The sequence below is a fragment of a genome, unplaced genomic scaffold, assembly GCF_019419815.1.
Source record: "Pyrus x bretschneideri cultivar Hongxiangsu unplaced genomic scaffold, Pyrus_bretschneideri_v1 Contig32, whole genome shotgun sequence".
NCBI classification, from domain to species: domain Eukaryota; kingdom Viridiplantae; phylum Streptophyta; class Magnoliopsida; order Rosales; family Rosaceae; genus Pyrus; species Pyrus x bretschneideri.
In genome coordinates, this window is record NW_025999635.1 from 2,218,167 (window position 1) to 2,340,062 (window position 121,896).

General features: G+C 38.0%; 20 protein-coding genes, 1 long non-coding RNA gene and 1 other non-coding gene across 40 annotated transcripts in view; 11 read left to right on the forward strand and 11 right to left on the reverse strand.

Moving 5' to 3' along the window:
- The window catches only part of LOC103935774 (tropinone reductase homolog At5g06060), a 3,004-nt gene extending 457 nt beyond the window's left edge, over positions 1-2,547 (forward strand). Inside the window, exons 2-5 of the mRNA XM_009345583.3 lie at positions 1-87; positions 285-501; positions 618-724; positions 2,189-2,547. The exon at positions 1-87 is cut by the window's left edge and continues 121 nt beyond it. Of these exons, the coding sequence (XP_009343858.2) occupies positions 1-87; positions 285-501; positions 618-724; positions 2,189-2,383 (606 nt within the window). The 3' untranslated portion in view covers positions 2,384-2,547. The remainder of the gene's footprint in view (positions 88-284; positions 502-617; positions 725-2,188) is intronic.
- Positions 2,548-2,680: 133 nt separating this feature from the next.
- On the reverse strand, positions 2,681-4,302 carry LOC125480266. Its single transcript, XR_007260647.1, has 2 exons — positions 3,937-4,302; positions 2,681-3,225 (listed from the first exon to the last, which is right to left on the reverse strand). It is a non-coding gene; the product is annotated as an uncharacterized LOC125480266 (long non-coding RNA).
- Positions 4,303-7,346: 3,044 nt separating this feature from the next.
- Positions 7,347-9,437, forward strand: LOC103935784 (protein phosphatase 2C 37). Its single transcript, XM_009345592.3, has 3 exons — positions 7,347-8,008; positions 8,133-8,447; positions 8,649-9,437. Exons 1-3 carry the CDS (start codon positions 7,493-7,495, stop codon positions 9,081-9,083), a joined length of 1,266 nt encoding a protein of 421 aa, XP_009343867.2. The 5' UTR covers positions 7,347-7,492; the 3' UTR covers positions 9,084-9,437.
- A 7,543-nt stretch (positions 9,438-16,980) lies between these two features.
- On the forward strand, positions 16,981-21,387 carry LOC103937348 (protein HESO1). Its single transcript, XM_048590461.1, has 10 exons — positions 16,981-17,168; positions 17,692-17,839; positions 17,997-18,161; positions 18,482-18,660; positions 18,740-18,835; positions 19,126-19,195; positions 19,837-19,970; positions 20,121-20,234; positions 20,354-20,773; positions 20,864-21,387. The coding sequence occupies exons 2-10, from the start codon at positions 17,701-17,703 to the stop codon at positions 21,053-21,055; spliced, it is 1,509 nt and encodes a 502-aa protein (XP_048446418.1). The 5' UTR covers positions 16,981-17,168; positions 17,692-17,700; the 3' UTR covers positions 21,056-21,387.
- Positions 21,388-21,654: 267 nt separating this feature from the next.
- LOC103935794 (probable methyltransferase PMT11) lies at positions 21,655-26,318 on the reverse strand. The gene is made up of 9 exons (XM_009345604.3): positions 25,414-26,318; positions 25,161-25,310; positions 24,786-25,056; positions 24,549-24,659; positions 23,809-23,968; positions 23,175-23,432; positions 22,959-23,081; positions 22,795-22,872; positions 21,655-22,231 (listed from the first exon to the last, which is right to left on the reverse strand). The coding sequence occupies exons 1-9, from the start codon at positions 26,047-26,049 to the stop codon at positions 22,024-22,026; spliced, it is 1,995 nt and encodes a 664-aa protein (XP_009343879.2). The 5' UTR covers positions 26,050-26,318; the 3' UTR covers positions 21,655-22,023.
- A 976-nt stretch (positions 26,319-27,294) lies between these two features.
- Positions 27,295-32,134, forward strand: LOC103935799 (BTB/POZ and MATH domain-containing protein 3). Of its 3 annotated transcripts, none has more exons than XR_665527.3 (5): positions 27,295-28,004; positions 28,996-29,344; positions 30,370-30,686; positions 30,806-30,952; positions 31,647-31,785. XR_665527.3 is itself a non-coding variant. In XM_009345614.3 (4 exons), the coding sequence occupies exons 1-4, from the start codon at positions 27,574-27,576 to the stop codon at positions 31,868-31,870; spliced, it is 1,281 nt and encodes a 426-aa protein (XP_009343889.1). In that variant the 5' UTR covers positions 27,296-27,573; the 3' UTR covers positions 31,871-32,134. The 3 variants fall into 3 exon arrangements, 1 of the variants encoding a protein (XP_009343889.1); XR_665528.3 differs by having other exon boundaries at positions 27,296-28,004; positions 30,370-30,646; XM_009345614.3 differs by lacking the exon at positions 30,806-30,952 and having other exon boundaries at positions 27,296-28,004; positions 30,370-30,646; positions 31,647-32,134.
- A 5,686-nt stretch (positions 32,135-37,820) lies between these two features.
- LOC103935821 (ultraviolet-B receptor UVR8-like) lies at positions 37,821-42,770 on the forward strand. Of its 4 annotated transcripts, none has more exons than XR_007260516.1 (12): positions 37,821-38,151; positions 38,660-38,733; positions 38,865-38,949; positions 39,141-39,272; positions 39,358-39,576; positions 39,743-39,979; positions 40,388-40,431; positions 40,899-41,081; positions 41,455-41,545; positions 41,706-41,827; positions 42,021-42,064; positions 42,190-42,287. XR_007260516.1 is itself a non-coding variant. In XM_048590419.1 (12 exons), the coding sequence occupies exons 1-12, from the start codon at positions 37,950-37,952 to the stop codon at positions 42,297-42,299; spliced, it is 1,536 nt and encodes a 511-aa protein (XP_048446376.1). In that variant the 5' UTR covers positions 37,821-37,949; the 3' UTR covers positions 42,300-42,770. The 4 variants fall into 4 exon arrangements, 2 of the variants coding, with proteins under 2 accessions (XP_048446376.1, XP_009343907.2); XR_007260517.1 differs by having other exon boundaries at positions 41,720-41,827; XM_048590419.1 differs by having other exon boundaries at positions 41,713-41,827; positions 42,190-42,770.
- A 1,550-nt stretch (positions 42,771-44,320) lies between these two features.
- LOC103935831 (wall-associated receptor kinase-like 20) lies at positions 44,321-47,197 on the forward strand. Its single transcript, XM_009345641.3, has 3 exons — positions 44,321-45,143; positions 45,242-45,280; positions 45,855-47,197. Exons 1-3 carry the CDS (start codon positions 44,378-44,380, stop codon positions 46,913-46,915), a joined length of 1,866 nt encoding a protein of 621 aa, XP_009343916.2. The 5' UTR covers positions 44,321-44,377; the 3' UTR covers positions 46,916-47,197.
- Positions 47,198-52,612: 5,415 nt separating this feature from the next.
- On the forward strand, positions 52,613-55,008 carry LOC103935842 (mannose-1-phosphate guanylyltransferase 1). The gene is made up of 5 exons (XM_009345652.3): positions 52,613-52,770; positions 53,304-53,436; positions 53,629-53,691; positions 53,774-54,013; positions 54,131-55,008. The coding sequence occupies exons 2-5, from the start codon at positions 53,326-53,328 to the stop codon at positions 54,800-54,802; spliced, it is 1,086 nt and encodes a 361-aa protein (XP_009343927.2). The 5' UTR covers positions 52,613-52,770; positions 53,304-53,325; the 3' UTR covers positions 54,803-55,008.
- Positions 55,009-55,967: 959 nt separating this feature from the next.
- Positions 55,968-59,034, reverse strand: LOC103935853 (CASP-like protein 5B2). Its single transcript, XM_009345662.2, has 3 exons — positions 58,562-59,034; positions 57,201-57,333; positions 55,968-56,522 (listed from the first exon to the last, which is right to left on the reverse strand). Exons 1-3 carry the CDS (start codon positions 58,690-58,692, stop codon positions 56,325-56,327), a joined length of 462 nt encoding a protein of 153 aa, XP_009343937.1. The 5' UTR covers positions 58,693-59,034; the 3' UTR covers positions 55,968-56,324.
- Positions 59,035-60,579: 1,545 nt separating this feature from the next.
- On the forward strand, positions 60,580-62,254 carry LOC103935862 (uncharacterized protein At2g39795, mitochondrial). Its single transcript, XM_009345670.3, has 3 exons — positions 60,580-60,852; positions 61,509-61,852; positions 61,950-62,254. Exons 1-3 carry the CDS (start codon positions 60,595-60,597, stop codon positions 62,107-62,109), a joined length of 762 nt encoding a protein of 253 aa, XP_009343945.2. The 5' UTR covers positions 60,580-60,594; the 3' UTR covers positions 62,110-62,254.
- Positions 62,255-62,512: 258 nt separating this feature from the next.
- LOC103935868 (delta-1-pyrroline-5-carboxylate synthase) lies at positions 62,513-68,479 on the reverse strand. Its single transcript, XM_009345684.3, has 20 exons — positions 68,312-68,479; positions 67,945-68,016; positions 67,717-67,820; positions 67,486-67,588; positions 67,133-67,294; positions 66,623-66,900; positions 66,157-66,307; positions 65,836-66,000; positions 65,584-65,661; positions 65,179-65,268; positions 64,748-64,834; positions 64,534-64,620; positions 64,357-64,453; positions 64,130-64,233; positions 63,914-63,989; positions 63,466-63,616; positions 63,310-63,378; positions 63,063-63,129; positions 62,904-62,974; positions 62,513-62,786 (listed from the first exon to the last, which is right to left on the reverse strand). Exons 1-20 carry the CDS (start codon positions 68,369-68,371, stop codon positions 62,705-62,707), a joined length of 2,154 nt encoding a protein of 717 aa, XP_009343959.2. The 5' UTR covers positions 68,372-68,479; the 3' UTR covers positions 62,513-62,704.
- A 3,042-nt stretch (positions 68,480-71,521) lies between these two features.
- On the reverse strand, positions 71,522-75,171 carry LOC103935877 (protein YIPF1 homolog). Its single transcript, XM_009345696.3, has 6 exons — positions 75,013-75,171; positions 74,263-74,305; positions 74,060-74,146; positions 73,294-73,459; positions 72,583-72,859; positions 71,522-72,110 (listed from the first exon to the last, which is right to left on the reverse strand). The coding sequence occupies exons 1-6, from the start codon at positions 75,064-75,066 to the stop codon at positions 71,919-71,921; spliced, it is 819 nt and encodes a 272-aa protein (XP_009343971.2). The 5' UTR covers positions 75,067-75,171; the 3' UTR covers positions 71,522-71,918.
- Positions 75,172-75,419: 248 nt separating this feature from the next.
- On the reverse strand, positions 75,420-75,493 carry TRNAV-CAC. Its single transcript has one exon. It is a non-coding gene; the product is annotated as a tRNA-Val (tRNA).
- A 3,727-nt stretch (positions 75,494-79,220) lies between these two features.
- On the forward strand, positions 79,221-80,147 carry LOC103935885 (probable glycosyltransferase At5g03795). The gene has a single exon (XM_018644956.2). It carries the CDS (start codon positions 79,221-79,223, stop codon positions 80,145-80,147), a length of 927 nt encoding a protein of 308 aa, XP_018500472.2.
- Positions 80,148-81,188: 1,041 nt separating this feature from the next.
- On the forward strand, positions 81,189-85,726 carry LOC103935896 (folylpolyglutamate synthase). Of its 7 annotated transcripts, none has more exons than XM_018644625.2 (16): positions 81,190-81,350; positions 81,423-81,565; positions 81,688-81,753; positions 82,024-82,133; positions 82,266-82,326; positions 82,465-82,548; positions 82,662-82,718; positions 82,802-82,862; positions 83,154-83,200; positions 83,310-83,387; positions 83,827-83,985; positions 84,068-84,331; positions 84,416-84,494; positions 84,758-84,910; positions 85,042-85,202; positions 85,277-85,726. In XM_018644625.2, the coding sequence occupies exons 1-16, from the start codon at positions 81,338-81,340 to the stop codon at positions 85,334-85,336; spliced, it is 1,596 nt and encodes a 531-aa protein (XP_018500141.2). In that variant the 5' UTR covers positions 81,190-81,337; the 3' UTR covers positions 85,337-85,726. The 7 variants fall into 7 exon arrangements, 5 of the variants coding, with proteins under 5 accessions (XP_048446477.1, XP_018500141.2, XP_048446478.1 ...); XM_048590521.1 differs by having other exon boundaries at positions 85,063-85,202; positions 85,274-85,726; XM_048590520.1 differs by having other exon boundaries at positions 81,189-81,350; positions 84,068-84,494; positions 85,063-85,202; positions 85,274-85,726.
- Positions 85,727-85,892: 166 nt separating this feature from the next.
- On the reverse strand, positions 85,893-90,761 carry LOC103935904 (protein NEDD1). Of its 2 annotated transcripts, none has more exons than XM_048590517.1 (10): positions 90,352-90,761; positions 90,038-90,150; positions 89,654-89,914; positions 89,445-89,549; positions 88,968-89,033; positions 88,579-88,800; positions 87,680-88,216; positions 86,727-87,293; positions 86,352-86,528; positions 85,893-86,275 (listed from the first exon to the last, which is right to left on the reverse strand). In XM_048590517.1, exons 1-10 carry the CDS (start codon positions 90,509-90,511, stop codon positions 86,168-86,170), a joined length of 2,316 nt encoding a protein of 771 aa, XP_048446474.1. In that variant the 5' UTR covers positions 90,512-90,761; the 3' UTR covers positions 85,893-86,167. The 2 variants fall into 2 exon arrangements, with proteins under 2 accessions (XP_048446474.1, XP_009344000.2); XM_009345725.3 differs by having other exon boundaries at positions 86,733-87,293; positions 90,352-90,759.
- Positions 90,762-91,324: 563 nt separating this feature from the next.
- LOC103935911 (serine/threonine-protein phosphatase PP1 isozyme 4) lies at positions 91,325-95,546 on the reverse strand. Its single transcript, XM_009345736.3, has 4 exons — positions 95,205-95,546; positions 93,541-94,100; positions 93,241-93,462; positions 91,325-91,749 (listed from the first exon to the last, which is right to left on the reverse strand). The coding sequence occupies exons 1-3, from the start codon at positions 95,404-95,406 to the stop codon at positions 93,274-93,276; spliced, it is 951 nt and encodes a 316-aa protein (XP_009344011.1). The 5' UTR covers positions 95,407-95,546; the 3' UTR covers positions 91,325-91,749; positions 93,241-93,273.
- Positions 95,547-103,257: 7,711 nt separating this feature from the next.
- Positions 103,258-107,112, forward strand: LOC103935919 (protein DA1-related 2). Of its 2 annotated transcripts, XM_048590458.1 has the most exons (11): positions 103,262-103,764; positions 103,905-104,071; positions 104,500-104,587; positions 104,690-104,813; positions 104,965-105,085; positions 105,173-105,256; positions 105,344-105,463; positions 105,573-105,785; positions 105,866-105,928; positions 106,056-106,171; positions 106,247-107,112. In XM_048590458.1, exons 1-11 carry the CDS (start codon positions 103,719-103,721, stop codon positions 106,638-106,640), a joined length of 1,536 nt encoding a protein of 511 aa, XP_048446415.1. In that variant the 5' UTR covers positions 103,262-103,718; the 3' UTR covers positions 106,641-107,112. The 2 variants fall into 2 exon arrangements, with proteins under 2 accessions (XP_048446414.1, XP_048446415.1); XM_048590457.1 differs by having other exon boundaries at positions 103,258-103,764; positions 104,500-104,813.
- A 221-nt stretch (positions 107,113-107,333) lies between these two features.
- LOC103935944 (mitochondrial substrate carrier family protein B) lies at positions 107,334-111,476 on the reverse strand. Of its 5 annotated transcripts, none has more exons than XR_007260584.1 (9): positions 110,993-111,476; positions 110,438-110,614; positions 110,182-110,331; positions 109,561-109,662; positions 109,401-109,471; positions 109,215-109,282; positions 108,700-108,831; positions 108,484-108,571; positions 107,768-107,905 (listed from the first exon to the last, which is right to left on the reverse strand). XR_007260584.1 is itself a non-coding variant. In XM_009345781.3 (7 exons), exons 1-7 carry the CDS (start codon positions 111,242-111,244, stop codon positions 107,664-107,666), a joined length of 1,062 nt encoding a protein of 353 aa, XP_009344056.1. In that variant the 5' UTR covers positions 111,245-111,474; the 3' UTR covers positions 107,334-107,663. The 5 variants fall into 5 exon arrangements, 1 of the variants encoding a protein (XP_009344056.1); XR_007260585.1 differs by having other exon boundaries at positions 108,700-108,807; positions 110,993-111,474; XR_007260583.1 differs by having other exon boundaries at positions 108,484-108,831.
- A 3,410-nt stretch (positions 111,477-114,886) lies between these two features.
- Positions 114,887-117,690, reverse strand: LOC103937367 (protein NRT1/ PTR FAMILY 5.6-like). Its single transcript, XM_009347315.2, has 4 exons — positions 117,409-117,690; positions 116,913-117,130; positions 116,151-116,695; positions 114,887-115,834 (listed from the first exon to the last, which is right to left on the reverse strand). Exons 1-4 carry the CDS (start codon positions 117,566-117,568, stop codon positions 114,973-114,975), a joined length of 1,785 nt encoding a protein of 594 aa, XP_009345590.2. The 5' UTR covers positions 117,569-117,690; the 3' UTR covers positions 114,887-114,972.
- Positions 117,691-119,421: 1,731 nt separating this feature from the next.
- LOC103935963 (ras-related protein Rab2BV-like) lies at positions 119,422-121,450 on the reverse strand. 2 transcript variants are annotated; one of them, XM_009345801.3, is made up of 3 exons: positions 121,313-121,450; positions 121,018-121,215; positions 119,422-120,251 (listed from the first exon to the last, which is right to left on the reverse strand). In XM_009345801.3, the coding sequence occupies exons 2-3, from the start codon at positions 121,180-121,182 to the stop codon at positions 119,769-119,771; spliced, it is 648 nt and encodes a 215-aa protein (XP_009344076.2). In that variant the 5' UTR covers positions 121,183-121,215; positions 121,313-121,450; the 3' UTR covers positions 119,422-119,768. The 2 variants fall into 2 exon arrangements, with proteins under 2 accessions (XP_009344076.2, XP_048446799.1); XM_048590842.1 differs by having other exon boundaries at positions 121,309-121,436.
- Between the last annotated feature and the right edge of the window lie 446 nt (positions 121,451-121,896).

Here is a 121,896-nt window from a genome sequence, read left to right on the forward strand (position 1 = left end):
TCAGTCTGCGACACTTCTTCTACAACCGAGAGAGAAAAGCTCATGGATCAAGTCGCTTCCACTTTCAATGGCAAGCTCAACATACTTGTAAGCTTCCCTTTCACCCCTGTGTCTGTGTGTTTTGCTCTCTAGCTGTTTGTATAAATGCCCCAAAGAAGAAATTAAAACTTTTTGATGTTTCATAGGATGAGTAGAAATGGGTTGTGGTTGTGACTTCGATTCCAGTCTCGAATTAAATAGGCGTCTTTTTGTAGAATTTCTTTGAATTTTGTTATGGGATTTAGGTAAACAATGTTGGGACTAACATCAGGAAGCCAACCACTGAGTACGCTTCTGAAGAATATTCATTACTCATGGCTACCAACTTAGAATCTACGTACCATCTTTCCCAACTGGCACATCCTCTTTTGAAAGCATCTGGGCGAGGAAGCATTGTGTTTATATCCTCTGTTGCCGGGGTGGCCAGTATAGCTTCCGGGTCCATTTATGGAGCAAGTAAAGGTGAGTCATTGCTCTGTTTTGGTGTCTTTCTTTGCCGCATATTATGGATTATATTCGATTGAGAGCGAAGGAGAAAGCTAAGTCTTGTTGGTTTGTCACCAATTTTCTATTTTCAGCTGCAATCAATCACCTTACGAAAAATCTGGCTTGTGAGTGGGCGAAAGACAATATCAGGAGCAATGCTGTCTGCCCTTGGTACACTAGAACCTCACTTGTGGAACATGTAATTCTCTTTCCTTGCTATGGCCATTTAGGTGCTACACATATAATCCAATATTTATTTATTACAACTTTTCGTGTATGCGCTTTAAAGAAGTATTACCATTTTCATACCATGTCTGTTCATCTTGAAATGCACTGGGAATGCTTAGACTTATTTTTTCACCCTATAATGCAAATTACATTGATTGAGAGTAAGTTAGTTCTATTTTCTCGGGTTATTATGTATTAGGATAGGGAGTTGTATGAGTTCCATGGTTACAAATGTAATCATATATAATGGATAATGTCCAAATGGTTTCTGAAAATATAGTTACAAGAGATATCGACGTGCATGTACGTGATGTTCAACTTAGAATAGTGGCAAGTGATCATCAGATAGAATGTACGAGGTTTCAGTTCAACGTATAAGACTTTGAACAATATCTCAGGATGTATAAAGGTATGATTTTGTAGACCCTTCTGTGGGGCTTCAACCCATATCCCACTCACCCCTCTCTTTCAAAACCTACCATGCTTTTCTAGCAAATGATATTTGATAAGTACTAAATTTAGTGGGACAAGTTTCTGAGGGATTTATGCAGGCATGTGCCAAAGGTTTTAAACTTCTGATGAATCGAGTCTTTTTGGTCTGACTGATGAATTTGTAGTTAATCACGGGTACGCCAGGTCCCCCGGATACTACTAATTCAGAAATACTAGTCTGCATTATACGCGATTACGAAGTAAACAAATCTTTAGGGTATGAATGCAAAAACCTTTGTTCGTAATCATGTAACGCCTTTAAGCAGTCATTGATGTTGATTGATATTATAGTATTTCTTTCGACAGCATCTTTTAATCTTCCTGTATGCTCAACTTGTTTGAGAATAGTTTTTACGGCATATCCTTAAAACTGACTCGCAATTTCTTTGTCTCACGGAGAATAACTCTTTTCCTTTTCATACGTATGCGTTTACTTTGCGAGGAATGAGTATTTTTAACACCATGGATTCTCCTCTCAATGGTTGTGTTGCATTCCTGGTAGTCTTTTATCATCATACTGAAGCATCGTCATCTTGTTTGCCCTTACCTTTTGCACCTCATATTCCCAGGAATCAAGTACTGAAACCTTAATTAGTTTTGTGTCCCACCATACAAGTGAAAACGAATGATCATCACTGGATCAAGCTAAGGTTTTTATTCTCAAGTTTAGTACACATCCAACATTACGAATCTCTTACTGTGATATATTAGATATTGCACGATAAGAACGGGTCGGGCTAATGAGTTAGGATTAGAACATGTCCAAGATTCGATTTTCTGGAATGTAACTCAAGAAAGAGAACTTTAGTCCTTGCATTGAGGTTGACTGAGTACATTTTATGCTTATGTAAGATTGGATCTGCTGTGCAATTGGAATGTATCATGTGTTGCCTTTTGTTTTAAGTTTTCAAATTTAGGGTTTAACAAAGTTTCGTGGTTTCAGTTGCTGGATAACAAGGAGTTTTTGGAAGAGATAACGTCGCGAACTCCGCTTGAGCGCGTTGCAGAGCCGGAGGAGGTGTCATCTCTGGTGGCGTTCCTTTGCCTGCCCGCCGCATCGTACATCACCGGGCAGGTTATTTCTGTTGATGGAGGAATGACTGTAAACAGTTTCAACCCTACTAGGCGGCCATTTTGATCCGCTTGTCTCTCACATTCTTACCATGCTTCCTTTGGTTTTGCACATTTTTAAGATGAACGGATTTGTACCGCTCACTCGTACTGTTGTGGTGACATCCCTGGGAAAAACAATTTATAATTATGGACAAACATTGGAATAAAATTGGTGCAATTTTGAGGAAACACTTTAAAATAAAGGAAAATTAATGAAAATGATTTAAAAATTTTGAATTTTATCTATAAGGACAAAATAAATGGTAAAGTGAATAGTATCATGATTGATTTTTTAGTGTAAAAATGTGGTTTTTCATTAAAGTAAACATTACTGGGAGTTTTTCATTAAAGTTCCATTAAAATAATCATCATGCACTCCTTTTTTCTTTTTCTTTTCTAATTTCATTATTAACGAGGAGTGCATAATGATTACGATGAAGTGTAAATAACAACACTCTGCTAGTATATTTGTGATTAGCAAAACCTAGACCTTCTAAAATGACAAGATATTAACACTTTCGAAGCTGTCCATCTGTTTCTTTCAACGCTGACAAAATTTAAATATGGCCCTTCTTGCATTTGGTTTAAAACGAATCTAGCGAGTTATATAATCCTTCGGATGCTCTAGTAAAATGCGAACGTCCTTCAATTTGAGTTGTCTAAGTTGTGTCACGTTTTTCTTGCACCCTTTGTCTGGCGCTTTCTTGCGTTCGATCTACAAGTTAAAGTAGCTTATAATTTCTTCGAACCTTAGTGTTTGTACGATACTCATCAATTTCGAAACCACCGACTACTCCAACTTCATACTTTCAGCAACAATTGCGGCGTTCACTCTGAGCCACCCTGCTCAAGTCCTTGAGTTCCCCTCTAATCAAGAAACCAATCACCACATAATATAGGTTAACACCAGAATAAAGTCTCATATTATCAAGAGACCAATCAACACATGACAAATGTTAATAAAGCACTTAGAGGTCCCACATCCATCATGTACACAAGCTGGAAAATCTCCTCATCTATAAAACAGATTATACAATTAATCTCTAAGGACATTATTGTACGTAAATCATTATTAGAATTTCCTAATGATGATTATGCTTAAATCTATGTATCATGTACACTCGCTTTTATTAATGAAAACTTCTTTACCGTCGTGAACGTGAATGAGAATCCTCTTTTGTGAGGATTTCGTTCATTGTTCATTGTATGATCAGTTTTTGTCAAGTACTGTTTGTGTTTAATTTTAAATAAAAAAAATTTAAATAATTTATGACTACACGATGTACGACAAACAAACACAACTAAATAATCTTTAAGATCCTCATAAAGAGAATTCTATTAGCTTGAACGTAACCTAACTTAAAGCGAACTATCCATCTCGTGTTTACCTTCCTATCTATGAACACTCTAGCATTGAAATTAGCCCCTATGATCTGTTTGTTTGGTGAGAAAATGTTGAGAAAATAAAGGGTAGTAATAATGGCACCACATGGAAAACGAAAATATCTTACGGTTTGCAGACAACTGTAGAGAAAGATGACGACGTCGCGAGATATTTTCTGGTGAAAGGAAACCTACCTTACCAGGAAAGCAGCGCATCTTTTCCAAGTTCCCCATCTGAATTTCAAACCAGAAGCAGTGACGTGGGGGGCTGGATCTGCGGGTTTGTACGTGTCAACCGAGATCAACGGTACAACGTTGAAGCTGCAACGCAAGCCTCCACGTCTCCGAAACCATCGAAGCTTTTCGATGCCTTCTGTTCTCTTCCTTCCACCTTCTGCAATGTCGTGTCTGTGTTGGGAATTACCAATTTCCAATACGTGTTGCCTTCTTGATGCATGTTGGGTTTTCTGGGGGGATATATATATATATATTTTTTTTGCTCTTTGTCCGATTGCTGAATAAAGAGATATTAGTAAAGATATTTTTTTAGTCAAAATTGAATTAGCATGACTCTTTACTTTGATGTATAAGATTTAAAATTTTATATAAGTAATTTTTAATTTTAGATTTGGATTCTATTCAGATTCAAATTGTGGGGATTTTAGGGATCCTTACATCTTAGTCATTTATCGTACATCATGTGATCAGAAATCATTTATTTTTTATATTTAAAACTAAACACAAATAGTATCTGACGAAAACTGACCGCACGATATCAGATGAACGGCTAGGATGTGAGGATCCCTAGGATCTCCACAAAGTGGATCCAGAGAGGATCCTCTTCCCTTAAGTTTGTCCACATCAATCATTTTAGTAATTTCGTGAAAAAGTATTTACCAAGTAAATATCAGTTTTATTGATTTCAAATAGTTAAACTTATCTCGAACACCATTTTAGCTTAAAATATTGCACGAACCATTCCAACCTAACTATCTTTCATGGAGCAGTAGGCTAAGTATTACAATGGACAAGAAATAATGTGATTCAGAATTGCCTATGACAAGAATCAAACATAAAATTTTACACTTACAAGTTACAAGTAAAAAGAAGTACTCCTAAATTGATGTAGTATTAAGTAACAACGTTAATTTCTTTTTATTCTATTTTGAATGATTAATAAATGTTTTTCCGTATTTTTATGATTATTTTTGTTTTAAAAATATTTATTATAACAATCAAAAGATAAATAATAGTTTAAACGAGACATGCTGAATAAAAGAATTTAAAATAAAAAATTAAAGTAAAATATAAGCCTTCAAATTTAAATTTATATTTATTGAATTCTCAAAATTGTAAAATATAAGAGAATTGTACGTTTTATTGAATTATTGAAAAAACACTATCGTGTTTCTTAAAAAAATAATAATAATTAAAAAAATAAGGATTTAAGAGGAAGCAGCGACCAAGATGGGTGAAGTGAACCGTGGTCAGAGGAGGACGTTGAGGTTGAGTCGAGTCTGAGTCAGTTAGGGAAAGCGACTTACCTTTTATGACCATTGACGTGGCACTTCATACCACTGGTAGGTCACCACATGTGGGGACCGGGGACTTGTTGCTTGACAACCCATACCCTTTACGTGGCAGGTGTTCACCGGTTGTTCCACTTGCCATGAATGCTATGCTATGCTGACCTTTCTTATACGGGCACTTCCATTTTTTTATTCTCTCTATAAACGCATGTAAATGAAATTCCCAAAAAGCTGTTTGGTCCTTCATACGTAGGACTGGTTTAGTATTGCTGTATTTTAAAAAAAAACTGTTTTTGCTATATTGTGAAAATAAACTGTTTTTAAGTGTTTACCAAACATTTTTTTAAGTTTAGCATTTTTAAGCGTTTACCAAACCAGTACCTAAACTCATGAAAATACAACCAAATAAAATATCAAACTCTAAAACATGTAATTAAATTTGACAGGAAACGAAGTAAAACAAATAAAAATATTTATGCATTGCATTCATAACGAAGGGAAATGAAAAAGGAATGCTTTAGAATAACAAAACATTTAATAGTTAATTAAAAATTATTTGAAGCTACTCAAATTATCTTTGCTACCGTTCCACATTATGATACATATTAGCATTTCGGTTGGAAAACATTAATGTTGTCTATTTTTTTTATTGTTATTGCTGATGTGTTATGACATCTCTTTTGGAGATGCTCCAAAAAGCCTCTCTCAAAGTGAAAATTTTTATGAACTCTCTAACACCTAACAATTTAACTTTAATTTCCGTCAAACATTATAAAATATTATGCCAAAACATGAGGTGTCACCATAGACGGTAAATGTATATATCATAGAATAATACTACATTTCAATTCTTTTTATAGACTCTTTTCACAAAAATTGTGTAGACATCCCATTATTGGGAAGGTTAATCTTGATAAAGGTTTTCACAAATAAACTTCGAGCATGAAATAGAAAACAGAACATAAAGTGTATGATTTATGCAAAGTGATTACAACAAGTTCGATCAATTATCGTTTGTGTTTTTTTGTGATTTGTCATAAAATTATCGTTTGTAACGAAGGCAGTAGTTATAGAGATTGTAGCTTCCCTATGATTTCGCTGTTTGGTGTTTTATGTGTCCCGAGTAAAGTTGATTTTGGGCTCTTTTGTGTTTTATAGTCAATTTTCTTGTTGTGCTTATTTGGTATTGTACCTTAATGTAATGCTTGTTTTATTTTTGTTGGTAATATATTTACCTTTGTAAAAAAAAAAAAATAAATAAATAAATAAATTATTTTTTTTATAAATTAATAAATAGAAAAATCTTTTAACCAAAGCTTAGCTGTTGGTGTTACTCGCGTGTGGGATGGAAAACCAAACACGCGAATGTCGTATTCTCATAAGGCCGCCACGTGGTGGTATATAGAAGCAGCCATTAAAATAAATAATTTTCTCTTTTCCAACAGTAGACTGTAATGCTATTGTACAAAAAGAACATACTTTTTTATGTTTTTTATTTTTTGAAACAAACAAGTACTAAATGGCAACTAAAGAACATATATTTTTATTTTTTTCATTTTTGTTAAAACAAACAATATTTAAATTTTTTCAGCACACTAAGATTCACAATGAATTAATAATAATGTGGTTCAATTTTTTTTGCTAAAATCGAATTTAAAACTTTTTACTTACAAATGACGAAAAATACAATCAGATTATAATACTAGGTGGTAAGAAACAAATATTTAAATTAAAAAAAAAAAAAAAAAAAAAAGGGGTCGGTCGTCCAAGGACCACATGCGTGTCAAAAAAAAAGGACACCGCTTATACCTACCGTGTCACCACAAAAGTAGGCCACGTATAATATGGAAAAGGCCAGAGAACGTGTCCAAATCGAGGGATGGTGGAGATGAGATGGACGGTAGATGGGCTCTCTAGTGTTCAGTAGTTCGACGTCATACCAACTGGACAGTGTCCGAACCTGCCCGAGATAGTGATGGGCAAGCTGCCCGTGATTAGGCGTGGTGGCCCCCAGGTGAAATTGTTGCGGGTTGATGAGGTGGCGCCCTTCCCCCTCGTTTAGAAAAAGCTCCCCTCCGAATTCATTTTATTGAAATCCATTCTCTCTCAAACCATCAACTTTGAACTCTTCTCTCTCCATTTACGTTTGGAGAACTCCAAGCATCCTCTGAGGCGTTGTTCTGGATCGATTTTGGTTTTGTTCGGCTTGATTTTGATTGGCGATGGCTGGAATTTGCTGCGGTGTTGTTGGAGAAAGCGAGGCGTCGACGACGACGACGACCATGGACGCGAGACCGAGGAGTTCGCGGCGAAGGAGATTGGACATGTTGCCGCTTAAGTACATAGCGGAAATGGCCGTGCAACCGACGGCGGATAACGGGCGGAAGCGGCAGAAGGTCGATCTGTACCGGTCATTATCGTCTGTACCACAGAAAGCAGCCGAAGTCTCCAAAGACGGACTCGAAGAGTCGCAGCCTAACGCAACGGTGCGTTTTATGGAAGGTCATGTTGGTGCAAAGACTACACGCGGAGATGTGTCTAAGTCTGTCCATTTGGAAAACGCAGCGGTTCAGATGCCGGTTCACGACAGTCCCCGGTTCGGTATGACTTCGGTGTGTGGGAGAAGACGAGATATGGAAGACGCCGTTTCGATTCACCCTTGTTTTTTGCAAAAGGAGAATCCGGAATCTAACGGAACTCACTTCTACGGCGTTTTCGACGGCCATGGCTGCTCTCATGTAAATCCACCAATCCTACTCAATTATCCTAATTAATTTTCGTTGTTTACTTAAACGATTCGCTTTGGATTTAATTATTCGGAGTATAATCTTGAGTTATCTTAATTTATTTTCTTCCCTATAGGTGGCCTTGAAGTGTAAGGATCAATTGCACGAGATCGTAAAGCAAGAGCTCGAAACCGAAGGAGAATCGGTACAGTGGAAGGACGCCTTGGAGCGAAGCTTCTTGAAGATGAACGAGGAGGTCCAGCAAGGGAATCACGAGGCGGAGAGGCCGAACTGCCGGTGCGAGCTCCAGACTCCGCAGTGCGATGCCGTTGGATCTACGGCGGTCGTGGCCGTTGTCACCCAGGAGAAGATCGTCGTCTCCAATTGCGGTGATTCCCGCGCTGTGCTTTGCCGAAGCGGTGCTGCGGTTCCTCTTTCCTCCGATCATAAGGTGAGCCTTCAGCTTCTCGCTTTTTCCCGAGAAACAAACATAAACCGCGGAAGAAAATTAAAATTTATGGAGATCTAAATCTCATACAAATTCAATGAACAGAATTTATTTTTTTGGCGCGTGAAGTAATTTGAAACGTTCAATGAGTGCGCGTAGAAACACGTTAGCTAACATGCGATTATTTTAACTGTATTTTTGCAGCCAGATCGACCCGACGAGCTCGTTCGGATCGAAGCAGCGGGCGGGCGCGTGATCTACTGGGATGGCGCGAGGGTCCTCGGAGTTCTCGCCATGTCGAGGGCCATCGGTGACAACTACCTGAAGCCGTACGTGACATCGGAGCCGGAGGTGACGGTCACGGATCGTACGGCGGAGGACGAGTGTCTTATCCTTGCCAGCGACGGCCTCTGGGACGTGGTATCGAACGAAACCGCCTGCCGCGTCGCCCGCATGTGCTTGCTCGCGCAAAAGGCGGCGGCTTCACGGTCGGCGTCGTCCTGCTGTGACGCGGCGAGGAGGTCAGACAAGGCGTGCTCGGACGCATCCATTTTGTTGACGAAATTGGCCTTGGCGAGGCACAGCAGCGACAATATCAGCGTCGTTGTCGTGGATTTGAGAAGACCGGGGAGGTCCTAAATCCTAAATACGAGGTGGTTTCATTTCGGTCTGACGATATAATTACTAATGTAGCCACCGTATGAGTGGGAAATTACAAGACTAGCTTTCGTTTGTAGGGCTGCTCTTAATTTTCTTTTAATTAACTAGTTTAAGGAAAAGAAAATTTAAATTTTCTTTGTAGGTATGGTTTGGGGTTTTTTTTTTATATTATTTTATTTAGAAGGTTTTGCAATATTCACATGACCGCAGAAGGTTGCGGAAGTGTGTTATTATGCGAACTAAATAGAGAATGTAAGTGTATAATATTTTCTTCTTTGAACTTTTAATGTTTTGTTGTTTCTCAAATGCTCAAATGCAATGAGTTTGCTTAAATGTGTTTTTATTCAACTTGGGTATGAATGGTTTCATTAAACAAGGAAACCAAGGCTTGTTAATTGAGATTCAGATGTTCGATGTTAAACGTCGAGATTATTCATTGTGACGATATTTTTCAGTGTATTGAGGATCATGATTTGGTATTTATATACTTTAAAAAAAAATTAATTAATTGCATTACGATACTAGATTGGAATTTTTTTTTTTTTAAAAAAATTATCTAATTATATTATAACGATTGATATAGTAGGCCACTCGTTAAAAAATATCTCCCTCGTAACATAGGAAGGAAGTGTTGCGCTTGACATCGAACATTTGGCCCCTCCTTGCGTCGGAAAGATCTTAACATTTTCTCAATTTTCCCAATTATTGACATTGCATTTTTGTTTTCTTACTATAATTGAAGAACAAGTATGTTGTATGTTGTATACAAGCAGGGAAGCCATGTGTTGTTACTCCGCGTGGACCTGGCATACAAGTCTTTTACATGTATCGTTTTCTTAACAAATTGAAAAAAACGCAATCCGTTAAGCTAACGAAATTCTGTAATTGTTTCCGAGGTGTTAAATCTCGAACGAGATTGGTCTTTCATTCGGATGTGCTGGTAAAATTGATGGAAGGAACATTTGAGTCCGCTGCAATGACGATAAGACTAATGAGTTGTTTCGGGACCCCATCTACGATTCTCTCTCTCTCCGCCGCCGTGTACGGATAACGGTGAGCTCCCTTTCCGCCATCTGGGTGGCCGCGGCTGTATAAACGTAGGCCTCCCTTTCAGCCTTTGAGGTGGCCGAGTGCGCAGATCTTGGGGGCTCCACCACCCGATTTTTATTCCTCGACAACAAGTGAAAGGACTCTCGCACAAAAACACTCACATTGTCCTGCTCAATGGGACTCCGACACGTAGCGTTTGGCATGTGTTGCTGGCCTCGTGGCGTCAACATCTCGTAGCTGGCCTAGATTTATTTAGATTTTGATGGCGACGGCCACGGACCCAAATGTTACCTGAAAATTAAGGAACAAGAAAAAGGGGAAGAAAGTGAAAGGGGTGTGAATTGTTAGTGCATCCTTTCTTAATTAAGAGAAATCGGAAGAAAATAAAAACGTTAAATCGTGGTCCGTTTTGATATACGTTGGGAGAAATTTGCACGCAATTGGAAATATATGTTTGTATCGTATTGATTGCGTGACAGTTTTGTGTTTGAAAACACGCACGTGAATATCTTTCTTGCCGACCGTTAACACATTCTCCTCGTATCATAATAAGTAATTATGGGTATGATATTTCTTGAGTTTCAAATGCATGCATTCTATGTCGATACATATATGATCGTCAAATTTTAATCTAACGGTTTGAGTCACTTGGAATGGGTCACAGATAAAGTCTAATGGTCGAAGGAATTGATGCAACTAACAAACATTCTATCTCTATTTTTTTGTAGAAAGTAATCGTAAATTCAAGTTTTATGCATCATAATTATTGAATAACTGATCATGTGACCGAAAACGTCAAACTAATAAAATAAAAGCTATGCGATGCTCGTATATATATTTGATCACTAATATTTGATAGGTCATAGGTGACCAATGTTCTAGATTCGTATCATTTGTGATTCTAAATTCTGATAATATGATTCTAATTGGTCGGTGTTGCCAACAGCAAAATTATAAAATTCCACTTTCAATTGGTTGGTCTAATGAAAATTTAAATACTACTCAATTTTTATGAAACTATGTTCCTTCTTGCTTCCCAGCAATTGTTTGATCCAATTTTCTAAGGGCTTGGATTTAGTTTTGGTCTCCTTCTCAGTCTCTGACGTAATTGCATTCTTTTGAAGGGAGGGGTGAAAATTCGTTGGGTGAGTTCATTCTTTGGTTTCTATCTTTAACATATTTACCATCACGTGGGGTTTCAATCTAGTAATGCATTGTCATGTACAAGTTTTTGTAGTTACATTACTAAAATAGAACATCAAATGACGAAAAACTCGTTATATATAAGTTGCCGTTTACAAACACACACAAACTTTTATGCTTTTTGATTAATCATGTTTTTCTCGAATCACTGTGACAAACATCTTAGAGCTTATTTGGCTGTGCTTTTAAAATAACTGAAAACGCTTTTGGTGAAAATGTTTTTAGAACTAATCCTTAGTAAAAATAAAAGTAAATCCTCTAAACATTTTAAATGCTTCATGAAAGAAGTACATAATTAGTGCTTCTTGCAAAAAACACTTCAAGTGTTTTTGGAATCCAAAAACATTTTCTCTAAAAGCGCTTTCAGTTATTTAAAAAGTACATCCAAACAAACCCTTATTAGTTTGCCCCAAAGTTCTAAAAGACAGTAGACACTAATCGGACTGTGGACTGGGGCCTAGTGCTTAAGCGGATAGGCATGGCCTAGGTGAACTAGACGAATTTAATTAAACTATTATATATCGTATAAATAAGTACTTGTTTATATTAAAAAAAATACATAATTGTATTGGGATACATAGATTGAAAAATCGAATGATAAACAGATTAGAAAATATTGACAACATGAAGAACCATAATACAATGAGTGTTCATCCATGTATTCAACAAGTCTCTTACAATTTATTAAAAAAAATTAAATGCAACATGAATGTTGTCTATTTTATTTCTAAGTGAGTCATGACCTAAGTGGGTGCTTATGTGGTTCTAGGTGTCAAGTCTCTTACAATTTATTAAAAAATAAATAAAATGCAACATGAAAGTTGTCTATTTTATTTCTAAGTGAGTTGCGACCTAAGTGGGTACTTATGTGGTTCTAGGTGTACTAGGCGAGCGTCTCGACGGACTAGGTGGGTGATTAAGCAAGTCTAGGTGTCTTATCTTAATTTTCAAACACCTAGAGATTAAAGAGGACGGTTTCAAATGGTTAAAAATTAATTAGGATGGTAATCAACCATCTAGATTCTTAGCGGGAATTTTAGAACAGTTTGCCAAACATATCATTGCATATTATGGAGGAGGATTCTCTACCCTCTTAATCTCTTTACCCTTCCATACCTTTCTATTTGAACGATCACGGTTAAGCCATGTCAACATCTTATATTGATTTTTTTATAAAGATAATAAAACAAAAAATAATGTGTGAGAAGAAAGAATGAAATGGGATGTGAATACGAGGGTAGATAATCCTCCACTGCATATTATACTATGAGGAGCAGCACCAATCAAATGATAAAAACGCATTAGGGATTTTGACTCAAACCATATTAAATTAAACCAATAGTCTGATTACGGTAGAAGACCACATCACTGCTTGGGATGCAAAGTCAGAAGATCGATGATTCATAGACTTGAAAACTTCCATTCAACCTGGTATTGCGAAACCATGGACGGATTATTATATGATTACTTTTATTATTATTAATTATTAATATTTTCTGTAGAATATTTCAATGCGGATCGTGGGGATTGTTTTGTTATGCAAAATTGCAAAGGGGGATGCACATTTGTAGCCATCAGCGCAGTGCAGAGGGGTCTTGACTCAAATGTCACATGCAATATTTCCTATAAGTCATTTTGGTTCGAAGTCGTGGATATGCGTTGGAGGCTGACGCTGGTTATGAGAGTGATCAATTTTCCTTAAACTTTTTAGTCACCAAAAAGTAAAGGAACCCAAAATAATGTATTTTTTTTGGGCCAAAAAGTATTCGGATTAGATTAGATCAAGAGTTCGATTCTTTTTGTTAAATCGAGAAGATGTGTTGTATTTTGCAAAGGTATAATTAAGCATATTCTCTGGTTTATCTATGACGATTTAGAATTTGAGACAAAAAGAATTTAGGTTTGATTCCGAAATTATTAGACAAAGCATAATGTTCCATTTTATTAGAAACACAAGTCAGACAACTGCATGCTTTCAAGTGGAAGCTTTCTGATCTCCATTTTAATTGGAAATGGAATTTTAGCAGGAAAATATATTTGGAATAAGATGTTGACAAATGAATAGAGCCAATAACCACATAAACAACGGGCTCGATGGGAATGCGGCCCATTGAGCTCTGGCCAACTCATTTCGGCCCATATTGCGTATAAAATGATGACGCTCAACTAATCCACACTAGCACCTTGAGCGTTGGCCTTTTTAGAATTGGGTGAAATCGAAATTGGGTTGCTATTATTGTAGCACTTTCAAGTAAGCCCAACAAACGGGTCATGTTTCTCATTTTCTTGTTATACTCGTTATTTTAACAGGTCGTGTCGTGTGTAAACTCGTTAGGTAACGGATTTTTATCAAGTGACTTGATAACGATCGATTTGTTAACACGTCGTTTAGTTTCGTGTCGAATTAATGGTCATGCAAAAACGTGACATGCTAATATCTAGATCTGGAAAACGATATCTTACAGGGTCTTAACGGGAAAAGAAAAAATTCACATAAAGAAAGTAACAAAATTCAAAAATGGGAAAATAAAAATCCAGCTTTCGACTCAAAAGGAAGAAATCAGGTCCGGTTTAATATGAGGCGAGCCTGATTATGCCAAATAGGGCTAGACCGAAATTGACCCATTGGGCCTGCAACTCTTAATAAGCACGTGGTCCTCCTCAGCTATCAATATCATCGGTGGAAATAAATTACCCCTTTTTTTAGCATAAATTTTTGAAATGTAATATGAACTTTACGTTTTTTTAATTTTTCATATGAGTTTTTGATTTTTCAAGCAATTTTTCACATCAATTGTAAAAAATTGTTAATTTTTAATCTCACTCGAACTAAGTCTTTTATCTAAAATAAGCAACGTGCCTTGTGCAATTTATCTATGTAGTCTCGATAATTTTCGTCCACATAATTTATTACTCTTGCTTAATATTTTCTATATACTTGGGTAAAAATTTATTTAATTTTGTAGTATACTACGGTGTTTGCCATTTTTAATATATAAGTGTATAATTAAATATGCCACTGAATATTATGGTTTAGTAGTATTTATCTTCATTTGTAAGTGAGAGATTTTAGATTCAATTATCGTCAAATGTAAGTTTAAATCATTATTGCTAACTATTGTGAAATTTGGCCAACTTCCTTACTCTCGTAATATAGGTACTGTTAGTTAAGAAAAAACCTAATAATAAGGGAGCAGAGAAATTAAAAAGTGAAAAAGTAAGGCCTGTAACCACTATTTCAAAGAACCAATAGGATTGGAGAATGCCTAATCTCTATGTCTTGCTTTTTCCCTACCCATCTTCTCAGCAAAAACCAAACGTTAAATGGTTTAATGAGAAACGGCATCTCTCCTTGTACATAGACTATATAGTATATACCCCTTCAACCACAAACAAACTAAATAATAATATTAAGGAATCACAATATAAAAAGCAAAAACTTTTATTTTTAGATTTTAGAAACTGTGCTTAATTTAATTTGAAACCAGTAATTTTAACTTTCGTTTGGACAAACTTCTTAAATTTGTGTCATGTTACTGAGTTAAATAGTACAACTATGCATCGCGTAGAAAAAACTAGATGATAATATTAAGTCAACTAACAATCCAAAAAAATGAAAAAGAAGAAAACGTATTACTTTTGTGTACTATAAATGGTACTTGTTTTAATTTGAAAATAGTAATTTTAACATTAGTTTAGACAATTTTTATGAGTTTGTGTTATGTCATATGAGTTAAATAATATAATCATGCATCATTAGAACAAACTAGATAATAGTATTAAGTCAAATAACATTCTAAAAAAGCCACTTAGTACTGCGTCTAATGGTATTCCTCTTCACTTATAAGTGAGAGGTCTTAGATTCGATTCTCATCCAAGGCGAATTTGAATCACATTATTGCTAGCCCATTGTGAGACTTAGCCTATCCCCTCCCCCTTAGTGTAGATAATATCGTTTGTTAAAAAAAAATTAACAGTCCAAAAGAAAAAAAAGAAAAATCTTTGCATTAAATAATACAACCATGCATCATTTAGTCTAAAATACTGCTAAAAACATAGAGGAAATAATTTGATAGTAATCGTAGGTGGATTCAAGCGCGACTCTGAAACATAATCAATTGAGGTGGGATCAGATGCATACTGCAGTGGGCAATGAAACCCCGTTTTTGGGAGCTGCGACAACCTGTAGTGGTGGAGTTGAGGTAGCAACTGACTCCTAGTTGAATAATCTCTAAGACGGAGTAATTCAGTTTGCAAATGACTTATGAAGAACTAGATGCTCATTTTGTGGAAGAAAAAGGTATGAAGAAAAAACTTGGCTAACGTCTGTTAGAGGCAAGAGGGCAAGCATTAATATAACATAAATGTTGTTCTTTTGTGATTGAAAGGTCACGAGTTCGAGTCATGAAAATAGTTTATTTACAAAACAAGGATAAGGTAGTGTACGATTGACATTTCTCCTCGACCCTCGCAAAACGAGAAGTCTTGTTGGCTTAGGATTGCCTTATAACGTGCACTAGGGGCAAGAGCTGGAAAAAAAAATTTGAGGGCTAGGTGTTAGGTAAAGTCTATAGAAATCATGTTCATTAAAGCTTTTTTTAAATATATCCGAAAATTAAAATTCAACGGGACAACAATACAAAAATTAATTTGTAGTAAATAACTATAAAATAATTGAAATATTTCAAAGTTTTATGATGAGAATAAGTTTGAAATATTTCTTGACAAAAAAAAAAAAAGTTTGAAACATTTTAGAAAATTTTGGATCAGAAATTTTAAAGTTTTTAAATCTTGATAGGCATTTTCAATATTCATCCAAATGTTTTCAAATATATTAGGATGGGAGCATTTTTGCTCACCACTATTTAGTGTGGTGTATGCTCACTACCCTATTTATCAGCATTGGATGATTTTGAATTTTGAGATTCGTGTAGTGTATAAGCACAAATCTCAAAATTCAAATTCATCTAACGGTGATAAATAGGATGAGCAAAAATGCACTTGTGATAAAAATAAAAAAATAATGACGGAATGAAATTCTAATCCATCATGCACCCATAAATTCATGGTAAACCAATTTAATTAGGAATTCTGAAATCCAAAATTAATTCATGCGACTCTTGTTTGAGTTTGACCAAAAATTGATTTATCATGTCCCCACATAGACAAACAAATAAATAAATGAGGATATTTTTGCTCATAATTTTTAAATGATGATGATATTTATTACTTTATTTATGAATTTATATTTAAAATCCATTTAGTAGATAAATACAATCTCAAATTTAAGTTCATTTAACGATAATATGTAAAATCCCTCCAACGTAATGAGCAAAAATGCACTCAAATAAAAATCGAAGGGAAAATCCTTGTCAATTTCCGGGAGCTTTGGTTTTGACTAGACATCTCATATTTTTTCACGGTCTACTAAACCTACTTTCTCGTTTTCCCACCACTCCCAAAACCGTCTCCATTAATCAGAGGAAGAACCCGCCATTACACTCACCGGGTTCAAACCCAAAACCCATGACCCTGCATTGACCCCTTTTCTTTCCCGCCATCCAATCAGAAAAGCGGCATCACAAAAAGGTCAACAAAACCCTTGTCGCTAAGCAAAGCAGTACACTTCTACTGTTAATCGCTCTGTCTGTATATATGTGTGTATTATGTTTTGTTTGTACAAAGTTTTGTGCTTTCTGGAAGAACGGAAGGCAATGTAGGCGATCAGAGATCAGGAGTCTTCGAAACCCTAGATAACATTGCAGTCAATTGCTTCTGTTGATTTTGACTGCTGGGTAATCGGTATTTAAGGTCAATTCAGTCTTTGATGTTTCCCATCAGTGAAAGTTTTGATCTTTGGATGTTTGTGCGTCTGGTAGAAGTGTTTTCAATTGTTTCCTCCTTTTTTTTTTTTTGTTGATACTGGGAGGAGGAGAATTGAATTCGGACCTCGGATGCTGGGTTGAATGCTCTTAACCAACTGGGTTACGATCCCCTTGCCAACTGTTTAACTTTTAAATTATTGATTTTTGGGGGTTTATTGCTTATTTTCCAATTGGGTTTATGCTTATTTATTATTTAGTGATTTGTATTGTATGTACTTTTAGTAGATTGCTTGGATACTCAGGGCTGTGTAGGTTTAGCAAATGTAGAGAGAAATTAGCAAACAATTCTCAAAATTCAGATTATGTTGGTTTCCAGAAGGGTATTTACGATTTGTTTGATTGGTTGAATCTTGCCGGGAACTTAGTATTCGGACCTTGTACTCTGCTTATGTTATTAGTGCTGGAAGCCATTTTGCTCTAGAGATTTGACATTGTCTTATGTGAAACAGTAGTGAATAATGAGTGCCCAAAGTGCGTTGGATAACACCCTCAGGGAAATACTACAAGTTGTCCAACCCTCGCCCAAGGATTGGACAACACGGTTGCAAATCATTCATGAGTTACGAGAAGCCATTGAATCCATGGAAAGTTTAAGAGGTGATTTGTGTAACAGTTTCATGGTTGTACATTCTACTGTTAGTCGTTGATTCATTATAAATGCTCATTCAGCCTACCTTTTTTTTTAACGAGCTGCAGTTTGTAATGAGGAAAAGATAACACAATTTTGGTTTTGACATAATTGGCATATTAACAGGTGCAACTGTGGAGCCATTTGGGTCATTTGTGTCTAATCTTTTCACAATATGGGGGGACCTGGATGTTTCAATTGAGTTTACCAATGGTTCATTTGTTTCATCTAATGGAAAAAAGCAGAAACAGCGTTTACTAGGAGATGTTATGAATGCTTTGAGACAGAAAGGTAGGATCATTGTTTTATCTTTATTAATTGTTTATATTTTTATTTTCAGGCCTCCTTACTTAAGCATATATCCTAATCATCTCTGGGAAACTTAATGCGTTAATTAAAAGAATATGTTGGCACATTTGATAAATATTTCCTGGTAATGGCAACAAATTATGCATAGGGGTTGGTCTTGGACTGTCATTTATGTATGGGTTTCCTGAGTATGAAAAAGAAACAAGGAGTGTGTGTATATGTCCGTATATCTGTATTTGGGGAGTTTTGTTTGTTTAATTACAGCCTCTCCATTTTAATTTCGAACGAATATTCATATTCAGGTGGATGGAGGAGGTACCAATTGATACCCAATGCAAGAGTTCCCATTTTAAAGGTTGAAAGTAATATCCAAAACGTCTCTTGTGATATTTCTATCGATAATCTGAAATGTCAAGTGAAGTCCAAACTCTTGCTCTGGATCAGTGAGATAGATCCACGCTTCCGCGACACGGTTTTACTGGTATAGTGATACTACAGATTAGAGTTCGCTTTCTAAAGGAGAAGTGTATGTATCTGACATAATCTTCTAGCTTTTGTAGGTAAAGGAATGGGCAAAAGCACACAAAATAAATAATCCAAGAGCCGGGACTTTCAATTCATACTCTCTCACGTTGCTTGTGCTATTCCATTTTCAGGTAATCTTAAATCCTCATCTCTGCCTTCTGGTGTTGACCTGAAAGTAATTTAAATTGTGAGGGATTATTTAGACTGTTTTCACTGCACTTTAGTATATCTATGATGGTTGATATCAACCTAAATTGCTGGAAGTAGATCAGCAGCAAATTCTGTAATCTTTGAGATGGTTCAGTCTCTTGTTACTTCCATCATCTGTTATCAATATATATGATTAAGTTGTGTCTTGTGTGTAATATATGCTCCTAATTTTAGCTTATTATATTTCTCATTTGTAAATTTTCTTTTTCAGACATGTTCACCTGCAATTTTGCCACCTCTTAAAGATATATATCCTGGAAATATCATTGATGATCTTAGAGGTACTTTTCATCTCTCAACCGGTGACCCCATTTTCTATATTAATTGGCTGCTCGTTGTTGGTGAAATTTGAATAGAAGTTGTTCTGTTAGACAGTTGTTTGTACAATATGAGAGTAGTCTTCTCCCTTTGATGTTGTCGTTGAAGAAGTACTGGTTTGTTAGTTGAATTATTGTAGTTTCAGATTGCTCTCCTATGCAGCAAACCAAAACAACCAAAAGAAGTTCTTAGTTGTAGACAAACCAAATTATAATTTCAATCTTTTAATTGCTCTGTTTCTTAAGTTGCACCGTCATAGTCCTTCTACTCAGAGTAGGGACGATTTGGGTAAGAAGTAGAGCCAGCGTATGTTCTTTTATTAGTAAGTTTGCATATGCTTTAGATAATCCACTGCGGTGAGATTGTCGAGTTAACTCTTGTCTACTTTTCTCTACTGATCTCTAGTGTATACTGTTAGTTCATACATTTTTTACAATATTGTTCGAGACATATTATTGAGGGTCTTTTAACCACGTTGATTAAGTGTTTTGTAGTATTTTAATAAGAATTTGTTTGAGTATACATAATGGTACCTAACATGCGTCGGACAGAGAATTTGTTGATCTGATTAGGACAACTATCTTATTACTTATGCTATATGCAGGCTTGAGGGTTGATACAGAGAGACACATCGCAGAAACATGTGTTGCAAATATAGAAAGGATAAAAAGAGCATACAGCATGAGACCAAAAAACAGAAGTTCTTTGTCTGAGCTTTTTGTCTCATTCCTTGGGAAGGTATTTTCTACATTCACAAATAACTTGAATCGTAGTTTGTCGTGTTTTTAATAGAGATTGGTATGCTCAAGAATTCCACTCCTCCCTTTCCTCTGGAACGTTTGGTTAGACATTTTTCAATTTGATGATGGTTATTTCATAAATTTGCAGTTTTCTGACATTAGTACGAGGGCTTCAGAGTTTGGAATTTGCACTTATACCGGACAATGGCACGCCATAGAAAGCAATACGAGATGGTTGCCGAAAACTTCTTATTCCCTATTTGTAAGTCCATCCCTCTTTCTCTTTATCTTTTTTAGGACTTTTGATTATGGCCTTTTTGTTAATGATATTTATTGCTGTAACCACTGCTGATTTTGCTACTGGAATTGGTGCATGGACAGATTGAAGATCCTTTTGAGCAGCCAGAAAACAGTGCCAGGGCTGTTAGGACCGGTGAACTGACAAGGATATCGGGAGCATTTGCGATGAGCCACCACAGACTTATCTCAACCGATCACAGTTCATTTTCTAACATGCCTGATCAGAGGTCTCTTCTTGCCACCCTAGTCCGACCGCAAACTTCACGTCTTATTGTTGGACCACCTCTTAGGAATCCGGTATACAATCCTGAGCACCGCCAACCAACTCATCCACAACGGTTCAGGGCTGAGAGCTCACGTGGGCGAACACCAACCAGCAATAATGGTGCTCGAAAACTAACTCATCCTCAGGTGAACCAACTGGTGCCCTCACCTTCACAAGTGCAACCTCTTCTGGTGCCCATGCTAGTGCACTCACGCTCACAAGTGCAACCTCCTCAGGCGCACAAGCTAGTGTACTCACCCTCACAAGGGCAACCTCCTCAGGTGCACAAGCTAGTGCACTCACCCTCACAAGTGCAACCTCCTCAGGTGCACAAGCTAGTGCACTCACCCTCACAAGTGCAACCTCAATTGCAGACGGCGGAGCCAAAACGGTATGACAATAGGTCAACCACGGGGCCAAAACAGTATCGCAACAGGTCAACCACCATAAAACCTCCTCCGCAAACACACCAAGACCGACCGCAGCAAATGTGGAGACCAAGATCTGATACATGCTGAATGTGTGATGTGAGTTTTTCCATTCAAGCATGCATTGCCTGGCTTTTGATTGATAAGTAAGAAACATTTCTAGTATGCAAGTTGGATCGTCACAGCTGGTTCGATGCAACCTAGAATTCAAGTGAGAAACAAGTGATTGAGTCTTTGTTCTTTTGTTTTATCGACTGAAAGATTACGCTGGTCCGTAGATTCCCTCGGATTGGTTTAGGGTTCATCAGTCACTCTCCTGCACAAATGGAATGTGCATGATATGTGTGTATAAGACAATATTGATGGTTGGTGTAGATTATGACTTAAAGAAGCAAACGGGTTGCTTCTACCCAATTTCTCTACCTACCATTTTCAAAGATGTCTAATTTGGACCCAAGAAATGACTTTTCCGCACCTATTTCAGTCTTTCTGCACACCCATATTTATATGTCTATAGATTTTCGTCTGACATAAACAAAAGAGCGTGTGAAAATCACTTCTCGACGGACCCCTCTTTTTTCTTTCCTGTCACCCTTTTACTGTCTGAAGAGCTTTACTGAATGAGTTTCTTTTCTCTGTAAAGATGACCATTAGAAATGAATTTTAAAAATCATGAGAAAATCATAATCTAAAAATTGAAATTCTTGTATATTGATACGACCAACATTTACAACATGCATCAAAAAATTGAAATTCTTGAATACATAAATCATAATCCAAACTCACGACTATGACGAATGTGTGTGTCATGTACCAACTCCAATCCTTATTATCCGCCCCGGACGGAGGTTCGACACTGATCTGAAGGTGCCCTACCCAATCTCTGCTACTGCAATCTACAACACAATGAAAAGAATTCTATCAATCTCTCTCATTACATTTGCACCGAGTCTGTCCGATCCATGGCATCGTCAAATGATGGTTTTAGACAATCTGGTTTGCTCGTTTTCCCCTCCAGAAAATTAGTAGGATACAGTCTGGTATCATTTCCCAATGCTTCAACTATGCAATAGGCGTTTATCGCCAATAAAGAGTCTATAACTTGCATGAGGCCCCTCAGATGTGTCTCGTAAATTGACGCCCCAACCCATGGCATTTCCGATTGCTTGAAGTTCATACATGACAGAAATAGAGTCACGGATGTATGCACGACCACCAGGTCTTAGCATCCGGTCCATCTCAAGCATGATTGTGGAGATATTGCATCTGTTATAATGGTATGAATCAAATCAGGCCTTACAGAAAGAAACAAAAAAGGTGTAAAACTGCCACTTTACCCCCAATGCATCTCACTCCCACCCCAAGAACAAACATCAAATTAATGGAATGAAAACTTCAAATCAAACAATCAAGCATCATCATGGTGTTAAAACTCAACCCCAAGCCAATGGAACAAAAAGAAAGAATGTATGCAGGATGATCCCGACAAACCAAATGTAATTCTGCATTTCATTTCTTTTCCGGTCATGATTAACCATTACCGAACAAGAGAGAGCCTTTCCATTTTCCCAACCTTTATATTAACAACTTATCAGAAGTTAAATCCAACACTGTTCTAGAGTAGCTCTGTTTCAAATTAATCATAACTACTAATTTTTTGAATATTAGTTCTCAGTAAAATGTAACTCGCCTAATTAAGCAAATATTCTTGTGCGGTACCATCTAAAGCACACAAGGACAAGATAGTGATGGGAAATACATAAAAACTCATTAAATAATGAAATTTTCAGATTGGAGGGTAAGAGAAAGAAGAGAAGGGGAGAGATCACCTTTTTTTCTCAATAGAGAAAAGGCCGCCTGCATACAATAAATCGTATGTCCGTGGGTATGTATCAAATGGTTCACACCTGATACATATAATGCCAATGAGTAACTTTTAAACCAACTGAACTTATTATAAGCAGCAAATAAAGAAAAACAGTTGGTAATGTACCAGTCATGCATTACTCCAATGAGTCCACGGTCATATATAACAGGTAATGTGTTGGGGCCGCTAACAGGAACCACATTCATAACCCAGCAATTTAAATCATGTTCAATTAGTGCAGCTGCAAATCTGTCAACCAATTAAGAGACCAGAAGCAATGAGAAAAATTTAGCAAAAAAAATAGAAAAGGAAGACCAGTCGAGCACAAGATAAATACATTACCCTCCAAAGCCAGCTCTCATGTCCATTACGTTTCTTAATCTAAACTTCTTCCATTGTAAACCACTAACATAACCTCCAACTAACTCATGGAAATATCTGGATTCTGCTTTAAATAGCTCCTTTCTGGATATAAAGGCATCAATTTGTATGCTCTGAAGCCTATCAGGTGGAGTTTGCAAACGGTCCGGCCATGCTGTGACATTTGCTCCATAGCCATTTTCAGGAAGTCTTGTGATGCATGCCTTCAGATCAACATACCTGACTCATCATACAATAAATAATGTAACCTTATAGAACAAGAGGCAAGTCCTCTAAATGCACATGAAAGCTCTTTTGAAATAAAACAATACAATTATCCGTAGAACTAAACTTAAACTATGAAACTATCAAAGAAATGGTCTTACATTCAGAACTAAAAACAAAATATAAAAGGGAGTCCAACATTTTCATAGAGTTCCTTACAGGTTTATTCCAAATTTATCTCCAATTAAAAGTATGTATGGCTTTAATGCAAAGGAAGGTGGTAGGAGGGAAAACAGTTGGTATGCATTTAATTAATATCTGAGTTTGATGAACAACCTATCTTACATTAGAAAATTTTCAAACATTGTTAAGAGAGGAATCACGGACATACCAAACTTTGTCTGGGTCATCACTTGGATCACATAATGGAGGTTTGGTTCCTTCGTCCCGATTCAGATAGCAGCTGTTGTTAACCGGCTTTTTCCATATTGCAACATAGCCCTGCTTTGACACCAATTCCCAGCAAAGCCGCGTGGTGAGGTTAAGCATCTCTGGAAAGGGAAAAAAAGAAAAATAGATTTTATTTTTCCCAGGCCCAGACATGATTACTAAATCAACATAGAGGATATATTCTTGTCAGGTCATGGACCAAAAATTAGGCTGCTTCTATTAAACCAGTGATGTTATCAAACAAGAAGTTAGTACACAAGGTTTAATTGTTTCCCAGGTCCAGATATGATTACTAAACCCTTGCGCCCACTTCTCTTCTCGATCCTTCCACATTCTTGAAACTGGGGACAGAGTCATATATTATGCCAAAATGACAGCTAGAATGGAAATTTTCGTGTGCACCAAACAGCATTTTTTAACGAAGATGGTGCTTCCAGTGGTGGAAAGCAATCGTGTGCACCAAACAGCGTTGTTGTTGTTGTTGTACAGTCAAACAGAAATGATAGGTTATAGTTTTTTGTGGGATAGAGAATTGATTAAGTGGAGGCACAAAATGTTGTTTTGCTCTCAATTCATCTGGGTCAGGAAATGCTAATACAAAAACTGCAGAACTTTCAAACACTAACCAGCAATCAATACACTACTAAAAAGTTTCACCAAACAAATCTTTCGCAGTAATACCTTGCCACTGCTCCTCTAGAACTTCTTCGTGCTTATAAACTGGCTGTGCTGCCCAAGCGAAGTATCCTCCTGCCCTGAGCATCCTATTAACCTCAAGCAACAATATGCCATCTACAAAACAAAGAAGTGAACGAGGTAAAGAAAACACAATCAGAAGATATTCCCCTACCTAAGTGACCATCTTGTAACTAAGGCAGTTCACTGGAAAATAAAAAGTTAAATATAAGTTTTGCATACCGTCACGAGTCCAGTTAATCCTACATCGTGAACAATGTATCAGGTCAAATGCCTGACTTGGGTACAATAAACGGTGAGTTGCAAATGCTGCTACCATTGCAGGCACACCGCGCTCAAGAGCAAATTGAATCTGGTTCTCATGAACGTCTTTAGGTGCAACTGACATAGTAAGGACATCTCGCGACAGCAGATACGCACCAAAACTCGCAACACCACATCCGACATCCAAAACAACTCGGACACGCTGACCGAAGGTGATGTCTGGGACCGCCTGCACGATTTATACTATGACCATCAGAAAAAAACACGATATAACAGTAATCGAAAGGTCAAATTACACATTTCCCAGTCACGTCGAATTTAAACAGTATTAACCTTAGAAATATCAGTCAAGTAACCATCTGCTCCATGTATAAACTGTGTACCACCTCCCGGAAACTTAAACTTGTTCTTCTGTCTGGTAATCCAGTTCTGACCCCCTTTATCTTCCACTAATTTTGTATGAGGTACATTGAAGAACCAAACCTGCCAAGAAGTGACATTTCATCAACAAAGTTCGAAAAGATTAATGCTTTAATCTTAAAAACAAACACACACATAAAAGAAACTTTAAAATCTCCGAAAATACCTCATCCCGGCTTTTAGGCCACGGAATTGGGGTCTTGTAGCTCTTGGGCGGCGGAACCAAGCAATTCAAACCCCGACCAGCCTCCGGGCAATGCCGCTCGAACCGCTCGCCTTTCGCCGTCGATTTCAGCCTCTTAATCACCTCCACATTATCCAAACAAGGTATGTACTCGCTCATACTCTTCGGGCAGAGCTCGAACCTCTTCACACTCACCCGACCCTCCCCGCTCCGCTCACTCTCCGCCGCACTCCCGTTCTGGCTGCTCCAATTCTCCACCACCTTATCGGGATCGAAATCCCCGACCTCGAACTCGTCAGACATGGTGCCGTTCTCGTCGACGATCCCGAACCTCTGGACCACATCGGGCGGCGGCGGAGGCGGCGGAGACGGAAGCAACGGGGGTGGAGCTAGGGTTTCGTTTATGAGGGCGGAGAGATTGAAAGGCTTGTCTAGGTTGGGCGAGACGGAGACGGCGGAGGGTGCTCGGCTCGTGGTGGTGGTGAAGAAGAGTAGCTGCTGGGACCCATCGGACCAGTGCTTCCCGAAGTAGAAGAAGGTGACTGCCATCATCACAAATCCGCAAACTTTCAGGATCAACGGGATTCGCAGCCAATCGCCATTGCCCAAAATTGTCATGATTTAATCTTTGGGATAATTAGTTTAATTCAATTGGGCGGAATCGGAAACGAAGAACGCCGTCGAAGCGAAACGAGACGCTGCGTTTTGGTGGGTTGAGGAATCGGAACTGGGGTGGTCTGAGAGTGAGAGCAGCGAGGATCTGAAGGTTGAGTGTCGGTGCGGTGTGGCCGAGGAAGAAGACAGACACTGTTTGACGGCTTTGCTATTGTCACCGTCACCGACGGAGGTGTAAAATTATTTTGTGGAGGGAGTGTGAGATGGTGACACGTGTGCATTTGAGAGGAGGAAATTGCAGTTGTCAGGGATGAATGTTCCGCGTTAAAGGGCGGGTAAAAAAATCCAAACAAACTGTAAAAACAGATTAGTTTGCACTGTTCATGTTTATTCATCTTACTAATGTTAAATTTAAATAAGCAAGATGATGAACGCCATCTTCACTTAAGGACGGTGAGAAAAATTTTCCTAAATAAATAAACAAATTTAAGATTTTGAGCAAATAAATAATCATCTAAAAATTCATCACGTTGAAGAAATGTTAAGGGGATTATCTCAAAGTGTGACCCTCGTTAGACTATCTACCACCTTATGCTTTGGGCACAATATTATAAAATGTTAGCACGGAAATTAACGTTAAACTATGAGATGACAGAGAATTTATAGAAAGTTCCACTTTGAGAATATCCCCTTGGTATTCCTCTTGTTTCGAATGTTATGTACTTAATTTTTTATTTTGTGTGTGTTGTTCCAACTCTTGTCATCCAGTCCTTCGAAACTGATCCACTTCCGTTTCTACTTTACGTAAGCGGGTTCGAGCTTTTTCCAACTGGTCCAGGCCCCCCTCCGGCAGTCGTTAGATTTGATGACAATCTGCTAGTTATATTGTGAATCTTTTAGATAAACCTCTTAAAGAATTACAAGGCCTAGTATCTTGCGATGTGTGATTTGTTCGAGTCCAAATAACATACATATGAAATGACATTTTGATTCGTTATTCATAAATCAAAACTCAAAAGATGGTCGTTCAGAAAGTCTCTTTTGTTGAATTCAGCTCTCTCGCGCTCAATCCTAAACTGGAGCATGAACGAATCTTTCAATTGCATACATGATGGTTCGTAGAATTATTTGTGTCCATGATACACGTGATTAGTGAAGAGAATTGGGCCTAATTTCGTGTAATTAGGTTGCTAATTAACCAAATTAATACACTCTACTTTCAATCTATCTTCTTCAAGTCCATTCCGACACGTCAACAGAACCGAAAGATCTAAAATTCGAATCGAGCCCCGTAAAACGACCCGCCTAACCCCAGAAACGACGCCACCAACTTCCCCCCTTAATCTTCTCGAGTCTTCGTCTCTTCCGGCGACGCATCGTTTCTACTCCCATTTCGCCCCACAAAACCCAAAATTAGGGTTTTCCTTACCGAATTCTTCCCCCCAATTCGCCCAATTTACATGTTATGCCAAGGCCGCGCCTTGTCCGATCGTACTTGTAGGGTTTCAGCTCGGACCGGCCTGTCCGATGCCGCCGATTCGCAAACATTCTAGAGGAGCGAAATCGGGTGAATCCATGGGGAATTCGAAGCCTGGGTCCGACCAAGAGTCGTGCTCGAGATCGATCAGCGAGACCGTGAACGGGTCGCACCGGTTCACGATAAAGGGGTATTCGTTGGCCAAAGGCATGGGCGCCGGGAAGTACCTGACGAGCGATACGTTCGCAGTGGGCGGATACGATTGGGCAATTTACTTTTACCCCGACGGTAAAAACCCCGAGGATAGCAACGCATACGTCTCGGTTTTCATTGCTTTGGTTAGTGAGGGTACGGATGTGAGGGCTTTATTCGAGCTGACGTTGGTGGACCAGACGGATAGTGGGAAGGACAAGGTGCACAGTCACTTTGATCGCGCGCTCGAGGGCGGACCGTACACGCTGAAGTACAGAGGCAGTATGTGGTATGTGTTTTAATGGGTTAATTGGCGGGTTTTCTTGCTGTAAAGTTCTGATTTTTATGATAAAATTGAGTGCATTCCTGGTGAATTGTGGGTTAGGGATAGGTTTTAATGTGTTTTATGTGAACGAATGGTAATTTAGCAGCTTGGTGATCAATTGGGTAATTCAGATTTTAATGTGACCGGTATGGGTGTTGAATTGGGGAATGTAAAGATGAATATTGTGTTTTTTCAGTGGGTCTGCATGTGATTACGCTAGATAAGCATGTTGTTATATTGGGGGCTTTTCGCTTAAGTGGCAGTGAGCTCTGCAGCATAGGTGTCCAGTCCTTAGGCTTGCTTTGAATAAATGAGAGAGTTAAAAATTAAAATGCATAAAACTGTAGGAAAAAACTTCAATGGATACTAATTTTGTGAAGTATATCATTGTTTAGACTGATGTATGAATTTGTATGTTCATCCAAATCTTAAAATGAATCATTCTACTTCGGTTTTCTTGTCACATTGTTATTAGTAAAACTTTGAATTGTACATTTATTTAATAAATCACTTGGAAAATCAACACAGCTAAAGAACAAGGACTGATTTAGATTGGTATTTTTTTCTCCGTATTAAATGTAAAACAGAACCAAAGATTGAAGGTCTGATTAAGACCCGAGAGACATCCCACGTTAGAAATGTTATTTATAGATAAATTATTTTATCCGATGATTGTTATTCATATTAAAGATTATATTTTGGAAAAACCTAACATTTCATTATCTGTGTCTACACTATTGTTTACCAGAAGACTACCTGTCAACTGTTTTTGCAAAGTTCTAATTTGAGAAGTTCATCATTTATCGTTTATCAGACTGTTTATAGATTCCTTGCGGTTTCTGTATCTTATTTTCCAATTTTGGTTAAGCATACTGATTTGCGAATATTGGGAGTTTATGTTCAGGTAGGAACCTTCTGCAAGTTTCCGTAATTAGATTTATTCTTGTAATTTCAGGGGTTACAAGAAATTCTTCAGAAGATCACTCCTAGAAACTTCTGAGTTCCTTAAGGATGATTGCCTTGTATTGAACTGCACTGTTGGAGTTGTAAGAACTCGCCTTGAGCAACCAAAGCAATTTACAATCACTGTTCCATTGTCAGACATGGGACGAGACCTGAAGGACTTTCTAGATTCTGAAGCTGGTTGTGACATAGTTTTTCAGGTTGGTGATGAACAGTTGAAAGCTCACAAGTTGATTCTTGCTGCTAGGTCTCGTGTATTCAGAGCGCAGTTTTATGGACTTGTCGGGGATTGTAACGTAGATAAAGTAGTTGTGGAGGATGTTGAGCCCTTCATCTTTAAGGTAATGCTTCATGATCTTGATCTTGTTGATTCCACCTCTTACCATCTGAAACTAATAGAAAACGATTCTAGTGCATGATATGTGCGTTAACATTTGTGCACTTCTATGTCTCCATAATTGACTTTCACCTTTTACACTGTTATTAGTAGTCAAAAGTTTCTTCTTGAATTCAGTTATCAAATGAACAAATAAGAAATCTTGGGATGATGAATAAGTGTGGCAGATGCTTGTTTTATTTTGTAGATTGGTAGCTATCAAGACCAAGTAATAATTATAATAATTACAAGTTCTCATATGATGTATAGAGTTGTTAAATTCACGTAAATATAAACACTTATTTATAGGTTAAAAAGATTATCTGGGAAAGTGACCTATGTTTCTTTCATGTTCCCTTTAGCACTTAAACTACAGTGCTTGTTGGGGTCTGCTTGTTTGGCGGTATAATTATTACAGGAAGGCCCTAATATGAATTGGAAAGAGTCATCTTAAGGTTTGAGTTTATTACTGTCGATGTTTGAGTGATTACAGATATAATTAAATGTGATAAATCAAAAGGAGCTGACGGCTTGTCTGGATTCAGATTCAACAAGTAATTAAGGGTACATGTGGGAGTTGAATGCTTAGAACTGAGCTCTAATAAGTGAATATTTGAACCAGTTTGAGCTTGTTTCAGTAACATGTAACTGTGAATATTACACTGGTCCATTTGTCTTTGTTTCATTAGTTGAGATTTAGACTAGAAGTTCAGCTCCAATATTCACAGTGATTCCTGGCAGATGATGCTTTTTTACCGTAGTGGCGGAAAGCAATGATGCCTATACACCTTGGTGTGGGTCTGATCCTACCGATCCCCCTCCCCCTACTAACAATTTAACCCACTAATGCAATCGTTTGTTAAAAAAAAAAAAAAAAAAAAGAAGACTTTTCCTGTTAAGTTTTATTCGTATGGTTTTATTTATGTATTCTCTTATTTTGAACATGTTTAATGAATTTAATAGAGATCTTGTTCTTTTTTTTTTTTCCAGGCAATGCTTCTCTTTATTTACACAGACAAACTTCCTGATATACATGAAGTTATGGGCTCATCACCTTTGTGCACATTCACTGTCATGGTGCAGCATCTGTTGGCAGCTGCAGACCTGTATAATCTAGATCGACTGAAATTGTTGTGTGAATCAAAGTTGTGTGAAGAAATCACTACTGAAACAGTGGCGACTACACTTGCTCTTGCCGAACAGCATCAATGTCGACAGCTCAAGGATGTCTGTCTTAAATTTGCAGCAAATCCGTCAAACTTGGGAGGTGGGTGTTACCCATAGATTCTGATGCTGCAAGGTTTCAGGTTATATCAGTTTTGAATTTTCTGTTTCTTAGTAGTCTCAAGTATCCTTGATGCAGTACCATGCCTGCCTGCCTCATCATACATGTTGCAGATGTCCTTATCAATCTCTATGGTTTCAGGATGTCAATAAGGATGTTCCCTTAAAATTTATGATAATTCCATTTGGGACGGTGGGACCTCTGGTCAGCCTTTCCGTCTGGGTCCTCTGGTCAGCCTATGGTGACAACTTGATATCTGGCTGATCGAGGGGCAGCATTCTGAGAATGGTATAGTAGGATTTCTATTTTGGCTGATTGCATATAGGTTCTTCCCCTATACGTTCTTTCTCCATTAAGTTAAAGAAAGGAAAGAAATACAAGGAATTTCACTGTTTCTCTCTCTAATGGTAGAAGAGTGATTCAACGAGTTGGACCTGCACGAGATTGTCACAATTTACCATATTTTAGACCCTGGAAACCGGTTTTTAAGTTTAAACCAGAAGTGCTGTTAATCGGTCTTAACAAGGCACAGACCTTTCTCCCTGCCCATCTTTTACCATATTCATTTATATAAATATCGAATACAGTTATTTTGTTCTTAGTTTTTAGGAATTAAGCGATGAATGCCATATCGGTTGGTTAATGATTGAATGACCATTTTGAATGGTCTGAAACATGAGTTCCCATAATGCCATTAGTGTATTGATTTAAGTTTAACCGTAGTTCCTTATCCTCACATGGTTGAATGGCATGGTGTTCTGCTGAAAATATTGATGGACATTATCTACCTGTGAACATATCCTAATTTTCACGCGTTCTTTCTCAAAGCTTGTATTTTCCACATCCGTCCGGCTGCAACAATTACTCTCATCCTTTCATAGAGGAACTACTTTTTATTTGCTTTGCATGTAACTGTTTTCATTTTGTAGTTTATGTTGTAAAACTGAATACTGGACTACATGAATCCTCGTGTGTTTTGCAGCCGTAATGCAATCAGATGGGTACAAGCATCTCGAAGAGAGCTGCCCATCAATGTTGGTAGAGCTGCTGGAGACATTTGCATCGGTGGATGACAATTCTAGTCTTCTGTCAAGCCGGAAGAGGAGTGGTAGCAGCATATACGGGCTAGATTTGCCAGCAGATGGGGGTGGGACCGTAGCAGAATCCGCAAATCCCAATGGTAGGCGCGTGAGGCGGCGGTATTAGTGTATGTAGTTTCCTTTAGGTGCCACAAGCCTGGAAGGAGTGGTAGTCATGAATGGCGATCGTGTATTTGTCACTTATCGTCTCTCATTGTGGTAGGCACTCCTTGTATAAAGGTTAATTGTAATTTCTTATCAGAATATCAGGTCCTGTGGCCGGCACTGTTGTTGGATGTGAAATTGAAATTTGTATGGTTACGTTGTGCGTTATGTAGGATTTGTAGGTAGACTCTCCTTTTCAATGGAATGTGAAATTTATTAGAGAAAAGCATAGTGACTTGAGTGTCGAAATTTACTTATTCAGTTTTTGCCTATAATTTGTTGAGGTAATGAGCAACTCGCGGTCCTTTGGTGATACGGAGATTGCTGCCCCGCGGTTGAAGGTCTTCGATTGTTTTTGAAGGAGAACATTTTTGAGATGAAAGGTTAAAATTCTGTGATGTTGTGCACGGTTTTGATACCAACAATGATGAACGTGTATGAGCTCCTCTAAAGTTCATGTTACACACTGACACGGTAATGACTTCAACAAATTGAGTTCATTTGGGGTACATTCTTACTGTTCACCATTTTTTCTACGCATGAACGAGATGAGCCTTGCATGCCCACCATTTTTTCTACGAATCTTAATTGAATATTGTAACGAAAATCAAATTCGTTATGTTCTTGGAGTTAGAAGCATGGTAGAAACAAAAGTACATTAAATATGTAGTAGATACTGCAGGTAGCAAGCTAGCAATTTGAACTTTTTGTCCTGAAGAGAACTTGAAGCATCCTGGACGGTAGTATCAGACCAGAGAAAGGCACCCATTGCAGACTCTCGCTTGTGAGCCAAGTCACCCTGCATGGGCAACCCATATTCAGCAAGAAGGTGGTCGAGCTTCCACTCAGGCATGTCCTGGTAGTCCTTTCTGGTGTATCTCGGGTAGTGAAGAGGCATCTTGAAGTAGCTCATGCTGCTGGTTGTTTTTCTGCTTTCCATCTGATCTTTTCTCTCGTATGAGCTAATTGTTATGCTCGAACGAGATTTTCTTTTGTGGTTTAGTTGGTGTTTATTAGCTTAGTTTGTAGAGTTTATGAGAGTTAATCCTCGAGGCAGGCTCCAGAGGCATGATTAGGGTTCACAAGAATTGGTTGGCATACCTTCTCACAGCATGGTATTTACGTGCATGTGTGCTTCTGCATGTCGAGAGACTCTGAACGCTAACAGCATGACACTACCCCAATGAATTAGCTTGCTAGAAATTATAAGAAGGCTAAACCAAGCATTGGCGACAAGCTACACATACAACATGCCTCAACACACACTTTATGTTATTACGAGTCGGTTCTTTTTCCGCTTATGCTGGATGGATTCAAACCTCGGATCTCTCCCAAATTTCATTGACTTTATAGATGAACAAGTCATATTAGTATTGTGTACGTTTATAAGGATCGATTATACTTCGTAAGTTAGGAATGATTGGTCAAGATTCAACACAACACTACATTTTCTTCGTTTTTCGTTGATTTAGCCCTTGAGTTAATCGGGCATGTAGCACAATTGCTCGATGCGACCGTCTTGGCATGGCCCTTCGCTTCCCCTTTCTGTTTAAAATTGCCTTCATGGCCTTTCCTAATTGTAGTCACACTAAAATGGAACCAGAAAAACTAACCGCTCTGATGCATCATATAGCTTTTTTATCATCCTCCACTTCATCCTGGGAAAACATGTAGCTTTTTTATCAAAGAAGTAAACAGACAATGAAATCTTTGAAACTTGATTGTTTGTGTTGCAACTTCATAATTATTGGAACTTAGGATTGCTTTATTTTGACTACTGGTGTATGTGAAGATTATGGTAATGAAAAAACTTGCTTTTAAACCGACGGAGCTAATTGCCTAGCCTGGAGTTGCCAACTAATAAGTTTGCAAGCCACTTTCAAGAGCATACAAGTTACCTACAGAGGTCTGAGGTTGATACGTATGAACACAATTTTGCTCGATGCGACCGTCTTAGCATGGCCCGAGCTCTCGGAATTTTGACACGATTTGACTCACGAACGTCCTTTAATTGGAATTACTTCAAAATTCATCCATTTGATAACGTTTTGCTCCAGAGGAAGTCGAAAGTCCTATATTGAAAATACAATTCAAAGTATCAAAATTCTTCCAAAATAATAATCAAAATAAACTAAGAATAGGGTTAAATATATAATATAAAATCTACTCATCACTACTCTAACCAAAGTCCGAGCTCTCGGGATGTTTTTGTTGTTCATAAAATGAAAAGATGTTGGAGAACAATTTAGAATAAAAAATAACAGAAATACAAAACTTGAAACACTTATACTTTATTACTCAAAAATACTTGCACTATAGAATGAAATCACACAATAAATACAGAAATTAAAAATGATACTAACTTGAATGAATTAAAGGTAGAGGCTAGTGCAAAAACTATGTCATTCGAACAGTATTTCCATTCCACTCTTGTACTTGTGGTTCTACAACGTCTGCTTGACCAAGATACAACTACCTAATTCTACAACCTGCACTGGATTATAGAATTCTGGCGAATTACGTTGTGTGTTTACTCTCTGTAAGGTTTTGTATGGGAGAGATGGGAAAAGAAAAGATGATGTATGATGGAACTGATACTCCAGTTATATAGGCTCTTTCATACCTGTTCAAATACCTTTTGGGTTTATCTGAAGCTACACCACTCTTTCCAAAGAGTTGTGTCTATTAATCAAAACGTTTTTAATTCAAAACTTAATTCAAAATTAAAATTAATGATTGATTAATTTTAATTCTTAGGCCCCAAGACTCACCTTGTCTTGATTAATTAAAATTAATATTATGATATAATTATCAAGCCTAATCCACATAATTAGTAGCCCAAACCTCAATCCTCATTCCAAATAATCTAACACCTAATCACTAATAAAGATGACTAACTTAATATAACGATTTGAGTTCCGGATGTGACTAAAGGGGCTCAAAACTCCAACAAAAGATTCACCAAAACAAAAACCCTGACAACCTGAGGAGGACATACCTAGAGGGCCTAGCAACGGCATTGGCCCCTACGATGCAGCTTCCCCAACACAATTTCAACTTCCAAGTGACCCCATAAAATAATTTCAATCCAAAACTAAATTAGACGGTGTGAATCTGCAACCTGTACGTGTTGCCAACTGGTGCCTGTAAACCAAACAGTACGAGTCCGTACGACTATGTGTTTCGATAAGAGTCTATAACTCTGTAGGGCCGCTGCAGGGGATCAGATGAACCTCCATCGTAGCCACACGATCAGGTATTGCATGATTGAGTGAGAGGCATATAATTGGAGGGCCCGGATTTGGTGCATTTGGGGTAGCATGTCGTATGGTACATGAGGCTCAGACATGAAACATGTGCAATATCTGCATGCATGATCACTTGAAAAATAGTGGGGACTTTGGGACTCTTAGACTTAATCATCAAACTATATTCCTAGCCTCATGATTTGCTTCAACTAAATTGTGTCACTAAGTTAACCATACGATTCAGGGTGAGGTTCTACTCATAATTGCTAGGGACAGTGGTAGAGTTAGGATGAGAAAGTAAGAGGTTGGAGAGTAGATTAACGGAGAAAATTCGGACTAAATTGAGGTTGAAATAGGTAAATCAATGTACGGGACTTTTTATTGGATAATGGAATTCGAGCTGGACTAGAGCTTAATCTAACCCTTCACGAAGATCTGCCTCTGTTTGGACATCACTTACAACAAAATTATATAAAAGTTTAAGCTTGTGCGTGGTGTAATGTGCTCTTCCAATAAAGACATGCTCAAATTAGTGATGCAACAACTTTATAACCTATGATAAAGTCGAGCAAATCTTATCAGAAATTTCGAATCTTGATGTATAATGTGGAATATTTTAAAAACAATTACGCATAAACAACTAACTTAAGCATTGTGCATAAATCATTTCTCTTATTTTCACTGTTTTCTAGTGTTTGGTTTGAGAGGGGGCTTGAGGGAGATGGGGGTATAGCCATGAGGGATTGTGTCGTACACAAGGCCTAACGAGTAACGAGTGGTTTTACGGATTCGTACTCAAACCACCACTCAGAATTGGACTTGGATTGTCTGCCCTCTTCATCCCATACGGTTTCCATCCCTTCCTATATTATGTGGTCACAGTTAAGCCATGACAACATTTTATATTGATTTTTTTTTTTATAGAAATAATAAGACAAAAAGCAATGGGAATATAAAATATTGACGTGGCTTAACCATGATCACAAAAATAGAAGAGGATGGGAAGGGTATAGGATGAGGAGGGCAGACAATCCATTCCGTCATAATTTGTGGTTTGCAGTCTATCCAACGTTCCTCAGGTGTACATTTAGTCACTTCAGGCATTTATTGTTTTGGGCTGGGGCCTGCGTCACTTTTGATTACATTAATATTTTTACACTAAAAGAAGGGGAGTTCGGCTAAATCATACAATGAGCATCTTAATTTGGTATCAAATTCTCTATCAACAAAATTCAAACTTAAGATCTTTTACTTCCAAGTGAAAATGAATATCATCAAAACGTAATACTGAAGGATCATGTGCCACTTGTGCCAAGCAGAAATTGGTCAATGTCCGAGGGAAGGGACAGTACCAGGGCACACTGGTTCGGATTCCAAGTTAGGTTTTATGGACTCTCTCTCTCTCCTTCTCTCTCTCTCTCTCTCTCTCTCTCTCTCTCTCTCTCTCTCTTGTGTGGATTGAATTGATTCGGGAACACAATAACAGAAGGTCATCCATACACATTTATACCAACAGTACTATATCATTATTTTTTTTGGGTAACAAAATATTTAGAGGGAGAGGAGGCTACCTATCGAGAGCTAGATATACCACAAATCTCTTTAAGGATTTACAGAGGGAGTCTTATTTTAAAAATTAGGAGATTTGAGTTAAGATGCTGCTACGATGAGTATTCCATAGTTCCTATAGTTGTCAAGCCAATTGCAAAATTCATACCGGGTGGGTGGTCCTTATGAAAAACTTTGTCATTTTACTGAAAATTATTTGTAGCATGATGTGTAAGTACTAAGTAGCCATCTTTACCAAACAAATAAGGAAACATGACGTATATAGTTATATTCCAAAAGTGACTTATCATGCCAAGTTGTTAGGATATTTCTAAAAATAGAATAAAATAAACCTTAAATAACATATCGTTCTAATAAATTATTAAAAATAAACAAATTATTCTTATACGATTTAAAGTAAATAGTATTATATCACAAAAATGTGGCTATTAACACGACATTTTAATCATTTTTTTAAAAAATAAAATAGAACGTCTCAAATTTAAATCATTAATAATGAGTGCGATACGTGAATATAACTAGTCAATTGTGACTTATGGCAAGTCCTACTACATTTTTTGGAATATATATACCAAAAACGGAAATTCATTTTTTTTTTTTTTTGAACAACGATATTATCTATATCAAGAGAGAGAAATGTGAGCTTAGCCTCACAATGAGTTATTAATAATATGGTTCAAATTCACATTTGGTGATAATCGAATCTAAAGTCTCTCATTTACAAATGAAGAGAAATTTCATTATATCATAGTACTAAATGGTATCAACAACGAAAATCATAGAAAGAATCATTTTTGAAAGGTCCCGTATCAAGGATGCGGACGCGTGGCACGACATAATCATTAGTGATCGCATCAGATTCTACCACGTGGTGTGATAGCAAGGCGGCCACGCCAGCCCCGAACATGCTCTCTGGAGTTTAGGGAGCCGACCTTCGGAAGCTTCCGGGAACTACTGGCTCGCAGCGGCCGAGCCATCTAGGGGTCCAAAACGTGCCACGTGTTCAAAAAACCACGCGGCATCCGACGTGGCGTCCCATTTTCTTGAATTTGATACGGCCCCATTTTTTCGCGCGACCCAGCAGGAACTAGGGCACTGTCGAAATCGTATATAACAAGTCCACCGAAGCTCAAAAAACTTCAAGAAATTTCTGAAACTTCCGAAAACGAGAAACGAAAACTCGAATTTGGAACCGGTTTCCTGTTTTTCGGATATTTTCGAGCGATGAATGCGGAGGGGAATACGGAAGAGGAAGTGAAGATGGAAGAGGGGAAAGAGAATGTGGTGTTCATGTGGGGGTATCTGCCCGGAGCTCTGCCGCACAGGTCGCCGCTTCTGTCGCCGACGGTCGTGCGGGCGGCCGGAGCTGAGTACGCGTGGAAGGATGTGTGCGGTGGCGGCTGCGGCTTCGCCATGGCCATTTCAGGTGCTTTCTTCGAACTCTGCCTTGGTTTCCTACTCTTTCTGACTGCAATTTATATCTTGTTTGGTTGCCGAGAAAACGTGGGAAAGTAAACGGAAGTAAAGCTTGAAACTTTATTTTTTATGCTATTTTCTTGCTATATACGAAAACACACAGCTTTAGTAAAGTTAGTGAATTTAGTTACAGAGTTGTTTTTTTAGTCGATATATATTCTCAACTGCTCTAATTTACTGCGAGGGGGAATTTCAAACTGGCTGCATCGGGGATGCAAGAACCAGCTTGCTCTGGGTTCGAGTGGCATTTCACCCCTAACCACAACTCATTCGCTGATTGGGCACACTGTCTTGGCAAACCGGCTTTAACCCGCAATTGCTTTAATTTGTGGCAGTTGATACACACTGTTATTTTTCTCCCGAATGCTGTTTTACCGTATCTGTTTGTGTACGTTTTCTCTTCAAAGTGCATTTCTTTTTGCTTCTTTATGATTCTTTACTGTTGCATTTTGCCTCAGAACCTGGAAAGCTTATTACATGGGGATCAACAGATGATCTGGGCCAAAGCTATGTGACATCTGGGAAGCATGGGGTACGGTAGCGCTACGTGATACGTAGTTCATTTCATTGATTTTTTTTTTTTTTTTTTTTTTTTTTTTTTTGTTTTTGTTTTTGTTTCTTGCTGGAAGTATTTGACATTGTTCTCAATTTCACATGTTTAAGGAAAATCCGGAACCTTTTCCTCTTCCAAATGATGCTTCTATAGTAAAGGCGGCCGCGGGTTGGGCCCATTGTGTTGCAGTCACAGGTAATGCTGATTTCCCAACTGCATTTTTCTCAAAAGAGTGGATTTTTCGCAATTAAGCGCATAAAACTAAAGTGACTGAAACAATTAGTTGGTAACTAATTGAATTGTGGAAAGAACTTCAGTTTCTGTGTTCCAACTTTATTAAGCTATTAAGAGTTGGAGCCAGTTAATAAATTTTGGGTTTAATGCAGATAATGGACGAGTTTACACATGGGGATGGAAAGAGTGTGTTCCATCTGGGAGGGTCTTTGGGGAGCAATCTATGGGGTCAGACGGTGAAAAGGATGCATTTGAAAGGCAGAATTCTTTTATGACCGAGCAAGGTAGTTTATGTTTGGCCTCTTTTTCATGACAATGGCAAAAGCTTGTTCTTCATTCACTGCTGACTTATTTATGTTTATGATATAGTTAGCCCTCACTGTCATGGCTCACGATCCACTGCCGCGGCAGTTTCTGCTAGTGAAGAAAGTACAAAGCGAAGAAAATTATCTTCAGCAAAACAAGCGGCTGAATGTTCATCATCTGGTGATGAACCTCCGTCAGCATTGCCCTGTCTTGTGGCATTGAATCCGGGAGTTAGAATATCCAGTGTAGCTGCTGGAGGACGCCATACTCTGGCATTATCAGGTAATTTTACCCTGTTCTGATTTATATTTATATGCGATGCATAGTGTCTTTGCATTGGTGGTCATGAAATGAGGTGCGGAATGGAGTATCAAGTTAGAAACTAGAATATTTAATTAATTATTATTTAAAGGAAGACATGATGTATCCTGATTTCCCAAAACTTCAGATAGAGGACAAGTGTGGGGATGGGGCTATGGAGGTGAAGGGCAGCTTGGTATGGGCTCCCGCATACGTATGGTGTCCTCTCCTCATCCTGTACCTTGCATCGAGTCCTCTTATGGAAAAGATGGATCTGCAGGACTGTCTAGAGGAACCATGGGTTCAGACGGATATGGTCTTGGGGTTCCTGGGAATTATGTGAAGGGGATTGCCTGTGGAGGGCGACATAGTGTGGTAATCACAGGTACAAATTTTAAGTTCTTTCTCCAATTATGTATAAGCATGGGCATCCAAGCTGGATAGTACTGTTACTGCCAAGGTTTTTAATTATTCTTAGATACTCAATTGCTACTTCTTGTCTTTAATATGTTATATGTAAGAAATATTCGACTAAATACTGAAGAATCAGTCACCACAGACAGAGCACATTTGAATGATAGAAGCCGTTTTCAAAACTTCATAGTTATAGCTGTTTATAAGTGGGAAGTTAGAATTGATTTGTCACAGGAATGTCATTCCTGTGGTTAGTGTAGCATGTGGTACAACTGAGATGTTAAACGATCGTATGCCTAAATTGTAGCATTTTAGCTTTTATGCTTTGTATGCAGTTTATCTTTACATGTCTGTATTTTATTTTTTTCTCGCGCTTCAGATGCTGGAGCTGTACTTGCTTTTGGTTGGGGGCTGTATGGACAGGTGAGTTTTCTGTATTGTACTCTTTGCCTCATGCTTTATCTTCTTGAAACCATATGCGCTGATCTGCGTTAATTCTTTTTCATCCTTATGCACAACAGACTTCTTGGCTTGTTGATGGTAAAACTGCTATTAATCACAAATATAAAAAATCATCAACTATAGTACCTAAACAAGATGGAACTGGTGTTCCAATCAAGCTGGAATGTCTAAAATTTTAATCCTTGTATCCATCCATACGCAAACAACTAGCCGGAGTTCCCCAAATTTAACCATTCTACTGTACAACATGTAGGTAATGTAGGAACGGCGGAGAAAAAATATTGTAGATCCTTAAGATGAGGTTCACTCAAAAGGGATTAATCTATTCTATTTCTTCTTAACATTACCTATAATGTACTGTTTCTGCACTATTTCTATTATTCAAATGGTGTAAAACTGATTTCCTTGTCATTTTTGTTTTGTTCAAGTGTGGGCAAGGAAGCACAAATGATGAATTAAGCCCGACTTGTGTATCTTCATTACTGGGTATCCGGATAGAGGGTGTTGCTGCAGGACTGTGGCACACTGTCTGCATTTCAGCTGATGGTGATGTTTATGCATTTGGCAGGAATCAGTTTGGACAGCTGGGTACCGGAGCTGATGAAGCTGAGGTAAGCCTTGAAGTTGACTGAAATTTATCCATTATTTCGCTAGAGGTCATGGCATTCTCATCAACTGAGAAGTTATCAACTTACTAGAATGTTATATGATTTTTGTATTCATAGATTTTGTCGTTCAAGCAATGATAAAATGGGACGATAACCATAAATTTCGCCCTTACTTTGTCATATAATGTTGCTAGCATATTGGTAGGGTTACATAAATTAGTTAATCAAATCAATAAACATGTCCCTGCTTTTGTAATATTTTCATATCATCATTGCCAATATAATCGATATCAGAGAAACTGTTTCATATCATCATTGCCAATATAATCGATATCAGAGAAACTGTTGAACTGAATTTTCTTAAATTGTGAACCAGATTATACCAAGACTTTTGGATGCTCCAGTTCTGGAAAATGTGAATGCAAAGATTGTTTCCTGTGGGGCGCGTCATAGTACCATAATCACTGGTATGCTACTGTCCATTTTTACAAGCTTCCGTACTCTTTTATGACAGGCGACTTTATCTTCTTTACCCTAAAGAAGAAATGGTATCCAATCTTTATGTGGTTATGCAAATATGAATATCTCGATGCATTTGGTTGCTTGTGAGCATCTCCATTGGTCCAGGAAACAGGAAACAGGAAACGACAGATGGAGAAAGAAATACGGAAATTTGGTCAGCTCATAAGAGCCTTCACAAGTCCTTATAAAATTCCAGAGTCTGTGTATGGAATCTATGGATCGACTAGGTAAACAAAAAATAGTGAAAGTGTATGAATTTGTAGGTATTAAGGACAAAAATATCTATTCGGGTGGAAATATCAGTTGCTTGGGTTTACAGGAATATCAAGTGATATCATAATTTTAGTTTAGAAGATGTTGAAGTTAAACTTATGAGAATTTTCACCTAAAGAGATTCTTAATTTTTTGTGTTTCATGTAGAGGATGGGAAAGTTTTCGCCTGGGGATGGAACAAGTATGGTCAGGTATTCAGCTGTCATCAACAGTTCATGTCGATGTCGCGTTATGAACTGTATTTTGCTCTGCAATTTTCCCGTTTCTCGTATTGCCTTGCAAGTCTAATACTGTGGTTTTCTGTTGCATTTTCCAGCTTGGCCTGGACGATGTGATCGACCGCAACATTCCGGCTCAAGTCACAATCGACGGATGTGTGCCGAAAAATGTGGCGTGCGGCTGGTGGCATACCTTACTGCTTGCTGAACCTACTTGAGTTCTCCCAGTCCAAGGGCAATGGTACAGTTTTGTTAGGTAGCCGTGTTCAATGTTCATGGAAGTCAGTAACTTATTGGTTCCATGTTCACACAGTAGTTTGGAACTGTATATACATATGTATTTATGTATGTATATGCATGTACTCATTCTTTCACGGCGGACGTCCTCCACGATTGGCGTAATCTCGGGCACGGTTACGATATCGTAATACGTATCAGTTCCCAGATGTACAACCAAGGCTGTGTGAATTCTGTTTTATCCAATTGGAAGTGGCTGTGATGTAATCAAACGCCTTGAAATGTTATGTAATCGTTCTTTATTGTCTTAGGACTCTTGCAACTATGTGGGGAATGCTATGGAAATTTCCTTAATTCATTTTCTAGGAGAGAGACTTACATGCAACCAGAACGCTGGTGATGATGTTTCAAACTTATTATGCACTGTCGTGTGTTTTACTTATATGACATTGATTGATTAGTTTGAAATACCACAAGTTGACGGGTTGCGGCCTGATGTGAATATTCTAATGGAAAAGCTGTTGGAAGTTGCGGATTTGCCGTTAATCCAGGATTTCAACGTCCTCTATATTTGTCCATGCTGCGATGAGGATAGAGACTTTGTTAGGCCTTCTAGATGAAACCTCAACCTCACCACGTTCTCATGTCTCTTTCTCTGCAATTTCCTCTTTTCTTTGTGATTTCTATAAATTATAAGATTTCTTATCGTTGACTCACCGAAATTTACGTTGTAAGGATGTAACACAAAGTGGGAAAATGCCAAAGAGATAATATTGTTGACTTATATAATACAATGTTTCTAATTTTTTTATTCATGTGTTATAGTCCAACTTGACGTAAATTATTAGATTTTTTTTGAGATTCCTTAACTCAAAGAAAAATCTATTCTCCTGTCATTGTCCTTTTTTGTTTTTTGTTTTTTTTTTTCTAAGACTTTGGATGTAGAGACCTCGAGCATTTGACTATAAGAATTCGACGGCCGAGATGAATGAGATGAATGACAAGTAGATTAGTTGAATTCAGATATAAAAGTGAACGTAAAACAACTGAACTGTACTGAGGTCAACTTCAATTCTTGGGTTAAAACCTCAAATTTAAGTTCCAAAACTTAATCTAACTTTTGAGTCTAAAATCAGTTTTGGGTTAAAACTAGTTTTTGGAGCAAATTCCAGCCAAGATTTCAGCACGAGTTAAAAATTCTAGCCCTCTGTGTGTAGACGTGCCGAGAAATGGGACATCTTGCAGGATTGACGCACTAAAGGGAAGAAGAAGCATTCAGCAGAAGGCAAAGCGGACAACGCTAAGCAAAGAGTGGGGCCTAGCTTGATGGGGTTATCGGCCACTCATATGCAATTCCAACAGCTCTATTCAATCGGACATCATGGGTTATTAGAGAGTTAGTTGATCCAACGTTCCAAATAATTTTGGGCTAAAAGTTTAATCCAACACCATTGAAGTAGAAAACAATTTCTGATTAAAATATGAATTTTTTGGGTTAAAATTTTTAAATTTTAACCTAAAGTTTGAAAATAATATGAAATAGCTTTTCGCAAATCTTTATTTTCCTTTTGCATGCCCGTATTTATCTGTTTTAATTCTTTTATAATTTATTCAATTCAAGTGAAATAAACTAAATAGAATTGTGTGAAATCACTTGCCAAACTAATTGACCCTTGATTTCTCTCATGGTAGTTTTCTTTTTATAAGACGATATTCTACTATACGAGCAAGAGAGATTAATCTGGTTATTTAATAAGTTAATCATCTATCGACATGAAATAAAATGACGAGCATCACAGCGAAGGGTGATGAACAAAAATATTCTCTCGTACAGTGGTTAGAGAAGTAGGAAGTCAAAAAGCAAAAACGTGTCAAAACCCAACTTGCATTTTGTCAAAATGTCAGAAAACGACAAAAATTTAACCCACCAAAAAATAATTCAAAACAAGGAATCTTTTCCATTTCCTACCAAAATCCACCCCCTCACCTTATTACTAAACCCCCATCACTTCCCCAACCGCATTTTCCAGCGCAATCACTTCTCAAAAAATGGCCTCTCCGCCCACCCTCCTCCTCTCCGCCGCGCTCCTACTAACCTCCGCCTGGTGCGTACTATCCCTCCAGCGCTGCCCAGACTGCGGCACCACCACCGTCCCCTACCCCCTCAGCACATCCTCCACGTGCGGCGACCAGTCGTACAAGATCCGCTGTTCCGCGGGCTCCCTCCTCTTCGACACCCTCAACAACTCCTACCCAATCGAATCCGTCTCCCCTGCCTCCCAGCGACTGGTCCTCCGCCCCTCCGCCTTCCTCCCCAACACCTGCATCGCAACCGATATAGTCCACGAGGGCCTCCAGCTCAGCAACTCCCTCCCCTTCAACGTCACCAGCAGCAACACCATCCTCTACCTCAACTGCACCGACACCCTCCTCCGATCGCCGCTCAACTGCACGGCGTCGAGCCTCTGCCACACGTACATCAAAGGCACCGGATCGGTGGGCTCTTGCAAGGAATCGCTGTGCTGCACGTTTCGGGCGGGCGGGTCGTCGACGTCGTACATGATCCGGGTCAGAGACTCGGGTTGCAGCGCGTACACCAGTTTCGTGAACTTGGATCCGGGTTTGCCCGTTGACCGGTGGCCCGAACCGGGAGTGGAGCTACAGTGGGCATCGCCAAGGGAGCCCGTGTGTGGGACGCAGGCGGATTGTGAGGGGATGTCCACTTGTGGGTCCGACCCTGCTGTCGCTGGGGTCAGAAGGTGCTTTTGCGACTCTGGCTTTACGTGGGACCCGGTTCAAGGCTTATGCGTTGATGGTGAGTTGCGGTGCCGTTTTGATGTATTGCGTGGCTGCTCAGCCTTTGACTTTGAGGGTCACTCAGATTTTTGAGCTTTGACTTTTTTTTGTTGGCAGATAGCATTGGTTCAAAGGACCGCACCGGACTAATAGCAGGTAAAGAATACTGATCCTCCATAATCTAATTAGTCATTAAAACTGAAGTTTTGAATTTGAAAGGAATTATCTTTTATAATCTTATTTCAAACACACGTTACACAACTTCAAATTCTCATGACATAAGACTTTATGTATGTGTCATAACTTTTTATTTCTCTGACGCATAGTAATCAAAAGGACATCCAGTAGGCAGATCTTAGCGCTATTTTTATTTTATTTTTAAACGCTTAGAGATTAATTGCGGTAGTGATTAACTACTTAGCGTCTAGACGGGACCTTTTAGAACTCTGATAAAAACAAAACAAATTATAGTAAAAGCAAAGTTATTTTTCTTCTTTTGTTACAAACGATACTGGAGGAGAGAAAATTGAACTTCGGATCTGAGACGCAAGTATGAATATTCTTAACTAAGTGAGCTACAAGCCCTTGCGAAATCAAATTCATTATATGCAAGAGAAGTTGTGACAAACCATACCTGAGGTTTATTTTGGTTCAGACATTAAAACCTACAGCACATTTTACAAACTCTATATTTGCATCACTAACAAGAAGGAAATCGAAACTTATGCAGGTTTAACTTGTGGGATTGGTGCAACACTAATCGCAGCCACCATAGCCTTTCTACTCTACAAGCGCCACAGGCGCATCAAAGAAGCACAAGCGCGCCTGACGAAAGAGCGCGAGGATATCCTAAATGCCAACGGAGGCAGAGCCGCTAAAGTCTTCACCGGGAATGAGATCAAAAGAGCAACAAACAGCTTCTCCAAAGACCGGCTCCTAGGCGCTGGTGGATACGGCGAAGTCTACCAAGGTACTCTTGTAGACGGCACTGTCGTGGCTGTCAAGATTGCTAAGATTGGAAACACCAAAGGCATTGACCAAGTTCTCAACGAGGTCCGAATTCTGTGCCAAGTTAACCACAAGAGCCTTGTCCACCTACTCGGCTGCTGCGTCGAGTTAGAGCAGCCTATTCTGGTCTACGAGTACATCGAGAATGGAACCCTTCTCGAACATCTGCAGGCTCGAAAACCTGGTGGCTGGAAACATCTTTCGTGGATGCAACGTCTCCAGATTGCGCTTGACACGGCCGAGGGTCTTGCTTATCTCCATTTCTCAGCTGTCCCTCCAATATATCACCGTGACGTGAAGTCTAGTAACATTCTGCTTGATGAGAGGCTGAATGCCAAGGTTGCGGATTTTGGGTTATCGCGGTTGGCTCACACGGATTTAAGTCACATATCAACGTGTGCTCAGGGAACTCTCGGATATCTTGATCCCGAATATTATAGGAATTATCAATTGACGGACAAGAGTGATGTTTATAGCTTTGGAGTTGTGCTCTTGGAGCTGCTGACATCTCAGAAAGCTATAGACTTCAACAGGGAAGCGGATGACGTGAACCTGGCAGTTTATGCGCAGAGGATGATGTTGGAGGAGAGGTTGGTGGACGTGATTGATCCGTTGCTGAAAGAGGGAGCGAATGCTTTGGAGCTGGACACGATGAAGGCGTTGGGGCTCCTGGCGTTGGGTTGCTTGGAGGAGCGTAGACAGAACCGGCCTTCGATGAAAGAAGTCACCGAGGAGATTGAGTACATTGCAAGCATTGCCACAGCTAAGGCTGTAGATACCTAGTTTTTGTTTACCAGAGTTCTGCTCTGTACAGCTTGAGGAGCAGGTTTTTTAACCCAAATAAAGAGGCAGTTTTGCTCGCTGAAATAGGAGTATGTTTTTTTTTTATGATTTCAAGGTTTAGGGTTTAGTTACGTGTCTTAAAGAGTGGGCATACCCAAAAAGAGGAGAAAGTATGGTATTCGTCTACATCACTCGTCATCTATGTATCAATAGTTTACAACACAGTCAGTTACGTGATAAGTGTCTCTTGCCGAAATAAAGAGGAGGGTTTGCTTGTTGAAATATGAGTATGTTTGTTTATGATTTCAAGGTTTAGGATTTAGGATTTAGAGACGTGTTTTAAAGAAAACTTTTGAAAGTATTGACATGCTAGTAGTGACTAGCGGGCATACCCAAAAAGAGGAGAAAGTATATTATTCGTCTACAACACTCGTCATTTATGTATCATTAAATTATAAACAGTAAGTCACGTGATGAATGTTGTAGACATAATAGAATAATAAAGCATATTCTCTCAGATGGTCAATCATATGGGGTGGCAGCATGGCAATTATGTAGTTGGGCTTTTTGGGTGGACTTATGCCCTTAAAGAATGATTAGCACCAATAATGATGGGCCTTTATGGCCGAAGGATTTTTTTTTTTTTTTAATTGTTTTGTTTTTATTCTGAAAGCTAGCATTGATCAATCATATTAGCTCTAGCAGAGCTGTTGTCAACTCTTTCAAATGATTTCTGTAATCAGTGGAAGTGAGGCCTAAAATAGGCTTTGAACTACCTTTTCCTCAATTTTGTCACTTTTTCACTATGAATTCGAGTCATGTGGCTTCAGAAAATCGTATGATTTTTCTGATCTAAATAAAATAGGTTTTACATGAAAAAGATTTGGTTCAACATGTTCTATTCTATACAGTAGGGGAAGAGTCCGACTCAGTATCCTTAAAATAAATAGAAAAATTAGAACCAAGTCAAGAAGCTATGGTCAACTCCTTCTTGTGCAATGACAGAGCTAGGATTTTTTCACTAGGTGGGCTAGGTTAAAGATTTGAATCTTTATAAAAAAAGAAGAAAAATGTTATTAGCACTCCAAAAATCTTATTCTACAATCCTCACAAGTGTAATTTTCTTTCCTAATATAGAAAGTTTGGAGTGTATAATGAGATTTTTGGAGTGCTAATAACAATTCCCAAAAGTAAACTTGATATTACAATTTTTCACGGTATCAGCTCACTTAAGAAAATTTTCATAAGGTGAGCCAATAATTTTCATTATTAAACAAATACATTAAATTCAAACAAATCCAAACTTGTACATGTACTAGAAGCGATGAGAAAAATGATGTAAGAAAAAGAGATGTTTTGTAAACTGTATTATTAAATCGAGATAATTCAAATCAGTGATTAAAAATATGGTGGGATACATTCGAAAATCAATAAAAATTACATGTAAAATTTATTTTCCACCGAAAGCTACTGGGGATATAGCCCATGGTAGGCCCTTAACGTGACTCCGTCAGTGTTCTTGTGCCAAAGATCTTGGCGCACAAACGGCCACCGAAAACACATTTAGACTGCTCATCCACACTTTGACTTGTGCCTGTAACTAATTCACTAATGTTATAGTATAAACATATGACAAATTTATATTTTAGCGTATGATATTAATATTCAATACACTCGTCGTTACGAGTGAGTTGGTCATGCTACGAGGCGGAGTTCGAAGACCACGTTATAATTTCTCAATTATTTCTTGGCATTCTAAAACTAGTAGCTTAATTGTCCTACCTATAATTTTCATATACTCAACAAAGTTTGTGACGATATGAAGTAAAGTCTAAAGATCTTAGGGAACTTTAACGAAAAGCTCTCGGTACTGTTCATTTTAACGAAAAACCACAATTTTACACTAAAAAGTCAATCATGATACTATTCACTTTACCCTTTATTTTGTCTTTATCATTAAAACTCAAAGTTTTCAAATCATTTTTATTGATCTTGACCCATAAAAATAAGATCAAATTCACATGTGATTTATGCTTTCTTCCAGAAAACACGTGTTGGCCTGACTTGTCCTTTACTAATTTAACTAGCATTCCACTGAAAGGTTACATGAAGTAAAAATGACACACCCTAAAAGGTTTCATTACTAACGTTATTGAAAGGGTAATCGAACATATGACTTCAAGTGTATAAATAAATCTTCTTAATTAACCGCTTTCGTTATAACTCCGTTGCAAATGCTGATGACTTGCCATTTGATCCAAGCCATATCTTTTTGAAAAGACACCAAAAAAGCCAAATTGTTACTTGAATTGGAGACTTCACATCACATTCACACATTCATACCGCTTTGTTGGAGAATGCGCACCAACAAAGATAGGGGTCTGTCGACTTAGGTGTAAACGCTCGTCTGCGATAACTTAATCCACGCCACCTTTGGTTTAATAACACTAAAAGGTTAAAGGTTCGAACCTGAGGCCGGCCACAGGCCACAGGCCACAAGGCCAATTACTTAGAAATGGAGCATAACCAACATATGCATGCATGACTTGCTATTTTGTCAAAGGGATCTAACACCAAAAGGTCAACGAATCTTTTAGGTCATTTGTGTGAAGACGGCAAATTTAGAACATGCTCATGTTGACCAACGTAAGTAAGCCTTAGTTTTTGCACAAGATGACCGAGTTTCTTAATTGTATGATTTGGGCGCATATATAAACGCTCATAACTGTTTGAGTTACAAATTTCTTGTCATGACGTATTCAATGTAAAATCTATATAAAACTTGCTTGTATTTTGTTAAAGTTTGAACTTTGCTTTGTGGTTGAATTTCTCATAGTTGTACGTAATAGTATTAGAAGAGAGATATTATTTGAACCATATTGACTAATTGGAGGCGGATTCGTGGCACCACTTTTTTATACAATTTTTGACACATTTTTTGTAGGACCCACTCTGTGATGTATTTTAATGATCAGTACCGTCTACATTTTAGAACATCATTTATAGACCATATTTGCAAAAAATTAGACAAATTCAAAATCACTAAGACATTCATTTGTAGTGAAGAAAATGGACGAATACGATTCTGCAAAGAAACCCTAAACCCTTAATCCAACAATCATATAGTTTCAGATTTGTGTGATTTTCGGTAAACATATGATCTTGGGGGGAAGACCTAAAAGATAGACAGTGCGAATTGTTAAAATACATTACGGAGTGGGCCGCATAAAAATGTGTCAAAAGTTGTGTAAAAAAAATAGTGCCACGGATTCGTCCCCTTACTAATTACCTTGTCAATAACCTCTCAAATCTATGTGAGTCTCACATGCATAGATGAGTTCCACCTTTGTTATAAAACTGATAAGATAGACAGTAAATGTGGTACAAATAACATTATTCGTAATTAAGATAGACATTAGTTTTGGTGAATATCAACGACCCTTTTTTCAATAGCCAAGCAAAAGTTTAAGGCTGAAATTAGCTGGACTTTGTGCTTATATACTTTGGCTTTGATTTGGGGTTGATTTAAACCTTTATGTGGATCTTGCGTTAGAAGCAAGTAAAATGCATGTGGCTTGGCATGATGCATTGAGGGTGCATCTTTATCCGGAATATGCTTTTTTTGCTGCCTTTTTGGCAAATCTGGCCGCAATTTGCAAGTTGATTTAAATTAATAGGGATTGGTGGATCTCAAATTAAATACGTCAGACATCCTCTGGGACCTCTTCCGCAATCAAATCTTCTCCATTTAAAATAGATGTGAGTTTTTTGTGCTTCTAATTATTAACCGATATATATTAAGTTTTTAATAATAAAATTGAGAAAAGTTAAATTTTTAATTATGTGTCAGTCAACGATTGAGGTCACAGAAATGCCACAATTATTTTAGATGCATAAAATTTGATTTGGCTCATCCCTAGTTTGAGAAAATAAATTTTGCTTAGCATAAAATTTATGAATAATAAGTTAATTAGAATTAATTTATTTAATAACAAAAAAATAAATTTTCATCTACAAAACCCTATTTATGTAGAGAGAGTATTCTTTTCAATAAACGATTACTCTATATTAAAATTATTTAAATTACAATGAGAGAGATTTGAACTTGCGTGAAAAGGCGAGGTGACACACCCCAACTGAAATCAAGGCGTGCTGGCCGTCACGTGAAGGTGACATAGCCATGTGTACAATGCAGAAGCAATATTAATATAAGAAATGCGAATAATTAAAAACCAAACTAACTAGAGCACTAGATAAGTTAAGGTGCAAGACGAAATAAGTGTGAATTCACAACCAGAGCATAAGTAGCCTAAATGCAGTCCAGCAAGACAAATACTAATTATACAACATCCAAAGGTGACCATACAATGGTGATAATCTGTCAGAGCCAACATGGATTCCTCGCAAGCCACCACAAAGCACTCCTAATTAGAACCTGGAGGGGCGCAAAACAGAAAGTGTGAGTGGGCAAAAATAAAGCTTTTCAAAACCATTTCAATTACCAAAGATAGTAACCCCTCGCTGTAAAACCTGTATAATTTCCTAGAAAATAGAATATATATATATATATATATATATCTATACCACAACCATGCTCAGAATAACAGAATTCACAAATATGCCATGCCTATTGATTTGTGCTTAGACTATGAATTTGTATGATATGTGCATATTTTAATTTGACGTGGTGGACGCTCAGGTAAGTACTAGGTGAGTTGTAGATTGTTTATGTGAATTGATGATTATGTGAGATGTGTTGAGAGCTCATAAACCTGCACCCCGGTGTTAGTGCTCCTACCCGTGGTTAGGGCACAATCTTTTACGTGATGTTCACCTCCCGCACCATACGCTCACCTTGCCCCGTCCGAAATCAAGGCGTGCTATGGTGGAGTCGAGCCCGAGATGTGGTGGGGGCCCAGACAAGGATGTGACACAAGGAGTGTAGCACTCGACTCTGATCTTGGCTAAGCCCAAAATTCATAGTGTTTGGTTGTGTTTAAGAGTTAATCACATCCATTATTAACTCTTAAAAAAAAACAAATGGTAGCTTCATCACGACAGTTTATGCTCTAGGATGTCGGAAACACTCACAACAGTTCAATCTCCTTTTGACGATCATTGTGTGATTCTCCAACGCTAAGAATTGACCATAAAAGGTGTTGTGTGAAATGGTTTAGTACCAATTAGAAACTGATTACTAGTCATAAAAAATGAAATAAATCACCTTAAATTACGATTACTATAACTATTCACACCCAAATCCCCTTTTTATCCTTTCCCAATAGAACTCCCTCCCTTTCTAGAATCCATAATTTTCGCCAAAAACAAAAGAATCACACTTTCATACTTTACAGTACAAATTTAACCACAACATAAACAGACGAAAGTACGAAACTACCCCGAAAGTGCGCGTAAAAAAGCCTTTGCTTAGGGCCAGGAAGACTTGGGCCGGATCTATTTCTACCAAATCCACCTAATTCGAAATTCGAGCTGTTGATTACAAATAGAAGGTCATTTAAAAGTGATAAAAATTGTAACCGTTGAAACAAATTTCAACGATCCTGATTCCGAATTAGATGAATTAGGTGAAGAGGGATCCGTAGAGCATCTCTTTCCGAGGACGTGGTCCAAAATTTAATAGAAAAACAGAATTAATATTTTAATTTGAGATCAGCCAGAAATCCACGTTCGTTAATATCCCCCCTCCGCGCGTATAAATACAAATCCGACGCGGCTGGAAAAACAATACCACTAGAGCCAACTCGCTCTCGACGACCCGGTTCCCCACTCGTCCGAGTCCGAACTCGATTTGCCGTGGCGGACTCCGTTCGGGTTTTGATCTGCTGAGATCCGAGGTAATTCAGTGTTCATTGGGCGTCGATTTTGATCGGACGTTTTTGGCAATGTGTTCGCAATTTTGGATTGAATTGTTCAAAAAGTTGATTAATTTGATTGCTTCGATTCCCAATTATGTGAATTTCTTAGGTATTTTGAGCTTTGAATTCGTCGTCGAAGTATTTTTTGGATTAATTTCATTTGTAATGTCAGATCTGGTGAAGTTTCTGTGATTAATTGCGGTGGTACTGTCAGCACATAGAGTTTCTATGATTTTTGTTGGAATTTTCCCGATTAAAGTTGCTCAAGCCATGCAAAAGTTGCGTATTATATTTGGTTAATGGGGAATTATTTAGCTAGAAAGTAGCTTCTTTGGTAGCTGAAATCTTGAGCTTTTCGGTTTTTCGGATGTCGGTGAACCGGGAATGTGAATTTTTGTGATGATTAATGTGTTTGAGAGGATAAAGAAATGACCTGAATGTTGAACTTAGAGTGTATTATTACCTGAGTTGAAGTTGCCTGTACGATTTTCTTACTGTATTAATATTACCAGGGAAGGCAGAGGGCATATCAAAATGAAGGCACTTATTCTTGTTGGAGGTTTCGGGACGCGTCTGCGGCCATTGACACTCAGTTTCCCCAAGCCACTTGTTGAGTTTGCTAACAAACCCATGATACTGCATCAGGTACAATTTCTCTAGCATTTGGGAAATGTTTTCTTTTTTCGCTTGATCGAGTGGATTTCCTTTTGTGGAATTATCAAAAACCTCAAAATATAGTTCTTACATCAAATCCCCACTCTTTGTGTTGTATGTATGCTTGCTTTTGTGATCGTATAAATCATGAAATTTTACAATTTTTTGTTTTTTTACTTTCAGATAGAGGCTCTTAAGGCAATTGGTGTGACCGAAGTGGTTCTGGCTATCAATTACCAACCAGAGGTAGGCGAGGTCACCATTTTGTGAAGAGATTCATGCTACCGAAGGTTTCTTTGAATGCTTATGCTCGGTATCATTTCTGCAGGTGATGATGACTTTCTTGAAGGAGTTTGAGGAAAAGGTTGGCATCAAGATCACATGCTCACAAGAGACCGAACCCCTTGGCACTGCTGGGCCTCTGGCTCTTGCTAGGGACAAACTGATTGATGATTCTGGCGAGCCCTTCTTTGTCCTTAACAGTGATGTTATCAGCGAGTACCCGTTTAAGCAAATGATTGAATTCCATAAAGGCCATGGAGGAGAAGCTTCCATAATGGTGACCAAGGTAACACTAAGTTGTAATTCTACCTGATACTTTGCACCCAGCTTCCTTGGAGCCTTGGAGGCATTTTTGAGACCTTAAGACAAATGTCACTGAAAATAATTTCTTCCTTTCATATAGGTGGATGAGCCATCGAAATATGGTGTGGTGGTTATGGAAGAGTCTACAGGGAAAGTTCAGAAATTTGTAGAGAAACCAAAGTTGTTCGTTGGTAACAAAATCAATGCTGGAATTTACCTGTTGAACCCCTCCGTTCTTGATAAAATTGAACTCAGACCAACCTCAATTGAGAAAGAAGTATTCCCGAAAATCGCAGCAGAGAATAAGCTCTTTGCAATGGTCCTTCCAGGGTTTTGGATGGACATTGGGCAACCAAGGGATTATATTACCGGCCTGAGGCTATACTTGGATTCGTTGAGGAAGAACTCTTCATCCAAGTTGGCCGTAGGCGCTCACATTGTGGGAAACGTTCTGGTGGACGAGACTGCCAAACTTGGCGAGGGGTGCCTGATTGGACCGGATGTTGCAATTGGTCCAGGCTGCGTTATCGAGTCTGGAGTCAGGCTCTCTCGCTGCACAGTAATGCGTGGAGTTCGCATCAAGAACCACGCTTGCATTTCCAGCAGTATCATCGGATGGCACTCCACTGTTGGACAATGGGCTCGCGTAGAGAACATGACCATCCTTGGAGAAGATGTGCACGTGAGCGATGAGATTTACAGCAACGGAGGTGTGGTATTGCCACACAAAGAAATCAAGTCGAGCATTTTGAAGCCGGAAATTGTAATGTAGGGTCGGTGAGAGGTGGTAAGCTACGTTGTTCGATATCTATTTGTTAATTTTATCCTTCCTGTTTCCTTTTTATTCAGCGCAAAGGCTCTGCTGCTCTTTCTTTTGTGTGTTTTTTTGAAGTTTTGGGGCCGTTGTTGTCCTCTGTGACTTGAATTGCTGTGAATTGTGTATGTTTTAGTGTATAAAGGAATAAATTTATTAGTGCCTCTCTGGCTGTGTAACTCATTAGTTTTCCTTTCTTTTTAATTATTAATAAATGATTTTTTATTTTATTTTTTGCATTATTACCGGATCCCTTCCTTCTAATCCACAAAGTCTAGGGATCCGGACCGTTGAAATTTGATCTAACGGTTATAAAAAGAGATATTTTACAAGTTATAATAACTTTAATCGTTGGATCAAATTTTAACGGCTTGGATCCCCAAGACTTGATGGATTAGAAGAAAGGGATCCGAAGAGGATCATTTCTCTGTACTTTGATCTAGGGAGATTCCATGATCAAAGTGTCGGCGGCATATATCATGTGAATTATTTCATTGGCGGACCCAAAACTTGTTCTGTCAAACTTTCATATGTGGGGTTTATGCCAGTTGGTCAAAGCAATATGCGGCATGCTTGTGCCTTCCTGCCCTAGTTTGAATCTCTTAACCGTTGATTTGAGTAGTTTTGTACCGAGCCTTGCCTGGTGTTTTTCTTTCTTTTGTCATAGATGATACCAGAAAAGAGGAGAACTAAAGACAAGTTCGTGTGCATGAGTTACTGCTCTTAGTCGCTTGATCCTCTGCGGATTCGAATATTCTTCATTTTCTGGTCCAATCAGTGACAAAGAGATGACATGGACCACTAGTCCTCCACTTCCTCATACAAAAGGCAAATCCTATGACTCATGGACTTGGTCCAAAACTGCAATTATACCGTGTGAGACTGAGAGATGGGACATAAGTGGAAGTTTAGGCCTTTTTTAGAACCAAAGGAAAAAGGGCGTTAGGTGTTGAAATTATTGTCACACATTTATCTATGACGTGGATGAGCAGCTCACCCATCTTAATCTCCCAGATTTTGACAGACAATGAAGCCCTTGATTAAGTCGCTAATTAAAAGAAAATGAACCAATCAGGGGCAAAATGGGAAATTAAAAAATAAAAAAGGACAAACGAAAAGCAAGTGCGGTAAAAAAACCATGTGAAATTCCACCACACTTTTGCAATTTTCAACCAAATAAAATAAAACAAAGCAAAGAAAACCAATAATACAAATATATGGTTACACTCATGAGACCTACTTCCATTACAAAAATTAACACACACGATCATTTTCAAGTCATGGACCCCACACTTGGAGACGGAGAAGAACTTTCATGCAACGGAAATGTCGTGCAGTATCTCAAGGCTACATGCGCGGCTGACTCAAGATTCTGCCCAGTGGCATCCCCTTTGTACTGGATTTCTCTCCGTATAGAGACCATGGTTCTCAGATATATTTACAGGGGAAGATTGAAGAATATGTAGAGTTTTGTCAAAACTCATACTGCGCCTAACAACCGAAACATGACAATGGACGAAACAGCAAGGAGGAACCATGAGATGAAGGCAAAGGCAACGGCGATTTGGAACTTGCTGCACGGAAGATGCATTGGCCTGCAGTAATTCAAATCTTTTGAGTACAGAACTGTCACCCCCGCCGATGAGCATGCAGCTGCCAATGACAGAGTAGACGTCACCTGCATTTTTCATTTTTGTTAAACATGAATTAATTGATACAGAAATCGCTTCGGTATTTGTACACTGAACCATAAACAGAATCAGAACTCAAAAGTAAACAATCTGTTTAGTAGTGGTAGTGCAATAGCTACAAGAAACGATTAAAGCACAATGAATCTTTATCGATGGCTCCGTACTTGCTGAATGGAAAATTTGACATTCATGCATCAGACCCCAAGTATTAGGATTTAGGAATTAAAATTATGCCCTCTTAATTTCCAAATATCAAGACATTTTACTGTGAAGGTGATACTTTTTCCAGCAAATGTTAGTAAATATTATGTATTGTAGTAGTTTTAAGTGTAGCGAAGGATCCCCGAAAACTTTACTCATTTCTAAGTTAATCAGTATCCTGAAGATCACACATCGGAAGTGAAGTTTTCAGTTGACCATGTTTTCCCAAACATTTTTAAGCTACTTAGTTGTCCCCGATGATCCAACATTTGTTCCACATGATCAGGATAAGTTTCAGTTTATAAGTACATAATTCTCTGAAAACTTCTCCAATCATTGGTCCAACATCTCCAGTACATAAAAAAATAATGCATAACCCTTAAAATTAAGGATGCCACACATACTTGTTTCTGAAAACCAAATGCCAAAAACCAATGACTAAATAAATAAGTGCAGAAACTTACCCAATCCCCGACAACAAATAGGCTCACTAAAATAGGATTTTGCAAGCTTCTCTTTGACCTCAAAGCATGTAAATCAAGGCAAGCAAGTCCAAAACTCCAAACAACTTGAAGCCCCATTGATGCAATCAAATAACTGCATCCAACAAATACAGGTAAGAATTTTACAACTATTCAAACATCGGTAAAAGAGAAGCTCTTAAACTTCAAACTGTTTATGGGAAAGGACAAAAAGAAGAATCTTATGCATTGCAGGGACAGAAACCAATAAATTAGCAGATTATAAGTCCTAACACAAGTATGCGCCAACGGGCACATAGTGGATCGTATTCAAGTAGGCAAAGATATTTGACTCTATGCACCTTAGAAGTTAGACTCACAAATAACACTCTCCAAGTTCAAGAACACAATTGATCAAGCAATTGAGTTGGGAAGAATCATATTACTTATCAGAGCACACAGAAAATAAGGTATTGCTTTATGAAGAGAAAATCAAGTGAATCACACATGTTGACAGATGAAAGCTAGAAGAAAATTTCCCCGGTTACAATATCTCAAGAAAACCTCTCTAGAAGCGGGAGAATTGAAATCATTTGTTCATAGGGGAAGAAAATCATTCACTGTCCAGAACGATAGGAATGACTTCATTGACTTGTTGTTAAGTGAGACAGTGAGAGAGAGAGAGGTGTTATTGGGATGACTTTGAAGGAATGCTGCAAACATAATTATAACTTAAATTCGCCATTGTAACCGTACAAAGATGCCTAACATGTTCAGGTTTCTGCAAACAAAATAAGTGGAGCAGTGTACGATTTTAGACTCCTGAGGTCAACAAACGAGGGTAGACGAATTAAACAAATGCCAAGATTAACCATAGAAGAACTCAAGAACCAAGCATACATTGGGAATATTTTTGCTCATCATCCTCAAGCGATGGTGATGCTCATTACCCTATTTATCACTATCAGATGCATCTAAATTTCGAGATCTGTGTAATGGATAGACATAAATCTTAACATTTACACTCATCCAACGGTGATAAATAGGATGGTAAGCATTTCCACTATTTGAGGGTGGTGAGCAAAAATGCACCCTTTATTCATCCCCATTAATTTCTATGTAGTTGGTAAAACTGAGCAAGGGAATCCAACCCACACCAGTGCACCATTTTGCTTTCTAACTAAACCCATTTTTTTTTTTCCATCAATGGAGAATTCCAGCTTAGTGAAATTTTGCTACAAATTGAACCAATCCGAAATCGATCAATAAAAACATAAACCATTTCCACATACCCACCAGAGGAGAACAAATTCCATGAAATTTTAAAAATGTAAAACAGAAAGAAGGGGGCAAATAATATTTACCAAAATGCAGTGGCATTGAAGAAACCATGAGCAGAGAGCATCACCCCAATTGCAGCAGCAGCAAAACAGCACTGCCCAATTCTCAGTGCCAGCCCACTCACCTTCCCTGGGCTCCCAAACAGCTTCTTCATCCCTTCCCTACCCTTCCCCCCTCTCTCTCTAGATTTCTCTCTCTCTCCAAACTCAAAAGGACCCTTTTCTGAGTCCTACAAAGGAAACCTAACTTTCATATTACTCCACCATTTATGCAATAAGAGCTACAGAACTCAACTTTTGGAGGGGAGGCTTAAAATGTGGGACCTTCAGAGATAGAGTTGAGATTTTTTTCTTTTCTTTTTTCTTTTCGATCAGAGATGGAGTTGAGATTTTTAGCCGCAGAAGAAAAAGAAGTTTGACATGGGTCGGGAAGAGTGGAATGCTCTCATCATCTATCTCAAGAGTCAAAGTTTGAGAGACTGCCTCTCTCTCTCTCTCTCTCTCTCTCTATCAAATATAAAATATAGTTTTTGCTGGTTTTCTTTTTGATTTGGGCCCTCAATGTGAAGAAAAAAAGAAAAAAAGAAGAAAATAATTGTATTTTCAGAGGAGCCCATTAGGTAGATTGCATTTTGCATTTTGTGTGGGCCCACACAAAATTTATGTTTTTGTCCCTTTACTTTGGTGGAGAAGAAGGAATAAAATTTGGGACATTCTTTTTTTTTTTTTTTCATAATCCAAATAATAAATTAATATAACCCAAAGATTAGGAGGATTACATGTGGATGGAATTCTGTTGGCTGGAAATGAAGAGGTTGTTGCTAATTTTACTCACATATAATATTTAGTAGGTTATAGTTTGTAGAATCTAAAGTTTGTCACAGTAACGCACCCTCTCTTTTATCTTGAAATTTTATTTCTCTTTTCGTAGTTGATTAGATTGAAATATCACTTGGATTAAATAAAGACATTTTAGCTAAAATGGTAACTGAGATTGATATAACTCTTCACTTAGTTCATGAGATTTTGAAATCGATAGAAGTGGTCCCTGAATTTATTCGTCATCAATCATTTTGGACCAAAATGACAAAAATACTCACAATTTAACAAACAATGAGCCAAAATGATTTGACAAAAAAAAAATGAGAGTATGTTTTTCATTTTATCCTTAATTAATGAAGATTTTTCACAGAATGACCAAAATGATGGTGGACAAGCTCATAGACCACTTATATTGATTTAAAATCTCAAGATCAAAATGAAGAGTTATGACAATCTCAAAGATCATTATAACTAAAAAGCCCTAAATAAATATATTTAAAATAATATTATAAATAGACCGACAACTATTTTGTTTTTAGTTTTCAACTTTCGTCAAAGTATTTTCCGTACCATTTCATTTTGTTGTGTTCCAGCTCTCATTCCTTATCCTACCTTTTCCGTTCTTTTCGCCATAAATTTGTCTTATGCTAGAGAAAAGAACGTATAGGTATACTATAATTTTGTTTTAGTATGAAATATTTAATGGCCATATATATATATATATTTTTTTTTGGTTAAAGGCGATTAGTAAACAGTCGACTCTTGGTATGTAAGAAATTATTTCTCCTAATCACAATCTGACATATATACAAAAGTAATTAATTTAATCATATAAAAAAAAGCAAGTGACCCTTTATTATGGTGATGAAAAGATGTTGAGTCAGTGCATGACGGCGTGAGTTCAAACTCTATCATTAACTAATCTAATATCTAATTTAATAAAATCTATCGTTTGATGAAAAAAAATTCAAATACCCCGCAATTTATCGGCTAATAGAAACACCTTGCATGCCAAGTATTTTTCTTTAAAAAAGGTAATTATTGAAATAAAAACCCTGCTCAAATGCTGACATGTCCACAAAACATTGGTCGCAAAAGTCCATACAATAGATGACACCCCAGAGAACCATCACCCACCTCAGTATAAAACCTGCAGACTTCAACCCCCCTAGAGAGAGAAAGCCCTGTTCCTAAAACCCTAGCTAAACCCTCACCTCTCTTCTCCTCCAAACCAAATGGCTTTCACTTCAATTCTCCGCCGTTCGGCCTCCTCCCTGGCCCCACTCGCCAGCCGCCTCGCTCGCGGCCAACGATCTTACCACGGCGCTGTTGCCATCGCCGCGAACCACTTCAGTTTCTCCCGCAAGCCTACTCAACCGACCCCTTTCGTTCCCACCCCTCGATACTACTCGAGCCACAGTTCGGACCAGTCTCTGATCAGGGTCATCGAGTCGGAGATCAAGTGCGCTGAAGAGACCGATGATCTCGATAAGGTGAGGGTTTTTTAGTTAATTTTCTCTTGCTTTGTAGACTGAGAAATTTTGGGAAATGGGCAAGAAAATGAGGTTATGGTGGCTCTGTTGTGTTTAGTTTCGTGGATTATGCAAAACCCATCTCAATTAAATTGAATAATTGTGTTTGGGAACTGCTAATTTGAAGTGAATTGCAGAAATTGAAGGATTTCTTGAGTTAAAAACTTATTATTCAGATTTTCCTGATTGAGTTCAACTTTTAAATTAATTTTCCAATAAATCTCAGACTAATGATGGTATGATTGATCATAATTTTGTCATCTGTGGCTCTATGTTATTTTACTTGGTTTTGATTTGCCTGTTGAGCTGTATATTTTTCGAAAAAATTGTTTCTTGTTAAAGAACTACATTATCATCAAATGCTAGTAATGGATGTTTGAGTGTATGATGTTGGAATTTTAAAAAAGAATATGAACAATGGATTATGTGACTGTTTTTCACTTGTGATTCGATTCCCGATAGATGTTTGTGTGCAAATGTGTAGTTTTGAATGTTTTTTTGTTCTGTTTCTCTTTTCGAGCAGTCGGGAAGTAATTTATTACTTGTACTTGATCTATGTGGTTCCTTAATGATAAGGTATCACCATGATTACCGCTACTCAAATGCTGGTTTTGTAGGTTGAGGAGATTCCATCAGCCTTCCCTTTTAAAATTGAAGATACTCCTGGAATCCAAACAGTGACACTGAAAAGAACATATCAAGGTGAAGAAATACAGGTTGAAGTTCACATGCCTGATCTAGTTACTGGTGAGGATGACGACGATGATAAGCAGGATGATGACAACGATGAACACGCCAACAAATCCAGCATCCCCTTGGTCGTAACTGTCTCCAAGACTAATGGACCAGTTCTCGAGTTTAGCGTCACTGCTTACCCTGATGAGTTTCAAATTGACGGCTTGGCTGTGAAAAATCCAGGGGATTCTGAGGATCAAATCGCCTACGAGGGGCCTGACTTCCAGTAAACATCCATCAATTACTAATACTTTTGTAGCATTAATCAAAGATTATTGTTCCGTAATCTTCTGTAATTCACGCAAACGTCTGTTGTATTGCAGCGATTTGGATGAGAACCTTCAGAAGGCATTCCACAAGTACTTGGAGGTGAGAGGGATCAAGCCCAGCACAACCAATTTCTTGCATGAGTACATGCTCAACAAGGACAGCAAAGAATATGCAAATTGGTTGCAGCAACTTAAGAGCTTCGTCGAAGTGTAAAACTTTTACCCAAAGACATTATCTGGTAGAAGAGATCGGGAGCACGGTTTAGCCTGCCCTCTTGATACTCCAATTGTTTTTAAGTTAACAGATCATATCAGTAGTTGTAAGACGGTTATTACGTAGTTCATTGAAACTTTGAGGATGTGGTCTTTTGTTGGGAGGCTTTTGTGCAACACTAATTGCTTTTCATATGAAAATTTCATGCTCGACATTTGGATTAAAAATATTTGTGACTTGATGGACAAAAAGACTGCTTTCAAATTAACATTTTTCAAGCTGCGCGATAACTAGAGAAATATATCGTTGAAAATTACTTCTTTGAAGTGCCGATAACAATTTTAGTAATCCGGATGGATCGCCAAAACCTTGGAAAATAGCATTAGATGTATTCAAGACGAGATGAAGGAGCAAGCAAAGAAATTATTTTATTATTTTTCTAGAAGAAAAAAAAAGAGAGATTTTATGAATTTGCGCTGATGTGAGTGGGGATAAAATACACATTATACCTAATACATGGTAATTTATTCTCTCCCCCCCTTCTGTCTCTCAAAAGTAGGAGATGCGAGACGGACGGTTGCGATTGATGGCAAATTTAGGGCTCAATTGGGAGGTCCTTGTGGGTATAAGTAACCCCCTTATCACCGTCCACAATTTGTCCATTTCCTCTCAGAATCCTGCACGTCCAATAAAACACCAACATCAATATTTTTGTTTTAGGCAAAGAGTTCCTTCTTCAATGTGCTTTGGTACTTCCAAGTGAAAATGTAGTGACATAAACCGAGGTTTCTTACCATCGAGTTGTTAACAGTCCTTCAACTCCTACCGGACCCCGAGCATGAATTCGACTTGTGCTTATCCCGACCTGTAGAGCAAGGGAAGGGAATTAAGTACAAGACTCAAAGCCTCGACATATAGCCGTCTTTCACAGTCGCTGCAAGATCATGTTTTACCTCTGCACCAAGTCCAAATCGAGCCCCATCACAGAATCTTGGGCTTGCATTGTGGAAAACAGCAGCACTGCCAACAAATATAACAAGCAACGTCACTTGCCAACGTTAAAGAATGAACAATTAGGACCATTTTTCTGTTCAACCGTTTTAGTTGGCCTAAGTCTCTCTAATTTCCTTTGATTACAGAATATTCTGATTGACATGGAAAGCATGGAGCCTCCGGTGAAATGACGGGAATCATTCATACCTGTCAACTTTGCCCAAAAACGCATCCACAACTTCTTGGTCTTCTGCAATGACGCAATCAGTGTGTGCACTGCAAAACGAGGAAAGAAAAGATAAATGACAGCTTCATACAAGTGATTGACATGTAATCCATCTAAAAAAGGAAATTTTAACGTGCCTTCCATGTTCATGTATATGATCAATTGCTGCATGCACATCGTCAACAAACTCAACAGTGCAAGCCATTGAACTGTACTCATGGTGGAACGAATGTGCCTCAGGAATCCTGAGCAAGACGCTTGCCCTTGGTCCACCATATAAAGTAACACCTGCAAATGATACCCGAGTTTAATGTCTTTAATCCTTCTGATAGCATGTTTCACTAAAACAATTTTTCTTGGCGTCTCTTTAAAACTGCTTGCCAAGCTTGGGTGGGGTGTAACAGAGTATTGTTCTGTTGCATGCCCGTGACTGGAAATTTCAGTTATTCTAGTTCTCAACCGGCAAAAGGCAATATGAACAGTATCAAGTATCACCAGGAACTCTGATTGAAAAATTTAGTTACTCTCATCCACCTCAATGCCCATGTTTAAAAGAAAATAAGTTTTTCTTCATGAAAATTGTACCTGCAGTGCGAAGCTCAACAACAAGATCATTAAATGCGGCTGTACTTTTCAAATCATTATGGACCAGAAGTGTTTCCTGAGAATAACAAACACAACAACAAACTGTTACAAATGATAAACGTGCAACTACAAATGTAAGTGCATAACTGCAGTAGAAAGATTCTAAGATGCCATAAAAAGATATCATCCAGAAATTATAAATTACAGATAAATTACCATTGCATTACACGCTGCCGGATAATCTATTTTTGCATCCAAAACAATTCTCTTTGCCATATCCATATTAGCAGACTTATCAATATACACATGGCATATTCCATCTGCATAGAAAACATGCAGTTGTCCATACACATGGCATATTCCATCACAAGTTTTCTCACAAAACAAGAATACAGGAAAAATCAGATTATATATAAATGAAGAATAAAATAAGTATATCTGACCAGCATGACCGAGAACTGGAATCTTGGTCGAATTCTTGACTTGAGAAACCAGTTTATTGCTGCCTCTTGGGATCACAAGATCAATCACGTCATCATGCTGGAAATTACTTTTTAGTTAGTCCTAGTTATCATCTGAAATTGACCGAGGAATTGGTTATCAGTCTATGCTTTACTCACCTTAAGCAAGTCCGGAATCTCTTCTCTTGAAGTCACAAGTCCAATTAGTTTTCCACCAACACTCTCTGGGATGGCTTCGGTGATAATCTACATATTTTTTTTTATGAAAAAATACTTTTAGTATATTGATTCTTTCACTGACAATGAAAAAGGGAATGCAAACATTATTTGTCTATATATTTTGTACAAATCATTAAAGTGAAAGAAAACAGACCTTGTGCAAAATTGCATTTGATCTCTTAGCCTCCTTTCCCCCCTTCAAGAGAAGCCCATTCCCACTTCGGATTGCTAACGAAGCTATCTATTCAAATCATAAAAAAAAAAAAATACAAAAACCCTTAGGTGTATGATGAGGAAGAAATGCAAGTCTTCCCCAGAACATAAAAGTAATGACAGAGACTCAATATGAACTTCGTGAAATATTTAATATAAAGAACCAATAAATTCTTTCTCAAGGTTCTCGTATAAGGTTCTTAGATGAGATCTGATTTCCAAGCTGTTAGATTACAGATGGTATTGAGCTGCATCTCTCCTGCGATGCATCTCAGTCGTCCACATTTATTTTACACTTTCCACACAAGACAAACAAAATTCATATGACATAAGATAACATACAGTTTGATATTCCAAAGTTTCACTGTTTACCTGTACTAGCGCTTCAGGACGAGACTCAAATACAATCAGGAGAACACCCAGTGGGCTTGATGTTTTCTCCAAGACAAGACCATCTGCAAGCTGGAAGGAAAGTGTAACCAACAGAAACATCACTTACTCGTCAGCACAACAACAGCAGATTACGGTGCTCCATTTGACAAAAGATAAATGATTTCGGTTGCAGATTCTAGACTATGTATTACAGATATGTCAATGACCACAAATATCTCTTAAGTTAGAAATTGAATGTGGAGTTAATACTTTGAATTTATTCTCTGTCTCTCTATTGTTTTATTTGTTTGTTTTAGATCGTTGTCCACACTCTTGAGCCCTGAGCAATGTTGTGTAAGAATATCATAAGCTAGACATAATGATCCTTATACCGCATTCCCTTACCTCAGTTTTTTTCAAAACACGACCAATTGGATCTTCCATGTTTGCAAGCACACGAATAGACTTTGCAAGGCTTGTAATCTACAGTATGAGCACATGACAGAAAAAAAGTTGAAGGGAACGCCAGTTTTGAGAAATAAATACAAAAAGTCTAGTGAGCACATTGTACAGAAAGGTAGTGACCAGCGACAATAATAAAAAAACGAATGTAACTAAACATTTATCTAAAATAGCAAAAGAACTCGGCTCTCTTGCCTTCCCAGGCTTCAGAGCCAGCCGAGATATCAATGATTTTTCATATCCTGCTTGTTGTGCCTCAGAAACATCAGCTTCATTTTCAATGTTGATCAATTGTACATTTGCTTCAAGGGCATCAGCTACATCCAGAAGAATTTTTTTCCTGTCTTCTGAAGTCATGGCCTGTAGAGAAAGCGTCACCAAGTTACTTGTTCTGCTGAACTTAGAGAATATCCATTGCTAAAAAATTATGTGAATAAAGAGGGCCAACAACTGGAACAGTATTTATAAGCAGCAGTAAACATATTTAAACTTTGTAACGGAAGCAAACAAAACTACCTGAAGCCTTCTGGAACTCTCCCTGGCTGCAACTGCCATCCCTCTTGCATCAATTTCTTTAACTGGTGCCCATAAATGAGCATCTTGGTGAAAGAGGGTACCAATACGTTGCCCTTGAAGGACTTTAGAGATGTTTCCAGCAGCAAACCCACTTAACAGATGAAGAGATTAGTACACGGTCAGCGGCAACATATTGGATTCAGATTGCAACGACCATTAAAAACATAAATAAAAACTACAAGTCCAATTTGATTTAATTTGAAACTTGGAGTATGTGGGACTCTAACTTCTAAGAAAGATGTGGTTTCAACAACCCTCTCTAATCTCATTATCATAAAGTTAAAATAATGATTTTTCTTCTAAACTAACGGAATCTTAAAAATATAACATAAAATTATATAGTTAAACTGACACAACAGAATAACATAGTTTAGCACTCCTGACACAACCACGTATTAAAACACACCTTGTGATAACAACAGGGATGCCAGCATAAGCTGCATTAACAGCAGCTTTTACTTTAGCAGTCATACCCCCTCTTCCCACTCTAGATTTGTCTCCGAAAGTAATTTCAGTCTGATGCTTCTCCTTTACATATGTATGGATAAGCTTTGAACGGGGGTCACTTGGAGGCCCACTGTATAGACCATCAACGTCACTCAAAAGAATAAGAAGATCAGCCTTTAGCTCCAAAGCCAGCAGAGCTGCCAAACTGTCATTATCCCAAAATATACCAGAAGAATCCTGCAATGAGTGGAACACATACCGTGCAAAAACATTTGAGTTCCTTGGTGTTTTGAAAAGGAAAATAAGTATGAGATAGTGTATGTAACATATTGTGTTCAAGTAGTCCCAATATTTCTTTTCTTTCTTCGTAATCCGTAGTGGCAAGGCCAAGATTGTGACAGTCCTGCCCATAGAATACCATTACCACAACCAAGTGATATCGCACACCAATCATAGAAGAGTATTATACCTCATATGGAGCTTTCCTCGTACTGACTGCGTCGTTTTCATTAAATATAGGAACAACCTTCAGAGATAACAACGATTTCATAGTTTCACCTAGTTGCTTTCTAAAATCTCTATCCCTAAAATCGTTATCTGTTACAAGAAGCTGAGCTGACGACACGTCCAACTGCAAGGGAGAACAAATGAGGGTTAGGAAAATGCAAAAGAAAAACTGAATTGAATGGGGAATTAATTAGAAAACTCATATATCTTAAGATCCAGCATTGCTTGTAAGAACTTAAATAACCAAACGTCAAGTTCAAATCAAGGGTTCGATAAAGCTTGAGAACAGATTTAAGAAAGGATCTTAGCATTCACCTGACTAAACAACGTATCGTAGAGAGCCATCAGACAGTTCTGTCCAACAGCTGCACACGCCTTCCCGTCAAGTTCAACTTGTGGTTTCTGGAGATCAGCAAAGCTGCAGCAATTGAATAACTATCAATTAGAATCGAAATTTTTTCGGACATAAGAGCCTCTAAAGAACATGTCTTTAAAGTTATCCAAACAAATGGCAGCAATGTCAGTAGCTAAGGACACGATAGGAACCTGCTGTTAACTAATTTCCGGTATCTGAGCCGCTGACGGCCGAGGCCCACAGCACCAGATGACACCAGTATAATCTCATATCCTTGAGAGTTCAACTCCTTAAGCTGCATTTCGTATCAATTTAACAAATTCCAACCCGCAAAACGCCCAATCGCATAAGCAATCAATAAATGGTAAACAAAATAATAAAAAGGTAAATCAAAGTGCACTGCTGCTCGATTATCATACCTGCTCACAGAGCGCGCCTAATCTTCCAAGAGCTATTCTTCCGTCGTTTCGAGTCACAACAGCAGTCCCAACCTTCATTAATCCAACCAAAACATCAAGAAACATTTATCACATTACTAATCACATTACCAAAACTCTGAAGATATCAAATTTTCTGCTCCAAATGTTTGGGGGAACTAAAATTTCAATAAATATCTACCAAAAAGACTTCAAATTTGCCAAAAACAAGCTCATTTGAAGCTCCATTTTAGTTGAAATGGAAATAAAATTACCAATTTTTCGAAAAAGACAAAAAAAATTAATTCAGAAATGGAGGAGCTTAGAGAGAGAGAGAGAGAGAGAGAGATTAATGCGGGAAAATATGTACCTTGAGAACGAGGCGCTTAACGTCTTTGAGGAAACCTCGAGAGCTATCCACTTCCTCCATTTCTGACTCGTGAAGGTCGGCGGCGGCGAGTCAAAACTCAGTCCTGAGAACGAGGCGGCTCGGAAGCGCGCGGTTCCCCCTTTTTTTCGGCTATCTGAAAGAGTTATTTTGGGATGCAGACGTTGCCGGGAGGATATTTATATAGGAAGGAAACTAATCAAAATGATTTTGGAAATTTTAAGGTTTAACGATAAAGTTAAAATAAAGATAAAGTGAATAGTACTGGATTAATTTTTTAGTCTAAACATCAAAGTTCTAAGAGACGTTAGGCGCTAGTTAAGCAGGGGGTTGGGGCCTAAAACCTAGGCGGCTAGGCATGGTCTATTATATTTCGTATAAATAAGTGTTTATTTATACTTAAAATATATATAATTTTATTATAAACTACAAAATATAATGACATATATATTATGAGCTATTAGAATATAATGAAAACATAAAAAACAAGCGTATAATGTGTGTTCATTTAAGTATTTTACAAGTCTCTTACAATTTATTTAAAAAAATAAAATGCAAAATGAAAGTTGTTTATTTTCTGTTTAAGCGAATTACAATCTAGACGGGTCTTGGTGGGCTAGGCTGGTGACTCAGTAGGTCTAGGCCCCTCTCTTAATTTTCAAATGTTTAGGTATTAATCGGGACGATAATCAACCACCTAGCGCCTAAACGGTGCTAGGTGGGGGAACAGTGATAAAACTATAATATTTTTTTTGTTAAAATAAACACTACTGTAAGTTTTTTTTTGGTTAAAATTCCTTCTACAGTGAGCAGGTAGAGTTGGGGAGGAAGTCAAATAGTCAACCCTCAGCCCCTAACAGCTTTCGCTGCCGCCAAAGAGACGACGTCGTGGGATGGTGGATGAGGGGTGGTATGGGAAGTTCGACTAGAACAGAGAGATGTGTCGGTTTCTGAGTGGTGAGGTGCAGGGTCTAGGGTTTGTGAGCGTAAAAAATTAAGCGGCGTATGGCCGCATGGGGAGGCGGGCAGGAGGCGTGGACAAGACGACAAAAGATGACGAGTACGGCAGGAGGCATGGACAAGACGACAAAAAATGACGAGTACGCCAAAGATGGCACTGTGATTAGATCCACATTTCGTGCGGTTCTCGGTGTTGCAGGCAAAAGTGTATTACTAAAGGTGATTAATATTGTTCTATTTCCAGAATGACGATGCTGTTTGAATTCTTTTTGTGAGAATTTTATAGGTTCTTAAATTGGGTTCGTATATCATATATCGTGTAATCAGTTTTTGTCAAGTACTGTTCATATTTAATTTTAAATAAAAATATTTAAAATGATTTCTAGATGTATGATATATGATGAATTGATACGATTTAAGGATCCCCAACATCCTCATTCCTATTTCAAAGCATTCCAGTTAATATTCTAATGTAATAATATTTCTCTTTATTTGTAAAAACTATCAAGTTTGGTATGTCCAGTATTAATTTATATGGAATGAGTTTACTGTTATGTACTGTTTGATTTCAATAATTGCCACGTGGAGTAAAATTGTCTCTAAGATTTCAAGAACCTTGCAAAAATTATAAAAACTAGACTCTTTTGCTTCAACACACTAAATAGGTCGTTATTACTTAATTGCATAGAAGCGCACATTCATAAAGTTTCATTTCTTTTAAATCAAACACTACGTAGATGACGCTTTATTGCAGTAGCGAAAAGCAATCATGTTTATGCATTTTAACGTCGTTTGATCCCCACCGATGCTTCTTTTCTCTAACAATTAACTATTTAACCCTCTAACGATGAAAAATATCAAAATGATTAAGATTGACTTGATCATGTGGCTGGTCAGATTATCCTACTAAAATTTCTCTCCTTATCCCGAACAATTAACAGTTTCTCTTCTGGCAGATACAGAATGAAATAAATACCAACCGTTCTAAAAAAAACACTCCCTAATTCACATCTAAAACATCTATCACCCACAAAACACTTCCCTCGTTTTACTCATTAAAACAAAGTCATGAAAAGTGGGTTCTCTCATTGACACTAGAGAAAAGTTGTCTCCACCAAAACGAGTACCGAGTTCGTGATCTCAACGAAACTGACACCAACCATGTGTAAGTAACTGTGTACCAATCAAACCAATATCTTTAAATTACATCCGTTCATCGTATATTGTGCGGTTATAAATTATTGTAATTTTTTTATTTAAAATTAAATATAAACAATATTTGACGAAAATTAACCGCATGAGACACGATAAACGGATGTGATTGAAGGATTCCCGAGATCCTCACAAAAAGTATCCTCTCTCAAATCCAAACAAACATGTAACAGTTTTAAAAGGGGTTTAATATCTTTGCAGTGCAGAGACGACAGGGAAAGGCAAACAGCAGTTGGAGCTGCATCTGTTGCGAACCTGTCTGCTTCGATTCACCAAAGGTTGCTCAGTCCTCATGACTTTTGTTTATGTGTCATGTAATTAGCCGTAAAGGTCATGCGTTAGATGGTGGCACGTCTCAAAGATTCAAGGACAGCAAAGTTTACCAACCATTTAACGAACTGTATTGTGGGTTCATGATCGTCTGGCGGAGTGGCAATGTGGATGTGGATGTGTTTGTGTATGTGTGACGTATATTCGTCCGGTTTTCTCAAAAGAAAGATAAGTCCTTGAGGGAAGTGATTTCCGTATTTCATTTCTTTCAAATGCACTCCGTTCTTTTTCTATCATCATTGAATTTAATAAATCAAAAGAGAATCAATAGATGTAAACAAAAGGGAAGGGTTAAAGGAGAAAAACAAGTGTGTAAATCATTTTACAGTGTTACTTAGTATGATAGTACTATTCATAGACCGATTTTTACCTTCCACGCATTCTTGTTATTTTTTTTTTATTATTGATATTCTTCAATTCATTCGATACGTCCAAAAATTTGGAGAATGGCGGGGCTTACTTTGTGAGGAGCCAAATAAATACAAAGAAAAATTGGCTGAAATGATAAAGTTACAAATCTTATTGCTGAAATGATTACTTTTCAATCGATATATCATGATAAGTAATTCAATATCTCGTCTATATTTAATCAATATGTCGTCATTTCAGTAATTAAGATTTGTAAATTAATCATTTCAACCAATTTCCCAATAATAAATCAGGGTCATTTTCTGAAGAACGGATAAGAAATCAAGTTAAAGTGTAAATACCATAATAACCCCTCCGAAGACATTTATTTACAAACTCAGGTTTGAAGGGGAAAATTATAAGATCAAGGGGAAAACGTGAAACACAAACACCGATTTATGATCTTACTTAAGCCAATACAAAAGCAGATAATACAAGGTTAGTCCTACTCATCAGGGCCAAAGTTTCTCTCTTCCAAAGAATTTAATCCGCGCAGCGGCACTCGCTCTTCATTCAACTCCAATACAACCAAGTGAGTAATTAGCGGATATGAACACACAGGAAAATCCCAACCCTAGAGAAGTACTACTCCGGCCAACGTCAAAAATAAATACCCCAAATCAAGTAAACACAGTTGGTTGAGGTTCATAATTCGGAGACTGACCGCACTTAGTAACGCTTATGGAAAGAAGTAGACCTTAAAGAAGATTGCCAGAGCCAGTTGCAAGAGAAATGCAGCGATCAATACAACTGAAAGTTCATTCCCCTCCATATTGGACCTGAGATTAAAGGCAACAAAGCAAGCAGAGTACCCACCAACAAGAAGAATAATGATCCACCGAAGAGCCTCAACTGGGATAAGCAACAGAAACTGAAAATGTTCCAGTGAAATAGTATCAGATGACAGAATAATAGATTGTATGATATTAATTAGTATCAGATGACAGAATAATAAATTGTAAGATATTAGCTAATAACGTTCCAGCTAAAACACAGTGTTCTGCTTGAAAATGAATACACGTGCCTGGCAGGAAGAAATTCCCCTGCCGAACATCATTTCCCAAAATGTCAATTAATCAGCGCTCAATATCCCCAAGAACCAGGAAGTTGAAACGTTTTAGCCTAAACAGATCAATTTGAGCTTAAAAGAAATTTGGACTAGTCCAGTTCAGCACAAATATTTGAATATTATCGAGAGAGCATTTGCAACTCATCCCAAGGAAGATTACTTATTTCTGCTTTTGGCCTTTCAATGATTATCAATATTCCAACGGAGAGTCAAAAAAGGAGGGGAAAAAGCAATACACAAAAACTAACAAAAGGCAGGGGAGGCAGGTACTTACAGAGGCTGCAATGAAAATGAAGAGAGAGTATCCCCACATACACCAAAACCGAACTAGGCTGGCATTTGAGGTGCCCATATACTGTATCAAGAAATAGAATGCCAATGGCACCAAAATTGCATAACCGTAGACTGAAAAGGCTGCCATATTCATATAACTGACATTAAAATCCCAAGCAGTACTGCTATCAGTGCGCTTGTCCATGAGGTAGGTGGCACAGTTTCCAAGTGCAGCAAGCACAAACACTAACGTAGTGGAAATCCAGACTAGCCCATATCTACACATTACAGAAACTCACACGAAGAAAGCGAAATGTTAGATGTTCACGTTCACTCATTTCTTTGCCAATACAAAAACATATTGCCTTGAGATTAGCCTTTGCACAATTTCCTTCATGTGATTACATAACTTTTTCTGATGAGACAATGCAAACTTAAAACTCAAAATCCAAGCTTGCGATGTTACAGAAGAGGACGTTGTGTATGTATTTCTCAATTTATACAAGACACAGTCTGACATAATGTTACCAGATTTTAAAACTGAATAAAGCATAAGAGTGACAGCAAACTCCATTCAAAAGCCTACATGAGAATATCAAACTCTTCAAAGAAACTGAGGCTCATGGTTCTTTCTTTTTTAATATAGAAGTGAAAAAACCTGTACAAGAAACAAAAGATAAAGAAATATTGGAAGTAAAGACCAGAAACTCACAGATCAGGGTTGGCATCAATTTTGCTGAAAAAATCTCCATTATGGGGATATAGAGAACTAAGCATTCTGTTTAAGACGACGTCTGTATCCACATTGAAATATTGTGTGTATGATGCGATATTAAATACTCCCCTCCAGTTGTTGGCTGGTTGTTGCTCAAATGTTTCTGCGTGGATAGACAGAAGAAGAGATAATTAGATACAAAGTAAATAAAGTAGCCAGCATTGCAATTTGCAAATGAAATCTATAAAGAGAATTTACAGAGTTAAGAGAAACAAAAAAGGCAGATTAAATAAACATAGAAAGAGAAGAAAATATCTTGGGGAAGATAACATGCCAGAACTGTTTCAATCAGTCATAAGAAAGCATAATAACTTTGATCATGTACATAAAAAATCATGTGCAGTGTCACAAAGACACAAACATTAACATCAATCTGCAATGAAAAACTCAACTAGGGGTGGAAGGAGGTTCAAATCGTCCTGCACTCCCCACAAACGGGGTGCAGTTTAGGATATAGAAAATAACTCCAGATTTTGTTCCGCTGAAAATTAATTAGGTTTCATGCTTTTATAGCACTCAAATTGACACTCCAGTCTATTCTAGTATGTTACACATTTGTTCTAGCGTCCCTAAAAATCAACCAAAATACAAAATTCACCAGAAAATAAATGAGGATGATTGGTTGACTAAGTTTTGCTGTTTTCTTAAAAACTAAATCTCCATATAATGCACTTGAATGTAAATTGCCATTTGAATGCTATACCACTTGTACTTCCAACAGTTTGATAACCGCCCCCTTTCTCTCCTCGATTATTATTTGGGGGGAAGATTTGCAAGTTCGCTTCAGGTGCTGCACGAGTTTAGAGAAAATTCTTTAAAGCAGGAAGTAAATAATGATTCTGGTGAACCTTTACTTTGAAGAAGAAAATAGAAAACAATTTAAAACACGGCGAGCAAGTATAATACCTTCATAACTTGTGGTACCCTTTTCTTTATCTTCAGTAACAGCCTATCAAACCCAAAAGGCCAAAAAAAGAGAGAAGGTAATGCAAAGATATGTGATTTATTCAACATTTTGAGGGAAAACAACTACTACTTAGAGAAACTTAGTGTAAGCACATATCTAGCAAGTTTGTAGAATGTGGATAGTTAAATAATCTAGTTCAAAAGGACACAATCCCGAAACGCTTCGAGGGATTCCGCACAGAAATAGTTCCACAGATAAAAGCTTACCAAACAATTCAGCTTCTTTCACAATTGTAAGAAACTAGCTTTATGGGATCATATCCTAATTTCCTAAAATAATTCATGATAATTATAATTAAAAATCGCAACTACTAGTTAGAGAATGGTTGCTTAAATTGGAAATTAGTTATATTTAAAAATGGAAATGCATCAAGAAATTATAACTAATTGTAAGAAATTCCTCAAATTCTAAGCTACATATTGGCAGCTCAGAAAAGGGGCAAAAATTTAATCAAAAAATGTCGAAACCACTGATTATCCGGACCTCCCAAATTTTCTTTTCCTTCACTTCTAATTTTCTAGGGAAACAAACAGACTCCAAGATCACTTGGCTTACAAATTACACTCATGCAAAGCGAATCTAGATACACCCAATCAGCCATGTACAACCCTACAAGTCCGATTCGATGATTCGCGAATTGGGGAAAAAATTACACAAAAATCAAAAGTAAAATCGATCGGAGAACTTACAGGGACGGAGCCGAGCAAGTGGCTGGTGGGGAGGCCAGCGTAGGACTCGTCCATTTGAGACGGAAACCAAAACGCTTCGTTTTGAGGCTCAGAGAGTCGCTGGGCTTGAGATTCCAAGTTCGAGGGATTCGAGTCGGGAGCTGAAACTGAGTCGGAGAGGCGAGTCCTAGAAAAGACGTTGCTTTTCGTAATTTGGAAGGAACGCAGAGGACAAGACGACTGGCCGTTATTAACTTCCCTCCACGCGTTTCTCTACGCGCGTTTGCTTTGCTTTCCACCTGTTGCACGTGACTGGATCATCGATACCACGTGAGCTGCTTTGCGGATGGGCTTGTGTTTGATTGGGCCAAGTTTAGGCCCATATATGAGGAATTGAAAAAATAATTATAAAATAAATTTAAAAAAAGTGTCTGAGCCCGGGTTCGAACCGGGGACCTCTAGTGTGTGAGACTAGCGTGATAACCGACTACACCACCCAGACAGATGCCTATTGATCATCAAAATATTTTATATGTAGTCATGGAAGTCATGCATCAAAATCTAACCTTTTTGGTACTTTACTTGGATTCAACTTTTTATACTAGAAAACGATTTTTGAATCACAAACTAATAATTCTTGTTAAAAAGCGAGAGAGCTTCTCTCCTTTTGTGAGGGTTCTTCCCCCCTTGGTGGGGGTTTCCATCTCTATTCTTCTCCTCTCTGGTTAGGGTTGGTGATAGCCCTTTGCTCCTGTTGTTTTTATTTTCTTTCCTTTTGTTCCTGCTTGTTTTTTCCTTTACATGTTTGTTGGTTCAACCATCTCCTCTTTTCTCTAGTGCCTCTAATTTCACTTCACCAACTCCCCCTCCTTCACATACGTTTCCCTCGACCTCTTTTATTTCCAACACTCCACACCCTACCCTTTCCACTTGGCTCACTCCTCCATTGATCTCACACTTTAAATCGGGTTCCACTAATCACCACCGTGAACGCGTCACGATTCTCGTTTAGGAGGAAGATGGGTAGAGCTTCGGATTTTATCGATGCTTGGGTGTTCTCACCACCTTCTTGCCTCAACTTGGCCTTGTTGTCTCTGTCATTCGTGGATTGTTTCCTACGAGCTTCCTTTGATTCATGGTGCCGATATTCGATGTGCTCTTTGGAAATTGTTGAAGTTTTCTTTTTATTCCTTTTGGGAGCTCGATTTGGATTGATTTCAGGCCACTGTTTTGAGTTTGGTGGTGGTCCTGATGGCAGCAGTGGCAGAGGATGCAGGCTCTTAGGGTTTTTTTTTTATTTTTTTTTCTGTTTTTCTGTTGGGCTTGGTTTTGTGGTACTTTGGAGGTCCATACTTTGTTGTTGTGTTTGCTTTATATGTGGGTTTCTCTCTTATAAATGTGTGTTGTTGGTAATAAAACTCGCAACCCAATGTCCAAAAAAAAAAAAATTATTCTTGATTGGTTGATGATTTAAAAAAATGATCTAAAAAATAACAAAAGGAAAATTGCCTATAGCTCATTAGCTTTTTTTTTGGGTCAATATATAGCTCATTGGCTTAGAAACACAAAAAGTCAGGTTTTAAAATTTTTAAACTCTGGATAACGCAGTTTTCAAAACAAACTCAGTGGTTTTTCCCACTATGCCTTTCTCGCTCAACCTCTCGTCTCTCTCTTCGCCGTGTGGTGCTGGGCTCTGTTAGATATGGTGGTGAAGTAAAGAATCTGCTTGGCTAAATGTGGATTAGAGCTTAGAGGAATTGGGGAGATCAATGGAAGGGGAAGGGGTTTTCTGGCGTGGAAGGTGTCAACGCCGGCGTAGAGAAGGTGAGGAAGGGAGCCGCGAATGGAGGTCACTTACCTGACCAAGACCATGAAGCTTATAGGTCTAGGTTTGGCATCCCAATCTATTGCAATTTGAGATCAACAAATTATTTCATACCAAATAAGTTTTTGAGTCTTCTGAAAAATTATTCTCGAGACATGCTTTTAAGAAATAGTTTTAGAAATGATGATAATTTTTAGTATGATACCAAACAAGCTCTTAGTCATCTACGTTCTTGTGAATTAGTTTTAGAGTTAAATATATATTATTCCCTTCATGTTTGATGAAAGTTTTAATTTTTTCTTTTTGCACTATAAACTATTGAAAATATATCAATTATGCTTTTGATTCAGATTGATTGTTTAATCCATCGTTATGACATAATGAGCATGAGATCCTTATATGAGCTAATATATAAGCCACATTTGTATGGTTGTACCACATTGACATAGTGAGCATGAGATCCTTATGGAGGATTCGATATTCCAAGAGACAAAATGTACGAATTGATACAATTTCAAAATCTTAAAGCGTAATGTGAGAAAATTAAACCTGATGGTCTATTTTAAAAACAATCTCAAATTAGGTACAAAATATAATTGGCCCTTAATTTTTCACCAATACTGAGCAGTTGTGGTTGTGACATCCCAAATCGTCCAGGGGAGTGATCCTTATATGTATATTCCCATCTCTACCTAGCACGAGGCCTTTTGGGAGCTCACTGGCTTCGGGTTCCGTAGGAACTCCGAAGTTAAGCGAGAAGGGACCTAGAGCAATCCCATGATGGGTGACCCATTGTGAAGTTGCTCGTGAGTTCCCAAAAACAAAACCGTGAGGGAATGGTAAGCCCAAAGCGGACAATATTGTGCTACGGTGGTGGAGCGGGCCCGGGAAGTGATTCCCCCTGGACCGGGATGTGACAATTTGGTATCAGAGCCTAACCCTGGTCGCGTGTGTGCCGACAAGGACGTCGGGCCCCTAAGGGGGGTGGATTGTGACATCCCACATCGCCCAGGGGAATGATCTTTATATGTATATTCCCATCTCTACCTAGCACGAGGCCTTTTGGGAACTCACTGGCTTCGGGTTCCGTAGAAACTCCGAAGTTAAGCGAGAAGGGGCCTAGAGCAATTCCATGATGGGTGACCCAGTGAGAAGTTGCTCGTGAGTTCCCAAAAACAAAACCGTGAGGGAATGGTAAGCTCAAAGCGGACAATATCGTGCTACGGTGGTGGAGCGGGCCCGGGAAGTGATTCCCCCTGGGCGGGGATGTGACAGTGGTTGTATGGAAGAAGAAAAAACAATGGAAGGGCCCTTAATTTTTCTTTATATTAATTCAGAATGAAATTATATTATTTAAAGATATTTATGGTCTCGTTGGAATTTCACATCATGATTTTATGGTGGTTATTACGTGGTGTTTTTTAATTGGATAAATTACATTTTATCCTTTCAAGTTTAGGTGCAATTGCAACATCATACAATATCTTTAAAATATTTCAATCACATACACAAACTTGTATTTTGTTGCAATTTCATACATTCATTAGTTAGATTAACGGTTTGACTAACGAATGTATGAAATTGTAACAAAATATAAAATTTGTGTATGAGATTAAAATGTTTTAAAAATGTATAAAGTTGTAATTGCACCCAAACTTGAAGAGGTAAAATATAATTTACCCTTGATTGGACATATTGCTCCCATGCCTATGCAATGTCGCTATACTAAAAGAGTAGTTAACAAAAAAGTATGGAATGATGACATTGATTTGGAGCACTTATATTCACAAATTAGTTATGAGGTTTAGTCCACTATTATGCCATTTTAGTATAATTAATATCGTTTATTTAAAAAAAAAAGAAAAAACCCTCTTTTATTTAAGTTACATGCTTACATTCTTGTATAATACTAGCAATTTTTATTCATTAACAGATCTAATGACTTCACAAACTACAACGCCACCAAATCAGAATTGTTTATGTATAAGCGAAAACATGCCACACGTAAAAGTTGATGTTGTGAGCGGTCCATATTAAAGATAAAAGTTTAGCTTAAAAAATAAGCACGTTAATCAACACTGAAATGATAATTCAATAATTAACCTCTATTTCATTTAATTTACAAAATTTAGCCTACAAATTTAGTTATCTCAATTAACAATTAACACTAAAAAGTACATTCTTATAAAATTGCTAATCTAGTTTTATATTAGCACAATGATTATCTCAGCATTGTATTAATCGGAAAAGGATCTTTTTTTTGGAGTTCTGGAGGATCAATCAATCATCCATATTCCGGATCCTCCTACTCCACTTCTCTCTCTCCACCGTCCTCGCTGCCCATTCCCAACCCCTCACTCCCCCCTACCTCTCACCCAACACAATTCACCCAAATTACCAAAACATGTTCCATTCCTTCAAAATCTTCATCTACAACTCAGACAGCACCTTCCCCTTTATCTCCCCATCCCAATCGCTCTTCTACACGCGCCTCCAGGACAGCCACTTCCCCACCGAAAACCCCGAAAAAGCCCATCTCTTCTTCGTCCCCTTCCCCTCGGACCTTCCCCCGCGCTCCGTCTCGCGCCTCATCAGATCGCTCCGCACCGAGCTTCCCTACTGGAACCGCACCCTCGGTGCCGACCATTTCTACCTCTCATGCACCGGCATCGGGTTCGAATCGGACCGGAATCTCGTCGGGTTGAAGAAAAACTCGGTCCAGATCTCGTGCTTCCCGACGCCGGCCGGGAAGTTCATCCCTCACAAGGACATTTCGCTTCCGCCGGTCCCGAGCACTCCCGCGCCGACGAGCAACACCGCGAGTTTCTTGGGCTACGCCAAGTTCGATTGGGTCAAAGAGTCAACGTTAGTCAAGGAACTGAGCAGCGACCCCGATTTTCTGATCGAATCCAAGCCGTCGGATCTGAATACTTTCGCGGACAGACTCGGTGGGAGCAAATTCTGTCTGTTCGAGTACGGAGGAGGCGACGTGTCGGGGATCGGGGAGGCGCTGCGTTTCGGGTGCGTGCCGGTGGTGATTACTGACCGTCCGATCCACGACCTGCCGTTCTCGGACGTGCTGAGGTGGCAGGAGATCGCGTTGTTCGTGGGACGTCGTGGCGGCGTAGTGAGGGACCTGAAGCGCGTGTTGGGTCGCGCGTGTTGGGAGCGGCACGAAAAGATGAGAAAATTAGGTGTGGCTGCAAGTCGGCACTTTATGTGGAACGAGACACCGGAGCCGTTCGATTCGTTTTATACGTTGATGTATGAGCTGTGGCTGAGACGGCACACCGTCAGATACGCCAGAAGAGAATCACCGTTTGTCGTTTGATATAGTTGTACGGTCTTACCTTGGGCCTAAAGCTGGTAATTGGGTTTAATATTGTATTTGGATTTGCCATGGATTTGATACAAATAGAATTTGGGGTCTGCATCGGCTTTTACGCTAAAATTGCGGCCTAATCAAGATATTATATTATTTGGTTCGATTTATTTTTTCATCATAATCATATTTTTAATAACGATAATATCTACACTAAAATGATAGAGTGTGGACTAAACCTGATACATGGCTAGCAATAATGTAATTCAATTCGTCTTTGGCGAGAAACTGAAACTTTATTTTTTTTGTCACAATCATATTTTCTTTCCTTTTTTATTTTTTATTTTTTTTAACTCAGATGATTTGATTTTTTTTTTTCCTTAAATGATATTATTTATATTAAAGGGGTTAGGGTCGGCTAAGGGCTGATTTGGTATTACTGTGCTTTGAAAAAAAGCTGATTCTGCTGTGCTGTGAGAATAAGCGGCTGTGAAATAAAGCAGCAAAGTGTTTGGTAAATTTTTTTGTAAAAGTGCTTTTGAAAAAAAAAACAGTATTATAGTGTTTGGTAAACTTTTATGTAAAACAGATGTGAAAAAAGCCGATTTTTCAAAGCTGGGTTTTGCAGCTTCTTGTTTTTGGCTTTTTTTTCACCAAAAACTATGAAAAAAAGCTGAAGCTGAATGTTTACCAAACACAAAAACAACTCCTAGCTTTTTTTGATACCAGCTTTTTTCAGAATCACCTGAGTACCAAACCATGTCTAAGTCTCATACTGGGTTAGCAATAATTTAGTTCAATTCGTTTTTGGCGAGAATCGAACTGAAACTTCCCGCTCCTAGCTTTACAGCTAAAGAAAAATACTACTAAACCGTAATCCTAACTGACACGAAACTAGCTTAGGACGTTTGGCATGGCCTCCAGCATGGGTGTCCACGTTCCCAGGAGCGGAGTCCCTAGCCCGAGTCACGGGCGGTTAGGTCTTTAACTAACTATGACAGGCTTGGCAGAGGGTATATGCGCACAGCAGAAAATTGTTTGGTTTGTTCGTTTGCTAATCCATCACGTCACCATGTCTTTGTTCCTTATATTTTCAACCTTTCAACCCCAATCCCTTAATCTTTTAGCGCTTAAATACTCACCTTCTATACATATTACTCTCCCTTCGATTCAGATCTAAACCAACCACTCCGCTCGCCATGGTGGAAGCAGGTAAATACGAAATTATACGACCCCCTCCTCCTCCTCCTCGTCCCGTCTATTCATTCGTTATTTTGCATGCAGGCGGCAATGGCTCCTCGGCGCCGCCTCCGGCAACTCCCTACGAGAAGGCATTGGCCGCTCTATCCTCCTTGATCACCAAACGCAGTCGTGCCGACAAGAGCAACAAGGGCGACCGCTTCGACCTCCTCTTCGACTATCTCACAGTACATTTTCTTTCGCTTATGAAAAATACTGAGCTTTATTCACTGGTTAAGCGACGTCGTATTTGAGCTCATGTGTTTGCAAATTCGAGTAATTAATGGCGTTTATGTAATAAAACATGCAGATTCTGGAGTTGGAGGAGCCAATTGCACAGATGAAGATTATTCACGTTGCTGGCACCAAAGGCAAGGTATATACACAATTTTGGAGTTTAGTAATTTTCACACTTCTCTTGTGACTTGCGAGTGCGGAAAAAATTGTAATATATTCAGTTTAGAGCGCAGATGGTTCAAGAGAAGCGTTGAAAATCGCTACCCTTTATTGTAAAATATGTGGTTTAGGGTGAAGATACAAGCTTTTTTTTAGCAGTGTGACACTGTATATATACACTGGCTTTAGTTACTTGTTTATGTATGATGTGGGACTGATTGCTGTTTTCTTGTTTGGGGGGATTGGAAAGGGATCCACCTGCACCTTCACAGAGTCGATATTACGCCATTGCGGTTTTCGCACTGGACTTTTCACGTCTCCTCATCTCATTGATGTTCGAGAAAGATTTCGGTTGGACGGGTGAGTTTAGGGTAAGCGTAGGCTTAGCTGTTTTCATATAACTGCCATGTTACCAAGTAAGTTTTGTAAGTTTTTATGCAATGTGTTTGCCTTCAAAAAATTAAATTTTCTTGTTTTGGTTGATTGCTACAGTGTGGACATCAATGAAGAGAAATTTTTAGCATATTTCTGGTGGTGTTTCGAGAGACTTGAGGTAATCCGTGCTTGGTTTGCCTTTTATCTTTGCTGGGCGTCTTTCTAATATTTCGATGCCTGTGTTTGTAATTGTGAATTAGCACTTTTTCGTTCTGCGATGTATTGATCAATGTAGAACTTTGTATTTCAAATGCAGGAAAAAGCTACTGACGATATACCAATGCCTACCTACTTTCGCTTCCTTGCCTTGCTTGCCTTCAAAATATTTGCAGAAGAACAGGTTTGGAGCATATCTTCTCAGTTGCTTCCATGTAACATCTTCCTCTCCAGAAATGTTACTGATATCGATGATGTGAATCAGAAATGTTGCTTTTAATTTAATCTTCTATGCAGGTAGACGTTGCTATCTTGGAGGTTGGGTTAGGCGGTAGGTTTGATGCAACAAATGTGGTATGTGAAATGGTATTTGAGTACGAAATTCATTAATTCGCTTACTTTGACAATAACCGAGTACGGATGCATTAACGTTTCAGGTTCAGGCACCTGTTGTCTGTGGTATATCTTCCCTCGGATATGACCACATGGAGATTCTTGGTTAGTGTTTTCTCAAACCTATGTATTTACATGTGAGTAATTGAAACATTTTAATTGAAAATATAAATACAAAGAACATATGCAAATGTTTTCTGTATTTGCAATGCGATACAATTACTAGCTGGCATGTTCTGGTGTCGAACTGTCATTTTGGGCCATTGATCAAGTGGATTATTGCTTGAATGTGTGGTCCAGATTGTCTAGCAACACGATATACAAAGATTAATACATGTCCACAGATGTTTAATACGCATAATTGATTCTGTTTTCTTTGTTGAATGCTATAAATAGGAAATACTCTGGGAGCAATTGCGGGGGAGAAGGCTGGAATCTTCAAGGTTTTCGTTAAAATTACATTTTTCATATGTATATGATGACTGGTAATATGTCTCACAGAACTTACACTCACTTCTGTTACCGTGCCCATTGCTTTTGCTTTCAATTCAGTCTAGGGTTCCTGCCTTGACTGTGCCTCAACCTGATGAAGCAATGCATGTACTGGAAGAGAAGGCTTCTCGGTTGGATGTAGGTTGCATGACATTACCCTTCACTGATTTTTGTTTCCCCCAGAATTGAAAATGCATGATACAGAATGTAAGAAATTTGATGTCTCTTCTAGAAAAACTGTAATATACAAGCGGTCATCTAATAAGTAGATGAACTCCTAACGAACAGATCAAAGTTTTGAGATACGTTCTGTGCACATTGTTGTTTTAAGAACCCCTTTAAGTACTGACATGCTCTTAAACCTTCACTGGCTCCCTTTGCTGCTTAAGTCTCAACTTGCATTCTTCTGCAATCCTAGGATACGTTTGTTTTATCGGAAGCCGTAGGATTCTGAATTTAGGTTCTTTAAGGACTACAAAGTTGTTGAGTCATAAGTACTATGTTGGAAGGAACATGAGCTAAATAGATAACTCACAGAATACGTCTTCAATGAACTGAGAGATTATGCTGGTTCCAGGTACCCCTTCAACTCGTACGACCGTTGGATCCTAATATGCTGAATGGCTTAAAACTTGGGCTTGAAGGCGAGCACCAGTATGTTAATGCTGGTCTTGCTATTGCACTGTCCTCTACCTGGCTCCAGAGGACCGGTCACCTTGAATACCCTGAACATAGTGTAAGTTCTATGAGCAATCAGTTCTCCGCTTTGTTCTTGATATCTATGTTGATGGATCTATATGCATATCCAAATGGAACAGACTTCTCTGCCGGAGCAATACATAAAAGGACTAACTGCTAAAGTCAGTTTACAAGGACGGGCTCAAATAGTCCCTGATCGCTTTATTAACAGCGAAAGCCCTGAAGATCTCGTGTTTTATTTGGACGGTGCACATAGCCCAGAAAGCATGGAAATATGCGCAAGATGGTTTTCTCATTCTGTTCAGCCACCCGGTACTTCTAGATCATCACATGATTGGGTACAGAGGCACCCTATTGAAACAGTCAGGAAGAATTCAGAACAGGTAGACGCTTTATTTTACAAGCCTTGGAGATATTCATTTTCCTCTTGCTGTTACCAAGAAAAATACGTTGATAAACACTTGCAGATATTGCTGTTTAATTGTATGTCAGTGAGGGATCCTCAGTTGCTTCTTCCGAACCTGATGAAAACATGTGCTAGTCACGGTGAGCATAAGCATCACTTGATGTAATCCCCTGAATTTTCGTCTAGTAAGTTTTGAAGATCTAAGGGGAATTTATAGGTTCAGATTCGTTCTTTATATTTTGATCTGCAATGAATTTTGTGAGGATCCGTGATTGGAAAGTTTGGACGGGTTTACAAGGAATTAGGCCACTCCTCTATTGCCAATTGGTTTTATGGCGGTACCTCAACTTCCTTCAACTATCTTGAACTATTTTTCGAGGGAACTTATGAGATATGGTTTTAGGTGTCTACTTCAAGAAGGCTCTGTTTGTACCAAACACATCAGTGAATCACAAGGTCGGATCGCATTCCTTGCCTCCGACTGATTCTCAGGTGGATTTGTCGTGGCAGTTCGCTCTTCAAAAAGTGTGGGAAAATTTAATGATGTGTAACAAAGGTATGTGGCTTATAACATAAAATGTCAACTTGGTCTTCAAACAACATTTGTACACACACACACATACCATATAATTCAGGAGTGCACTGTATTTCCCAGTTGGAAGTGTTTGTATTTTTTTACTTTGATAGGAGGCGATGACAATAGCGCAGGCACTGTTCGTGAAGAACTAACAGATGATAAGGAAATCGCTGTCAAAAGTTGTGAAAATAGTGCAGTTTTTCCATCTCTCCCGTCAGCTATACAATGGCTCAGGGACAGTGTCCGGCAAAGTAAATCTGTTCGTTTTCAGGTAATGCTGGTTTTTTAGGAGAGTAATGTACATTTTTATTTTTCGTTTTCATGGAACCAAAGTTTATATAGCAGGTCCTTGTAACTGGTTCATTACATCTTGTTGGCGATGTGTTGAGATTCATCAAGAAATGAGGCGTAGTACAAAGCTGAAGCCTCCTATTTGCAAGTCTGTCGAACTTCAAGATTTTCTGTATTCGCGTGGGAAAAGCCATGAACGGTTCTAATTTCCCATGGACTCCGAGGTGGTTAAGTGCCGACTGCCTCAACGTGCTTCTGCTACATGTTGTACGTTCTCAACTGCGACATATTTCGCGTCGGTGTTTCTTAGCGGCTACAATTTAAACAAGATACCGGCTTAAAATTTATGCCGGCGTTTTGTTTGAGGGTGGGGCTATTTTCCTCACCCCTGTATCGCTATAACAACACGACCTTGTTGAGACGTTTCAATTCTTTGTCGACGGATTTGTTTGTATGAAAGACAATAATATCTGCAATTTCAGTCATGCTTTTCAGAAAATCAAATCATTTTAGTTAACATCCCTTGAAGATCTCTCATAAGTTCGCTGACTTAGTGCTCGTTTGGAAGTGCATCAATACTCTATGCGAGTCGGGATCTTCTACCCTAAAAGCACGTCCAAGAGAATTGAAGACGAGCTCGATTGTGTAACAGTAGGAGTGGAGCAGTAGGAGCTGAAACATGACAATGCTTATAATTTTCACCCGAATCAAAGCCTTCATTCTAGCAGGGAATGATCATTCTGTACATGCTCACAAACTCTACTTCCTATAGCACTTGCATTTCTACCTGTGCTTTAAACCTCGCCCCACCGGCCGAGAGAAGTAATTCTAGTCTACCTATAGAACAAACGACCACTGATGGAGAGCAAATTACAACACTGAAACAACAGACGTATCCCAAATCCACAAAAAATAATCGAAACAATTAACAAACGTCACCGATGCTCAAAGCAATTGCCGGAGCTGCTGGTTTTCTTTCCGGAGAGACTTAACTTCTTTCATCAGCTCAGCTTGGTTTTCCAGCATTGCAGTCATCACATTTGACATTTCCGTCTGTGAAACGATTCCAGAAAATGCATTAGGAACGACATGAAAATGAAAAGGGAACAACAACATAGCAGATGCGTACCTCTTGCATATGAAATTGCCTTAAAATTTCTATATGAAGGTTCCTCATATCTTCGTGTATGGATTTCTGAAAAGAATCGAGAGTTTCTTCTAGAGTACGTTGAAAAATCTGAAATGTAAAGGAGCTTCCCTGCTGTGCATCTTGTTGGGGTGCATTTTGGAGATGCGAACTTCCACCCTGTCACAATCATCATCGTTGAGTTAACAATAATATTCTGGTACGACAGTAAAGGGCAACATGATAAACATCGGTGGTGGCTTCTCCTAACAAATTCCATCACTGGTTTCCAATTTGAATGACAGCATAAAATCAAGAGGTGAAAGCATGTGATATGAGCAAAATCAAAGACGATGACTTATCCAATAAATCTGTTACCCATACATTCACTGCTGGAAGAACCCCTGATTCTGTGGCAGTTGATGTATCTGACTTTGACAAGAAGCTATTCAACAGTTCTTCTCTGCCTTCGGCTCCTGTTTTCTTTGTTTTTGGTGAACTCACTGCTAGGGACGTTCGATCATTGAAGTTAGATGTAGTGCTTATCCTCTCTGCATAAGTTGAGAATCTCCGAGGCAACGTCAAAGATGTTGGTGAATCAAGGTTAGCCTGTCCCAGGAGGGCTTTGTTACCGGGGGACATAGGCATGGCACTTGAAGAAATGTGTTCTTGAAATCCTAATGAAGTCTCCTGAATGGAAGACAAATCTTTGGTGCGCAAATTTGCAAACTTTGCTGTTAAAGACATATCTGGCAGTCCAGATAAAGTTGATCCTGATGTCTGAGCCGACATCCCAATGCGAGATGTAAAAGTGATTGGCTGGCGGAACTTATCAGAAAATCTCTCACCACCCCAAGCTTCTGGAGGGGTGATGGATGGGTCTTCACTCTTGGAAGACGGTGCAGGAGTTGATTCTAATAGTGCAAATGACGATTTTATGTCGTCCTGCACCAAAAAATAACACAAATTATCATTCAGAACAATGCATATGCAACAAAGGCATCATGAAATTTAACACCCCCACCCCAAAAATAGCAAATGAATTTAATTACATAGAAGTAACTACACTCTTACCTGCCTAGCATACATGGTTACGTTCAATCTAACATTTCATTTGGTTTACCATTTACAGAACAATAAAGACATGCTAGTCCAGAAATCATAATTGTAAGAACTGAACTTGTTAGTCGAAAAAACAATTGTTAAGAAGTTTAAAATAGTTCTACGTACTGTAGATAATATCGTTTGTTAAAAAAAAAAAAAAAAAAAAAATGGAACATTTCACATTAAGCATTCATCCAAGAAAAATTAAAGATATGGATAACTGAGACCTGTTTAGATGTTGAACTGGGTTTCCAATCAAATATTGGATGATCACTGGCCCCATCTTCTGCAAAAGGGAATCTCCTACCGGACAAATTATCCTTCTTCAATTTGTCATCATCCCAAAGTTTGTCAAGTGAAGGTGTGATTGGATGAACGTCCACAAGAGGGGAGAACACCTCCATATCATCCTTGAAGTTATAAGTAGATCGAGGAGGATGCAATCTATGCAATGTTCCACCAGGCCACAAACGGCCTCGTTGCGGTGTATCCTCTCCAGTAGATACACAAAGTATGCTTGATGTTAGTCCACTGCCAGCTGCTGTAACTGAAGATGTCTCTGCAGATAAACTTGAACGGCCTGAATTTCGAGAACTAGATACTGCCGTAGATAGAGGAAGACTTGATGAAGTCACAGAAGGAAGTTGGTCAGGCATAAGGATTGAATCTTCAACAGCATCTCCTAAAAGAGCAGTCTCAACAGTACAATTGCTTTCGTTTACAACGACAGGTTTTGACCTTTGCCAGCATAGACTTGTAACAGCCTGATGAATACTATAAACGATTAGTACAAAGTGAAACACCCTACTGAGTCATACATGTAGACTGCTTGTTAAAAGCTAAACACCCTATTGTGTGTCCCCATGAGAACATCCTTGTGATATATCTACCTAACCAGGGATGATCGAAAGTTTGAGCCTGACCCCTAATCCTCATGATGAGGTATCTTGATCCTTAATAATGAAAACGACACCTACTGTTAAATAATTTGGAATTTAAAGGATAGGAAAATAAAAAATCCTAGAGACAACACTATTTTTTCCAAAATTCAATGTTTCAAGGAACAGTGCAGAGAGAGAGAGAGAGAGGGGGAGAGAGAGAGAGAGAGAGAGAGAGAGAGAGAGACCTCTGAACTACTATAAGCACGAATACCAGTGAAAGGCTCTGGTTTACCACGGACATCGTAGAACACCACATCACCACTGCTTGTCCCAGCTGCCAATACCCAACCATCATCTCTAAATGCCAATGAAGAGAAAGGTGCTTTATAGGAAATACAATGTGAAGGTTGTCTCGACCCTGTGTCGTAAGTATACAACTTCTTATCAAGCCCAACTGTAGCAAACATCTATCAAGAGGAAAATATTTTGAATATCAGAAGGCTTAGTTAATACCTCTCTACATATTCTGACTCTAAGAAAAATCTTCACAATTTAGTAGCACATGATAGATAGCCTTCTTGTCTTATAAAAAATAATGGACTACAAAATGTAAAGTTATACGCATTTATGAGACCTTGTCATTCGATGGAGAGAAACTGATCCCAGCAGTTGGTGCAGAATGCTGCTTCAGCCAAGAAACCTGCGTAAAAGAGTTTGAAAAAGGGAAGATAAGAAGAAAGAAACAAACCAATTCAATTACAAGTAAAACATAAACTAAGAGAAACAAGACTCAATAGGGGAAGTGAGTATTTTTCAACTTAACAACAATGCCTAGATTTAATACAGCGGAAGTGATAAACAAGAAAGTTAACAAGGGGATAATACTTGACCATTGCTGCTATCAAAGATCAATGCTTTGGGTTTGGGGAGTCGGAAAGTTGTAAAAAAAAAAAAGAAAAAAAAAAGGCAATGTAACTAATCTCTATTTCAAATATGCCTGTTTTCCATGACTGGGAACAAAATTTAATTTCCATCTCCCAATGGGAATGCAAACACAAAAGACCAAGACAACCCAGCTCAGCATCAATATTTGATGAAACCTACTACAAACCTTTGGGCTACGGGCGGTTGTGTCCCACAAATGTACAGAACCTCCATCACCTGCTGTCACAAGAAGGTGTCGGCTAATCCGGGAATAGTCAAGCACTCTTAGTACCTGGTCTTAAAAACCAGCAAACAACCAATTAGGTTGGAAACTAAGGACTCAAAGCCACAAAGACTACGGTAATATTCAGCGGAAAGATTCAAAGAGAAGACAACCTGTTGATTGGGGTCCTTGAGTTCAGTAGTCCTTGCACCAGATGCAAGGTTGTGAAGTATGAGGTCCCCATTAAGACTGATGGAAGCCAAGTGCTCATCTTTGCAATTGTACATTGCACCCGTAATCGTACTAGAGTGACCCCTCAACCATTTGATACATCGCTTTCTCTGCAAATCCCATATTCTTACAACCTGACCGGTTCCACCGGAACAGATGTATCTAGAAACCTTGTTACCGAAGCTGAGAGCCAATATTGACTCCTGCATAAATAGTTCCACCAGCAGAATATCAACTACCAACCCAACACATTCTCTCAAGCATTTATTTTTTCACATTACTGTCACACCAAATCTACTTCAATTATATAATTGTAACTGAATTACCTCAATGCCGTCTCCGCTTTCGGTTCCGGCCAGCGGAATGGTGCCCATGCTCTTCCCATTCTTATTCCACAACGATAACTTCTTGTCATCTCCAGCACTAGCCACCACCATATCTGCAAAACACAATCCACATTGAATAAACTAAACCCACTGTTTGGCAGCTAAGAAAATGCAGCAAAAATTGACCAAAATTTTCTCGTTTACAAAGATCAAATTTTTTTTCAAAACCTATAAACAGAGACAGCAGAAAGCAAAAACCATCATCCAATTGGGGGGGGGGGGAGAGAGAGAGAGAGAGAGAGAGAGAGACTGACTGGTGTGATTCCACTTGAGCGAATTGACATGGGAACCAGGAGAAGGAGTGTAGCTCAAAACGAGGGGATCGGCGGACTTGTCCGACACATCGAAGAGCTTCACGGTGTCACCGCCGCTTGCTGCCAGCAAAGTCATCGACGGATCCAACCCAGTACTCATTGTCCCCCTCTTTCTTCCCAACTTTTCCGATTTGTGTTTTCTTTCCTTCTTTCTTCGAATCTACCAAGCTCCAATTCCCCGGAAAATTCAGTTGTAAGTATTTCTCGGATTGTTTTTGAAAATGAGGTCGAAGAAATTGTGAAATAAAATCACGAAAAGGAAGTGGTGGTTTTTAAAAATTTTTGATTTATTTGTTTGAATTTAAAAAAAATGGGCTTTTGTCGAATGGGAAAAACCCTACTGAGAAAATGAAAAAAGGAGGGCGAAAATTTTAAATCTGGCAGAGAGGTAAGAGTCCTTTTACTAATTTAACGTCTAATTTAATCTAATAAAATTTATCGTTTAACAAAATAAATTAAGAAGAGTGGCCAATACTTATTTCTTATATTCGATATGATACAGACTTCATTCATTCAAAATAAATAAACATATCTTAAACAAAACTGGCCACAGCCGTTTGATTCTGTAAGTTCTAAAACGCTGCCCCGTACACCAAGTTCAAAATAAAAATGGTTGAAATGATTTTTTTTAAGTATCCAATCACTTGTATTCGAACACTTCGTGTACCGAATTGTATTTCCAGTATACTAAGAAATTTCTCTTTCCATTAAAGGATTTGGGTGTTTGGCTCCCTAATGCAATGCAAATCACAATCTAACGGGTGCAAAAGTAATTCGTTACACTCCCAAAAAGAAACGTTTAGATGCACGTGTCAAACTGTGATCCGTATATTTTCGTCACATTAACGGCCATATATAAATCAGCAAGATTGGAAAAAACAAAATTCTTGATGCCTTGACCAAAATAATAAGATGCAACACAAACAGAGCCACCAGTAGCAATTGACCATTTCTTAACACCAAAAGTAAGCTTAAAGCGTCGTTAACAAACCGTTCAATCAATGAGTTATATTGCTAATACTCTAAGAAAACTGGAGACTTCTTTGGGGAGTGAAATGACGCCATTGCTGTTGGCCTCCATGGAAAGCACAGCATTGCGTCGACAGACCAAATTATATGTACACAAACGTTGCGGAATACGCATTACAGAGAAAGGGGAACGAGGAAATATAAAATGCTTCTGCCTCAGGCGACTCCAGAGTATTTCTCCCAACAACCAACTTCCATAGCTTCTCCCCAGCTTAAGTACTTGGATTCTACTAGAGATGAAGGAAAGTTCTGAGGCGGGCCAACCTTCATTTTCCGCCAAGTTGCCCCACAAAAGAAGGGAAAAACTGCCTGCAAGAGGACAAACAAGTAAATAAAGAGGGAAATGGCAGAAAGTTACAGACTGATGTGTTGCAATTAGCACATAGACTAGCATTGCAATCGGTCAACACACGATAAACAAGTCAAAGTTAACAAGAATCTGCATAATCACAAGGCCAGCGCCGGAACTACAGGATCTTTTCTAAGAGCACTGTTCAGAATAGTAAAAAATCAAAGGGGTTGAAATTGGGCTCATTAAGATAGGGCCAAAATGACTTGCATCAATAAATTACAAACCAAGTACACTATGCAATACCTCAGTTTGCTCGATTCAAAATGTGCATCTTAACCGTAAAAAACAACCCACTCATACCATACTACTGCTTAGTAATGGACAATGCTTGGGACCTGACTAACCAGGATCAATGATATCATAAAACATGTCTTCTTGTTTTTAAACCAATGATTGTCGAGTGCGTTCATTTATTGTGAAAGTGTGAAAAGTTCATTAAATTTTAAAACTCAATAGGAAATGTGTGGCAATATTACTGGTCCATATGATTGAGAAAGGAAATTTGGTCCTGACTAGTAAGACCTAAGTATAGTTATGACTTCTACCAGATCATGAGGCAACAAGCATGTAGCTAGCAATACAACGAAGTCTGAAACAATTTGTTGTAGCAGGGGAACATCCGTCCATTGATCCATGCAAAACAATGTCTTCAAACTGATAACTAGCAACTGTAAGGTTATTCAAAGCACATAGTTTGACACTAGACGACCAATCATGAAGACATGATCCAATGATATTGCCAAGCAAAAAGTGCCTTAAAGAAATCCGAATTATATTCATTGAAAGGCCAGTGTTTTGCTTCTGTTCTTAAAGAAAGACAACAATTCAAGTCACACTAGAAAATGTATCTCCTAAAGTTGAGAGGAGGGGGAGAGGGGAGAGAAAGAACCCTTACCGAAAAAATATTAGGTTCCAGTGAAATGGCATAAAAACTGCTGAGATATGTTAATTCCTAAAGATTAAATAAACCTACCTTTTCAAAGTAAAACCTCAAACGTGCATCTTCACGGTGTTCATGTTTAAAGAAATGTGGTCCCAAATGTTTGAAGACAAATAGGAAAAATAAACAACATAACTAATTGATGACCATATAAGAAATCAATGGAGATTGAATTTATAGATTAATAAATAAATTAACAGAGTTTGTAAACTACACAAGCCTTCCAAGGATAAGAAGGATAACAAATAATTAATAACATTCACATATAGGTGCACATGAACCTTCACACATCTGGAAAATTAAAAAAAGTAAAGCAATAACATAGATGGCATATGGCATGGCACACTCACACCCAGCTAGTGTAATAAGTAATAATTCCCATATAGCTGCACATTCACTTACACAAATGCAACAGAACTACAACAATAACGTAGATAACATGACACGGACACACACGGACACACACACACACAGAGAAAGCTAGTGAATGCAACAATAATCAGCTGACCTAGTTCAAGGCTGGAGCAGTGATATTGCAACATCACATTTTTGTTGACATCATGAACTTGGATTTTTTCTCAGCTGGCTTAAGAATCTGGAAAGAGCACATTAAGTTTTCATCTACACTCATCATTGCACCAGCATTGTCAAACTCACCACAGTAGTTGGGAGCTGAAAAAATTGTAACAAGTTGCCTGTCCGCAAAGAACTCATAACCATCTTCCACAACCTACAGAAAAAGAACTTGTTTCAGTTCCAAACGAAGTTAGCTTGAGTAGAACGAAAGGGAAGAAGAATAGTCACTAACCTGATGAGCACGACAAACAAGGTCCAAATCGTGTTTCGTTAAGAATTCTGCCACCTTATCAGCGCCGAATGTATACGAGACACCTCTGTCATTCATTCCCCATCCCTTAACATCTCTACCAGGATCTGACCATAGCAAATCGCAAAGCAATCCAGTATCAGGAACAGCAGTTGGACGAGTCAAGTTTCTGATCTGATCCAAGTTTGTCAAATCAGGGGAAAGACCACCATGCATGCATAAAATTTTGTCATCTATAAGAGCTGCCACAGGAAGGCAGTTAAAGCTGTCTGTGAAGGATTTCCAAAGTCTCACGTTAAATCGTCGCTTGCACTCGTCATAGAATCCATAGATACGATTAATAGAAGCACATTCATGATTTCCTCTCAGCAGAAAGAAGTTCTCCGGATACTTAATTTTATAGGCAAGCAAGAGGCATATTGTTTCTAAACTCTGCTTGCCACGATCCACATAGTCACCTAGGAACAGATAATTTGCACTGGGAGGAAAACCACCATATTCAAATAGCCTTAAAAGGTCACTGTATTGTCCATGAATGTCACCTGTAGATAAAATGGAAAACTCAGGTCAGAAACGTAAAGCCTGGGACAAAAGGACAAGTATAACTGTGAACTTAAAAGAATAGTCGAAACAACCACAAACCTATGGGCTACAGTGAGCAAACTAGCGACTTTATCTGGAGATACAATCTGGAAATTTTTTTATATAATTAACTACCAAACCCTTGACTGATCTACTCACTCACTAATCACAGTCATAGTATGATGCATAATTTTTTAATCTTCAACCCTTATACTGTTGTCATACAAAACCTAAGTTCAGATTGCACCGAGTCACCTGTGTCAATGTTTTATCATGGTTACATGATAACCTTATTTCCCCAAATGAAGGTAAAAAAAACACCAATAGTTTCAATGCACACAATATTGAACAATGCACACCAAGGATTTCAATTAAATTGGACAAACAGTTATGAAAAGAAACACACATGATAACTCGGCAACTTAAAATTCCAAGCTCTTACTTCTACGAATGCAGTATTAGCAATTAAACACTAGAGTCGGATATCCAGATTTTTGCAGGAAATGGGAATAAACTAACACGAAATGGGTTATTGACCCCAACTTAAACAGCACATAACATCATCAAAAAGCCAAAATCTAGTCATAACTACATTAAATACAAGACAACTATCAACCCATTGTACAAGAAAAACGAGCACTTGTTTATCAGAACATCAATAACCAGCAAATGAACACGCATATTCACCGTATGTATATAATTTACTAATGTAGCTTGCCACTGATAAAGCTAAGCTGAGCTACTTCTGCAACAGATTTTATGTTTTCCCTTTCAAAGTAAAACTTTGATAATCGACAGAAAAATAAATATGGGTACGCCATAAACTACAATATCAACCGCAAATAACTTCAAATCTAATCTGCCACAGTATTTCCCACAAGTAATTTCATATCAGACAAGTAATAAAAGAAAACCAATCAGAAAATCACACACAAAAAACCCATCAAAACATGCAAAATCACAAAAGAGGGAAAATTTTCAAATAGAATTTAGTGCCAGTAAAAATTTCAGGAAAATAAATTATATACTATATCGAAATGCATGTGGGTATCTAAAAACCCTACCGCAAATTTTGATTGGGGCTTCGAGCTCGAGCAAATTGGGCTGCTGAAGAAAGATTTCCCTGGAAGCGCCACAGAGCTGTTTGATCTCCGCCTCCGAGAGCTGAACCTGCTTACCCGGCCTGGCCAATCGGACCTCCGTGAGCCGCTTGATTATGTCGTCGAGCACGGCAGGGTCCATCCCTCCCTGGCCCTGCGATGCCATTCGGTTGGGTTCTCAGATCGTCCCTCGAACGGCTCAGATTTCTCCTCGAAAGAAACCCTAGAAATCCCAACTGCGAAAAAGGTCGCTCCTTTTTTACCTTTGGACTGAGCTGTTTTGTTATGGAGGTTTCTTTTCGAATTTTGTCCTTTTGGGTTTGGTTGGTGGTTTTTTCTTTTTGGGAAATATAATTTTGTATTAAAAAATAAAAAAGCGAAAAAGTGAATTTTCTCGGAATTAGACCATCTCCAATGATTGGACTAAAAGTCAAATTTTTTAGCCCGAAAAATTTAGCTTTTAGCCCAAAAACAGTTTTTCTACTCCAACCATTCTACCCTAAAATTTTAGCCCGGGATTATTAAAGAATGAATTTAGGCTTTTTTTTTTTTGTTAAATTAAAATTTTTTTAAAAAATAAATATGTAGACTATCGTAAATAAATTTAATGAACATTTTAATCTAAAAAAATTTAAATTCCGATAAATATTGGGTAGAGTCCACTCCGATTTCTGGGCAAAATTTCGGGGGGAATTTGGCATTAGTTTAGGATTTAGCATTTAGCTCAAAATTTCCCCTTGGGTTGGAGTGCGTTTGGGGGGAAATTTTGGGTGGTAATTTGGCTTTTAGCCCACCATTGGAGTTGGTCTTAAGAGTGGGAAAATGGGAAGAGAAAGAAGAGAGGTATTTCAGTGTGTCAGAAATGCTGCTCGGTACCACAAGTGTAATTATATAATTAGTTCAATTTTTCATTTTTAATTTTTCAACCAAATGTATATAACATTTTCTATTTACGTTGTGTTCTCAACGCACTGAAATTTTTTTTAGAAAAAGAAAGATGGGGATCAAAATGGAAATAAAAAATTAGGGTTTTTGATTGGGGAGAAGAAAGCGTCAAAAGATTTGAGGATGCGGACGGCTGCAACCCTACGTGACGGAGGTGCCTATAATAATCTGAGGGATGAAATGGAATGCGTAGAGCTGGGGACGACGTCGTTGTCTTGTACCTCACACAGTTGTCAACAATTTGGTAGAAAAGAACATGGCCTCAAGTTGCAAAGCCCCTACAAAAGTTTAATTGGTTTGGTGGAGGTAACGAGTTAAGGCCCAAAAACATTGTCGAAATATTAATTTTGGTAAAAATATTTTCAGAACCAGTTCTTATTGAAAATAAAAGTGAATTATGGAGAAGCACTTGAAGTGCTTCTTGCAAGAAGCATTAAGTACTTCATGCACTTTTGGAATCTAAAAATATTTTTTTCTAAATCTCTTTCAGTTATTTTAAAAGTTTCCAAACAAGTCTTTAATCATAAGTATTGAACTCGTCATACATTAATTAAACTAAAAGGATGACAAGTTTTCATTCCAAGCATTGTTAGATTCCTTCATTAACAATTGATTTCAGTATTAGGGAGTTATTAACATTCCTTAATACAAATCGTTTGCTTTTTAAGCTTATTAACCACATGTGGATTTGGATTAATTTATTAATTTATATTTTCTGAGAAACTAGGATCAAATTGTTTAAAAACAAACGATTCGTACTGTACAATTATACAACTCGAATGAGGATCTTCTCTTGATCTTCTTTGTGAGAATCCTGAAAATCCTCAAATCGTGTCAGTTCATCGTACATCGTGCGGTTATAAATCATTTTAAATACTTTTATTTAAAATTAAACATGATTAGTATTTGACGAAAACTGACAGCACGATATACGATAAATGGATACGATTTGATGATCCCCGAGATCCTCACTAGGGGTGGTTCGATATGGGATACCATATCGAAACTAGTATCCCGAATCCCAAATCGAAAATTTTCGAGACTAGAATTTGAAGACCAATCCCAAACCAAATTTTCGGGAATCCTGAAATATTTTCGAGATTTCGGGACAAATCGGGAATTCCAAATTGAAATATGAAATTATGAATTGTTCTTCAAATATATAATTCAAGAACACATTCATGAACTAGGAATTTCATTTCATTCACACTACCATTTAATCGAACACTAGCATACCTGATTGTTTTTATCAGAGTCAAAATTCAAATTAATTAAACCTTTTTTGCAATCTGTTGAAAGACAAAAGAAACAAGCCTTCTGAAATCATCAGCCATGGCAGCAGTAATAATAAAATCCAAATGAATATCAACCAGAACATGAAAAATATGCAAGGTGTAAGGCATTCCAAGTTGCAAAGCATGAATTAGAAACTACTAGCATCAATTGTGACATCCCACATCGTCCAGGGGAGTGATCCTTAAATGTATATTCTCATCCCTACCTAACACGAGGCATTTTGGGAACTCACAAGCAACTTCTCAATGGGTCACCCATCATGGGATTGCTCTAGCCCCTTTCTCGCTTAACTTCGGAGTTCCTATGGAATCCGAAACCAGTGAGCTCCCAAAATGCCTCGTGTTAGGTAAGGATGAGAATATACATATAAGGATCACTCCCATGGGCGATGTGGGATGTCACAATACCTTTTGGGAGCTCACTGGCTACTTCCCAGTGGGTCACCCATCATGGGATTGTTCTAGCCCCTTTCTCGCTTAAATTCGGAGTTCCTACGAAACCCGAAGCCAGTGAGCTCTCAAAATGCCTCGTGTTAGGTAGGGATGAGAATATACATTTAAGGATCACTCCCCTGGACGATGTGGGATGTCATCAATTATAAAAGAATAATATATATATGTATAAATATATATATATATAATAATTAATATTATATATTTTCGGTTCGGTATGGGATTCTTAAAATATCGAGAAGCTAATCTCGAATTCCATACCAAATTTTGGTTTGAGAAATTTTTGATTTGGGATCAGAATTTTTTCGATTCGATTCGGGATTTTCGGAAATTTTTTTCACCCCTAATCCTCACAAAGAAGATCCTCACTCATACAACTCGGACTTTTGTTTTTGTCCCCAATACTACATGGAAGGCTAAAATTGTTTCAGAAGTGACAAGCAACATCTTAAACTTGACAATCAAAAGCACCAATGCCACTTAGTATTACAGTCTTATAGTATTCGTCTTCACTTGGTAATGAAAGGTCTTAGATTTGAATCTCGTTGATGGTGAATTCGATATCAAATTAGGTTGTTCATTGTGTGGTTAACCGAACTCTCCCTCTTCCTAATGTAAAAATAGTAGTACTAGTGGCTAACCGAACTCTCCCTCTTTCTAATGTAAAAATATCAAATGTCTAGTTATGGTCTCATTCTCTTTGTTCTCATCTATCGGCTCCAACGTCAAAGTGACGCGTTTCACATTAATGCATCCTTTCACGCTTGTGCGAATCCCACCACTCATGGCGCCATATGCCAGGCAACTGAAAACAACCGCAAGTAGGACTTGGTCTATTTAGAATACGGACATCCTGATAAACTTTCTAGGTCTAAGATAGTCCACCATTGATGTAACCGATATTGTTTTAAGTTAATGATTTATTATTAGGTGTTGAATTTTATCACAAAAGATATTAATGATATTAGGAGTGGAAACTCCTATAAATTAATTATAGAAACACCAAAATGGGGAACTATAAATCAAACATGATAGGAAAAGATTTTCATTTTTTCCAAAAAATGGGGATTAGTTGTTGGACCTACTCTACATCGAGCCTAACGATCCGAACCATCTATTTTGTAAGTCTCGATTCATAGATCATTCTTGCAAAAATTCAATACGATCCGAAACTATTTGCTCATTTAATTATCATGATGAAATTTCATTATTTCTTACAAAACAAAGTTTTCGTCAATTGCTTTTAACTCAATTAGATGTCTCAAATATTTATGATTTGGCTAATATTTTGCAAAGATGATCTATGAGGTGCAACTTGAAACATAGACAGCTCGGTCATTGAAATTCAATGTGGTGTGGGCCCCACAACTAATCCCTATTTTTTAATGAAAATAAAGATCTCTTCCCATGTAGGATAAATATACATACATACATACATACATACATACATATATATATATATATATATATTATGAGATCACAACAAATTAAGAAAAACATATATATGTGTGTGTGTGTGTGTGTGTGTGTTATGAGATCACAACAAATTAAGGAAACCCAACTTAAGAAATTAAAGATATATATGCAAGAACAAAATTCTAACTGTACGATCTTATATAATATAACAAAGAACCAGTAACAAAGCTCAAGAATCATGATCTACCTCAAAACCATGAATTAGAGAAAGTTAATTCAATGAAATACGAAATGATGTAAAATCAAAAGAATAATTAGGACAAAACTAACAAAGCCCAGACACTAAAAATGTAAAAATATGCATGATTTATAAAAGAAAGAGATTATATGAACAAGTAAAGGCTATTGAACTGAATTTAAAAAGAAAACTCACAAGCTTTGATCTTTTGTTGGTCAACTCACAAGCTTTGATCAAGAGTAAGAAATGCAGCAAACAATGAGAGAGCAAGAAGAAAGAGAGAGCCATTGGATTTGGATCGAGAGAACGAGAGACCGTAGACTTGCCGCGTCAAGAAGTCTCGCCCGTTGACCAATTGACACATTTTTGTCACGTTTTGTAATTGCATGGTTGTATATTAAGGACGTAGGGTAAAAAAATATGTGCGATGAAATATATTCAGGCTATAATAATACATATCACTTAGTGACACGAATTGTATCAAAACTATTACAACTTAGATTTCAGCATATGTGAAATCTAACATTGATTTTCTTTATCACTTAGTGGTACATACTATAAAATTAATAAAAATTGCTTATAATAAATAATTAGTAATATCAAATCACAGTATGCTGGTGACACTTCAAAATTTGTCACTAAAACATGTCCTCGGATACGAACTTCTATGCATTTGGAATTTGGAGGGCTGAACCCGGCAACCAAAACATCTATTGAGGGATCACCCTAGGCAAGTAGCTCTTTATCACAGTGGTAAAAAAGTATTGAGTTTTTACATGACAACGTGGATTCAAACTACGTCGATGACTAATCTAATATCTAATCTAACAAAACCACATTCTTTAAAAAAAGAAAGAAAAGAAAAACAGAGATCACCCTACTTCAAGCAATAACTGAACCACACACTCCTTGCAACCCCCAACTCTAAAAAAGCCCATATGTATATTCAGCCTAAACCACGAGCAAAATGGAGTCATTTGTTCCACAATGTGCTCTGAATTCTGATCGCTTCCTCTTTTCACGACAGCAACAAATTCTAAGTTAACTTTACTTTAAAGAAAGGCATCTGCAACTGCACGGTTTTCAATTTCCATATGCATGCAGGCATGGCATCTACAACTGCAACCCTATACCCGAAATAAAGGGGTTTTTTGAAATAGGTTCAAAGTAGTCTATAAAATTGGACTTATTTCAAAAGGTAATCTATAAAATTGGACTTATTTCAAATTTTCCCATAAATTATATTGCATGCTCTTTACCAGAATCTTAATTAGCATCTAACATCAACTGCTTCTTACTCACAATTTCTCCTTAACACACAAAAGAAATGATTAAATATTTGTAGATCTCAAGCTGAGAATAAAATTCAAATGCGTACAACTGCCATAGCAATTCAGATTTCTCAAAGTAAAAAAGCTCCTAGCTATAGGCTGCCAAAAGTTCTGTGAATATGGTTCAAGTCACAACCTATTGGCTAGAGATTATATTCCTAGGAAGATTTAGTTTTGGTGTGATTGTCAAACCGTTATGTGATTTAACCAAATTATGTACACAATAAAACATTTTTCTTTAGTATATTATATCCTAAAATGTCAATAGATCGTCAATTCGTATATATATTGCAATACATATTTAGTAATATCACGTGACATTGTGAGATTAATTGTATCAGTAACATGATATATAAACACTTTTTCTTTACGAGGAAAAGGGAGGTCCAGCTCCAAACCTAACCTTCAGGCTTTAGCCAAGATCAATAAAGAAGTGAAAAAATAAGAATATGGACGGCTAGCAAAAGGCCTCTTTTATACTGAAAGGAGCCATCATATAGTATTCAATTGTGTAGCATTGGAATATTATAGGACAGTTGCCATGCAAAAACCGACTTTGCCTCAGTTGCTTGTTGCAGACAATTACATAAAAGTATCAGCCACTCTGTCTCTGTGCCTTACCAAAACCGCTACGAATACAGATTTTCTACATACAAGAATCTCTTGCATTTTAGAAATTGCAGATGACATGAAAATCCCATTATATAGTCTGCAAAAATCACAGCGTTTTGGTTACCATAGGCCAAAAAGAAGGTCAATAAACTACCAAAGGTACCAGCATTTTAAGCTGTAAAGTGGGTTTTGACTACACACGCACAAAGTTATAAATTATCCATGACATGCATGAAACAGGAGAAATGACTCACATATAGAACAAGTTTACTTTTACTTTGGTGTCTCGGTCTAGTAATATTACGTCATATGTATTGAAACACCACATGACGAATGACAATAAATCTGTTACATATAAGTTGCTCTCCAAAATTCTCTCACAAATCCCAAGCTAGCTAGTTAGATGGCTCATCCACCTCAGTTTTGGTGGCTACGTCCGTGCCGCACCAAAGATACATGAAATCATAATACTTTGCTTTTGCCAGTGTCAATTAAAATTATATATAAGTCAATGAAAGTTACAACATTTTGATAGGATTATATAAAGTTCCCTGCAAATGGCTCGCTTATGATGTTGATGAGAATGGAATCTTGTGTTGTCTACGTAAGAAGGGGGATTTTTTTTTTTTTTTGAGGGAATATTGTTGCCATGTGAAAACCCAAGAAAAGAAAAGAGAGTTAATATAAAAAAGAAGTATCTAATTCCATAGGAAGCAAAGAGAATTTAATATATAGACAAACCAAATGGAAAAAAAGTGGGAAAAGAGAGCAAAGAGAATAAAATCTGCTATTTTAAATGGACCACCATTAGGAAGACTTTTTAATCTTAATGGATTTTAAGGGTGGTGTTTAGCTGTTTTTAAACAGGCTGATTATTGGTTATAATCATAAAAGGCGAGAAATCTTTAAGTGTAACGGTCATATTATTGTGTAATGATATAATTCACGAGTTATAATATAAATAAGAAATAATATTGATATGTCATGTACTTAAATTATAATGTTAATAAGTAAATGAACTTTTAAACAAATCAGATTGAATCACGTTGTGGTGAGACAACTATAATAATATACTTCTCGGCCATAATCGGCATGCAAGGGGTGAAATCTCATGACCGACTAGCCATATACAAATAAGGGAAAATCAAGTTAGACCATGGTGAGGATGAGAGAATGCAATATATAAAAGGAAAGTATTATTGACATTCCAAAAATCTCATTCTACACTCCTCACAAGTGTATTTTTCTTTCATAATATAGAAAGTTTGGAGTGTAGAATGAGATTTTTGAAATGCTAATAACAATTCTCTATATAAAATTCTCTTTTTGTATGTGTAGCCGCACAATGACGTGGCTAGATGAACCTACTGTTCCTAATATTTGCCCATATGGTGGGGGATGGAGTTCCATGGTATTCTAGTAAATAAAGAGAATATTCTGACCACTTTCTAAATAGTAAAAACCCGGGAGAACATAAAGTCCTAAAATTCAAAATAAGAAAGCAAGGAGAAAAGAGAAAAGTACATTCTTCAATCCATCTCCATCTCTCCAACTCCAATCCACGACGATGCTTACGCACACCACACTTTTTTCATCTTTTCGTTCGATTCATCCGGCTGTCCTCCACCCTTACTTTTGTATTCTCCGCTTCACCAGATTCCATATTTTTCTCTACCGCATACATATACATATAAAATTTTTCGACAATGCGTTTACATGCACTTTTCTAAAAGAAGAACCTGTCGATATTGTTGAGACTTTGACATTGCAGTTGTTAATAAGTCGTCGATAAACTTAAGTACTGTTAACCCTTAGTGTAGGAGGACTAATACGTACATTTGTATGTGCATGTACAAATATCTGAGTTTGAGTTTTTCTTTTAGTTGGAGTTTTGAGCGAAATGAATTGAACTCCATTGCCGTGGAAGCCAAGAATCTGCGGCTCTCTGCGTCTCTCTGTCTACATTCTAAAACCGCTTTCTTTTTCTCTCAGAGATTCTCTTGCTTGCTTTCTCTCTCGGCCCTTTAATTTTGACGATGCCTGGTGCCTTGTTCTCCTCCCTCTTTTCTTTCGAGCCGTCCGTCGCGTAATCTCTCTCTCTCTCTCTCTCTCTCTGTGACCGTCCCTTTCAAGGTTCTTTGTGATTCCGGCGAAGCCCTCGTTCTATATATAAGGAGCTTAATCTTCAATGGTTGCTTCAGGTGTCAACCAGCTTTCTCACCCTCGTATTTCTGGTATAACACATATATCTATATATTCAACTTTTTTTTATTCAGCTTTAATTTATTTCCAAACTCTGTGCCTTGTGTTGTTTGGACAGAGGACTTTTTTTTTTTAAGTTGGGAGATGATGTTGAAATGTTTGTGGTAAGCAGGGGAGTTTGTTTCTTCATACGTAGAGAGGAAGTCACGCTTTATGAAATGGCTCAGTAAACTTTTCAGGAGTAGGCCTAGTCGTGGAGAAGCCGCTGCTGGTAGTAACCGGAATCCGCAGCTTATTGGTGACGAAAACATGCTTTCGCGGGCGCTACCTCGATCATTGGTTTGAACACCAACCCCTCTTATTTTTTTATGATCACGTCTTCTTAACTTCAGATTGTTAATATATGTTAGTATTGTTCTTTTTGTGTTGATTACAAAATTATAGCATATTTTGGTTTGATTTCGGCTGCAAAATATTACGAGATTTTTATAATTCCCAGTTGATTTTGAGTGCTTGTATCTTTACTCGGATTTTTACTTTCATCCATGTAGATCATTTTTGTTATGTTTTAACCGTCAACTGAGTTGATTTTTCCATTAAATTTTTATGGAAGTAACTTTGCCTTATTTGATGAATTGGACTGAATGGTGCTAACGGAATGAAACTATAAGAACGAAAGTGCAACAAAGAAAGCTACAACGACGAAGGTGAGAATCCGAGTAAACTACTGGAATTTCTAAATTAGTTTCTTTTTCTTGTGTGATCAGGATGACCGCTCTAGAGCGCAGAAGGAGAAAGAGGAGTTAGACCATGCAATTGCACTGTCTCTGGCCGAAGATTTGAAAAAACCAAGCAGTAAGTTTCCATTCTTCAAGATCCGACCTCCGAATACTACACTATGTGAGCGCCGTGTGTTTTCACAATGTCATTATTCAGGCATATTTTCGCAATATTCAGGATATAGATGGCAGACAGAAAAGGATGAAGAGCTTGCTAGGTCGCTTCAGGAAGGTCCGATTCCACCTTTCTATCGTCCAAATGCCTCAGCCCCTCCACCGTATTATCCCTATGGACAACAAAGGTAACATTTTTTCGGGTGTACTTTTTAGTTTCACGTAGCTTAGGATCTTCGGTTCGATCAATTTTTTTATTTACATACCAAATTACTCAGTGTTAATGAAGCTTTGAAAGTTGCTGCTACTAATCCTGTGCATTTTGTGTCTGATTAGCAGAATATGTGGCGGTTGTAAACACGAGATACAGTTTGGCAACTACCTGGGGTGCATGGGGATCTTTTTTCATCCCCAGTGCTTCTGTTGCCGTTCTTGTGGCCACCCGATTGTTGAGAATGAGGTAGTTTCTCTTCCTTGGACTCGTTCGGCCATGTTTTTTTTCCTTCGCCATGGTCTAGTTCTTACCGGCGTTTTCTCTTGATCCTAGTTTTCTTTGTCGGGGAGGGATCCGTATCACAAGTCCTGCTTTAAAGAGCTGTCTCATCCCAAGTGTGAAGTTTGCCATCAATTTGTAAGAAAAGGCTATTTCTTTAAATATATAGAAACGTTATGGTAACCTACTTCGACATTAATGATTCTTCGCTTCCAAAATTTTCAGATTCCAACGAATCGAGCTGGTTTGATCGAGTACAGATGTCATCCTTTTTGGTCACAGAAGTACTGTCCAGCACATGAACATGATAACACAGCTCGTTGCTGCAGTTGCGAACGCTTAGAGGTACTAATCTACACTAGCACCTCCTCGAAGTATTTCTTGAAATTGAAACTTTACGAACACTAAATCAAATTGTTCTGCTTTCTTCGTCTTCTTTTTCTTCGTTTGGAAGTCTTGGGATGCAAGGTACGTTTCACTGGGGGACGGGCGGAGTCTATGCTACGAGTGCATGGAATCTGCTATCATGGACACCGGTGACTGTCAGCCATTGTATCATGCCATACGAGACTATTACGAAGGGATGTACATGAAATTGGAGCAGGAAATACCCATGCTTCTGGTCGAAAGACAAGCACTTAACGAAGCTATTGTAGGCGAAAGGAGTGTAATGTCGAAATCCCTGCTCTGTGCTTTGAGTTTTTTCGGTTTGAGGAATTCGTCTAATTCATCACTGGTTCTTTGCAGGGCCTCCATCACATGCCCGAGACGAGGGGTTTATGCCTTTCGGAAGAGCAGACTGTCACCAGTGTACGAATCTAGACAATTCTACTAGTTCTCTTTTCGTTCTTTCTTAAAATTGAAATGATTCATGAAGCTGACCTCAACGAAATTTTCTCATTTGTTTCTCTTGATTCCTTCATGTGTTACTAATCAGATCCTCAGAAGGCCGAGAATCGGAGGGTATCAATTTATCGGAATGAGAACCCAACCTCAGAAATTGAAACGAAGTTGCGAAGTTACTGCCATTCTTGTTCTCTATGGTCTCCCAAGGTAATGCTAGTTGGTTATCAAACTGGCAGCACACAAGGTTCATCTGACTGTTTTCAATATTCATGTTGGATGCAGGTTACTAACTGGTGCCATTCTTGCCCATGAGTTGATGCACGGCTGGTTACGCCTCAATGGCTACCGGAATCTTAATCCTGAGGTAGAGGAAGGCATCTGCCAGGTGCTTTCATACATGTGGCTTGAGTCAGAAGTAATGCCGAGATTCCAAAGCATGCCATCTTCATCTACATTTTCACCTGCAGCTTCCTCTTCCTCTTTCACGTTTTCCTCGAAAAAAGGTGGAAAATCGGAAGTTGAACACAAACTAGGGGAGTTTTTCAAGCACCAAATCTCCCACGATTCTTCACCTGCATACGGAGGAGGGTTTCGAGCAGCCAATGCAGCTGTGAATAAATATGGTTTGCGTCGCACATTGGATCACATTCACCACACCGGAAACTTCCCTGTGTAACGAGGAAAAAATAATGTTGCTATTTCTCTGTTCTCTCTGCTCTATACGGCCATTGAAGTCTGAAGATATTATTTTGCTCAACCCTAACAACGGATTGAGCTCATCACAGAAGCTCTAGGGCGCTGGGAGTGGATACAAGCTCGAATTGTCACTCTTCCAATCAATAATATTAATAATAAATATCCATGTATTTTTATTTTATTTGAGATTGGGCTGGTTTGGTATTGCTGTACTTTGAAAAAAAAAACTGCTTCTGTTGTGCTGTGAGAAGAAGCTCATTTTGCTACTTTACGTTTTCAGCTTTTTTTCACCTAAAACTGTGAAAATAGGCTGTTTTTAAGTGTTCACCAAACACCTTTTTGAGCTTAGCTTTTTCTTATACCCACTTCTTATAAAAGCACCTCAGTACCAAACCAGTACTAAGTGATTCTTATGTTCTTATAAATTTTAATGGAGTTTGTGTTATGGATTCTTCTGTTCTTACAAATTTTAATGGAGTTCGTGTTATGGAATTTTCTAAGAGAAGTTTTGTGAAAGAGTTCTTCGCATGAGAGCAAGTAATGTGTAGAACAATTCTTGTGAAAGAGAAGCGTGTTTTTGGAAAACGGCAAGTTTTTCAGTGTGACAGTAGATATCTCGTGTACCAACGGTGTAGAATCGTAAAATTAAAACATGTTTTAGAGAACAAGTAGATTGATAACATCATGCGCCAGAGGGGCAATCACGACGAGAAATTAGCAGATAGATAGATTAGTACAACGCATAATGCTAGATTGCTTTGTTAATTCGAAGACAAGTATGAATTACAGCTGCCGGAAACGTCCCGTAAATTGAAGATTTCTCAGAGGAGAAGATTGAATATTTCTGATTACCGTAAGAGACACTTGCGTCGCATACAAATTCAAAATGTGAGAGATGTAGGATCGTCAATCTATACACGGAAAAATCTCTTCCCCACAGCAGCATCGCAAAACTACCTGCCACGAGATTTTGTTCCAACAGCTTCTTTCGTATCTAGTGAAACTATATAGCAGCACTGACATCCGCTAAAAGCATCTTCAACGTCTCGTACGTCATGAAACAGATACCTACACCCGGTACCACCTTGTAGTATTCTGGGAGGATCCCTCTATATAAGCCACGCAACCCTTCTGTTTTGAAGATGTGCTTAAATGTGCCAAAAAGACCTGTTGTGTAGACACGAGCTCGGCCACCAGCGCCTTCCAACTGCTTCCGTCGCCTCACAAGATCCAATGGGAAGGTTGCTGCACAATATAATGAGAATAAAATGAAAAGAGCTGGACACGGTTGGTAAATGCCATCATACTACAATACTGTTTGAAGACTACATTCTCCGAGGTCATGAAATCAGGTCTCGAACAGTTAACAAATCAAACAATGCAAAGACAGTGGCACATGACAACTCAAGACGAGAAAATGATTTAAAAGCAACGAAAATAAAACTAAACCTATGATCAGACTACAAGCACTATGCAACCACTCTCAAATAAATTCAGTAAATTGGCTATTCGACTACTACCACTATGCAGCTTGACAATCTAGTGCCAGTATGAATGAAATTTAGTTTTTTCGGGAGTAATAATGAGGTGTTCAAATACCTTACTGGTCAGTCAGCAGATGATTTAAAAAGCTAACACTCACACTTTTATGACAAAATGAAGGAAGATAGTCTGCCTTAAATAAAGGAAAGAATATTTAGAGATTAAGATCCAAGTGAAGGCAACACCAGCCCAAGAGTATCCCCGCATGCATTCGCAAGGGCTTGAAGGAATACAATACCCATGAAGCCATTGGAATAAGGAAACCTAAGTGAGAAGCATACCTCAAAGAGGACACCTCTCACATTTGGTAACTGAAGACATACTTTCACCTGAGAGCAGTTCCACCCTACAATAGAACCGACTGCAAACCTTTGGGAGACAAGTCACCGAAGAAATGTTGGACAGTGGATGTTAATCAAAACAAGGTCTTTATCATAAAAACAAAAATAAGTTAGATGAGTGATGATGCATAAGAAATTTCTTGTCAGCTTCCTTACTAAGATTCTCAAATACCGCATTAAAAACCCACTCCGGCCTGGTTTCTGGCTCTAAGGGTCAGTCTGTTTAGAGACTTGGTGCAGAGCCTGCACCACAACCTGTTTTCTCTGCATCACAAGCATAGAAAACAGCTAGGTACATTAACTTTTATTTATTATTGACATTTCTAATTAAACAAACCAAATTATTCAACCACATTGTTAAGTGTAACAAGACTGCTCTAATCAGATTTCAATGCAATAGTTTAGGTTAGGGGTATTTCACCAAATGTAACCCTTAAAAGTAATCCAACAGAAACTATTATTGAAGTAGTAAATAGTGAAAAGAAATGTGCGTTAAAGCTACATGGGTAAAGGAAGCATTACATCCACGCATCAAGCTTGACACCGATATCTATACAATACAAACTATGACTTCCATTAAGAACAACCATCCAGACTATCTGACTTTTGAGAAACTATATAGAATCACTTTTCAAGAGATCTAAGGAAATAGGAAGTGTAAGATCACTCACCTGTTGATGATGCAATTCCTGAAAGGCTCCCACAAGCAAGACTAACCAACACAGTAGAATCCTCAGGCCTGATGTGAAGATAACAAAATTAGCACTATAGTGTTAGGCCTAAAGAAAGCATGCATGCAAAGGTGATTGTAACATATAAACCATTTAACTGCAGACTCAATTGATAAAGTAACCCACCTATGTGACTGCCAATAAGCTCTCAAGGTCTCATACACTGAAAAACTGATAGCTATACTGGGCCCAACACCCTGCATTATAGACAGTAGAGAAGTCAGATAAAACACCAAGAGAGGATTCTAGGCATAAATGAAGTTACAAAAAAATAATTTGAGAATACCAAAAGGGTTGCTCCGAGTCCCTTATAGAGGCCAAAAATACCCTCATCCTGGGTAATAGTTCGCAGTGTATGCCAAATTCCTTTGTAGTACATCACGTTTGTCTGCAAATTTCCAACAAATCAATAGGGGAGCAAAATACATATGAAAACTTTTCAGTCGAGGCAGAGCTTTTAAATTCGATCAGAGACTAACATACAGTAATTCAAAAAGGATGAAATGGTTCAGAATACAGTTGAACATATGCCCCTGTAGGTATGATTCAAATATACAACTAGACTGTAACTTCTGGGGAAGTGTTTAAAAAAGAAAACATATGCCAACTACCAATGATTGACGCGACATGCATTCCCAAACATGGCAATCAATGGTTCAACAACTTAACCAATCTCATTTGGGAAGTGCTTTTAAATGACTGAAAGCACTTTTAGAGAAACTGTTTTTGGGTTCCAAAAGCACTTGAAGTTCTTCCTGCTTCCTGAAGGAAGCACTTCTAGGATTAACTTAATTTTACTAAGTATTGGTTTCAAAAACATTTTCTCTAAACGCTGTTTCAGTTGTCTAAAAGCACTTCCCAAATAAGTACAAAATCTAGTAAAAGAAAGCATTTCTTTCCAAATTACCTGAGCTGCAAGGCGTGTCCTTACAAGATCCAAAGGATATGTAACTGATGCAGCTGTTATTCCGGCCAATCCTCCACCCACAAAATGCACACCAAGGTCTGTACTTAAGTTGTCCCTATGATTTTCCAGTCCAGGAACTTTTTTTAGGAACTGTACCACATAAAACCCAATGAATTAAACATAAAACAATGGTAAAATAACTTAATTGACCAGTTGAACTGCATGAAGGTAACATGAACCAAGTGTTTTTACCAACCTTTTTATACTGCTCATATGAGTAGAAATTGACGGAAGAATATGGAAGACGATGAGCAATTGTCACCAAATTTCCTTTCCAGAAAGCTCTAAATCCTTCTTCACCAGCAATTCTGGAGGCCTCATGCCATATGCTAGCTTTTCGCATCGTTGCAACATCTGAGTGCATACCTTGCACCTAAAATGATAGCGTGATATCAGTAAAGCAGCTCCATTGTTCGATAATCATAACAAAACCCAATCTTTACTTGTTCAGTAACCCGAAAACTCGGGTTTAATTCAAAGTTCAAAATTTTAACCAAATTTTCATTAAAACTAAAACCAAGCATGACCCTTTGTTCAGTAAAGCATAACAAAACCCAATCTTCACTTGATCAGTAACTCGAAAACTCCGACATTTAATTCAAAGTTCTTTTTTTTTTAACCAAGTTTCATTGAAAAGAACACACCAAACACCAAAATAATATATTACAAATCTATAAATTAAACAAAAACTCATTAATCAGCCTGCAAAAACAAACATTAAAAATGAAGGAAAAACAGGGAGAAGACCCACCTGAAAGAGAATAGTGAGCCGAGCAAGAGGCGCCGTGCAAGTCTTACTGAGAGCGCCGGCGACTCCTCCGGCGAGAAGCTGTGACACCGTACCGATCTGAGACTGCTGTTGGTGCAGCGGCTTCGTCTGTTTCTGCGGCAGCGACTGCGCGAGCGACCTCACGCCGCCTTCGACGGCCACGCCTCCATGGCCGGTATTCAGAGCAATCTGCCCTCCTTCCACCACCACCCCAACTCTCGCCTCCGTCTGCATTTCTGGGTTGCTGCTAGAATCCCCTAACTTCGCCACGAAGCAACCTCACCCCAAACTCCCAAAACCTGATAGAAATTGAATGCCGGAAAAAAAACCCTAGAGATTAGAAATTGCACGAACCCAGTTTTCTGCTTCTGCTGTGGAACTTCTTCATTACTCTTGTCTGCTCTCCCTGCCTAATTTGAACGCAGGAAGAGGTAGAAGAATGTACCAAGCGACGCCGTTTGACCGCTTTCACCTAGACGGTGCGTTTAAGGAAAGATTAGGGTTTTCCGTCATCGTCAACTAAACAAGTCGCGCGGGGGGCCCCGGGGGGGAAATCAAGTGCATTGCGTCCTATTCTAGCACAGACAAATGGCGGTTTTCTATTAGTAAATAAAAAGAGACCGTTGGTACGTAAACACGACAGTGAATATTTTTTTGATGTGGGTGGTGTTATAATACAACTGGATGCAGGCAATTTATGCGGCCGTGGAATATCTTATTTACCGATTATTTTCGCTTTCGAATATGCTTTTTGCGCAAGCGGCTTCACGTTCGCATGCGGACTTTCACAAATAAATAAAAAATAAAAAAGCTTTGGAGTGGGCGTATTGCTGCCAGCTGGCGAGGTTAACGTTGTTGTAATGGGAGCATAAGTCGGTTAATTGTGTTCTCCACTACTTGTCTGCCACGTAGCATTCCCGAAGGGCTAAGTATTCAAAATTTCAAACTTTTTGTCTCTCTTTTTATCTTTTATTTTGTACTTTTCACCCACCGACCAACAATTTTTCCACAAAGTATTTTACTCCTATCCACCATTCACTTTGGGTATATTTTATTTAGGTTTGTGTTTATTACAATAACAATAACAAAGCATTTTACAATTAAATGAGATCGACTGTATGAATCGTAAAACATCATTGTGCTTGGTTCTGTGTCATGTCTTCTTAGGTCTTCCTTTACCCCTTCGACCATGAACCTCTGTTCCGTAATCGCATCTTCTGACCGGAGCATCAGTAAACCTTCATTTTACATGTCCAAACCACCGTAACCAATTTTCTCTCATTTTTCCTTCAATTTCAGCTATTCCTACTATACCTCAGATATCTGCATTCCTAATCTTATCCTTTCTCATGTGCCCACGCATCCAATGAAGTATTCTCATATTTGCTACACCCATTTTATGTACGTGTTGATGCTTCACCGCCCAACATTCCATGCCATAAAGTATTGCTGGTCTTATTGTCGTCCTATAAAATTTTCCCTTGAGCTTTAGTGGTATGCGATAGTCACACAACTCTCATATAGTTCTTGAAATTTTCCCTTGAGTTTATCCATTATACAAATCTTGAAATTTATATTTATTTGGGTAATGAACATAACCCTCATTTTAGCAAAACCATATCCATTCACTTTTATTCTTCCTAATTTTTTTTTTTTTTTTTTTTTTTTTAGAAATCAATAATGCAAAGCTACGATTGTATGAAACATAATTTCGTTCTAATTTATTAGCAAAATTTAGTTGTGGCCTTCAAGCTCTTATGTGATATTACAAATTAGAATGTTATTGTTTGTACCAATTCAATTTTCAACTAATAAATGTGATTTTCGCTTAGAAAAGTGAGACATAATATTTATGATACTTAAGTTATGAAATATCGATGTTATTGTTGATCTTTATAGTAACGTTCAAATTATAGCATTATAAGATTGTGCCACCGTCACATTTAAAAAAATTTCCTAATTTATAACCAACTTGTATTTCAGTGACCATAATGTGAATTTGTTCATGGTAGTATAACTTTCACAAATAAATATATAAAAAAATGTATAGCATAATAGGAGTATGGATCATCTTGGTTCCCTTTAGTGGCAGGTTCAAATGCATGAGTATGTAAAAGAAAAGTGGAACTTGGATGGCTTCGAGTCCAAGCAAGATAGTATCTTTCTCTTTTCACGAGAGTATCTTCCTTTAGCCCCTAGGCGGGGTTGAGTAATTGAAATTACGTTAAACTAGCACAGATTAATTTATCATTATTAAGAATCTTTTACGGTCATTTAATAGTGTAATTTAAGAAAAACTAGTGAAAAGTTCAAAAAAAAATTTTAGTTTTAATGAAAAATGACAAATAAAGATGTAGTAAATAGTACAAATGAAAGGTAAAAAATGTGGTATTTCGTTGAAAGTGAACAGTACCATAAGTGTTTCGTTAAAACTCCATGGTATTTCTCTTTATTGTAAATGAGTTCTTAAATTCGATTCTCGCTAAATACGAATTTAAACCACATTATTATTCTCCCACCTCTTAATATAAATAATATTACTTACTAACAAGAAACGCTTTCTTTATTAACGGCGGTTAGTGCAAAGACTATGATCTCGTTACTTTTTATCTTGTTATTCCCCATTTGTTTAGCGTTGATATCTATCCCATCTATCTATCCCATCATGGGTTGTGACTAGGTGTCACGACATTGCCAAAAAAGTCAGAAATATTTGGAATGTAACACATAAATTAAAAAAATAAAAAAATAAAATAAAATCAATTCCGTTATCCCACCAGCTCTTGGCCTCTAATTGAACCATGTTATAACTTATGTTGGCTTATGTTGGGGTATTGGTTAGGCGGTATTTCAATATTATATATAATAATTTCTACAATTTTTTTTTGCTCCGCAGACTAATCAATGTTTAAAATTTCGATAGACATGGAAATAATAATATGCAAATTTATGAGATATTATAATCGATATCAATTGTCTTCAGCTAAAATTATGAAAATTTGCAATAGGATGAGTATACCAACTCTTTCAAATTGAGTCAAAATTAGATGAATATTTTCTCAAAAAAAAAAAAAAAAATCCAAACTCTGTATGATTCCGATAAAATATATATACTAAATTGATAAATATCATTGATATTCATTATTTTTCATATATCTTGCCAATATAAGGTGAACTGTACCACCCTCCCCACAAAAAAAAAAAAAAAAAAAAAAAAAAAAACTTCCGTGACTTCTCAAATATTTTGATTAAAATATCGATAATTTCGTGAATATTTTAAACATTCAAACGAGCAACTAATTAACAAAAGCCGTGCCCCGTGGAATCAGGCCGCATGGGTCTTTTCTTTTATACCCTAATTCTTTCCGATCGACATGCTCACTTTTTCGCTTGAAGAGTTAAAGCCAAGGAAGTTTCGGCTGTTGTACTAATTCGGCAACCAGTACTCTTCTGTAGACCACTGCTCGTTAATTAAGCTTCCATCTTAGTTGGGTGTCTTGAGAATATTTAACTCCTTAAGCATTTCGATTCACTTAACTGTATACACTCCAACCGAAATCAAAGTGTGCAGATCGTTATGTGAGAGTGACGTACGGAAACCTTACACAATATTGCTATTAAGATAAATAGATTGTTAGTTTGTTATTTTGGTGTAACGTTGAATATTGTTACTGTGCTAAAAAAGGGAAATTTATTTTGAATATTGTTGAATAATTAGAATAGTGGATATATTATTTGTTTTAATACTGGATATAATACGAAGACTTGAAACAAAACCAAATCCAATACATTTTAGGATTAAATAGTTGGATAAGGATGGTTTGTTGTATCGTAATTGAAAAAATTGACAATGAAGAAGTTTTTAATTTTAAAAACATCAAAAAAATTTGTTCAGCATTCAACAAGACAAACGTTATGAACCATTAAGCATGCTCAATTTCCTCATTTACACATAATAATTATCAAGGCATAAGTTGATCACTGCTGCTACACTCAGAAACATTATCAGGCACTACCCTCCTCCTCTCCACAGTTTTGTACGTATATCGTATAGATACCCACACATGAGCGAAGAAATTCACCGCATTCACTGCTGCCAAAAGCCAATAGAAATTGTCCAAACGGCTTGAACGTAAGTCCTTTCCAAACCAGCTTTTCCCTCCCTTTCCGGTGATACTATCCACAGCCATAATCAGAAAGCTACTTACGAAGCTCCCAGTTCCTATCACACTCAGATACAAAGCAATCCCTATGCTTCTCATGTTGTCGGGAACTTCGTCGTAGAAGTACTCTTGTAGCCCTACCAGAGTGAACCCATCTCCAAACCCTAGAATTATGTACTGGGGAGCTAGCCACAACACACTCAGAGATTTTGGATTATGAACTCCTAGTCTTTTTGTTTCGGTTAATGCTGCAGCTGTCATTGCTGCCGTTGAAAAAACCATGCCAACTCCAATCCTTTGGAGGATGGTCATCCCCCGTTCGTTGCCGTTGATTTTCCTTAGAACCGGAACAAGAACCTTGTCATAGACTGCGACAGATATCAACATTGCAATGGCAGCAAGAGAGTTGATTGTGGCTGGTGGGATTTTGAAGTTGTCAGTGATATTAAGGTTCATTGTTGCAGCTTGTTTGACAAAGAATGTTGGGGCTTGTGCGACGCATAATCCAAATGGTATTGAGGTTATCCATATGGGGATCATGTTGAAAAGAAGCTTCACCTCCTCCACTCTTGTCAGTGTTGTCAATCTCCAAGGATTGTGTTTCTGTTGCAAACAAGATGTGCTCTCATTCTCTTCTATGATCGCTGCGTTGTCTAGAAACCTAAGAAAACAAAGGTAAATACATACTGAGTCTCGCTATTTCAACCATATAGATTTTTTACAAAGACGAAACACACTTACAAAAACAGGTCGTACCTCTATATTTGGGAAGTGGTCAACAATATGGTAAAAAAGTTTTATGCATAAAAAATTTGTCTAAAAACCTACGAATTAGAGCAAATGACATGGAACTAATCAAAATCTACGATTCTGTCTCTATTTGAGATGTGGTCAACAATTAATGAGGTCTGTATTGTCGAAATAGTTGCATTCAATAATAAATTGTAATTGGATAATGAAGGCATATGTTTGCTTACCTAAGCCTATTTGTATGAAGTAGTTGCCTTCCATGGGCTTGAGACTTGGGAACTTCGAATAGCAAAGCAGGGTTTGAAGGATGGGCCAACTTTCTTTTTCTTATGGCTGCAACAAATACCTGCAACAAAGGGATCAAAGGGCTTCCTTCTGGGAGCCTATACCTATAGCAAGACTTCCCCATAAAGAAGCTGACAACTGTAATAGCCATGAAGATTGTGAGACCAAGAACAGCAACACCCCAACCCAAAAAGTCTTGAACATAGACAATTGCGGTCACCCCAAGAAGCAGCCCACAGCAGGTTGCAAAGTTCCACCAATTGAAGTAGGACATTTTCTTGATTCGTTCTACCGGGTGATCGTCATCGAATTGATCTGCTCCAAAGCTCTGAAGACATGGTTTATGCCCTCCAGTTCCAAGAGAGATGCAATACAGGGCAACAAAAAGCACCACTTCATGAAGCCTTCGAGGCGGCAGTCGGCAGGGGGTTGTATCACAGGGCTTTAGACTAGGGACGAACTGCGACATTGTCAGCAGACTTAGACCCTGATGATTTAAGGATTTTGTAAAAGGTGTTAGTCCAATATTTATGAGTAGTACGATTGAATATAAATTTGGGAGAAAAACTTCCTTGCGACAGGGGACTTTGGTAGTAACCTCAGCGAAAAATACATGACAATACGTCACTTACTAAAGATACCACCATAGTGTCATCCCTTGTGCAGGTAAATTTCTCTGGTAAGTTAGGGCTTAATATATTCACCGTTAGATAAATGAAGGATGAAACCATAACCATGCCGAATCGGCCAGTGTAGGCATCTGCTAAAAATCCTCCAATTAAAGGTATTAATGTTGTCACTCCTGACCAAAAGTTCACAGTTTTGGCTGCTGTTTTGATTTCTTGATGAAGTACTCCGGTGAGGTAGGAGATGAGATTTGTTGATAGTCCAAACCAGCTTAACCTTTCACTAAATTCAATAGCTACAACAAAAATAAATATATCAATCACTTTGATGAGAGAGAGAGACAAAAAAATATATAAAACCAGAAACAGCTTTACACAGCTGATCGTGTATATGACAAACAAATATATACGATCGAAGATGGCCGATTATATACTCAGAAATTACCGGGTTAAGAGAGTTCAAGAAATTAATGAAATGCTTTGACGAAAAAAAAAAAAAAAAGAATCAAAATGCTGGCTTTCAAAGATGATTTGAAAAATATAAAGACACACACAAACACACAGAGGCACTTACTGATGATAAACAGTGAAGCTTTCCAAACACCAGTAGAAGCACGGCGAGGAACTCGTCCTCTATGATCTATGGATGAATCATAAACCCAAGTCTCGTCGTCCCTAAATATATCCGAAGCATGACTGCCTGATTTTCTTTTCTCCAATCTATCATGCTTCATCTTTAAGGTTTTTTTAAAGATGAGACGAGATTAGTTCCTCAGCAACAGTTGAAGTAGGGCGCAAAGCACCCACCCTCCTCGAAGAGAAGGGACTATTACTTCTAGGAACCCCCGGCTCGACGCATTCGTTTATTCAACAAAGGAAGCTGAGAAATGTTACGAAAAACAGTTTAGTTTGTAATGATACAAATTTCAAACCAAGAGTGCCTGCTTTTATAGGAAGAACCAGTTTGTTGTTTTTTGATTCAAGTCTGTGCTTGTTTCTCACTGTTTTTTTTACAGCTAAGGGACTCTGTCATTCGATCCTTTGGTTAAAAGGTTAATTAATTTGTTCGATATGAAAGCGATCTCACAACAAATTTTCTAGATTAAGAAATCAGAACCGTTTGGCATTAATGTTTAGGAGTAAATTTGCAGGCCTGCAGATCTATTTTTCGACTTTCAAGCATCTAGATGCTATGAACATGGTTCATATTACCGATAATTATTAACGACATTTCAAGTGTGATGACTTTCTGCATCCTTAAAGGGTAAATCCTCGTCTAGTATCTACGCGGCCAAAACCGTTTTTAAAAATATATTGCGATGATCCTTGAGATTTGCCTAACTCCTTATTTTGGTCCTTGATATTTGAAATCAATAAAAGTGGTCTATGAAATTGTCCACCATCAATCATTTTGGTCATTCGGTGAAAAAATTATGTTAAATAAGGATCCAAGTGACAAAATTACCTCAATATAATAAACAATAGGCCAAAATGATTTGACAAAAATTGAGGGTATTTTGTCATTTTATCCTTATTTTGTTGAGATTTTTCAAGAAATGACCAAAATGATTGATTGTGGAAAAACTCAAGGACCAATTTTATCAATTTCAAATCTCATGGATCAAAGTGAGGAGTTATGCAAATCTCAGGAACTATTTTGACTAAAAAGCTTATTGTTAATGAAATAAATGTATATAAATGTGCTCTCATTTCTTGGAGACATTTTTCAACCAGAAACACTACCTAGTACACTTAGTATTATAATACAATTAGTCGATTTTTTTTTTTTCAAATTTCAAACCAACACAGCCATGTACATTGAAAAATGTCTCTATTTCTTGCTTCATCTTTCGCTTGGTGTTGTTAACGAAATAATGGATAAAAATGGTACTGAAACAAACTAGAAATATGGAGAGTACCCTGCTTTTGTAGGAAGAGAGATTTTCTTTGTTTATTAGTGGAGTGCTTGCTTAAAGATCATCTCTACAAAGAAAAAATAACTAAATACGAGATCATTTAGTCATTTAATAGTTCAATAAATATACTTAATATTTTTTTTCAGTTAAACATTTAAATTACAACAATATTAGTTGAATGGTTTAACGATTTCTGGTTTGATTGACTTATTACTGAGTTGATCTCTGAGGAATAGTCTAGAGAAAGAAAAAAAAAAAACGATTTCGTCAGTAAGCAAGATTGCAAGATTGCAACTACTTGTTCCACTTTTCAATTGGTTACTCGATCTAGACTGAATTATTTGAATTAAATTAGACTACTATTAAGTTCTGTTTGCTTAACTCTAAACGTTGGAACTGAATTTAATAAATTGGACAATATATTTTTTTTTAAAAGGAGACAACTGGTGGCAAGCCATGGTTATCCATTTTTTTTGGGGACCGGGAAGACTTAAAGAGACATTTCAACCTATCGTGTCTTACAAGTCTCTTCCAAATGAGTGAGACTGTACAAACTTCGACTCAACGCATGTATTTTTCCGAAATCAAGCAACTCTTTCTGAGCTATCTACAATGTACAGATTGTCATTTTAAAAAAAGTAATAACATCATAATACATGGAAAGATTTATTGCAGCATCAAGTACAAAGATTCACAAGATCAGAGATAAATTTTGGAGAACAAGAAGAAGAAAAGAATAATATGAACACATACAATGCTTTTTTAACCTAATCCTTGCCTATAACAAGACCCCGATTACCTCAGGTACCAGTCCAAAAATCAACAGAAACAGCGGACACTGTCACGTTCATCTTCAACTACGGTTCACTAAAACCCTGTGCTTTTCACTTTAGCGTCTAGAGGTTAAAATACATGACAAGTAGCTAGAAACTTAGCCACATTTTTCTGTAAACAAAAACAAAAATTGTATACGCTTGCCTACTTCTTTCCGTCTTATAGATCGATAGTTGATACTTTCTTAGTTAGAGCAACAAGTTCTCTTGTTCATGTCACTGGAAATATTTGCAACATTGATGGTAGTTCCTTGAGGGAGTCCAGTAGAAACTGCCTCCTGTGCTGCTAGTGCCTTCTTGCTTATTATGTGATAAATGTCCAACAAAATGGTCTGAAACGCATTCTCGACATTGAAGGCCTCCAATGCTGAAGTTTCAAGGAACGAGAGACCTTCCTTCTCAGCCAAGATTTGAGCATCATCTGCCGGAACTGCTCTCAGGTGATTCAAGTCAGATTTGTTCCCGGCCATCATTATGACAATGTTAGAGTCTGCATGGTCTCTTAGTTCGCGGAGCCACCTCTGCGCATTGTCAAATGTTTGCCTCTTGGTTATGTCATACACCAATAAGGCACCAACAGCCCCTCTGTAGTAAGCACTCGTAATGGCTCGGTACCTCTCTTGACCTGCCGTGTCCCATATTTGTGCTTTCACTGTCTTCCCCTCTACCTGCATCAGAATAAAAGGACATATCTTGACGTAGAAGCAAGCAACTATTCCTTAAACTTAGATGACTAAACAATCAAAACCAAGTGATGAATCGCTTTAATTTTAACAGCTGTTTGTCAGTAAAAGACGCATCGTTTAGACATGTGAGATTGAGAAGGGTTTTTTTAGTATAAAAAATGATAATCCCATTCTGAAGTTCTCTACTATACATAACAAGGGAAGCCCTACAAGCCCTGCACAGAGCCCTGCCACTAACCAATTCAATTACATCTGTAATCGGCTAAAATGGTAGTTTTTACCTAGATTGACATTGGTACCAAACAATATTCTGCAGAATGGCAGTGTTCTACCTAGATTGTCCATGGCAAGGACGTAAACTGGATGATACGCAACGCAACATTGGTACTATATATACCTTAACTGTATAAGCAAAGTTATATAATAACTTCTCATCCTTACAGGCTATAAACAAATAGTTGAAGTTGATATGCACAAAGGCTTACTAAAACTCAATCCAAAGGTTTGGTAAGAAAAACCGCAATGATATGGTTATCAGACGGTGCTAAAGTTTTTGTACTTCATAAAACTTTGCCTAAAGAGATCGAAATAAACTATAAGAAGACAATTATAAGGATTTCCCACAATTCTATAAACGATAATTTATTCCTTCACCATTGTTTCAATTCCAATAAAAATTGAAGAACAGAACAATATAAAACCAAGAAAATTGCAAATGATCAATATTTTCCAAAAAACAAAAACCAACCTGCAATGTCCTAGTTGCAAATTCAACTCCAATGGTGGACTTAGACTCCAAACAAAACTCATTCCTCGTAAACCTCGAAAGAATGTTCGATTTTCCGACACCCGAATCTCCAATCAATACAATCTTGAAGAGGTAATCGTATTCGTGATCCACCTTGTACGCCATACGTTCTACTCCTCACACACACACCACCCACACCTGGCCAGATCCAAAATTCACCAAACAAAAAGCCATTAGCAATCACAATACCAAACAAATTAACCCATTCTCTCAGAAAGCGGTTTCATTTACCTACGTTTTCTTTCCAATGTGATTTTCCCGGGAAACAAACGGAAAGTGGGTAATCATTAAACAATGGCGCGCAGAATGGTGATCAACACGATAGAAGATTTTTTGAACGTTAAGTTTTGTTGGGAATGTTTTTGCATTGAAGTTGTTGGAAACGGAGAAGAAGAAAAACAGAAAGAATGGATGAAAATGCACTTAAAACGGCCTTTCACGTGGGAAAGGACGCGCGGAATTCGGAGAGTCTCTGTAAAGTGAACGGACCCTTCACACGATATGCCGCATAAAATTTAAGCCCGTTCTCAATGTGGGCTTGTTGACCGAATAAAGGCTCTCAACGTGGGCTTAGGGCATATTTATGGCCCAGTGAAAAACTTCATTAGGGTTTCTTATTTCTCTTCTAAAAAAAAAAAAAACAATAATCACACATACGGATTATTTATTTCTTTTTAAACACTCACCTTTGAATTTATCGCATTGTTTTTTTAACAAACGATAAATCGAACCTAAGGGGTGAGGAGTGGGCTACAACTCATAATAGACTAGCAATAATGTGGTTCAAATTCGTTTTTGACGATAATTGAATCTAAGATC

Excerpts from the sequence above, each read along its gene's own strand:
- LOC103935784 (XM_009345592.3), top strand. The coding sequence starts at position 7,493 with ATGGCTGGAATTTGCTGCGGTGTTGTTGGAGAAAGCGAGGCGTCGACG. Across the intron at positions 8,009-8,132 it reads ACGGCCATGGCTGCTCTCAT|GTGGCCTTGAAGTGTAAGGA; the intron begins GTAAATCCACCA and ends TCTTCCCTATAG. Across the intron at positions 8,448-8,648 it reads CTCTTTCCTCCGATCATAAG|CCAGATCGACCCGACGAGCT; the intron begins GTGAGCCTTCAG and ends GTATTTTTGCAG.
- LOC103937348 (XM_048590461.1), top strand. The coding sequence starts at position 17,701 with ATGAGTGCCCAAAGTGCGTTGGATAACACCCTCAGGGAAATACTACAA. Across the intron at positions 18,162-18,481 it reads GAATGCTTTGAGACAGAAAG|GTGGATGGAGGAGGTACCAA; the intron begins GTAGGATCATTG and ends ATTCATATTCAG. Across the intron at positions 19,971-20,120 it reads TTGTCTCATTCCTTGGGAAG|TTTTCTGACATTAGTACGAG; the intron begins GTATTTTCTACA and ends ATAAATTTGCAG.
- LOC103935794 (XM_009345604.3), bottom strand. The coding sequence starts at position 26,049 with ATGACAATTTTGGGCAATGGCGATTGGCTGCGAATCCCGTTGATCCTG. Across the intron at positions 25,057-25,160 it reads ACTTGACTGATATTTCTAAG|GCGGTCCCAGACATCACCTT; the intron begins GTTAATACTGTT and ends TAAATCGTGCAG. Across the intron at positions 23,969-24,548 it reads TCTAGAGGAGCAGTGGCAAG|AGATGCTTAACCTCACCACG; the intron begins GTATTACTGCGA and ends TTCCCTTTCCAG.
- LOC103935799 (XM_009345614.3), top strand. The coding sequence starts at position 27,574 with ATGCCGCCGATTCGCAAACATTCTAGAGGAGCGAAATCGGGTGAATCC. Across the intron at positions 29,345-30,369 it reads TTGAGCCCTTCATCTTTAAG|GCAATGCTTCTCTTTATTTA; the intron begins GTAATGCTTCAT and ends TTTTTTTTCCAG. Across the intron at positions 30,647-31,646 it reads AAATCCGTCAAACTTGGGAG|CCGTAATGCAATCAGATGGG; the intron begins GTGGGTGTTACC and ends TGTGTTTTGCAG.
- LOC103935821 (XM_048590419.1), top strand. The coding sequence starts at position 37,950 with ATGAATGCGGAGGGGAATACGGAAGAGGAAGTGAAGATGGAAGAGGGG. Across the intron at positions 40,432-40,898 it reads GTTGGGGGCTGTATGGACAG|TGTGGGCAAGGAAGCACAAA; the intron begins GTGAGTTTTCTG and ends GTTTTGTTCAAG. Across the intron at positions 41,546-41,712 it reads TCATAGTACCATAATCACTG|GAAACAGGAAACGACAGATG; the intron begins GTATGCTACTGT and ends TCCAGGAAACAG.
- LOC103935831 (XM_009345641.3), top strand. The coding sequence starts at position 44,378 with ATGGCCTCTCCGCCCACCCTCCTCCTCTCCGCCGCGCTCCTACTAACC. Across the intron at positions 45,144-45,241 it reads TCAAGGCTTATGCGTTGATG|ATAGCATTGGTTCAAAGGAC; the intron begins GTGAGTTGCGGT and ends TTTTGTTGGCAG. Across the intron at positions 45,281-45,854 it reads CCGCACCGGACTAATAGCAG|GTTTAACTTGTGGGATTGGT; the intron begins GTAAAGAATACT and ends AAACTTATGCAG.
- LOC103935842 (XM_009345652.3), top strand. The coding sequence starts at position 53,326 with ATGAAGGCACTTATTCTTGTTGGAGGTTTCGGGACGCGTCTGCGGCCA. Across the intron at positions 53,437-53,628 it reads AACCCATGATACTGCATCAG|ATAGAGGCTCTTAAGGCAAT; the intron begins GTACAATTTCTC and ends TTTTACTTTCAG. Across the intron at positions 53,692-53,773 it reads CTATCAATTACCAACCAGAG|GTGATGATGACTTTCTTGAA; the intron begins GTAGGCGAGGTC and ends TCATTTCTGCAG.
- LOC103935853 (XM_009345662.2), bottom strand. The coding sequence starts at position 58,692 with ATGAAGAAGCTGTTTGGGAGCCCAGGGAAGGTGAGTGGGCTGGCACTG. Across the intron at positions 57,334-58,561 it reads TTCAATGCCACTGCATTTTG|TTATTTGATTGCATCAATGG; the intron begins GTAAATATTATT and ends TGTTGGATGCAG. Across the intron at positions 56,523-57,200 it reads TATTTGTTGTCGGGGATTGG|GTGACGTCTACTCTGTCATT; the intron begins GTAAGTTTCTGC and ends TGAAAAATGCAG.
- LOC103935862 (XM_009345670.3), top strand. The coding sequence starts at position 60,595 with ATGGCTTTCACTTCAATTCTCCGCCGTTCGGCCTCCTCCCTGGCCCCA. Across the intron at positions 60,853-61,508 it reads AGACCGATGATCTCGATAAG|GTTGAGGAGATTCCATCAGC; the intron begins GTGAGGGTTTTT and ends CTGGTTTTGTAG. Across the intron at positions 61,853-61,949 it reads TACGAGGGGCCTGACTTCCA|CGATTTGGATGAGAACCTTC; the intron begins GTAAACATCCAT and ends GTTGTATTGCAG.
- LOC103935868 (XM_009345684.3), bottom strand. The coding sequence starts at position 68,371 with ATGGAGGAAGTGGATAGCTCTCGAGGTTTCCTCAAAGACGTTAAGCGC. Across the intron at positions 67,295-67,485 it reads ACGATACGTTGTTTAGTCAG|TTGGACGTGTCGTCAGCTCA; the intron begins GTGAATGCTAAG and ends TCTCCCTTGCAG. Across the intron at positions 63,617-63,913 it reads TGTTGAGCTTCGCACTGCAG|GTGTTACTTTATATGGTGGA; the intron begins GTACAATTTTCA and ends TATCATTTGCAG.
- LOC103935877 (XM_009345696.3), bottom strand. The coding sequence starts at position 75,066 with ATGGACGAGTCCTACGCTGGCCTCCCCACCAGCCACTTGCTCGGCTCC. Across the intron at positions 74,306-75,012 it reads ACTTGCTCGGCTCCGTCCCT|GCTGTTACTGAAGATAAAGA; the intron begins GTAAGTTCTCCG and ends TGGGTTTGATAG. Across the intron at positions 73,460-74,059 it reads AACTGTTGGAAGTACAAGTG|AAACATTTGAGCAACAACCA; the intron begins GTATAGCATTCA and ends CTATCCACGCAG.
- LOC103935885 (XM_018644956.2), top strand. The coding sequence starts at position 79,221 with ATGTTCCATTCCTTCAAAATCTTCATCTACAACTCAGACAGCACCTTC.
- LOC103935896 (XM_048590518.1), top strand. Across the intron at positions 83,388-83,826 it reads AGAAGGCTTCTCGGTTGGAT|GTACCCCTTCAACTCGTACG; the intron begins GTAGGTTGCATG and ends TGCTGGTTCCAG. Across the intron at positions 84,495-84,757 it reads GAAAACATGTGCTAGTCACG|GTGTCTACTTCAAGAAGGCT; the intron begins GTGAGCATAAGC and ends ATATGGTTTTAG.
- LOC103935904 (XM_048590517.1), bottom strand. The coding sequence starts at position 90,511 with ATGAGTACTGGGTTGGATCCGTCGATGACTTTGCTGGCAGCAAGCGGC. Across the intron at positions 88,217-88,578 it reads GTGCTTATAGTAGTTCAGAG|GCTGTTACAAGTCTATGCTG; the intron begins GTCTCTCTCTCT and ends AGTATTCATCAG. Across the intron at positions 87,294-87,679 it reads CCAGTTCAACATCTAAACAG|GACGACATAAAATCGTCATT; the intron begins GTCTCAGTTATC and ends TTTTTGGTGCAG.
- LOC103935911 (XM_009345736.3), bottom strand. The coding sequence starts at position 95,406 with ATGGCATCGCAGGGCCAGGGAGGGATGGACCCTGCCGTGCTCGACGAC. Across the intron at positions 94,101-95,204 it reads AGCCCCAATCAAAATTTGCG|GTGACATTCATGGACAATAC; the intron begins GTAGGGTTTTTA and ends TTTTATCTACAG. Across the intron at positions 93,463-93,540 it reads TTGTTTGTCGTGCTCATCAG|GTTGTGGAAGATGGTTATGA; the intron begins GTTAGTGACTAT and ends CTTTTTCTGTAG.
- LOC103935919 (XM_048590457.1), top strand. The coding sequence starts at position 103,719 with ATGGTTGCTTCAGGTGTCAACCAGCTTTCTCACCCTCGTATTTCTG. Across the intron at positions 104,814-104,964 it reads TATCCCTATGGACAACAAAG|AATATGTGGCGGTTGTAAAC; the intron begins GTAACATTTTTT and ends TCTGATTAGCAG. Across the intron at positions 105,086-105,172 it reads ACCCGATTGTTGAGAATGAG|TTTTCTTTGTCGGGGAGGGA; the intron begins GTAGTTTCTCTT and ends TCTTGATCCTAG.
- LOC103935944 (XM_009345781.3), bottom strand. The coding sequence starts at position 111,244 with ATGCAGACGGAGGCGAGAGTTGGGGTGGTGGTGGAAGGAGGGCAGATT. Across the intron at positions 110,615-110,992 it reads GGCTCACTATTCTCTTTCAG|GTGCAAGGTATGCACTCAGA; the intron begins GTGGGTCTTCTC and ends CTATCATTTTAG. Across the intron at positions 110,332-110,437 it reads CATATGAGCAGTATAAAAAG|TTCCTAAAAAAAGTTCCTGG; the intron begins GTTGGTAAAAAC and ends TATGTGGTACAG.
- LOC103937367 (XM_009347315.2), bottom strand. The coding sequence starts at position 117,568 with ATGAAGCATGATAGATTGGAGAAAAGAAAATCAGGCAGTCATGCTTCG. Across the intron at positions 117,131-117,408 it reads AGCTTCACTGTTTATCATCA|CTATTGAATTTAGTGAAAGG; the intron begins GTAAGTGCCTCT and ends TTTTTGTTGTAG. Across the intron at positions 116,696-116,912 it reads CATCCTTCATTTATCTAACG|GGTCTAAGTCTGCTGACAAT; the intron begins GTGAATATATTA and ends TTAAATCATCAG.
- LOC103935963 (XM_009345801.3), bottom strand. The coding sequence starts at position 121,182 with ATGGCGTACAAGGTGGATCACGAATACGATTACCTCTTCAAGATTGTA. Across the intron at positions 120,252-121,017 it reads TTGCAACTAGGACATTGCAG|GTAGAGGGGAAGACAGTGAA; the intron begins GTTGGTTTTTGT and ends ATTCTGATGCAG.